The sequence below is a fragment of the Uloborus diversus genome, chromosome 5 (genome assembly GCF_026930045.1).
Source record: "Uloborus diversus isolate 005 chromosome 5, Udiv.v.3.1, whole genome shotgun sequence".
In the NCBI taxonomy this organism is placed as follows: domain Eukaryota; kingdom Metazoa; phylum Arthropoda; class Arachnida; order Araneae; family Uloboridae; genus Uloborus; species Uloborus diversus.
In genome coordinates, this window is record NC_072735.1 from 83,638,027 (window position 1) to 83,742,512 (window position 104,486).

The 104,486-nt window shown below is 32.6% G+C and overlaps 1 protein-coding gene across 1 annotated transcript; it reads left to right on the forward strand.

The window, feature by feature from the left end:
- The first annotated feature begins 17,739 nt into the window (after window positions 1-17,739).
- On the forward strand, window positions 17,740-68,200 carry LOC129222527 (DENN domain-containing protein 1B-like). Its single transcript, XM_054857038.1, is given in 23 exon segments — window positions 17,740-17,756; window positions 21,962-22,026; window positions 22,119-22,162; window positions 24,280-24,329; window positions 29,484-29,591; window positions 29,686-29,755; window positions 32,567-32,656; window positions 32,746-32,799; window positions 35,001-35,062; window positions 37,316-37,414; window positions 38,608-38,658; window positions 39,821-39,866; window positions 42,581-42,682; window positions 44,079-44,306; window positions 47,168-47,287; window positions 47,289-47,306; window positions 51,869-51,907; window positions 58,685-58,717; window positions 59,944-60,006; window positions 60,160-60,261; window positions 64,666-64,742; window positions 66,264-66,471; window positions 67,321-68,200. Coding segments are annotated over 23 exon segments (2,571 nt in total). The 3' UTR covers window positions 68,146-68,200.
- The last annotated feature ends 36,286 nt before the right edge of the window (window positions 68,201-104,486 follow it).

The following is a 104,486-nucleotide window of genomic DNA, read 5'->3' on the forward strand; positions in this document are numbered from 1 at the left end:
TAAATCAGAGCAAAATTTGTCCTCTTCAACAGATGTTAGAAAAATGCTTGTCGTCTCAATATGCGCTTTAGAGCAAAGAGGAACGGAAATATTGAAAGTTTAAAAAACTTCAACTTTCGAACGCTGTTGAATCTTGACATTCAAATTCTGTTAATCTTACAATAATACCACTGAGGTTTAAGACCTTCGTGCAAGTAAAAAAAAAGCAGCTGTTTTTGAAGCATTTAAAAAGAAACATAAGAAATAATTTATTTCTTTTTTGGTGCATTTAAACTTTAATAATTTTTTTTAAATGTAGGTCTAGGTTAATTAAACCAGCTCTAGGTTAATGAAATCAGGCGCGGTTAATGAAACCCAACCGCTTGATAAAATCAAATGTTCCCAGAACGAATGTGATTTAAATAAGCGGCGGGCACTGTTAATTAATTTTAAGAATTTTCTTTCATTCATGCTCAAACTATCTCATAAATATTACTTATGTATTTGAAATGTAGATTTGAATGTCAATTAATTAGTTAAGGTAGTTTGACCAGAGTATGAGCAGGTGCTTTTAAGGAATTAGCTCTGAGTTATTTTTTTTTCCTCAGATAAATAGTAACAGAAATTTCCTCCTATATACAATTCTAAAAAAGGAAATAACGAGAATATGTTGTGTTTGTACTGATTAGACGTGTTCATCGGCAAGGTTGCAGCTCCTCCTTTCAACCCAGTAACCATGTAAAAAAAACCAAAAAAGTCCCCCCCCCCTTTTTTTTTTTTGAAAATAATTGCATACATAAACAAAAATACTTTCAATGCTCTCAACTAAATGCTACAGTTTTTATAAACATGAATTTCTGAGAAAGATATTGTACTTAATTACCGGAGCCGGTGAGAGGCTACGTCAGCCTAGTTGGAAACTAGGGGCAGAACTACCAATCTGACAAGGGGCCCGCCTTGGCTTTCAGCGGCCCTGTTAGCCATTTGTTCCATTTGTACATTAGACGACCCTACGCTAACATGTTCGCAATTGTGTAGCTGAAATGAAGAGCATGCAAAATTCATTTTTGTCATCGAATAATTTGCAGCTCGGTTAGAACTTTCAAAAAAGAAAAAAAAAAGAATTAGTTTTTAAAAGAAATTTTTTGAAGTGACTTTTATCCTTTGCAGCAATGAAGATAAATATCTCAGACTCTTTTGAACACCCGAAGTGTCACTTTCAAATGCCGCGACTGTGGGGGTCAAAACCTCCATGGCGACGGTGAGGATGCTTCTCCTCGATACACGGTGTGCATTACCCGGTACCAGATTTTCTTCGAAAAGGGACGGTTCTCTCACAACTTCTAATAAACGAAGTTTTTTAAAATACCTTGGCGCAATAAAAAAATAAATAATAAAAAAAAATTTAAAAAAAAAAAAATGTTTCTTTCGAATTGAACGACTGTATTTTTTTTTTTTTTTTTTTTTTGTGTGTGTGTGTGCTGGTATTTGTTACCGGAGATAATGCTTTTTTTTTTAAGTGTGAATATCGGGGTTTGCCGATATATATCAGTCGATATACTGCATTACCCCGCATTATCCGGATTGCCGGAAAAAAGCGAAGTTGGCCAGCATGCCGGGAAATTCAATTTTTCCGGCATGCCGGATAATTTGAGGTTTAAAATACACCGCCAGCTCAGTCATTCCATCCGAGGACTGCAGTTTCGTGCTTTTTAGCACTCATCAGCCCGGAATAGGAATCACATGAGCTGGAGGCGAAAAATCTCTTAAGGGAGCCAAGAGCCTTACTACAAAAATTTGAGGTTTATTTTGCAACGAAAGAAAAGTAAATTTCCCCATTCAGTTCCAATCAGAAAGCACACCACTGTAAGGAAAAAAATGAACAAATCCCGAAAGTAATCTTGTTTCAAAAAAAAAAAAAATGTGTATTGCATAGATATTTTCTTGTTATTTATGGTAGGTCATTATTAACAGATATAATTATGTGCCAATAAAGTAATCAATTAAGAAGCAATCATTGTTGCTGCGATTTGTTCATAATTATTCTAAATAAATTATTTTAAGTTCCTTTCAGAGAGGTAAGTTTAATTTTTATTCATTGAATAGCTATGGTAAATTCTTCAGCACTGGTTTAGGGACGGTAACTGTTTAAATTTTTGCTTGATTTTAATTTAATCTTTATAAAATTATTCGTTATTAAACAATATTTTTCTTGTTAAAATACCAAAGGACATTGCTAGTAAATATTTTTACAAAATTATGCTGTTTATTAATACTAATAAGATATGAAGAGAATTTATATTTTTTTTAAAGCTGAACTTATATTTTTTATTGTATTTTTTTTTCCTAACCTCGATTTTTCCGGCAAGCCGAAAAGGACCAGGCAAGTGTTATTGAAAATCTGATGACCCCCCGAATTTTGCGGCATACCGGAGAATGCGGTATATCTTGATATATATCACGTTATATATCCGATATTTATTTTGAAAGCATCATGATGATTTGATATTTTCGATATTTATTTTTTCAACTTCGGCATTTTCAATATAAAAAGTATATTAATCATAGTAATATTGTTCATTTATTATTAAAAATAACAAAAAAGTTTTTTTAATGCATTTTTGTGATGTATTAATAAATTATTAATATAACAAAATAGCATAATATTCCTTTTTAACTTGTATTTTTATATTCATAAAATTATTAGTAATGTACCAATTTTAATTCATACTAGAAGTGCCTAATTAAACATTGCTCAGAAAAAAAGAAAATTTCTCATGACTCTGCACCGGGCTAATGTACATTATTTAGTTCCGAATTATATAACTGAGAAAAATGTGTAAAACAGCTAATGCTAAATTAACTCCATTAAAATGGATAAACATGTAAAATGAAATATTAGATATAAATAATGAAAGAAGCCTTAATTTTAAGTGTACATATTGTAATTATGATCTAAGAAAATAAAGAGGGATTTGAGGATGCATTTACTATTTTGAAGACTTTAGTTTGTGCTAATTGAAAATATATTAAAATTTCGGATATTTTCGAAAATATCATGATATTTTCGAACCCTGGTGAAATTGCACTTTGACGTTTTTTTAGAGTTAAATTGAATTTTGAGACTGAAATATACGAAAACAGAGAAGATCGTAATAGTGATCAATTACATTTAAAAAAAAATAAATAAATAAATAACTTTCTGAAAGTGAGATGGTTTGTGGAAGAAAAGGAAGAAGTGTGTAATTGATTTTTTCCTCCTTTGGAGAGCTTTAAAAAATAGCAAAGCATTCGAAAGTATTATTTTTGAAATTCCAAATGCAAACCCATCCCCATTTACAACAATGCTAATATTTCAAAGTGCACATGACTAAACGTTTGAGGCTCATTTCCGATTTTCAACGAGCAAAAGATGCTTGCAGAAGCGCTAAAAATATCTGGTTGATGCCTTAAGAGCCATTGTCTGTAAGAAATCAGGCAGTTTAAAGCATTTGTGATTGTTGACATTTTTAATTTTTTTTATTGTTCACATATGTTGTTCCTTATCATAAATGTAATGTAAATCCGAAATTTGAGCTTTGTCTGACTCACCATTTTTGAGAAAACAATTTTTTTTTTTGTTTAGGGGGCGTGGCACATTTTTGCCGGTTTTTTCAAATTTGCAGATTTTAATGTGCTTGTTGCTTGAAGCGCCCTTATAATGACATGGATTTTTTAATTCCATATTACTATGTGGTCTTGTTAGATACTGTTACAGCTGTCAAATCGGTGACACTACGAGGGCGACGCCCACAAACTCCGTTTAAAAATGACCGAAAATGAATTTTTTTCTATATTCAAGGCCAATTTTTCTCAAAGCGCCTTCATGATGACACCAACATTTTTAGATCATTTTCTAGCCACACTTACATACATCAAAAATATGTATCAAAAATCGGTGTCACTAAGGGCGCCAGCAGATATTGGAACTTTTATTCAATAAATTTCACAAAAACACAAATATTTAGAATCTAATTACAACTGTTGCCCTCATAGCAGATATCTGATACTACATTAGGTTGATAACCAACATGTTTGTCTAACATTTGCACAAAAAAAAAATCGGTGTCACTCCTATTATTTTTGGAAATATAATCGTTCCAAGTTAGTACGTTATGGCGTTTTTTTTTATATTTATTTATTTAATATTTTCACACCCAGATTTTTTTTTGTACATATTTATTTTTTAATATATATTTATTAAATATTTATTTTTAATTTAATACAAAGAAGTGTACCTTATAACATAAACAGCTTTGGGCAGCAAGAGAGTCTTTTTCTTGAATAGAAAATGCCCGTTTTGATATAGGTACCAGGTGGATCTATTGTGCATAACATGTCTAGACTATTATACCAATACTCGTCTTGTTTTTTCCGGCCAAACAAATTTATTTATTTCAATTGTTCTTGACATGCACTTGACATAAACTTGCAAATGGTCAACTTCTACTCTTTTTCTGGGATACCATGTTTTCCCATGCTTTAGTGCTACAAAATTAGCAGTTTTCAATAAGAGATGACCGTCTTTCTGTAATTGGTTCGACTTGATTCTTAATGTTTTCTTCGTTTTGGTCTACGTTATCCTCAAATTCAGTTTCAGATTCTGAATGTTCGCTTTCTTCAATATTCTCATTTGATGTATTGAGAATGCATTCGGTTTTTTTTGTTTCTTCCATCGAAAAAAAAGGATAGGATTTGTTTCATAGTACAATACTCTGAAGCAACGAACAGTGTTTTCCCCGTTACGAAATGCATTTCTCATCTAGTGTGCAACTTGACAGGGATGTTGCTTTTTCTCAGTATTTTCACTAATCGTAAATTGTTCTTATAAATACTCCTTCTGCTTTGAAGTGAACTTGAACTGAGCTCGTAAAGATAGGGACCATCCAATTTCATTAAATTGAACTTTTGGCAATGCAGGGGTATTTATTAGTTGAAAATTTGAAGCATTTATATAAGATGTTTGTAAAAGCTTCTCTCTATACATCTTTCGTATAAAATCCATTTGCAAGTTGAGGTCAAATGTATGTCAAGAACAACTGGAATAAATAGATTTGTTTGGCCGAAAAAACAAAATGAGTATTGGTATGATAATCTAGACATATTATGCACAATACATCTGCCTGTACCTATCAAAACGGGTATTTTCTATTCAAGAAAAAGACGCTCTTACTGCCTAAAGCTGTTTATGTTAAAAGATGCACATTTTTGTATTAAATTAAAAATAAATGTGTTCAAAAAAACTATCTGGGGGTGAAAAGATTAAATAAATAAATATAAAAAAACGCCATAACGTACTAACTTCGAACGATTATATTTCCAAAAATAATAGGAGTGACACCGATTTTTTTTTTGCGCAAATGTTAGACAAACATGTTGGTTATCAACCTAATTTAGTATCAGATCTCTGCTATGAGGGCGACAGTTGTAGTTCGATTTTAAATATTTGTGTTTTTGTGAAATTTATCGAATAAAAGTTCCAATATCTTCTGGCGTCCTTATAGTGACACCGATTTTGATACATATTTTTGATGTATGTAAGTGTGGCTAGAAAATGATCTAAAAATGTTGGTGTCATCATGAAGGCGCTTTGAGAAAATTGGCCTTGAATATAGAAAAAAATTCATTTTCGGTCATTTTTAAACGGAGTTCGTGGCCGTCGCCCTCGTAGTGACACCGATTTGACAGCTGTAATAGTATCTACGAAGACCATATAATAGAATATAATTTAAAAATCCATATCATTATAGGGGCGCTTAAAGCAGCAAGAACTTTAAAATCTGCAAATTTGAAAAACACGCAAAAATGTGCCACGCCTCCTAAATTAAAAAATTTAATTTCCCAAAAACGGTAAAGGCAGACAAAGTTCATATTTTGCACAAACATTACATTCATGATAAGGACCAACATTTGCAAAAATAAAGAAAATTAAAAATGTCAACAATCACAACCTGCCTGATCCTTACAGACAATGGCTCTTAATTATCAGAAAATTTCGACTTCTTACCTGCGATACGACATCGATATTGATGTTCTCGAGAAATCGATATTTTGCTTTCGGTGGTTGTCGATGTTTTTGTATTAAAAAAAAAAAAAAAAAAAAAAAAAAAAGACGAAGAAAGAAAAAAAAAACATGATGGGGGGGGGGAGGGAGAATTATGTGTAATTCGCCGTATTTATCGGTGATTACGACATTCAACATGTTCGAAACAGCTTTCTTTTTTTTAGATTTTAAAGAAGTTGACTTCATTGGAGGGTTAAAAACGTTCTATCTTCCTATGAAAAATGTAAATTAATTACAAATCAAAATAAGTAGCAATGGAACATAGGAAACCATTACATACAAACAATGGTACATACAATGATACATACGATGGAACATACAAACAATGGTACAAACGGAACGTTTAAGCAAATATGTGAGCATGTTGTTGAACTTGCATCTGAAGCAGTACAATTGGGTTGTTTCCGAAATTTTAAAAGTATTTTTTCTGAAAGAGCATGCTTTAAAATCATGGGATTCAACAATTTTTTAAATAATTTGAAAAAGTTTAATATTTTTTAACAATTATTTTAATCTGTGCGCAGATTGAAATTCATTTTTTACGCTTCTGCACATGATATCACAAGTGATGAAAAGCCATTCATTGATACTATTAGCACACAGCGCAAATTATCATGCCCTGGCAATGCGGTAGACAGCAAAGCGTAAAAATTTAGCGTGCCAAAGTACATCACTTATGACTTCATAAAGACCACGCATTTTTCCTAAATCGGACATGTAAAAAAATTAAACGAAACTTTTAGGAAAATAAAAGTTTTTTTTCTGGCTCCATGTTTTTTTTTTTTTTTTTTGCTTTTTCTATCAATTTCAGTGAATAAAAGAAGTACTTTTGACTGAAGGAAACAACCCCATTATGTTCCCATTTATTCCTTAAAATACATCAAAAATCATTTAATTACTTCATTTTTTTTTTCAAAAAACAATATCTCAAAAAAAAAAATCGTATATTTTTTAAATTTTGTGGGAAAAAACGTTTTTTCGAAGAAAAGTTTTCGAGCTATGATATCAAAGTGCATGCAGTTTTCCTTCAAAAGAGCTGTTTATAGATCTCTCTAGCTCCTACAAAACTTCAGTTGAAACATTTTAAAGCAATGCCGGCAAGTAAAAGAGAGAGAGAGAGAGAAATGTTTTTTAACGACTTTCAAAAATTAATTACTCATCAATGATAGTTTTTAAACTACATTAAGTTTAAGATGCCTAAACGTAGATTTCTAAACGTTTCATGAACATCTAAGAAGGATCAAGTTGAGAGTTTTTTTTCTTTCTTTTTCTTTTTTCTTTGATATGGAATGACCCTTACGTGCCTAAAGGAGGACTCTACAGCAGGGGCTCCAAGCTTTTGGCCGAAAGGACATTTTTGGAAATTTTGTATTGGGCCGCATTTTTCTGCGGCCAATACAAAATTTCTCAAATAGAGATAGTTAACGCCACCAAAACAATAGTTAACGAACACCATGCAAAATATAGTTCAGAATCGCTGCCAAATTTTGTGCACTAATTGACCCATATAATAAACAAATTTTTAGTTATACGTTGCTATGGCATTCCTAAAATTTTTAAACGTGTTTCAAATTTTACATAGTATCTTCAGTTCTCATCCGCCAAATGTGGTTTAATACAAGAAATAAAACAATTTCCTCTGAGCATTAGTACTAACATTTATTAGTCACTGATTCAAAACATTGAATAGTTAAAATTACTTAGAAATTGATTCTAAATTGTTTTATTTAGGTATTACTCAATGGCATTCAAATTTTTCAATGCAGTTAATTATTATTAGTTATTATTCGTGAAAAAATTACTCATAAACTGTTAGAAATATTTTGTATAGCTTTATTAAGTCCTTTACTGACTTAGGAATGCAATTTAATTATCTTTTTCCAGCACCAATCTATTTTTATATATATACATTATCATGAGTATCTTACTGTCCTATTTTCTAATGAAGTAAAGTAAAAAAACTTATAATGATTTTTTAAAAGTTAGAATAATACAGAAAGCAGGAGCTAAACTGCAGGATGGTATTCAATATTTCAAAGATCGATAATTACATTTGTCCTTGATGTGGGGTGAGGAACTCTTAAAATGTAAGTACACAAGAAATTCTTGCTGTGGAATTAAAAATGCCCAATATTTATGACTTGTGCATTAAAAATGTGGCGTGCAGCCGCGAGTCAGATTTTAGATGATTGCGGGTCGCTTCTGGCCGGCCGGTCGTAATTTCGAGTCCCGTGCTCTACAGCCTTCCTATCCTATTTGTGCAGGAGCAAAGTTTTGTTACACTTGGCGGCAAATTTTGTCACCCACACACACGTACACACACACACACACACACACACACACACACACACACACGCACCAAGCTATTTCTCTTTTTCATCCTCAATAAAAAGTAATGAGTTCTGTAAAAGTTGTTTCTCTGCACGATCAGTACCGATGCAGAGAAAACTGAGTCTGTGATGCTAAAAATAGTAAACATTTTAGGCTCTTGAAATACACTCATACTTTCATATGATTAATTTAAGGGTGTTTACATTTTAATATTAAACAAAATGAAGCAAAAAAAAAATCTTATGGATTGTTTGATTTCAACTCTGTTTTATAGAAAAAAAGTTTCTGATTGTACAGGGATGGCAAAATTTTTTTATTTGCGTACCAGTTAAATTTCGGTTTATTTCTTTCAAGCACGCAGCGTGAATCTTGTAATAGTTCTTTTTAGAAGTCATCTTTAAACCCTTACTCTGATTTCAAGCTAAAGAATTATGCTTTGTAACTTTATTTGCTTTTTACTCATTAACTTCATAATATTTTAATTGAATAATCAGTAACTACTTAAAAGTTTTTTCTATTTAAAACGGAGATATTACTTTTGGCATGAAATATGGAGTTGCCACGTGTGGGACAAAATACCTGATTTCCTGTGTAATGGCCCACTATTTGTTTCTTTTTGAAATTATTACTAGAAAGTAATTAGTAGGAAAGCATATTATATTTGAGGCAGTGAGAAGCAAAGGGATGTAAATGAACATTTTCAAGTTTTGAGTAAAACGCGTTCAAAGATAACTTCTAGGATTTCATTGAATAAATAATGCTGTATAAACTTCTAAATAATGTTGTATAAAAGCACCTATCAGGGCTACTCGTACTATCTCTCCCCCAAGACAGAGGAGAGGTTCACCTACCATGTGTACTGGTAACCTCCAAATTTTTAATTTTATCACTTACATTTCTTTGCTTCTCCCTGCCTCATATGTAGTAGATTTTTAACCATGGAATCGAGGGATATAGTGTTAGAATCAAGAACTCTGACGCTGATGTTCAAAAGTATGTCCCACACGTGACAGGTAAACTTCATTTAAAAAATGCCAATTAAAAAATAAATTAGATGAAAAAATTTGACTTAGCAAATCACACGAGTCAAGTACTTTCACTTTGTCAACAACTTTTAACTGCTAGCCCTTATTAATTTGTGCATAGATGAAATTATCCGGAAAATTTAGTCCAAATTGTCTCACACGTGACTGTGGACTCACCCAAAAACGTCAATCGTATGAATGTTTTAAAATGCCTTACTTGCACTTAAAATTTTTAGAGAAAAATTTCTTATGGCATTTTTGGGCTTGTGTGTCACTAAACAGCCTTCACCGTTCACCACCAGATACGAACCTTTCCAAGCTATATAGACGGTCATCGCGCCCGAAAAGATGATAACTCAAAAAAATGATATCGCCTCTTCGCGGGCATAAATCATCGTCGGATCTATGTATGTCATCATCGGATTCGGTAACTTTATTTACTTTCGGCTATCCGTTTGGAACATGTTGGCCAGATATGTAAACATGAGAGGCTTGTGGGAGCCATGGGGTCAGCCGACCTGACAACACCTCTTTGATGACTTACGAGTTTCGAGTGCGGGAGGTTAAAGGCATCCGCTGATGGACATTGAGCAAGAAAAGAGACCGTCGGGGCTGGTGTTACTAGTAAAAAAATCTCTGTAAATGGATATTATGTTTCAAATATTTATAAATCAGGAAGTTATTTGTTGCCTAGAAAGTCGCCCGTCAAGGTATGACGAGTAAAAATTGCTTCTCCTCTTCTACATTTGAACGAAGCAGTTCCATGTTTGGTGATATTTCGATAGTTGAAATTTTAACCATAATCCAGTGGACCATTAAGCCCACAGAACTATGAACTATACTTTTGATTTATATATCACTAGCTGTGTTACCCGATGTTGCACGGTTTACCTCGAAAATAAAAGTTTCGTCTAGTGACACATAATTAACAATCAGGTTTAAAAAAAAGAGAAAAAGAAGTAGCACAAACATTTACCGTCAATTTGTAGAAAGCACGATTTTATGACTCAAAATTTAAATTTAGACATCATTGTATTTTTACGTAATCATTCTTGATTTTGCGGCGAAACCCCCCAAGGTGGTCCCCATACACCCCATTTTGACGAAAAAAAAACTTATGTGAGTTCCTGAGCATCAAAAGACCGCTGCGCCATGTTTGAAAAAAAAAAAAAAATCCGACGAAAACTGGATTTGCATAAGGAAAAGCCCTCGTGGGGTGTATTCGCACCCTTCCCCATTTCCTCATTGGTAGGCGAAAACTCCTATGACAATTCCTGACCATCAAAGAACCGATGTACCAAATTTGGCAAAGATCCGACGAAAACTGGATTTGTATAAAGAACTCGCCTGTGGGGGGAGAGTGGCCCCCATTGCGAACGAAAACAACCTAAGTGAATTCTTGAGCTTCAAAGGACCTGTCTGCAAAATTTTTGCAAAAATCTGACGTAAAATGGATTTGCATAAGGAAAACCTCCGTGGGGTGTTTTCGCCCCCCCCCCCTTCCTCATAGGTAGGCGATAAACTCCCTATGAAAATTTCTAAGCGTCCAAGAACCGCTGTGCCAAATTTGGCAAAATTCCAACGGAAACTGTGGATTCGTAAAAGGAAACCCCCGGTGGGAGGGGGTTTCCGATTGCGAACGAAAACTGCCCAACTGCACGTAAAGAGTCTAGCGGTCCAAAAATTGAAACAAAAACATCAAAATGATTTTGCATATTTCTAACAAGTCAAAAATGTTTTTAATCTTTGCAAGACAGAAACGACTTTTTTCTCGGGTTGTTTCTACAAATCAAATTTCAAACGGTACCAAAACTCCCACACAGTTATCAGTTCGAAAATCATTACAAAATGAGAGAGATTTTGTTTTTAATTTTTGGGTATTTTTTATTTGGCAGAAAATGGGAGGAAATAATATTAAATCAAATGTAAATTAAGAGTTTTAGCGCGTGAGCAAAATGTGTGTGCTGCCATCTAGAGAGTAAAAGGTAAAATTTTTTCAAATCCCGTTAAGACAGATCAGATTCATTTTTTTAGTTCATGAACAATTTTTTATTGTACGATGTATGAAAAAAAGAAATGAATGGATAAAACTGTTAGCTACAACGTCATAGTTGATTGACGCTGTAGCTAACAATGTTTTAGTTAACTATATTAAATGTTGTTTGTTCGAGCAAGATTAATGACTTAACCTCCTTAGACCCCCAAAAAAACCAACTTTCAATGATACATTTGAAAACGTTTTGTATTAATTAGTTCTAAAACCATAGAAAATTCAACATCCTGTTTTATAATTTTCAGAAATAATTGAAAATTGGGGCTTCCCATGAATCTTCGTTTCTTTTCATTTACCTTTTTTTTTTTGTAAGTGTTGTTTTGTGTCTTCTACAGGCTACCAAGGGCGCCCGATGGAAGGTCACGGGTGGTCGCTCTGACCTTCCAAAAAAATTTCTTTCATCGGTAAATTTTGCCGAACGATTCGGTAATTTGGAGACACGCCATAAAAAAAAATTGCATTCTTTAATGCTTTTAATTACAAAAGCTGCATTATTGTTATTATTATTTTATAATTATGCTTCATTGTCTCTTCTCATGAGATGCAGGTATCTACGTGTTCGTGTGTATGCTCATATTTCATCAATCGGTAAAATTCGAAGTTTCATTAGGCAAATCAAAAATTTTCGCCCTCCCAAAAATTTAGGGTCGGGCGCTCCTGCAGGTGACTCTGGAACTGAGGACGATAACACTTAAGTAGGAATCCGCCTTCAGATGGCTACATTGTTTTTGCGAAGTGGTTAATCTAAATTTTCTTTATAAAAGTTTTACGCCATATTTTGTGGAATTAAATATGAAAATTTAAAATTTTTCTATAGATGCTATTTTTGAAGTGAGATTACTCAAAAACTCCGTTTTTCAAACATCTGATGAAAGAAATAAGGCTAAAATGAAACCATTTCAGTCCCAGTAGAAGATATACATCAAATCATGTGATTCTGCAGAAGTTCACTGTATTAAGTGAACCTAATGCCATGATGTTGATAGAAAATGATATTTTTAAAATATACAGTGGCCACCGATTATATGAATCACGTTTGTTCTAAACAGTTTTGATTACGTAAAGCGGTTGATTCAATAAAGCGGCTAATTTAATAAAGCGCTGGATTTTGTTCTGTTTTTGGCAATTTGATTCATTAAAGCGGTTGATTCAGGGTTGTTGTTTTGATGGGCATTTTTAACATTTTTAGGGGGCTCTCGCTTTGGGGGGGGGGAGGATATTCGCGATATTTAGGGCGATTGGGTACCCTTAGGGGAGTTGCGCACCCTTGAGTTTTACAAAGTAATTTTAAAAGATTCCGGGCTGTTGTGCCGTCACAGATCACGACACAACAGCCCGGAATCTTCTAATAGTTTTAGAAACTTGTTTTTATTGGGAAAAGAAATTTTACCCTTAATTTGTGTTATTTTCATCATGCCTGATAATTGAACAAGTGTCACTTGACGTTGCTGTTAATTTCCAGACAGCCAGTGTAACGTCGGGCGACGACACAGACAGTAGTTTATAAAATCATTCCAATAAAATTGGTGTAAAGAAAAAAAAATCATAAAAGTTTTCATTTTCGTGGAATTGTCCTTCACAGAAATTGGTGTCTCAGAGAAAATGCGTTTTATCATTAATGAAACAGTTAAATAAAGATTGTTTCCTTTTGGTAAGAATATATTTATGGATTTCTTCTGATCACTATTTAACTAGAGTGTTTAACCGAGAGTATTTTAATGAAAATATTTCTCCTTCGGAGTAGGAGGGGGAGGGGTTTCATTTATTGTAGCTATATCACATATTTTAATTAAATTATTTTTCCTTCAGTGGAAGCACGGATTTGCATTTCGTTCCAATTTTACAAAGTATCTGAATTAAATTCTTCATTCTTTGGGTAGCAGAATTTTCACTCTATTCCCGGTCTTTCGCTTTCTGAGCAATGAAGTTCATTCACCCAAATTTTCTTATATTTTTAGACGATAATTCAAAACTTAGTGGTATCTTTTATTTCTTTGTGGTTTTTATTGGCAATTCCTTTGAGATTGGATAGCAAGATATTTTCTTATTACACTGGGGAACAATTTGTAAAACAATTTCTGTTGAGTTAGGTTTTTGAGCTGTTTTATAGTTAATTAGGCATGCTGGTTTCAAAACTGTAGTTAGTTTTATTCTACCACGTCAAGTTTTTTCTCTACACCTTATGAGAATGTGACTACTCCCCGCGGAATCGAGCATGAATCATTGGCTGGCTGGCACTAACCTTCTCCGATTGGCGCCGGGTAAATGACGCATGGGAGCACAGCGACAGGTTTATACTGGTCTGGGGTTGTTCAATTACGCCTGAGATACTGTAGTGAGAGGTTGTATGTTACTCTGAAATAGTGAATCACATTCCAACGTGGAGTTTGAGTTCTTGTTTATATACTGTTCTTGTTCTTGTTTTTGAGCGTTTAGTTTTCATTTATACATCAACTGAAACTTTTCCTTATGGCTAGTTCACGTCGTAAGTGCTTAAACAGCCCCGATTCGTTTTGTTATATATGTGGCAGTTTTACCATTCCCAGTCAAAGGACTAACATCAGTACATTTGTCAGGCAAGTCTATTATGCCTATTTTAAAGTGAGAATTGGAGATCAAGACAAATCATGGGCTCCACACAAAGTGTGTAAGCAGTGTGTTGAGAGTTTACGGATGTGGACAAAGGGAACACGTGGTAAATTTCCATGTGGTATCCCTATGATTTGGCGAGAGCCCAGAGATCATTCAAGTGATTGTTACTTTTGTATAGTGAAAACGTCAGGATATAATAAGAAAAACAAATGTAAAATAGAGTATCCTAGTTTACCATCAGCTATACGCCCAGTGCCTCATTCAGCTGAAATCCCAGTGCCAGTTTTCAATGAATTATCCTGTTTGGAAATACAGGAATACGAGTCTGAAGATCGAAGTGACCCCAACGATAAAGATTTTGAAATTGAATGTGATTCCGTTCGTAAGGGATTTGAGCAACATGAGTTGAATGATTTGGTACGAGATTTTGGATTATCCAAAAAAGCTTCAGAGCTCTTAGCATCAAGACTGCATGAGAAAAACTTGCTTGAAAAGGGAGCTAAAGTATCATATTTTCGATCAAGAGAAAGCGCGTTTCTGCAGTACTTTCGAAGTGATGATGGATTTGTGTATTGCGATAACGTACATGGTTTAATGGAAGAGTTGGGAATTTCAGCCTATAACGCAACTGAATGGCGACTGTTTATCGATAGTTCAAAGCGGAACTTGAAGTGTGTTCTTCTTCACAATGGAAATTTATTTGGTTCAGTCCCGATAGGCCATTCAGTTCATTTGAGGGAAGAATACGAAAACATAAAGAGAGTCATTGATTTGTTGCAATATCAAATGCACCAATGGATCATTTGCGTTGACCTTAAAATGGTCTGCTTTCTTCTTGGCCAGCAACGCGGATATACTAAGTATTCCTGCTTTTTGTGTATGTGGGACAGCAGAGCTCGTGAGAAACATTGGATGCAGACGAACTGGCCGCCAAGATCTGACCTGAAACCTGGTGATCCAAACATTCTACATCATCCACTTGTCGACAGAAAGAAAATTATATTTCCACCTCTGCATATAAAATTGGGTCTCATGAAGCAATTCGTAAAAGCTTTACCAATTGAAGGAGACTGTTTCAAATATCTCATTTCAGCATTTCCTAGCCTGTCATTTGAAAAGATAAAGGCCGGTGTTTTTGATGGTCCACAGATTCGGCAGCTTGTGAAAGATGAAACGTTCATAGGAACAATGTCAGAAATTCAAAAAAATGCTTGGTTGGCATTCAAAAACATTGTTAAAGACTTTCTTGGAAATACACGAGCCCAGAATTACGCCGAAATTGTCCAGCAACTCTTGGAGAGCTTCAAAATGCTTGGTTGCCACATGAGCATCAAATTGCATTTTTTACATAGCCATCTTGCTAACTTCCCGAAAAATCTTGGTGCAGTCAGTGATGAACAGGGCGAGCGATTCCACCAAGATTTGAAGGTCATGGAGACACGATATCAAGGTAGATGGGATGTACATATGATGGCTGACTATTGTTGGAGCATCAAGCGAGAATGTCCACAGATTAAACACTCCAGAAAAAGCTATAAGCGAAAATTTTTACCTTAATATGTATAAGTACACAATTTTACTTGCCGTAACTATTATAGCCTTTGTATGAATAAAATTGTTGATTGTAAACCGTGCATTTGACAAGTTTTTACTTTTATTTCCCTTTATATGCACAATTTGTATGACTTTTGAAGGTATCCTGTAGGTTGAAAACATGACGTGATAGACAAAAACTGCGAATATTTTTGGACCCAGAGGCCAAAAGTTAGTTGAAATCAAGTCACAGATTTAAGACAACGAAATTGCTGTTCCCCAGTGTTATTTAACTTTAAACGCTTAGCTACGATGGTCTTGAGTAAGTTTAAAGAGTATTTGAATTATATTTTTCTTTGAAAGAGGAAGTTTTGATGGGCAGTTGAAGGAATTTTAATTACTCCATGAAATACAATGGAAGCTATGTAAAATTATGTTTGCACATTTTAATTATCGAAACTGATTTTTTTTTCTGTTTCGGAGAGGGAAAAGAAATGTACATGCACTTAAAGAGCTTTTTTTGAACCTCATAGCACGAGCACAGCCGTGCTGGTACAGATAATAAATTTATGAAACGTAATATAATTTTGATACTGAGAACTGCTTTTTGTTCTGCTTTAGAAGAAAGATAGATGCGAAAAACTTTTTTTTAGCTGTCTGGTGACGTAGGGAAGAGGACAGAGGTAGAGGTTAGGAAAATCTTCCTTATAGACAAAATTTTTCGAAATTGAGGCTTAAACCGCAGATATAGCCGATCTTATTGTCATAAGGAAAGGAAGATGGAAAAAGGGATCAGGGTCCAGAAAAATTTTCAAAATTGATAGCAAAAATCGAATTTTTTTGCAAGTTTGGCACGAAATTTTTTGCAAGTTAGGCAAGAGACGGGGGGGGGGGGGAGTTTAGCAGGGGCGTCCGGAGCCGCACCCACATTTGCCGAATCGTCAGACAAAATTCATCGAATGAGGAAATTTAAAAGGTTACTGATAATCTCACTTGAAAAATCACAAAATCTAAGGAATTCATTACCCTGTTTTTTTTTTTTTTTCTACGCAAAAATAATTGAAAATTGGAACACTTCCCAATGTGCATGAATGTAAGCTTCTCCCAACTTGGAGCCCCTGGGATTGAGATTCCTTCCCAAAAAATGAAGCCGCAAATTTTCAAAAATAGCAGTTGTACAAGCGAAAATTTCAGCTATTTTTAGTGACGTAAAAGAAGTGGGGAAAGTTTAACAATCGAAATCAAAACGACCAGACACAAACAGCTGACGTCGTAAACCATCCTGTGATCAACTACCCCGGTTAACTAGTTATCCTATTCGAACGCAACAATGGACAGTATTCACCTGACGTCACTGCGGGTAAAAACCCCTCACTGCAGTGCATTGTGGACTGTGCAGTGCATTGTACTGTAGCAGACGAAAATCCGGCACTACTACAGCGTATAATAACACTCGCTTTTGTGTGGCTTATAAACTCTTCTTTCTATTTAAAAATGGGAGGTTTTTTACGTTTTTAACTAAGAAACGTTGTAAAAGAATGATAAACGATTCATTTGATACGAAATACTCTCTTTATTATCGTATTTTCATGGGTTTAAGCCTCTTTGGTTTCTTATCCAAAACATGGTGAAAACTCGAATTCTCTTTTTATTTTCCCTGTTTCTCGGAATTTTCCATGCATTCGTAAGTCTTTTTAAGCCCTTAACATGTTCATTATGCGCATGAAGTCCAGTAATCCTTAAATAAAACGAGTTTTTTTTAGCACTACTGACACTACGTAATTGGTCAAAATACCCGCAGACGGACAGCTGATGGGACCGTTGCCAAACCGTGAATAAGGTCCATAGTGTTGCCTTTCCTTTCTGTTTTGACACGTATTTTTTCCTTTTTACGAATGGCAACACTGAAATGTATACACTTTACTTCTGTAGCGGGGGAGGAATGTTTACGATTTTTAAGTGTATTTCTTGACTGATTTTAATATAGTTCGGTGTTTTAAGAAATCACATTTGAAAGGAAAAATGTTCGTTGTCCCTATGCTTCAAGTTTTGTATTCGAGTATGCTACGTCATAAAGTATGAAGAGATAACTTTCGATAAACGTCAACAGTTTCACGTGACCAATGGGTTCCAGAATCAGGTATTTCCCTGTCGAGAAAGTTGTATTTCAAGGAATAACATAGCATACTTGAAACTAAATTCGATCTATTCTGTGAAAATATAAGAATTTTTACTTGACACTTTTTGCATGCTAAATAAAAGATTAGCTCCATATGCTCGGATATCAATGTTTATAAATTTAAAAATCATGCTCAACTATTGTGACATTGTTTCGTCGTCTTCCTTATATTATCTTATTATATTTAAACGAATTTTTCGCTGTTAAGTTTTAATGTTCGGCCCAACAGAATTAGATTTGAGTCAGTTTGATAAATTCTTTTATGAGTGTCCAATAGATTTACTTATTAAATTTATATAAATCTTAAGTTTTCTGATCATAATTTATTTTTATTTGTTATGAACATGAACTATGTCTGGGCTTGACTTCCTGGAATCGCTTAACCTAACAGAACTACAACTTGCTTAGCCTTTATGAGCAAGATGCTATAATGCAGTGTTGTCAGATGGTCAAATCCAGATTTCCCCAATTCCCTCCCAACTTTTCCTCAAAAAGCGATGTTTTCTATCAAAATTCCCAAAATACAAAAATTATTTTTCCACTAATATTTTTATAAAATGAATCGACTTGCTCTGATATTTTTGTCTCTTGAAAAATTTTTTTTCCCCCAAATAGCCAAATTTTCTTATAAAATTCCCTAACTTTTTTTTCTTCCCATTTTCGCTTTTTTTTTTCACTTTATCTTTTTTACCTTCTTTACTATTAATAAAGCTGAAAGTCTCTCTCTCTGTCAGGATCTCTGACGCGCATAGCACCTAGACAGTTCGACTGATTTTCATGAAATTTGCAAAGAATCAGTTTGTAGCATGGAGGTGTGCACCTTTAAGCGATTTTTCAAAAATTAGATTTTGTTCTTTTTCTATTCCAATTTTAAGAACATTTTCTCGAGCAAAATTATCATAAGATGGACGACTAAACTACCAAGTTATCATAATGTGGAACCGTAACGTGGGCAAGCCAATTGGCGAGAAATTCATCATGCATTATTTGTAAATATACAGGGGAACCAAAATACCTTTTAATTTTATACTATGGGCAAAGCCGTGCGGGTGCCACTAGTCATAAATACAAGCGCCTGTGCCAGAGATAAGAAATAGCCATTTTTTTTCTACTCGCATTTACTACTCTGCTTCTTATGTGCATTTAAACTATGATTTTTGTATATATTTATCCAAGAACATTCTTCGTATACTTATTTTTTGCTTGTTTCACGTATCAACTAGTAACTCAAGCAAAACTATTAATGCAAATTCTGTAGCATAATATTCCACATAATACGAAATGCGAATTCCATAAAGTTGAGCAAAGCTAAACCAACGCTGTTTGAATGTAACTACTAGATGTCAAGACACAAATTTAACAAACACAATTTTTTTCCCCAGGTTTTCCCCAAGAAAAATTTTTTCCCCCAAAGAATTCCACTCAAAATCCATTTCCCCAAGATTTCCACAGAGAGCACCAGATTTCCCCAAAATGGGGAAATTTCCCCCAATCTGGCAACACTGCTATAATGAGTACAGACTAAGAAGTTGTCTCTCTTCTGTGCATTTTAAATTATTTATTTTTTCTCCAGAAAACACTCAAATAACTTCTCTTTTGATATATTGCCTGTTAATGACTCAAATGTACCGTTGCAGGTGGGCTCGTGGTTCATTTAAATGCAGATACACGAAACAAATTTCAAAAATTTAGTATATACGAAAATGATTTAATCAACAAGTTTTTTTTAGCTGATATGAAATTTCATTCAAATAATTGATATTATTTATCGTTCTCTTTTTCTTAGTAACTCAAACTGAATAACAATTTTATTTAGTTTGAGTATGTTATTTATCATGCATCAATTTGAGAGCATGGTTTAATGGCTTAGTGAGTTTTAAACATAAAAGTTATTACACTTATATATGTCTCCTGCATTTGATCTCTCACCGAAATTCATATAATAAGTATAAATTTAGTTTTGTTAAATTCTGAAAATTGTATAAATTTCGTATGTTTGTAAAACATTTAAAGTTTTATTTTTATTTTTTAGAGGGAGGGGGTGTCGGTGACACTACAAGTTACCCCATCCCCCCCTCAAATAAAAAATAAATAAAACTTGAAATGTTTTACATACTTGTGAAATTTATACAATTTTCAGAAACAACTCATTTTTTTCTTCTCTTTTTTTGTGGCATAAAAAAAGTTTGGAAGACAAATATAAACTGTGAATCTGTTTTATGGGTGGCACACATAGATCGAAAATATGATATTTTCGAAAATATCCGATATTTTGATATATATTGGATTATTTTGATATCTATCCAATATTTTCAATAAGCATGAACTAATGTCTTTAAAATAGTAAATGCATCCTCAAATTACTCTTTATTACATTATGTAGACTTAAAATTAAGGTTTCCTTCATTATTCCTATCTAATATTTAATTTTATTTTTTTGGCAATTTTAATACATTTAATTCAGCATTAGATGTTTTACTCATTTGTCTTCTGTTAGCTACTTTTACATAGTTATATGATTCAAAAATAAACAATATGCATTAGTCGGGTGCACAGTCATAAGACATTTTCTTTTTTTGTGACCAACGTTTAGTAATTAATTAGGTACCTTTTATATGAAATTAAATTGTTACATTACAAATGGTTTTATGAATGTAAAATAAAAAAATGTTTTATTAATTTGTTGTATTAATGATGTATTAATACATCATAAAAACATGGTACTTAACTTTTTGGTTATTTTTAATAATAAATGAACAATATTGCTATGATTAATATAATTTTTATATTGAAAATACCGTAGCTCGAAAAATAAATATCGAAAATATCAAAATATCATGATATTTTCAGAATAAATATTGGATATATAGTGCCGATATATATCATGATATATATCGGCGAACCCTGATGACACAATTTGAAATTTTTTATTGTCATAAACATTAAAACTTTCCTAGGTATATAAATTTTTTACAATTTACAGCTTTCTAACCAGGTGATTATTTGTGAATTAATTTATTGACCCATGTGACATCTGTGTTTGAAACTCCACTGCTTATAACACCAAAATACATGTCTGCATTTTTTTTGCTATTTTGCTCTTTAAAGTTTGCTTTTTTTCTGGCAAGTGACTATATGATAAACTTACTCGTTCGTCAAAAATATCTTTTATCAGTAACATGTTAAAAATATGTGCGCATTTCTTACATGTTTTGCGAGAAATGAAGGTCTAACTCTTTGCACCTTTTGTTGTTAAGCCAGATTAAACCCTGCTAATTTAACACAAGTGTAAAAAAATTTAGAAATTAAAGTGGCAACAATCGTGGACCAATGTCTACATCAGAGCAGTATTGATGCATTGGTTTAAAGAAAAATTCTAAACTGGTTTAACAATATGGGATTCACACTGTTTTTTGGCGATGCATCACCCCGCCCTCATAGGTTACTTGTGTATATTGAAAAAATTCAGTTAACAGCCGAATATGAAAATATTTTGAAAAAATGGCCAACTATGGAAACCTCTCTCCGGGGCTGGTACAGAAATAGTTTTTAGAGGGAGCACCAAAGAGTAAAAGCACCTCCCTTCTCTTCTTTTTTCATTCTCTTTTTACTTTGCTAACATTGTATGAAAAGCAGATTAGCTAAAAATAATCTGTCCAAGTCACATTGATATATTTCCTATGAATAGCAAAACAAAAAAAAAAAAGGAAGAAAAAAACATTTGACTATACAAAACTTCATTTTTTAAATTTCTTGATAAATTATTTATTCCTTATCAGCAATTCATTGAGAGGGTGAGGGATATTTTCACTCAGGTTGTTCAAAATGGTGTGATTGAAAGCTTGCAATGTTTTTTCTTTCAAATTCATTAGGCATTGCTGTTTTTTCTATTTAAAATTTTAGTAATTAAATAGTATTTTATTTGGTATTTAACATTTCTTTGTTAGTTAAATTTAATGAGTTAGTTTTTCTTTTATTCATTTTTATTAAAGGATTTAAAAAATAATCTCTTTGTTGTAAAAAGTCTATGATTTTGATTGTAATTTTAACTGTATTATATATTTTTCTTTTCATACAAATTTTACACCCTATTTAAGTGATCTAAAGTTTTAATAGATTTGTTAATAATAGTGTCTCAAACTTGTTTATTCATTTTTTTTCTTCAGAGAAAATCCTTGCCATGTGTTTGAATGTTTTTGTGAAGTAGTTATTCCAAATGAAAATGAAAAGAGTAAGTGATTTCAAATTACAATTTATTTTAATTCTCATTCCATCTACATACTATTTCATTGTTGAAATTTCAATTTCTATTTTGTATTACAGAAGCTTGGATAATTCAAAAATACCCAGAAGATTTCAATGATCAGGTATCATATTTATTTCATAATTTTATTTGAAGATGAATGAAATTAACATTATAACACTGGTGACTGGTGAGCAGTATTTTTTTCCCTTGTAAAGTACCAATCCTTTTTACTTCCTTTTACAAAAAAGAAAGTATTGTATTCGCGAAAAAATTTTCACTCAAAAATCAACCTTAATTTTCATTTTACTCACCCCTGAATGAATATTGAGTTTTTTTTTCAACTCGACCACTCGTGGATAAATGCCTAAGAACATATAGACACGCGAAATATCCATAATGATGATTCTTGAGTTAATTACAACGAGTTTTCTCGTGACGTTCGTATTTATGTGCGGATGATGTATGTCGCATAACTCAAGAACGGTACGTCGTAGAAAGTTGAAATTTGGTACGTAGACTCCAAGTGGGATCTAGTTGTGCACCTCCCCTTTTGGTTGCATTCAAGTGTTTCTAAAGGGGTATTTTGCCCCTTTTTTGGGGGAAATCATTGTTAGTTTTGATGTAAACTCAAGAGGTGTTACAATTTGGCGGACACTTGGCAATATATCGCCAATCTTTTGGTTGCCAAGTTGGCGACAAATTTAGTAATTTTTTTTTGAAATTTGGTTTAAATTTGGCCGCTGTTGGTGATATTTAGAGAGTAAACTATTGAATCACATTAAAATTGCCAGTAATGGGGAAATGACATTATATTGGAGTAAAAGGAAGTCATGTGATGCACACATCAGCTCGTTATTTAATGATTTGTAAATCCAACTTTGGTACTGTAAATGCTTTATGTGTTCAATTTTTTTTTTAGGTGGTAGGTTTCTTCATTTAAGTAAAAACCATATCCCCCACATATTTTACCTAATAGAAAGTCATTGTCTGAACACTTATCAATACTTTGTTCCTACTAGTTCAAAATTTTAATAAAAGGAAAAAATTAAATTATATGGACAAGTAAAAATTAGTAAGTTCAGGATTTGGGGTTATTTGCATTTTTTGGGTTATTTATACACTTGAAAGTCCACTCGCTGTGTGGCAAGCAAATCAAAAATGGAAATTGAAAAACAAGGGGACACTTTTTCCGTATTTTTTTTTAATATCAGATTTTTTTTGTGGGATTGAAAGTGAAGTTGAGGCAGTACAGTTAAAATAATTAAATAGATCTAAATACATCTTTAGAACTTGTAATATAACTTGCATTTAAGTTAGTTCCATTTATTTTAGTCACACCACATCCTTGAATTTTGACTAAAAAAGATTTTTTCTTTAAAAGTTCTATCTTGCTATTCAAATTAACACTCATAACAGTATAATATAAAATGCAAATATTACACTTTTCAAGTTTTAGAGTTCTCAAAATTTGATCAGAATGAATTTACATCTGTAGGAAATTTCTTTGCAGTGTAACATACATTAACATGAAGTTATTGCATGTTATAATTAATTGTTTTTTGAGTTATCAGCAGATAATTCCTGATTATCTGCTGAATTGGGTGGCAGTGGTATTTTGGTAGGATAAGGGAATTTGCGCATAATCTGCAAATTAAGTAAAAATAATACTAATGTATGCAATAATTTTTGAAAGATCAATAACACTCTCATACATTTAAATTTAGTTTGTGCACAGTTACCAATAAATGTCTGTAATAGCTAAAAAAGGATCGCTCATTATTGCAAATGAATTGCAATGTTCATTTAAAGCAATAAATAGATTAGATTTAAAAACCAAGTTTTACCAAGTCAGATTTCGGGGACCATGGAAGGCTTAACGTCATTCGAAGGGAGGGGTAAGATAGAAATAGGAATATCTAGAAATAGATTTTGTACTGATTAAGTTAAAATGTCTGCATTTATCTACAATCAGTTAATCATCACTGATTTTGTTTTTTAATTTGTGAAAGTCAGTAGATAAGCCACCGGTGGATAATAGGGAGTTTACTGCAATTGATTTTAAATTATGTGACTCTTCGTTTTGTTTGGCCAACTCAAAACCAAGAATGTTCTGAAAATGTTTTGAAGTAAACTTATGCTTCTGGTTTTTGCAACTCAATCAAAAAATTACGTAACTTACATGATTCTTAATTTTATTATTGTTCAAATGTCTGTGCAATAAATGATTTTAATTTTTAGGAAATCTTAAAATCGCTACCTGAATTTTCTTGTCCTTGTGAATTTACTAAGTAAGTAATGCATGTTCTGTTAAAAGTTTTTTTTTTTTTTTTTTAACAAAGTTGTCACTGATATTTATGTATTTGTTAACCCGTTCGGGACGGCAGTTCACAGAAGATAGCTCTCCCTTAGGACGGCAGCTGTTACACGCGGACTGTGCGCACTGGCCGGGGCAATTTCTCCCACTAAGCCTAATACGTAATTTCGGAAAGTATGCATATATAATAATGAATAAAATGTATACTTTAAGCAGAACTGAAACCATTTTTTAATATATGATAAAATATATCAAAATTTCAATCATAGCAAAAAATTGGATGAAAATAATTAATATTTAACAATAAAAATGCAAAATATATTGTGTTTTACAATAACTAAAAGTACCAAAATTAAACAATATATTTTCTACAAAACAGGGAAAATATTTGCGCTTAATATTATGAAATACTTGAAGAATATTGTAACAATTAATATTTTAAAACTGCATGAAAAATTTCAAAGCACAGATAAATGCGCATTAAGCATCTTACACTCATACGTAGTGTTACGTCTTTTATTCTGCTTTTAGCAAATTACTCATCTCCAAGTTCTTTGCCTTCTTTTTCAGCGCATCATTTTCGAAAGTAACTACTGTATGAAGAACTCCAACAAAAATAATTTATAGTTGTTTCATTGTGACCCAAAAGATCCATAGATGGATCAGTCATAAATAAAGATATTTCCTCTTCTAAAGATAAAATGTGTTCACCATGGCTACCAAATGAACATAAAAGTAAAACCCCTTGCTAAGAATATCTCCCCTCCAATCCCATTATATATGGAACCGAAACTGGAAAGAGCCACTTCAAAATGAGTATACGTTTCCCTTCTCACTTGGGAGCACATGTTTATATTTTCTTTCATGAAATCCAATAAATCACAGACACTTGACAGACCCCATTCTGACGTCAGAGAGAGAAATACTAATGCAGGAGAGTAGTCATTTGAACGGAACATGGATAACATGGATAAGTAAAGCCATCTAATAGTAAACATTTTGTTCCAAATCGAAAACGCAAAAAAGTGTCATTAGGCCGGCTGCGTACTACTTACCGCAACGCACCGCACGGATGCGTCTTTCGTCTCTGAAGAACCACCTAGCGCTGATGCAAAGACACGTCGTTCGTCCCGAACAGGTTAAAAGTATTGAATTATGTGATATTTTTCTTTTAATCCTTTAAAATCAACTGTATTTTGATTCCCTGGCAAAGTTTTGTTTATTTGCATATTGTGACATCTTTATTTGTTTTTGGTCGACAAGCATTTCAAATTCTTAAGCAATAATATTTAAAGTCACGAAAGGAATATTTATTTGAATGTATATTTGTTCAATTTAACACTAGAATTATGGAAGGAGTCATTTTGATCCCAAGCAAACTTTTTTTGCTAACTGCTCTTCTATATTTTTACTGAATTCTTAAACTTTTCTTGACTTTTCCTAAAGCATTGTGCTGTGTGATACTATATAGATTTAAAGAAAAAAATAATTTTTTTTTGAGCCCCAATCAGAAGGTTATACCTATAGTTACGAAAGGTGTCATTTTGACCCCTTTGAGGAAACGGAAATGCAAATGCATTTCATTGCAGTATATTTTTGTTCTGTAAGTTATATTTGTTTTTGCCAACTAAGCAACAAACAAAAAATAATAAAAGGGTGTCTGCATAACATCACACCTGCCTGTCACGTGATTTGTAATACTGGAAATATACTTTCTAAAGGAAAGAGAACAGTGAAAAGATATTAGGCATAGATGAATGATTGTAGGTTCTGCTAGATCATTTGTTTTTTTATTCATTTTTGATAAAATAGTTTGTTTTATTTACGTGACTGTTTGTTTTTGTTAAAGCATATTTTTTTCTCGTAAAAGAGGGCTAAGGCAAGACGAAATGCTGCAAGAACTAGACACTCTAGATCAAATGGGAAGGAATTACTCCCTGAAATTCCTCACAACTCTGGCCAGTGTATTATATATCTTCCACAATATTTTGGACTGGAGCAGCTATAAATGCCTGAATTTTGTTCAGGACATGTACAAAAGAAAGTATCAGCGGAAGGGATTTTTTAATTACGTTTCGTAGAAGGAGAACTCAGAGAGAAACACATACCAAGTATAAACCAACCTTTTCTAACTTGTAAGTAAATTTATGTGAGTGCAAGATTCAGTGGAGTAAAAAAAAAGAATGAAATGTCAAACAAAAGAATTAAGGGGAAAAAAAAACTTAACTTTGTGCCACTGTAAGATATCTGTATGTCGATTTTGTGCATAGAAAATTAAAAAGATTAGCTCGTGCAAAAAATGCTGCACAGACGAATAACCTTGTAAGTACAATTATTTGTTAATTTAACTTTTAGTAAAAAAACCCATTCATCTACTTAAATATTTGGGTTCAAAACTGTTTTCTGCAAAATTTGATAAGTTATTGTAGATTTCTAAAGTGTTCTCAATGAAACCGAAACAACGCTAGATATTTCAATCTCGCTTCAAAAAATATTTTTCACTATTTCATTATGTAGATTTGAAATTTCTCTATCCTCAAAAAATAGTAATTATTATAAATTAGTTTATTTTTTTAATTTCATTGTTAAAAATATATGACATTATGTATTAAATTATGCCGATTTCTCCCCCCCCCTCCCCCTGTATTTCTAGGTATGACAAAAACTGCCGTAATTCTAGTGTTAAAAATCAAAAGGGTTTTGATAATCCAATGAAAGTTTATGGTGACAACAAGATCAGGAAAATTAAACTACAAAAAGTTATGTATTTTTAAAAAACTGATGCAGGAATTGTAAATTTTTGAAAACCTATAGTGCCATTATCTTTGTAGTTAGTTGATTTAAATAGTAACTGCAAAAATAGTTTTGCTAGTTATAAAACTGTCCTTCAAAACTTTGCTCATCTTTATAAGACAAAAAGGGAAGGAGAGCAAAAATATTTTTTCTGTAATCTTTTTTGAAACAAAAGTTTTACTTTTACCTTTGTCCTACTAAATTCAGTAAATAATTTTATTGGAGAGGTTGATTTGTCGCACGCAACATCACAAAAGTTTTTTGGTTTTGCCTATTGAAAACATAATTACCACAAAAGTTTTTCAATTTGCCTATTGAAAACATAGTCATCACAAAATTCATTTTTATGTTCAACTTCAACTCCATGTTGCGTAAGGATATCAATTACATAATTTTCCTCTATTCATCAGTATGTTTTGTTTTTTTCATTCTTTTTTAAAAAATTTTTTCTTTTTTTTTGAGCAATCAAGAAGATGGCTTATTGATCTCACTTTGACCTCAGAGGGCATAAGAAGTAAATTACATGACTGAAAATTAAATAATTTAAAAAAATTATATGACTCTTTTCAATTTAGTTGAATATGCACAAATAAGCACACAAGCTTGATAATATCTTGGAAATTTAGTCGTATTTATTTATTTATTTATTTATTTATTTATTTTTTTGAAATTCTGTTAAGATCTTTTAGGATTTGAAAAGAAAATTAACTTTTTCAAACTTTTATCACAAGGAAAATTCGTTATTAATTCCATTCCATTCTATGAAACTTACATTTGTAATACAGGGAAAGCCTGTTACAACTAGATACCAATACAACAAAATATCTGTTTCAACAAGATAAATTTTCAGCTCTGATTTCCATTGTGTTGCTTGAATTCCATAACAACAAAGATAACTTGTGGTCCCTTGAAATTTGTTGTAACAGGATTTCACTGTATGTTTTCACCACAAAACCATCCAAGAATTAGATGGTTTGGCAATTTTTTTTTCTCACAAAAAGTGCGAAATTCTAATCTATTGACGCATTTTCATTTTTTTTTTGTGGTTACTTTTTGATTGAAATCACATGCTTAGAACAAAAGTAATATTTCATTCAAAAATCATTTATTATCTTACTGCAAAAAATATACAAAGTGTTTGATATGAGAATGAATAAGAAATCTGAAAAGTTTATCTGAAATGTGTGCAAAATTATAACTTTTTGATAATTCTTGATAGTGAGACCTTTAATTTGTTAGAAACTAATTCATGATATTATTTTTATTGAAGCAATGAACGCATGTTGCAATGGAACTTCAGGATTAATGACTCTTCTATGAAGAACTTCAAGAGTCATTGAGCCTAAAATTGGACAAAAATTCAAAAGTTGTTTTGATTCTTTGGTTGAATCCTAAGTGTATGTGAATGAACATAAACTTAGATAAAACAACCAGAAGTTGACATTGCAGTAGCTGTTGGCATTTATAAAGGAAAATTAACTAGAGAAATACAAGCGGCAAAGCAGCAAAATTAATCTGTCCATGAGATCACTAGTGATGGCAATGGGAACTTTCATGACACCAATGTCATTTTGATTGTCCAATGATAGCCAGTGCATGTTTTCCAATCATTTGATGTAGTTTCCTTATGATGTATGCTAAGAATAAACTGAAAGATCATCTGTTGTTATGTCAAAGCTACCCCTGAAATGTTTTAAATTTTGTTATTTAGTTTCTGAAACATTGAAACTGAAATAGAAGTAACGAGCACATTAAAACAACAATGAAATCAGACAGAACTACTTGCAGTTGTGATAAAATGCATTAAGTAATTGATTAGAAGCAACACTACGGAAAATAATGTTACCTAGTCTACCATTTTTGTTACAAGCAAGGTCCTCCAATCTCTGTGGTACTGTATATTTTTTCTTTCAAAAATATTTTTGTTTTGCAAAAATAGCTGTACCAAATTGGTTTACACCCAGTTTTGCAGACATTTAAGATACTCCTCCCCCCCCTAAATATATCAAAAAGTATGATTGAAACTGGAAAACAGTGAGGGGGGGGCGGTTGTGTCAGTGAATTTATATAATATGAGGAAAAGGAAAAAACATTTTTTTTTACCTTCATTAATAAGAATTCTTCAGTTTTTCACAATTTTGCTACATTTACAATTGTTATTAGTAATAAATTGAAACAATAGTAGTAATGATCGTTTTGCTCTTTTCAACAGTATTGCCTTGAAAAGCTAAAGTGTTTTTAAATTACTAAATAGTTATTGAATTGATAATAATTTCTGGTTTGAAAAGTACTGGATATTTGCAATCGCATTTTCTGAAAATGGCTCTCTTTTCAGTTCTGCTATTCAACATTTTTCATTTGTTTTGACCAATTTGGATAGCAAATGGACCTTTGGATATTGTCGTCATACTCCAAATGCTCCTACATTATTGGTTTTAATCAGGTAAATTAAAATAAATTATTCTCTCTCTGTTTTTAAACATATATTTTGTCTAAACAGTTTTGCACAGTCAAGTTTTAAAAATGTCTTCTTCTAGTTATCTGCCATGGCATGAAACATTTTACAAAATTTTGAATCAAATATCAGATCTTACAAATGACAAAGAAGTAAGTTTCTTTAATGAATTATAAATAGTACCATTGTTATAAATACTGTTTGAGATTCTATTATTTACTTAATTGGTTGTTTGGCATTATCAGAGTTGTTTGCATTTATATTCTAGTGGCATTATGGATTCTAATCAAAAATGGATGCAGTACTGCTATTGGATGGCTAATGGGCAATTCAAATTATTCAAACTAATTGTATCTTTATTTCAGTTTCAAACTTTTATTTGAAGTGAAGCTTATTGCACTGTTTTGGGCAGTTCTCAAAAGGTGGGAACAAAAAAGTTAACTTTGAGCAATTTCAAAAATTTTCGAATTTGATATCAATTTTTCTTTTATTCTATAGTATGCATACCTAGAACACAAAATATGAACATGAAAAGACAGCAGGTATTTGTAAAAATTGTTAATTAGCAAATTAAATCAGCAATCTGTAGGTAACAGATTTTGGACATTGTTGTCATGTAGGTAACGGATTTTGGACATCATCATAATGTAAGTTTCACCGTTTTTGACAACTGTTAATCTGATTTTTAACTTTTCCAATGAAAATTTTATTTACTACTTTTTGAATTTTGCAATTTAATGATGAAGAGGATATTAATGAAGTACTTGAATGGCTATACATACTGCTCTTTACACATAATAAAGTTTTGGAGTGATTTTGAAGAAGTTGATGAAAGGTAGAAAAAAGCTTCATGGAAATAATTATACAAACTTGTAGTTTGATTTATTGGGACAAATAAGGAATAAAAATAGAAACAAATAAATACGACATATATATTTTTAAAGGAAAAATAAACAAAATATGCTTTAAGAAAGAATGTAAAAAATGACATCAGTTTTAATGACGAATATTTTTTCTAATGTCATAAGAATTAAAACGATGTCTGAAAAAATTATTGAAAAAAGAAATTCGTATTTCTATTTCGAGATCGTTAAATTATGTTTAAAAGAAAGAGAAAAAAAAATTCTAAAATAATAAAAGCGGCGGGAAAAAAAATTGCTAGCGCAGGTGATAACGTCGCCAAAACTGGTGCAGCTGACGATTAACTACATTTGTTAAACTGGAATCCCCCTCTGGTAACCTTGAGCGTATCGTATACTGTGTTGTCGCCAATGTCGCCAGCGGAAGTTTGCTTGGCGATGTTAGCGCAAAATGGCTTTCGTTCGATCATAGAAAGCCATGTTACTACTGTAATTTATGCATTGTTCAATGTGTAACGTATTAATTATGCAAAATACCAATCGATTAAAGAAGATAACATTATAATAACCTTTATTATTGAGGTTAGAAGACAGTGGATCATCAAAAATTATGAATAAACGGACAGAATTATCGGCATCAAGATCGCACGCCATTTGGACATCTCACATGTATGTTTAAGAAAAATCATTTTTCTTCTAAGATACTGCATAAAAGCTTATGAAAACACTTTTAAACAATTAAAAATTGATTCTGAGGATCGATAAATGCCTTTAAAACGAAAACATCATATACTTAGTACTCAAATAATAGCATTTTAAAGATCGCAACTTTTGGACATACATCAAATTTCAAAGTTACGTTTTTTTAAAATCGTTTACAAAGTAAATAATCTATCTTTATTTTTGTTATCTGTGTAAAATATTAACAAAAAGTTATTCAGTGTAAGATTCATACCTTTAATTTTTTTTTGAAACGTATGGAAATAATTAAAAAAAATTTTTTTTTAATGGTACATTTGCTCAGTTAACGTTTTGGTATGTCCAAAATTGTGCCTTTTAGCAAAGAAAATATTTTTTTAAGGGCATTTGAAGAGCTTTTTTTCCATAATTTATGTCAATTCTTGTCTCTATACAGCATTATAATTTACCTCAAAAATTTTAGAGTTAATTAAAATGAAAGTTATTTGGTGTTGAAGCTTCAAAGTTGAAGTCTGTGTTTGTTCCCACCTTTTGAGAACTGCCCTTTTAAAAATCTCTTAACACAGTTTTAAACAACCAATTGATCTTTTCGGTGCAATTTTGAAATTTAAAGTAGACTGAACTGATTCAAAAGTAAACTAGCTAGCAATTTCAAAACAGTTCATTTGCTCAGATGTTTATACATGTGAGTTTTCTGTTTGTTAGCAAATGAGCTTGCTAAACTAAATTGCATTATTTTTTCATATCAAGCACAAAGGAAAACACAGCAAGATTCAAAGTCAAATCAGGTTCTCCGTGAGGTGTGTTCTGAGATATGTTTTAGAATTCAAACTCATTGCAATACATTTTTCGGGGCCCTTTACAGATAAACAAAACTATGTTAATTGTTATTAATGTGCCTTTTTGGATCATGTTTCTAGCCCCTTTCAATTGAACAGTGCATCATGGTATATCTGCAACTGACTAGCATCATAAGAACACACTGGATTGAATAGAGACAGATCCATTCTTTGCGGTTCCTATCTGTAGATCTGTTGTTTTTTATCTAGAGTGCAGTAGGGGGGGGGGGGGGTACATTCAGTAACAAAGTTTACAGAAGTGAAGCATATGTTCAAAATAATGTTGGTTTTAATGCTCTTGGCATTTGTTGTCCTGAAAATGTCCTAAAATTTAATCAAGTTTCCTCTTTTTTTTTTCTTTCTTTTTCTTTTGAATCTTCACTCTGCCACCTGTTACTGTTTGCAGTGGAAACAAATCGTGAAACATGCTTACGTAGAGATGGCAGGAGGCCAGATTGAGTTGATTATTTGAGGAAATTTTTGTGTTATATAATGTATAATTTTTTAAATTCATCAATTGACAATATATACCCAATTTACAAATTGATATGATTTGATTTTTCAGTCTGGTTTATTGCCAAAATTTCTGGAATCATTGCATAATTCCTCTGTTCCTGATCCTGGACTCAATTTGCATGTGTCATATGACCAAAAAGTATGCCTTCTATTTGAAAAATGAAACTTTTTTTGTAAATTTGGGAGAAAAAAAAATCTTGTTCATTCATATGTAATTTATGTTTCTAGGAGTTTATCGTTTACTGCCCAAATCATTTAAAACTACCAAGCATACCTGAAAATGTAAGTTTGTATTTTGTTGTCTTTGAATTAGATAAAAAAAATTTCATGCACATTTTTGTTTTAATTTTTTTCTGGTTAAATCATCATACTTTTAAATATAGTAATTCATGGCAATTTTTGTCCACAATTTCTCTATTTATACTCATATTTTAACATAAAACTACTTAACATTATTTAGTAACATGTTTCGATGTTATGCTGTCACTCAGGGCACATTTGAACCATATGAGAAGAAGTTGTTTCACAGGACTTCCATCCGAAAATGTGCAAAGACAGTTTCGTCCTGCACTGTCATTTGCCATCTTATCCTCACTCCTTTGGTCTATATTTTGTTCATCATTCCTCTAGCTTATCTTGAATTACTTAGTTCTTTACAGGTAAACATACATGGTTCTTTTCACTGTGGATTGTGCTTTGAGAATACAGTAAAATCCCATTACAACGTATATCAATACAACGAAATACCCATAACAAAGAACAAAACCTTCAATCCTATTTTAAAACCCATTAGGATAATATATAAAAATTCTCGTCTTAACAAAATGATTTTTTCAAAAATTCATTACAACGAAATGTTTCTCTCAACATCAATTTAAATATTTTTAGTTATCGCTGTTTTTGGAAATTGAAAAAAAGACTTTCACAAGTTGTAACATGAAAACTCAGTTTGTACTTTCAAAACAGAGCTATTCAAAGTAGCAATATTCAAGGTGGAAATCCACTCATGCTGAAACATAAGCTGATGTGAGACACCAAAAGCCAGTGTCTAGCCATGCACAGTTGATTTCTATGTGCCAAATGTGAGGCATACTGCAAATTCGCAAGGTGGTCAGGAAGATTTCAACTTCTCTTGAGGTCAGTAAGGTGAGGTTCACACGTTAGAATCTTTTATAATATCTTATAAGAATAAATTTTAAAAAAAGAACAAAAAAGTACAAAAGAAAATAACACTTTCTGTAAAGTCAACCAATGAATAAAACGTCAGTGTTCAATAGTTGCCTCTTCATTTTTTCAGAAAGAAAATGTGCTTAGTTACATTTTAAATTGTTAGTAACGGTAAATGTTGTATATTTAGTTACATTACAGTGTCAATTTGCAAAATTAACAGTTATAGAAATAAACTAAGTTTTAAGGCGATTCCTTTACAATGAATATTTCGTGACAAAGAAAACTTTTATTGATCACTTGGAGTTCGTTGTAATGAAATTTCATGGTATTTTATTTAAGCACTAAAACAACTTACTATAACTAGGTAAGTCTGAATTGTGTGTGAAGTCCCAAAATTACAATTGAACAAAGGCTCGCAAAACAATCACCCGAGCATCCTTTTACTGTAAACTCTTGCTCATGGCCTGAGTCTCTGGATGTGCCTGCCAGACAGGTGCTTCATGAATGTGTTGGGGAAATATTGCATTTGGCCTCTTACTCTCTCTACTTGTGCAACCATACACAGTGGCGTAGCTAGACCCGACTTTCGGGGGGGGGGGTTACTTCTTATATATATATATATATATATATATATATATGTATATATATATATTATATATATGTATAATCGCTTGGAATTTTTTCCTTTTCTTCTTTTTTTTTCTTTCTCTTCTCTCTTCTTTTTCTCTTTTTTTGAGACTAACTTTTCGGGGGGGGGGGGGGGGGTTTGTCCCCAAACCCCCCCCCCCTTAGCTACGCCCCTGACCATACATTGTCCCTTGATCTTATTTATTTCCTTTTTATGACTTTATTCTAAATAAGCTATCATGATATTTTGCTTTAATGTTGAAAATTTCGTATAATTTTCCCTTTTATGCTTTGATGTAATGAAAAATCATTTAGTTGCTTATTAGTTCTGTAGTCTTGCTTACAGATGCAGGAAGTGTGCTGGAAAGCCTATAAATTACACTAACTAAATTTATTATTTTTCTTCATTGCTTTAATTTCAGTTAACTACAGAATATTAGTTCTTGTTTTTATTTCAGCTATGTTAAAGTGCCAGAAAATTCAATTCTTTGGGATGAAATGCATTTTGTTACTTTTTTTTTTTGCATTGCTGTCTTGCATTATATTCATTTATTTTAATATTACTATTCCCCTTCCCCCCAGTTTTGAAGTAGCTTAAATATTGAAAGACAAAATCAAATAAATTGAAATAAATTACTTGTTTTCTCTCACTGATTTATGACATTTACGATAGATTTTTTTTCTAGAGAAATCTGACAGAGTATTTTAATGCTATTGATGCTCACAATATGATGATTATATTTGCCAGGTTTGTATTATGCTTTCAAGTACGCGCTGAAATTTCTTATTTGTATACCATCCATCTCTGAAACTGATGCATAACTTTTTCTTCTCTTTTTCTGTTGTAAAGAGTGATTGAACATGAGTATACTCAAGAAGGCTAAAATGGAGGAAATTTATTAATGAATATTCTGTTGAAACTGTTTTTAGTACAAATATGCTTCACTTAAAATTTTCCATTTGCTCATGTTTTGAAAGCCATATTTGAGTAAAAAATATTGTGATGTCCTAAATGATTCCCTCAAAAGATTTTCATGTTATTGATTGATAATGTACAAAAACATTACAAAATTGAGTACATTATGAACATATTTTTGAATAATATTTAAATATTTTGTATCTTTCTAAATATTTTTAAAACATTATTAGAACTTTGCCTTTTTTTTCAATTCTTTGCAAAACTGAAAAAGTAATGTTTTCAAGAAAACTGAGCAGTTAAAGATAGCATTGCAGTTTAAGTACAAATAGTGCATGATCTCAATATTTGTTCACTGTAATTAAATGCTTTCAGCCAAAATTAAGAAACGTGTCAATTGTATTCTGTTGCTAAATTTGGCATTAATTTTTGTTACTTGTACATATTATTGCCTAATATTGGCAATTCCCCAGGAAAGGGTTATTTTGCCTCAAATTTTCCACTTTTCCAATAGGATGCTGTTAGGATTTTTTCAAAAACACAAGAAATGTATTTTTGTTAAACAGCAAACATTCATAAGACCACTTAATTAATTTTAGAGATAAAGGATTAGAGATAAAGTGTTAACTCGTAAATTTGACTAAAAATCATTATGCATTTTTTTTTAGTTTCTTTTATTTTGATTCAAATCAATTGATTAGCTAATGCTCTATTAAATTTATCATCTAAATTGAAAATGAATGTACTAAAAATACTAAAGTAATGAGAATTTTTGAAAGTACAGTAAAACCCCTCTAATGCTGACACTAACAGGAAAATTTTTTTTCTCTATAACAGAGGGGTGTCCTCAGGACAGGGGTTTAATAATGTTATTTGCATTGGAATCAGGGAATTAAAAAATGTCCATATAAGAGGGGTGTCCTCACTTGAGGAGGGTCCATTAGGAGGGGTTTCACTGTGCTTATCAACTAATTTTTCTGATGAGTTTTGATTAAACTTATGGAACATCTTAAGTTTAAAAAAATATTATTTTTAGACAGTCAAGCATCTAAAATATTACAAATAATGCACTTAGTATCAATTTAGACCCTGTATTTCATTATGACATCATTTGTCCACTTTTCATTGTCCACATTTTTATAACTTTTGCCCTGAATGATAATGTTATATTAATGTACACCTGACAAAGCATACAATATAGTTACTTTAGTTGAAACTTTACCTAAGGTTTACTTAATATAAGCATAAAAAGAACAAAACTGCATAATAATGTTAAAATTAACTTATTATAATGAGTAAGGATGGTTATGAGAGTCTTAATTTTTCCCTAATTACTTTGATATTATATACACCTAATCAAGAAGTGCAGAAATTTCTTCACCCAAAATTCTTATTTTGTTTACAAAGTTATGATGTCTGCTACTAAAACTGAAAGTTATTTGAGCTGCCAGTTGCACCTTATGGTCATTAAAGTCTAAAACCTATTCGATGGCAATGATGCAAATTGCCGGGGACAAGTTTTAACTATGTAAGAAACATATTAATGTATGCCATCAAGCAAAATAAAAACTTAATTTCAAATTAGAATACTTGAAGCATTATAAAAATTTATTTTAAGAAGACATTTTGGTGTTTTTTGCAGTATTAGCAGGGGGACTCCATTAATTACTGAAATTCTGATAAGCAACAGTGGATGGTAATGACATTTTAGTACTAATATTAAGCCTTCACATAAAGTATGTCTTATTTAGTGCTGTTAAATGCCCATTTTGTTCTTTAGAAAGTTTTTTTTTTTTTTTCACGTTTTAAAGGTTTTTATAGGCCTGGAACGAGACATTGCACCTTTCTAGAGAATTGCCCATGTGTACTAAGTTGTGAATGTTGAGTTGAATGAAAATAATTTTATAAAAAGAATAACCATTTTTATAGGAAAATTTTGACCTGCAACTTTAATTACATCTATAGTATAAAGATGATTTTGCTTAGTTTTAATCAAAATTAAATCTAATTTTACTTGTATGTTTATGATTTTAGTGTCAGACACTTGTTGTGGGATTTATTTATATGTATATGATTTTTGATTAGTATGCTTCATGAACGGAGGATTCTTGTAACATCAAAGAAACTAAGCCGTCTCAGTGCCTGTGTGCAAGCTGCAAACTGTCTAATCTATCCAATGCACTGGTAAGAAGGTTTTCCTCTTATTTTTAGAAATTGTTTAAAGTAAAATTGATATTTCTTTCTTTAAATGCATAGTTAAAAAGCTAAAAACAATACTTGTGATGTACATTGTTCAAATATACTAGAAAGGCAGCATACCTGTAGACATGTTCTTTAGGACGGGTTCTCAAACTGGGTGTCGCGGCACCCTGGGGTGCTGCAGGAAAAGTAGAGAGGTGCCGGGAAGTCTCAATGTTATCAACATACATGTTAAGTGGAATTGGCAAATAAGATCATACAGACCAGTAAGGCTATCCTCTCATTTTTTGATGTAGCGTAGTAACAATTTGCTAGAACATGATGTTATGAAACATGACTTCATCGACAACCATCATTGGCACACTTACGCATGTATCTCAATAAATAGAGATGGAAAAGGATGCCGTGAGAAAGTTTTAATTCTTCAAAGGATGCTGCGAGTTGGAAAAGTTTGAGAAATCATGCTTTAGACGGTTTGTTCTTCAGAACCAAACCTGTTTTTAAACCTCAAATTTTATTTATTTATTCATATGGGCCTTAATTTTATTTATAACTGGCCTTTCGTTCTTTCACTTAAAATTAAAGGAAACCACAAAACTTATTCTCATTATTTTTCCCTCTTCAAATTTGTTTTTTTTCAGTGTTGTTGTATGTATTACTTTTCAGCAGAATTAATTTTTTATTTGACATGCCACTGGCAGCACACCCCCCTCCTCCACCCTTTATTCAAATCTAAACCTTATTTTAAAACCCTTCTCCTTGATGGGGGAAAAGGAATCCTTTTCTCTGATTGCTACGCTCCAAGATAGGATTTTACTTCTTTATCCTGACAATTTTGAGTACACAGATACTTCTAATTTTACCTAGGATCTGTTGCTTATTATTCATTTCATATTTGCAGTTTAATAAGATTAATACAGTAAAACCCCTCTAATGCGGACACTAAGAGGAAATTTTTTTTTCTCCACAATAGAGAGGTGTCCACCAGAGAGGAGGTTTTATAATTTTATTTGTATTAGAATCAGGGGAATTAAATATTGTCCACATAAGAGGGGTGTCTGTTGGGGGAGGGGGGGGTGGATACTGCATTTGTGCATACTTGTGTATAACATTGAAATTAAATAATTAACTTTGGTAGAATAAATTGGTGCTTAATATAAGTTTATTTCCTTTTTCAGGCAACATATATTTATTCCTGTTCTTCCCAGGCATCTAATTGATTATCTAAGGTAAGTTGTTGATAATGTATCAATTTTTTTATTAAACAGATATAATACCTTAAAGAATAATTTCTAAGTTAAATTATAGCCTTCAAGAGCATACTATGTAATTAATAATAATAATAATTGTGTCAACTCTCAAATCTGCACGCTTGGAATCAAGCAATATACAGATTTTAGAATTTTGGGGCAAGTCATTGCTTTATTTTGCAGTATCAAATTGCTGCACATGCAGCATCAAATTGCAAAATGATCATTATTTTCTGAGAAATTCTTGCACTTCTATAAAAAAAGATTGTAGTACCTAAAAAAGCTATTCTAAAAAGCATGATTTTTTTCTTTTGTAATTTGATTCATTTTCATTGTCTTTTTTCAATTTTTAGGCAATTCTTGCTTGCTAGCAGTTTTTTCTCAATGATTAATGTTTTTTTTTAGTACTACTATATAGTTCCGTAGTTCATGGAGCTGATGCACATATGCTCCAATAAAATATAAAATTGAAATCAGTCTGTAAATTAATAGACCAACAAAAAGTATACCAATAAATAAGCATGAAATTGTAAAACTAATCGTATGACTACAGCTAATTCTAGCACAAAAATAATCATGATAGACCTTAAATACAAATTATATTTATGAAAATTGAACCTTGTACAATGTATATAGTTTGATTGCATAAGTTAGTATGAATGAAGTTTGTATTTTTAAATTAATTTAGAGTTTTGTGTTGAAAACTAAGTTTTCTTGGTTAAATATCTTTAAAAAATGAACTGTTCTATTAGAACATTTGTGCATCTAACTTCAAATGAAGTGTGTTATCAATGTAACATTTAAAAGCTTCATATATATGCAATAAATTTTGTTTAAACACGATTATTTCAAGAAATGCTTGTTGCTCTTTGATTTAAAAACCTTTTGATTTTTTTGTAATATTAAGTGTTACCAAATTCTTGATTAAGTATTTTTTTCAGTAATTGAGTTTTGAATACACCATTTTTGTTCGAAACAAAATGTCTTGAGAACATTGACATTCTTCTAATGCTCTCAGAACATTTTCAAAAAAAAAAAAAAAAAAAAATCCCCTACAATTCTGTCTTCAAATTTCTTATTCTTTAATAATGTAAACAAACTTGCTTTTAATGCTAAATTCAGTTTATTTATTTTATTTTAGTGCACCCATGCCCTTCCTAATTGGTGTTCCATCTTCCACTATGATGGTAAGCTTTTTTTGTTTTTCCTTACACAATTGTTAAAGCTGACAAGAAAGTATTTCAAAAGAAAAATGCTGTATCTTTTTCTCTTATTAAAAAAATAAAGAAAAAAACAGAGTTTTTATGTTATTCACATATAAAAATAGAAAAAACATTTTTCAGCGTCATTGCAGGAGTGTTTCTTGTAAACATAAAAAAATATTTTTGTTAAAAAAAAAGACATTGTCATTTATTTGTTTTGTTGCTTGTACTATACACTGAGATGACAAAAGTTTTGTGATAGCAATATATACAGTAGAACCTCATTTTACACGGGGGTTAGGTTCCACGAAAATGCAGCGTAAATCAAAACCGCGTAAATTAAGACTTAATAGTAGTGTTAAAAGAGGGGTTAGGTTCCATAAATGAAAAAAATGCTGCATTCTAGTGACAGATAAATGTAATATATAATAAGTTTAGTGTGTACTTTTTGCTGAACAAATACACAATGTGCATAAAGAAAGCATGAATTAACTTAGCATTTATAAAAAAGATCTGTTTACGATATTCTTTTAGCATTCATTAATTATTTTTCTCCTTTGTGCAGAATTGACACTTTTGTTATCACTCGCATCACTTCCATGACAAGATCTTCTTTGACAAACCAATCCGAAAGATCATTTGTCATTGTCAAGGAATGGCTCAAAATTTTCAGTGTGAGAGCTTTTGGTTGTGTGTCATCGATATAGGTATCCTCATTGGTTTTGTTCTCCTTTGTCACTTCTGAAAAGCTCTTTTCCCAGTAGAATCTGAATTGTTTGAGTTTAATAACTTTAGTTCTGGAAAGAGCTCCGGAACCAATCACAAAAACTGTCTCCAGTGGCCCAAGCTCGTTTATTAGCACTCCAAAAAGCGTTATGGGTTATCTGCTATCTCAGGAATTTGTATTTTGAAAGAGAGGAAAATTTATCCTCTTGCAATGCTGTCTGCATAAAATCAAAATTCATCAGCATAAAATAAAATTAAGGTGTCAAATCTTAAACCGTCTATGATCAAATCCACATAAAATATACCCGCGTAAAACAAGGATCTACTGTTTAGGTGATAATAGCGTCATATACAAAATGTGTACATGGGCAGTGCAATGATAAGGGTTTTATTTGCACCCATGTGTTTCACGTAAAAAAGTTTTAAAACTTTTTTGTGTCTGTATGACAGGAATCAACAGACTTTGAACCCAGATTGGCAGTTGGATTTAGAATGCTGTAGTCATTTTGGAATTCTTTAAGAAGTTAAACATCCTGAGATTTCCAGCTTCAAAAGTGTGCTCACAACATCTGGTTTTGGGCCTAACTTCTCCCTTGGACAGCTCAATTGCTGACCACCTGCGTTCAATGACCAAGATTAGCAGTGTGTGTGTTGAATTGTAAAGGTTAATAAAGCTACTGGAATCAATGTGGAACATAAAATGGGCATGTCCGTTGGAAACAAGGCAGCAAAATGTGGCTTTAATTGGCTAATCAGCAGAAGACAGACCCAGTGCTTTCAACCTTATCACAATATCGCCTGTTATGTGCCTATTGGGCTTATGGCCATATCGGATGTATCCTAGACGACTGGAAAGCAGTAGCTTGGTCAATGGAGTCACAAATTCAATTGATAAGAGCTGAAAATGTAAGGTTTGAATGTTATTCAGAGGCTATTTGTACATGTAACAGAGGCTATTTAATTTGTATTTGTAAGTTTTATGGTCCAACAGAGTAAATGACTTTATAAAAATGGTTATCTCAACTGATTTAAGATCACTTGCAGCCATTTATAGACTTCAACTACCCATGGAATTTTTAGGAGTCGCAATGATCCCTGTCCTCTGGCCCCAAACAATCATAATTGGCTTGAAAAACATTTTTGGCAGTTGCAGCAAATGTTTTGTCCCCCTAGATCACTTGTTCAATTTTTTTTTCTGGGACAAGAAGATGAAAAAAGGGGGACCATAAGAGGATGGCACACCAGGAAATCATCCCGGCATCCCAGCACGGGCCTGGCCACTTGAAGTTGTTGCATTTCTCGGAGCAAAAAGAAGTATGGCACGATATTAGGAGATATCCCATGACTTATGTCACCTCAAGTGTATATTGCAGCATGAAGAACTAGTAATTTGAAGTCTTTAATCCAAGTGATTAAATAATATTTTCAAAAATGGAAATAAGTGTTCCTATAGAAACCAGTCATTTTATTTGAAGGAAGTTCTTGTGTCTGTTAAGAGACTTGTAAATTAATTTATTTCCTAAAATTTAAGAATATAATTTATATTGCAACTTTTCTAAAAATTAGAAACTCTTTTAAATGATAAAAAAATCATAATCAATTAAAAAATATATTGTTTCAGTTTTTTTTTCCTTTGTAGTGGATAACATTTTTCATTGTAACTTGAAACTAAAACGTTTTCTGTTCAGCATTTCTGATACTTTCATAGTTTTTAATGAGAGTTGTGCAGTAAAGTATTCTCTAATTAATAACAAATATATCTCCCATTAAGAAATGATTGTAATTGAACCTTTGAATCATTGAAAGTGACTATTATGATGTTAATAATAAATATATATTGTATTACTTAGTGCTTGATAAAGACCAATATTTTGTATTTAATGGCTTGATTGTAAAATTTAAGTTATAACTAAGATATTTATATTTAATGAGGAATATTAATTCTTTTTGTGTAACGGTTTTGATTTTCTTAGCAATTTCGCCAAAGTGAACTGAGTGAAGTTGTAGTTTTGGATGCTGATAATAACAGGGTAAAAACACCTTTTAACGATTTGGAAACTTTACCTCCTGAAATAGTAAGTAAAATCTGCTTATAATCTTACTTGTGCGTATTTATGTGTCTTTTGTGCTACCTGCGATATCAAGTCTTTTTGTGTTCTTTATCTGTGTGTTAATAATATCATATTGTCCATATGGGTGACTATTCCGACCCCATCCAAGGGCAATGACACACTCTTGGCCCCCCCCCCTTCCCAAATATCATGGAGAACCCTCCCAAGAAGGAGAGCCCCTCCCTAAAAGAAATTCAATAGTGCAAACTGCTGCATGACTGAGGCATCCTTGAGCTAAACAAGTGCTAAGTTTCTTTGCATTGTAAATGAGCTTTTATTTAGTAGTTGTTCTATAACATTCTGAAAAGCACTACTCAATAGGTATAGTTAAAACATCTTTTACCAAAAAAAAAAAAAAAAAAAACAGATTGTATTGACTAAAACTCCAAATGAGATGACAAGGGATTTTTGCAAAAAATTTGCAGTTCTCCTTCTTGACAATAAGTTGGGTTGAAAAATTCCTGCATGCAGAGCGTTTAAGGTTCATAATTGTTACAAATGTAGAGAAAATTGAAGAAGTAAAAAAGACAACAGAGATAAGCTTTTAGGATGTAAGAGTACACTCAAGATTGAAAAATAAATCATCAAAGAAAACAAATTGCTTTTCTCCTTCCTGAAGAGTTGATACCTGTCATTCTTAAGTTTTGAGAAGAGTCTAACCTCAACGAAGGGTTTAATTTGCATGAGAACTCATAGGATGTCAAATCTTGTTTTTTTCAATTATGCAAATTTTTACTCATTGGGTGGACTCCAGGTTCTTTTCATGTCTGAACATGATTTAAAAACTATGAGGCTCTGTTTATGTAAGAAATTAAGAAAAGAGTTGAATTTAAGTTTAAGAGTTACAACTGAAACCATTCTTATAATGTTACTTTGCTAAAATATTTTTATATTAAATAGACAGAAAAAAATATTTAAAATAGTTTTGGACCCTGATGTTTTCATTGCATTAATCAAAGGAAATGGTTGAAGAGCACTTTTTCATTTTACTACTGATTACTTTCACTTTTTTTTTTAAATTTAAAGCCTTAACAAAAAAATAAATAGATGAATAATGCAAAATTAATTAATTAATCCAGTAATTGAGGAAAAAGGGGGAAAATGTGTAAAATTTTCTGACTTAGAAGCCTAAATTTGGGGTTGGGTACTGTATTTATTTTTATGTATTGTGTTATTAATTATAGATTATTATGTGCTAAAATAGAATTTAATAAATATATTTGTATTCTAACATTTTCCCAAATTTACAACGCTTTATATGCATTTTGTAAAAATTGATTTTATACTTTTGAGTACACTTTACTAAAATATTAAGGTAAGATTATTGTTCAAAAATATATGTTTTATGTAAACCGTCTAGGTATCCACATTGAAAAGAAGTTTAAAAAATCCGAACTTGATGTTGGGAGACGGTGTTTCTAGAGCTTTCATGCGAGCCTTGGTGCAGCTGATTGGAGGGTATCGAGACTCACTAAACTTCAACTTCGGTGAAAAAATTACATTTGATGCGGAGGCATTCATACAAACACGTCCATCATCTGTTCAGCCATTTTTAGAGACAATGCTTCATTTGCAGATATTTCAGCAGGTAACTATTAATCATTTCAGTAAATGCTATGTTGTATTATTTATTAGAAGTATCAGGGTTGAAACGCGCCTTGAAAAGAGGAAAAACCTCGAATTGTCAGGTATAATGGTTTGAAATGGTCTGAGAAAAGTCATAAATCCCTCTAAATTTCTGGTAAAGTCAGGGGAATTTCTTTTCATTCCTTTCACATGAAGGATGCAATTGCTGCACCACCTGTGCTGTGTATCTATTTCCCAAATTTATCTGCAAAATTTTGATTTATTCTATTCCTCTTATAAATAATAGCTGATCATCGAATAACTCATGCGTTTCAACAATGAAACTCCCGCCACGGCATGATAATTTGATTATGTGTTTTGGTAATGTTTATCATGCAGGGAAAAGCTTTATTGTGACAAGGCTGAACTCGATCCGGTAACTTAACTGTTTTACTAGTAAGACTGTCAGTTCAGGGGAATGAAGAAACGAAAAAGCGCGCAACTATAAACTCTATCTACTGGAGCTTAAGGTTAATCCACTGGAGTTAGGGTTAAAATTTCAATTATCAAAATATCATCAAACAGACAATTGCTTTGTTAAAATGTAGAAGAAGAGAAGTAGTTTTCACTTGTCATACCTTGACCGGGGACTTTCTAGTGATAAAAATAATGTTCATGAAAATTTGAAGAATACTGCATTTTTGATTGAAGATAATATTGATTGATTATAAATTTTGACTTATGTAGGTAGAGTCCTATTAGGTTGGGAACATACCAACATATAAAACAAGTGTAGGAAATTACTTAGTGTGTTTCAGATGGAAGTGTCGGACATTGTATAGTGTGTTTATTCCTTTTATATTCAGCAAATGGTGGTGATTGGAAGGTTTATAAACTAATTATAGACTTAAATGGTTTCATTATTATTATTATTATTGTTTTTTTATTGCTTTTTAGTCATTAAATTGGGAACGGAAACAGCACAAAACTGCGACAATCATCAGATTCTAGAAATATTCTGTGAAATCTATCTTAACTGGGGGGAAAAATAAAATTAAAAAATAAATAAATAAAAAAACCAGAGTGTTTTGTGGAAAGAACTACTTTGGCAAAAACATATTTGTACGGTATTTTTCAAAGTAATAATCACTCATAGTATACATGAAATACACCGCCAGCTCAGTCATTTCCAGCCGAGGACTGCAGTTTCGTGCTAAACTAAGCACGAAACTGCAGTCCTCGGCTGGAAATGACGGAGCTGGCGGTGTATTTCATGTATTTCTGCTTTAGTCCTGGCTATTGGTCGGTAGTTTACTGAATATACCATGCCTTGCCTTCAATATTCGAGTTGAACCGAACCATTGTTTCGGTCACTCATCTGGTCTATGCTAATTCTATATTAGCTACCGGTTTGTTTGGCACTCTTGGCTTCCTTAAGAGGTTTTCCATCTCCAGCTCAGTCACTTTCCTATGCCGCACTGATGAGTGCTAACAAGCATGAAACTGCAGTCCTCAGCTGGAAATGACTGAGGCTGGCGGTGTATTTCATGTATTTCTGCTTTAGCCCTGGCTATTGGGTGGTAGTTTACTGAATATACTCATAGTATACTTGCGATTTAAAAAAAGTCGAACAGATAATACAACGTGGCATACATATAATCGATAAGTAACACATTACGTTTTATTATTATACATTTTAGCACATCAAAATTGGTAGAATAAAAGTATCATATTTATATTATAAACTAAATTCAGTTTTACTCAGTGTTCTGTATTGTGTACAAAATATAAAATAATAATTAAAAAATATAAACAAAAAGCAGATGCCAAAATATTTCTGGAAAGCTACAACAAAACACTAATATTAGTCATGAGAGGTGACTTCAAAGTAATATAAAAACAAAACTAAAATGATTTTGAGAATTTAAAATTGAGGAAAAAAAAACCTTTTTTTTTAAAAATTTGGGAAACAGCAAGCATCTAAAATTGCACTGTTCATTGTTTTATTCCTTCTCACAAACTATAATAGACTTAAAAACATTCGTTACATACGGCTAAAAAATGTTTTTTAAATAATTTAATTTTAGCTGTCAGTGTGATGGGAATCTCGGCAATACCACGGGTGCTATCATCTCACCAAAATTTTAATAAATTGTATGCTTTCAATTTGTTTTCTTGTTTGTCACCCTAATGTACAAGCTTGCTCATTTGGTTTCCCGCTGAAAAAAGAAAAAAAAAAGAAAAACGCCATAAAACGTCTACTTTCAACAATTCCCTATTTTTAGTACATTGAATCCAAAATGCATTTCTTCAAATATCTCAAAAACTTATTTCTGCAGATACTACTTTACTCTTTACCAGCATAGACCGTATAGTATTAAGTAGCTTAACTCACTTGATTTTTTTCCAGAGTGTTAAGCATTTTACAAACTGTTTTACCTAATTTAAGTAACAAAAGCATCATTTGAATCAAGGCTTACTAAACTAACATCAACCTTTCAAAATTTTGAGGAAAGAACAAAAATCTGGGTAGAACTGAATAATATTTTTTTTAAACCTTAAATCCATGTGGAACAAGACTTAGTAAAACAACATGAGATCTTAATCAAAGATACTAAGCAAAATCCGTTTTAAACTAAACAAAATCATTTTTTATATGTGTTATGTGTTTTTCACTTGTTCTGAGACTTCATTTTTAAAACTATGTACTGGTCGTTTTTCAATTTATTTATAAATGAAGAAAACTCTGATCTACATTCTTTATCACTTTCATAATATCAAATTATTGTTTCTGTCTTTTTTTTTCTTACATTTATTCTACATTACTTACATTATTTCTACATTTTTGTACATCTTTCTATGTTTTCATTCCTTCAATTTTAGTTTATTGAAGACAGATTAGATATGCTGAACTCTGGAACAGGCTTTAATGATGAATTTGAATATGAAGTTAATTCATATGAAGTGCATTCAAGTAACAACTTAAGAAGTCAGTACAAAGAGTTGGGTTTCAGCTATGAAAGTAAGTTGAATGATATCATTAATGGTGTTCTTAATTTGCAAATGAAGTGAAAATGTCCCATGAAGCATCTCTCTCTCTATCTCCCCCTTCCTCTGGAATGTTCAAAAAGATAACAAAATAGTTGTCTTAATTTATCATTCCATTGCTATCAAAACAAATTTTATTCCATGTATTAGAGAAAAAATATGAGAGGAAAGGATTTTTTTTCTTTTTACAGTTAAAATTGACCAAGCAAATTAAGTATTGGGTGCATTCTTTCGTTCAGTGGTGTCCATGCATAAGCAAAGGGCCGCACCTCATATTAAAATGATTCCCGCGGGCCAGAGCACATATGAAGTAGTGAGAAAGCAAAGGGATGTAAGTGGCAAAATTGAAAATTTGGTGATTACCAGTACAAGTTGGTAGGTTAAACCCTTCCTCTGTCTTGGGGCAAGTGATAGTACTAGTAGCCCTGGTAGGTGTTACTGTACAGCATGATTTAGAAAAAAAAAATCAATGGACGCCTACCCAGGAAGTTAGCTTTATACGCGTTTTACTCAAAACTTGAAAATATCCACTTGCATCCCTCTGCTTCTTGCTGCCTCATATGAGGTAGTGAGGAGCAAAGGGATGCAAGTGGAAAAATTAAAAATTTGGAAATAACCAGTATACTAATGGTAGGTGAACCCCTCCTCTGTCTTGGGGGCAAGAGATAGTACTAGTAGCCCTGGTAGGCAGAGGCATTGTGCAGAGCTTCAGTAATGGGGGTGGTAACACTATACTAGGGAGCTTGGGGATTTAGATAACTACCAGAAAAGGGGTACAGAATGGCGAGGAGGACAAAATTAAGTGAGTGTAGAACATTGGTGGCATCTGAATTAAGGGGGATTTTAAAAATGGAGTCAGTGAGTCAAAACTAAAACTGAGAATTAGAAATATGAACCTTATTGTAAGTATAATATTCACTCAGGAATGGGGGTTCGGGGGTTTCTCCTCTGAGGATTTTTTTTAAGTTTGTCTTTAAAAATGCATTTTTCATTTTTGGTAATGTTAAGAAGAAACGGGTTCAGGGACGGCCCCTGTACATTTTTCGAAATTGAAACATTTAAAAATGCAACTCTCTCCAGGAAAATTTTCAATGTTAGTTTTCCAAAGCGCAGTTTTTGGAGGATCCTTGGTAAAGTTAGTGGGCGGAAAAGTTTGTGTACCCCCTCGGTATTTTCCGAAATTGAAATTCAAGAAATGCAATTGTAGATGATCTTCAATGATATTATCAGGGAGTTCGGGAGCACTCCCCCGGAAAATTTTTTGAAATTGAAGCTGTAAAATAGAAATTTGAGACAATCTTTGATAATATTAAGTTGAGGGGCAGTTCGGGGATTCCCGGAAAATTTTACAGATTGAGGTCTTAAAAACAAAGTTTTAGACAATCATTAATGGTGAATAGAGTGCATTTTTCGGGCTTGGAGTGGGGACTCTCAGAAGCTTTTCGGAATTGACGTCCTAAATATGTAAAAGCCATTTCTAATGCCAATAGTGGGAAAGGAAAGGGTTTAGGAACTCTCCCCTGCCATTCTTTCGAAATCAAAGTTTCAAAAACGCTCTTTTAGGCTACCTTTGGTTGCGTAAAGGGAAGGGATAAGTTTCGGGGATCCCTTCGTTCCCTTTCTTTGCTATGTCCCTTTCTTCTTTTTTGTTTTAATTACTGATAAAAATATTGTGGAAACTCCTACCCGAGTTTTTCTTTTTCAAAACCATTTGAGGGTTTTTTTGTTATAAATAATGAAGTTTTCAATTTCCAGCCTGATATTTTTATTTGTTGGAAATACAAGGGTGTATGGTCTCAGTTAAAATAATTTTAACATTTTAGACTGTTGTGATATCTTTTAGTGATACAGGAGTGGCTCTCTCCCATAGTGCAACAGGAAGAGGAACCGTAATTTGTCAAGATTATTTCGAAAAAATATTATGAGGATTACTTTAATGATTTTTTTCGAAGAAAATTGCTTACAATAGTGCTAGAAGGAAAAAAATAGACACTCATTAATGCCCCCCCCCCCCAAAAAAAAAAAAAAATTCATGTATGACGCACATCTTCTGGGTCTGATTAATACTTCTACGTTACTGGGGAGTGGCGAGAGACGACTTTCCGCCCCGAATATATTCCCTCAGTTTTTGAAAAGGGAAGGAGGGGAGGTGGGCACTTTAACTCTCAATGTGAAAAGAAATATTTTGAAACATTATTCAAATACAATACAATATATATTACAAATTAAAAGGGGAGCAAACTCCTCCCAGAAACATTACAAAAGATTCGACTAAACCTACATTTTTAAAGAGAAAAATACAAAAATTTTCTTGTTCATTCAAGAACGGTTTAAATTTTGACTTCAATTTCGTAAATGTTCCGAGTGAATCTCTGAAATCTCTTCCCTAACATTATCTAAAATCGGCTAAAATAGAATTTCTGGAGCTCCAATTTCGAAAAGTTTCCAGAGAGGGCTTTGAATCTCTCCTCTCTCTAACATCACCTGAAATGGTCTAAAACTATGTTTCTCGAACTTGAATTTCCAAAATTACAGGACAAGAACCCTTGTAGCCCCCTCCCCCATTTAAAATAGTTGAAGGTAATCTGCAATTACATTTTTAGAAATTTGATTGCAAAATTTACCAAAAATACAATTGTTAAACTTACCCGAATCTCTCACCTCCCGAGACCTAACATTATCGAAAATCGTCTGAAACTGCGTTTTTACTACTACTACAATTTCGAGACTTTTTTAATGGAGAAATCCCTGAATCCCCCTACTGCTGCATGAATATTTTACTTACGATTAGGTTCTAATAATTTCAAAATGAATTGCTAATGTTGTTTTCAATAATGAAATTCTATGAAATGGTATGGAGGGAGGATGCTATCCCTTAGGGACGCTTTAGACCCCATATGTATGCCACTGAGCACCTTAAATTTTCACATGAGCATCTTTATTTTTGTTTCATGAAAAGCATAATATTCCTTGATATTTTTACTAAGTGTTTAAGTGTTTTGAACTTTCGTGTAAAAAGGGGGTAAAAATTCCTTTGAATGGTGTCAGAAAGAGCTTCCATTCAAATTTAGAACCTGACTTGATTTCGCAAAACATTAATTCTTCCTCTCTGCAGCAGCGTTTCATGAAAACATTTTTTTAAAAACTATCATAGCATAAATGAAATGCATACAAGAAGAAGAAATGATGAAAGTTGTGTGTGTGGTGTAGAAGCTGGTTAGGGGAAGCTTCTTTGCCAGTCAGCTGCAGCAAAACTTTATGGTTTCTAGACTTTTAACCTCGTCAAATTTTTCTTTCTTTCTTTCTTTTTTTTAGCTAATGGGGGTATTGCGGTACTCCTGGTAACTCCTGTGTGCACGCCTCTGCTGGTAGGTGCTGCTGTACAGCATGATTTAGAAAAAAAATTCAATGAAAGCCTACCTAGGACGTAATCTTTATACGCGTTTTACTCAAAACTTGAAAATGTCGACTTGCATCCCTTTGCTTCTCACTGCTTCATATACAAGTTTAAAATGTTTGAAAATTTTCCAAATAACACGTGAAAACATGGGAAAGCATAACAAATTACCAACCAAGACTTGTTATCATTACTTGACGCTTATTTTATTTATCTGTTTTCCAGAAACTAATTTTTGAACAGTTAGCTCCAAATTTGTAACATTGTGACTAACTATGTGTTTCGAGTGGTAACATTGGACAAATCAACAACCACATGAGTGAGTTTTGCTGGCCTCATGTGGCCCGCTGGCTGTAGGTTTGGTACCCTTGCTTTAGTTCATAAAAGCATGGAAAGGTATCTTCATTAACTTGTTATTGATGAAGTTATCTCATTTTCGCAGCACAATGAGAAGAACATTGATGAACCTTTAAACATTTTGGTATACATTGCATATTGCTTCAATTTCTGAGAGGACTGCATTTTATCATGCCATATGATTACTTCATTCTATAATATTTTTTTCAACAAAACCACTCCAAAAATGTAATGAAAATTAATTGAAGAAAATAATCTTTGTAACTAGTTTGATTGTGAATGATTGAAATAAAATTTCTTCAAAAAACTTGACCATTTCTGGCGGAAATGATGTGAGGGCTCATGCATTTTTGCTTTTAGTAGCAGCATATCATAACAGTTGCATGTTGTCATAGTGAATCACAAGGCACACTGCTGTCCTTCCCAGGAAGCACCATTTTAAATAGTTTGATCAGTTATTAATTATTATTAAAATCCATTTTAATTAGCTTTTATGGGCCATCTGTCTGTGAGGAAAAACTCTCCCCAAACAAAATATTTCCTTCTGTTTTGTTTCTTTATTTTGTGTTTTTTTTTTTTTTTTGTTTTTTATGAATGTTATTTATCTTTTGCAATTTGTTTAAAGTTTCTTGGATCATTTTGGATGCTTTATTTTAAATTTTTGTTGAGTGTGCATATTGTGTATATGTTACATTTTGCTGAGTATTAGTTTTTTGCTCAAGTTAGTTGTTTTCTGTAATGAACTATTTTATTTCTTCATTTTTTTCTTTCATTTTTAACAGAAAGAAGGTGGTGCGTTCTTGAAGAATGTAAAAAGCAAGGTAATAGAATTTTTTTATATTGATTCTCTGACAGCTTCGTTTCACTTTTTGTTTTGTTGAAATTCCGAAACTTTATGCATTATATTTATAATTATTCTTCTATTAATATGAATTTTATGCTCTTCAGTTAATATATTCCCAGCATAAAGTGTACTAAAAATATCTTTTTAAGTGTTTTGTACATAATACTGTCACAAAAACATATGATACATTTGGAAGCAAAATGGTTAAAGTGTGAAAACTAATAAGTTGGAGATTACTGGTTCGAATGGCAGAATTTTGAGGCAAGAAATGTTTCTGGTGACCCTGGTGGGTGGAGCTATTCTGCATTATTTTGATAGGCTTTACCATGAAACATACTAAAGGTTTGAATTTTGCATGTAATTTTTTCAAAACTAAAATGAGTCCTAATACATCCCTTTACTTCTTGCTGCCTCATATTGAGAAAGATAGAAATTTTTTTTATCAAGAGATGGGGAGGGGGGGGGGGGTAGTGGCAAACTGACTTACAAGCATACCTTTTAAGGGAAAGCTTTAAGAGTTCGTTAGCAAAAGTGCTTTTTGAATTAATTTTCTCACTTGTTATATTTTTACTATCCTACCTTTTTGTACGAATGTTGCATTTTTAATAATGGCAACTATTTGCATTGATTACATAAGTGATACATGCCCGGCCTTCAATATAGTGGCTAGCATTGCAAAACAACCTGTTTCCAAAGATGTGGAAGTCTTAGGACACCTGTTTCAGGACTTGTTCTGTTGATAGTTCCAATGGAGTGGTATAATACTGCCACAATATTCTCTGGAACAGTTCTGAAACAAATGCCAGGAAATGGATCTTATCTTAGCAATTACGCACTTCTCGGCCTCATTGATTGAGCAAGTCGGCAACCTGGCTGATGCATTTCTGCCTAGTTTTGACATCCTTTATTGAAAGCTTCTTCCCGCCTTGCCACTGTTCTGTAAGGCAATGTGAATTCCTTTCAAACCTTCTGAAGAGCTTGACGGCATTCATGCTGTACAATTTCTAGCTCATTCAATCTCTTTCAACTTCCATTGTTCTTGTTTTGAGAACATCTTCACAACATAACTTTAGACCGCAGACTAATACAAGGCTCAATTTTTCGCATCATTCCACGTGCATGTGACATCGGAAGGACGAGTCATTTTGCTGTGATATAAAATATGTATGTAACTAGCATGTGGTCTACACAACATTCTATAATTTAGTTGCATGACATTTTTACAACAGTGTTATCACTGTTAATGATACACCCCTCGTGAAATATTGATGTTATGTTATCAGGTAAACCTGAAATCTCTCCAAGAAGCCTTTGAAAACCAAATTTTCTCTCTTAAGTTTATCTAAAAATATTTTTTTAAATAAGAAAAGTGAATAACAATTTTGGCCCTGATGTAAATGTAATGAGAGGTGAAAAAGAAACTTTCACTTCACATGTACATATGTATTAACTCAAATTTAGATTTTAACTCAAAATTTCTGCTAATCTTGAAAAATTAGGTTTTTGTGCTGATATCTGATATGAGTATATGTTTGAAATGATAATGCTGTGAGAATACTGTATGACAATCTAATCAAGCAGAGTAGGACATAGAATGTTTTTTGATGTTTTTCAAAACAATCTTTTTATCCCTTTTTATGGTGAGTTACATCGATTAGTAAATGAAATACTTCTGGAAATAATTTAAAGGACTTGTCTAATTTGTTTTGAGTACTGGCAGCGTTTGATTGTGCTAATTTTCAAAATATTCATCTCATTTTTAACCGACTTCAAAAAGGAGGCGGTTATCAGTTCATACTGTATGTATGTTTTTTTTTTTTTTTGTCCACTCATAGCGTCTCACCTAGGGAACCGATTTTGATAATTCTTTTTTTAATGGATAGAGGATGGCTCAACTTAGGCCCCATTACTTTGTTTGACCATATTTGTTCTTTAGATTAAAAGTTATGGGCAAAAAACAGTAAATTTCCCTATTAAATGATTAAAATCATATTGTAGCGAAGTTTGCTCTTTTCATCCGTGGATAACGGTGGCTCAGTGGTAGAATTCTCGTCTCCCACACGAGCAACCCAGGTTCAAATCCCGACTAGGACAAAGTGAATTTTACTAAAATTTCGTTTCTACTGTTTCCCGTATTTTCTCGAATGTTCTATTAATTTCTGTATCTTTTCAAGTCTGGAAAGTTCCAGCACTTTTTCAAGTTGTATATAAGGAGATGTAAGGTTCATTCGTGGTTCTGAAGAAAGATCTCGAGTTAAGACTAATGAGTATTCGCTTCATTTGGCTTTCTTATTGTCTTCGCTATCTTCATCTACGCGACAATATGAAACTCATTGTTATAAAAGTTTGGTGCCATATAACTGTAACATTAATAATAATTGTAATGATAATTTTGAATAAAGGCTTTTCTAAAGCATTACAGTGATATAGAGCCGCACTTCTTACTAGGTAACTTCTTACTTTTACTGAAATATCTACATTTACACTAAAAAGAATGAAATAAAAAAATTTTGAAAAAAAAAAATAGAACTGACTTCAAAATTGCTTTTAAAAGTGAAAAATAATTTTATTCTTTAAACATCATCGATAATACTTTTAAACATAATTTTTGAAGTTGGCGCAAAAACAAAAAGTAAAATCCATTGTAACCATGCTTCGTTCATATTTTTATCAAAAAATCATCCAAACTTAGGAACGAAACATTTATATCATTACTCAAATATGCTGTCATCAATGCGTAATGCATGTGGTAGTGAAGAAACTGGACGTGGTTAAATTTATACTTGTAGTTGAGTTATGGCTGTGAATGATTTTATCGATCGTTTTGGCGCCAAATTCAAAAATTATGTTTAAAAGTATTATCGATGGTGTTTAAAGAATAAAATTATTTTTCACTTTTTAGAGCAATTTTGAAGTCGGTTCTATTTTTTTTCCAAAATTTTTTTTAACAATCAGAATATATTTTGTTAAAGTTTTTGCTAGATAAAAGTTTTTTTTCTATTTTATTTGCATTAGATGAACCATTTTAGCTGTTGTCAAAACAATACGATTGCAAGCCCTGTGATTTAAAGGAAGCTAGGAATTATTTGTTAAATTTCTAAATGAGTTGTAAGTACTTAATATGATTAACCAAATTAAACCAAAGTCATTTTTAGGTATGACCAATCATAAGTGGCTCATACAGAGGGGCAAGGGAGGCAATTGCCCCTCACTTTCAGAAGCAAAGGATTCTTGCTCCCTCATTTTTAAAAATCTGAAATTATGATTTGATTGAGAAATTAATTTTCACTCGGTGGATTGATTTATTTCACGAAAATAAAAACTAAAAATTTCAAAAAACGTTTCTCATCTTGTTTCATAAGAATGGAACTTTGTATTGAACCGGGAGTCTAGTGGCCATCCGTCCTGAATTTTGACGCCAAATCCAACACTTTTAAAAGGTTACTCAATCAATAATGTTAAAATTCAATGATGTAGCCTAGTTTTATTTCTAAAGAGACAAAAAAAACATACAGTAAACTCTCGATTTTCTGCACGCGGCTTATCTGCAGGGCAGATTTTTTAGATATTAATAAACATATTTGCTTATCGAGATGTAATATAACAGTGCAAGCAGGGAAAGCATGCAGCTCACCTTCTCATATGTTCTTCATCTTTATAATTATTATCCATACATGGTCTTCTGGTATTTGAGATTGAGTGATTTACCACAACCACATATTAAATGCAAAAACTCCTTTAACACACAGAAAATATATTTAATTACAAGAACTACATTGATATACTACACATACCTGCCAGCCTCTGAAACTCAAAAACCAGAAGATCAAAGTTCAAAAAACAGAAGATTATTAAAGAAAACAGAAGATTTTTGACCGACGTATATTTGCATTAGATTCATTTTTTCACTGTAAAAATTTAAAGAATTTTATCAAGTAAAAGACAAATTGAATTCATTAATATGATTTAGCATTAAGTTTATTTAACTGCTAACAATCATTGATAGTATGAAAACAAATTGTGTCTTTAGCACTGTCATAGGTGGTACAAATATTACAAAAGCATATGAAGTTAAAATTTTAGAAAAGTCCATATCAATTAAGTTTGTTAAAAATCCTAATATTGCTAAATAATATTATAATTTATTACTGCTGAGTCGGTTAACAGTTGCTTTTTTGGCCTTCAAAAGCATATCTTTCTTAAAGTCCATAGCATGACATGGCACATTATTTATCATCTTGCAATCTGTATCATTGCCACCATCAGTTCCAACTGAAAATGGCAATTTTTGCAGGGAAGTTACGATTTCTACAATTCTTTCAGAGGCAAAAACACCAACTATTGCAGAAGTTTTAATTCGTCCACAAGCATATTTTTTTGCAATATTGGAGTCACTAAACATTTTCTTGAATAGTGGACCAGCGTGGTCAGCGACGCTCAACAGTATATTATGCTCCACTAAGAAACTAGTAAAGAGGCATTCCGCATTAATCGCTGAATTGTCCACATTAGTAGTTGTACTGGAGAAAAATCCACTTATTTTCTGCGACTGATTATCATCAATCAGCTTTGCTTTCCTTTATCCACGTGCCTTTGCCGGTTTTGGTGCTGTACTATATCACTTTTACCGCCATAGCATATCTTGAAGTCAGTGGAATATATAGTGCAAAACGGATACGAATCGCCACAATTCGATTTTTTTATCCAGCTAAATTTACATGCATATATGTCTCTATAATGTTGCAGATATTGCTTTTTTTTCTCCATACTTAAAAGGACATTCGAAAAACAAATAAAAGAGTAGCATTGAGTAAAGAAAACAGCGCACAGCTGTGCCTCTACACGACCGTTGGACATTTTAGCGCGTCGCTATTTCCTTACGCTGTGATTCGTCGTTTCCCTGTGCTGTGATTCGTCGTTTTCTTCTTCCCAGGCATGACGTAAGGTTTCGATTGCGATGCTTTTTTCTTCGTTTGAATCGTTGCCATCGCTTAGTAAAATAAGTTCGCAAAACAGAAAAAAATGAGGGAAACAAGTTAAGTTGCATTCGACGAGCACGACCAGATTAACGCAACGACGTCAGCTAATGATAAAGCATTGGAGGTGACGTCATTATTTCAACTGGTGAGCTACCGGTCGCTCATTGAACGCAACCTTACCAAAAACGCAGAAAACGGATGATTTTATTTTCTGGCTGGAAGGACGGAAGATGGTAACGAAAAACAGAAGTCTTCTGTCAAAAACGGAAGAGTTGGCAGGTATGACTACATTCTAGAACAGATGAGAGAGAGAGCACTACTTACTGATTTTTAAATTTATCCCCCTTTCTGAATAATCGGGAGTGTACTTGATATAAATTGCCATGCATCAAACGATGTAACATAGAAATTCTTTTAATTGTACTTGTAATGTTTTAAATATTAGTTTGCAAAAACTTTGTAGTAGGGCTGGGCTATGCATCACCAAAAACCAGTGTGCATTCTACATCATTAAACTGGCTTAGAATTTTTCTTTAAATCAATGCTCCGATGTACAGACACCAGTCCAGGGTTACTGCCGTTTTAATCTCTAATTTTTTCACACCAATTTTAACTAGCAGTGTGTCTATCCAATCTTGTTTAACAATGAAGGTGCGAAATGTTAGACCTTTATTTCTCCCAAAACATGCAAGAGTTGCATATGTGGTCTTAGTTATTGACAAAAGTTATGTTGATGAACTAGTAAGTTTATCATACAGTTATTTTCCAGAAAAAAAGTATAATTAAAAAAGAAAAATAGCAACGAAAAATGCAACATTTATTTTGGTGTTACAAAGAAGTGGAGTTTCTAGCACAGATATCACACAGGTCGGTAACTCTAGTGTCACCGACTCCCCCTTCTCCCCAAAAAAAAATCTTTATAAATGTTTTACATAAATATAAAATTTATAGATTTTCAGAAACTACTCAGTTCTATTTTTGTGGCATAACAAAAGTTTGGAAGACAAATATAAACTTCGAATCCATTTTATGCAAAATTTGTCCTAGGTGACGTATGCACCCCCCCCCTCCTGCAATATTGGGCACTCTAATTTTGTTAAATTTTTTAGATTAAATATAGATTAAGATATGTTGGTGGAAATTTTCAAAATTGAAGTTTTTATATTTTTTTATAAACTATGAAATCCTCTTTGAGTGTCACCTGGTAACTGATTACAAGGAACCTTTTTTTAATGGAAGAATATGTGAGCTTTTGAATGACTTTGCATCATTTACTTGCGTCTTTTTGAATTGAAAAAACTGGCTCATTATTAATCTCAAAACTTGTCTTCCATATTTTACACTAACATGTGCTTTTTCACTGCTTTATAATATAATGAATTGCTTTCTGGTACCAAAACCTGTTAATTTGTATCTGGCATGATACGTAATTTTGAAACCTTGTATATATTTATAAAACTTAAACAAGCCAGTTTTTTGGAAAAAAAAAATCTTACGTCATGATGCATCGCTACATGGCGATGCATCGCTACATGGCGATGCAAGGTTGGTGATGCATCACGATGTAGAAATTCCTACATATCCCAGCCCTACTTTGTAGTTATTTCTAAATGCTGAGGCATTTATCTATTAATTTTTGGCTTTCATTTCTTGTTTTTTTGCCATCAATAAGTTTTCCCCATCAATTAAAATGTTGAATATTGATTTTTTATATGCTTTTCTGTGTTCTTTTGAAAAAGATTTTATATTTATTTTTTATTTTCTTTCTTACATAGACTAATCCTGCTGTAAAGCATGCTTATAAACATGTAAGTTTTGTTATCAGTTAGTTAAGTTTTCTTTTAAGTCGTGCACATTCTGAAATTATTTTCTTCATAAAAAAATTATTTTGTTTATAATTTTGAGTTTGAAATTTTATTTTTTGCACATTAGGATTAAGTTTATCACCAATGAATAGATAAACAAATAATTTTCTTGCATTTTTTAAATTGATATAGTAATTTTTGTAAGCAAATGCTTATTCAGTCTTAATCTTTCCTTATTTCTTGTGTATACATTTGCTGTATTTTCTGTCTAATTTTGCTATTCTTTTTGCAGTTTTTGTAATTTAGCAATTAATTTTAACTTATTAAACAGAAAATTTTTATAAATGTTAATTATGTAATTATGTGGCTTGAAAATTAAATGTCTTTTGTTATTGCCTCAAAAATACATCATTTTACAATAAAACAGAATACATTTCATTAGATTAATAATGTGATGATCTTCTTTCTTTAAGTACCACGTCAATAATTTATTTTCTATTTAAAATATTTGTTTATCAAGTATATGTTGTTGGTGTGCTGAAGGTTCTTTTCCCCATCATCTCCTTATTCATCAAAAGTTGTAATATTTGTAAATAAATTATTGTTTAAATATTTTATAATGAAAGGTGATCTTTTTTTAGGTCTTAGTAAAATAAAGATACTAAAGAAAATTCTTTGATACAATCCTAAACTTCCATAAAAATTTGGTATAAAATTGCTGCTTGAGATGTGTAAATATTTTCTAATTAATGATGTTTACAACTTGTCTTTGTGAAATTTCTAACCTGGTTTTAGAACCATAATTTCAACTCAAATATTAAATACAATTTGAAGGAAATACTTTCTAAAAAAAATATTACAGTTGGCTTTCTGTTTAATGATGCTCTATTTAACGACTTTCTTAATTTAACTACGGCTTTTCAAGGTCCCAGATGGTTCACTACAGTGTTAAAAACATGCTATTTAAGGATGCTTTCTAAGTAAGGACGATTTTTTGTGGTCCCTTGAAAGTCGTTAATCAGAGAGCCAACTGTATATGTTTTAAGAACTGAAAATTTCCAAACTTAGTTATTAATGAATTTCAGTGAGAAGTTTAAAATTTTTTTTTACCGTTATTTGTGTTTGGTATAAACTGTGTCAGGGATTTGACACAGTTATTAATTTCGAGTTCCTCTCCCCTTTCTGTTATTTCTAACACTTGGTGCAGTAATTCTCTTTTTATTTGACAGGTCAAGGATCGAGGCAAAAGGGCCTATAAAGATTTCAGGTCGAAAATTCAAGACATTCAAAAAGTTTGTGATATTTCGATAGTAATTTAATTTAACAATCTGCATGCTAATAATTATAGTAAAGTTCTGATTTGATATGCCTTTAAAACTAATACTATATTTGTCTTGATTTGCAAGTTCATGCTTCACTAGTTTTTATTATTCCTTTTAATATAGCATCCCAGCCAACCTGACTTGAGATTTGATTCAAATTTTGACAAACCTAAAAGTGCTCCATCAAGTCCAACCATGCCTCGAACTAACCCTTTTCCTAACAAGGTACAAGAAGTGTTTTAATGCTGAGGGGGGAAATATGTTGATACAGGGGTGCAACCAGAGGAGGGGCCCACAAGGCCCGTACCCCTCCCCCTTAGAACGTTAATTTGAACAACTTTCAAAAATACTCTTTTTTTTATTCAAACTAAGATGAACGCGCTTTGAGAAAACTAAGTGGTTCCAAAGTAAACAGGGACGATGAGAAGTCATTTAAAACTTCCCCCTCTCTCCTTTTCAGCATTTATTTTTTCTGTAGTTAGGAACACATCGTTCATAACACTGTCTATTTCTTCTGCTACAGCGGAGCGATCGTTTTCAACATTGCGCCGTCTCAAGTCCTATTTAGGAAGCACAATGATGCAAGAACGCTTAAATGGATTAGCACAGCTCTGTATCAACAAAGATATAGTTGTACAACCAGATGAAGTTATTGAAGAGTTAACCAAGAAACAACAACGGTTAAACTTTGTATTGTAGACAATGTGTTCCTTTTTTTTCTTCTTTCCTTGAATGATTTTAAAAATATGAATAGTTTAGAGCTTTTGGTGATAAAAATTTGTGTGCATTTTGATTTATTTCATTAATATAGTAAACGAATTAATAACAAGTATTGATTTTCATTTATTAATTTGAACATCTTACCGCCATACTGTTGTTTCAAGTACTTTAAAGTTTATTCTTAACGTGATTTCAATTCTGGCATAAGAACAATTAATGTTTTTGCAACAATTTTTGAATAAATTGCAAAACTTATACAATTTTAGTTAATTTTACTAAATAATATTAATAATAAGAATAATTATATATTGATGTAAAGAGAGAGAAAGAGAATGCTGATACAGTGTTGTGAAAAAAAAAATTGTGCCCCCCTAAAAATATTTTCTGGTTGCGCCCCTGTGTTGATATTTAAAAAGTATTTTAGCCTTTTTTTTTTTTTTTTTTGACTGCTTTTTCATTCTATTGTTTTGATAAACTATATTGCATGTAAAATGTTTCAGTGCACTTTTGGATTTTAAATAAGTGTTTCAGTGCACTTTTGGATTTTAAGTAAGTATTTCATCAATTTTATGACATACCTGTATTTGTAATTAAGAAGCTGCTTTGGATGCACTTTTCTGTACATAAAATTCATAAATATATTACTCAGGGATGAAGTGAATATTTCTTTCCGTGTTCTTTCCATTTTCTAAATATTTCATTTAGAGCGTCATAACTTAAACTAAACATTTAGCTTTGGGTGAATAAATGTTGTACTGTGTAATAAGAAGTAAGATAAAAATGAAATGCAAATAAGCTTTTACAGTTAATACTTTAAACAGAATATCTACCCAACTGGAAAAGCTGGATGATGTGGAAAAGTAAGATAAAGTTTTCAGATGCCTGAAAATCTAGGAAAAGTTAGGAAATTTCAATTACTTAAAGAAAATCAGAGCATCTTTTGATTCCTGAGTTTTTTTTTTTTTTTTTGTTTGTTTTGTGTAATCTATAATGTACTTGCATTTTTATTTTATTTTAAAAAGGTTTTTCTTAACTCCATTCCTTTTTTGTCCATTTCATCACGAATGAGGTTATGAGGTTCTACCCTTTTCTACAAGCTAAATCACCATGCGGTACACTAACTGAACTTAAAAGCTTTTGGTGCGGTGACCTTTTGTTAGAATCATCTGCAATAATAGCGTTTTAGATATCAAAGACTCAAAAGTTCATCATTTGCAACCACATGAGATGATAAAAATTCTGAAAACATATTAAATCATTACCCCTGATGTATATATCTATTTAACCCCAATAACCATCTATATTTAGTAAAAAAACAAGTAAATATATGAAAAAAAAAATTTAAGTACATGCAAAGTGCGGCAACTTTGTACCTGTGAAGTACTTATTTAAATGTAAGTTTTAGTACATAAAATCAGTGCATGTATGTTTGTCTTTTAATTTTGTTTGGAAAATGTTTTTCTTAACTCTTTATTAAGTTGTGAACAGACTTTTTTTTATGATCAGACTCAGTTACTAACATTGCAATTTTTGTATACTTTTGTAAGTGGTTTTTTTTTTGGTGATTGTTGTATATAAGTATCATGAATATAAAAACGTGAAGTTTAAAAAGTGAACTAGAATAATATCCATAAATAAAAATAGAATTGGGATAAATTTTAAACAATGTAAAAATATTTTTATAAATTAGTGATATACAGGGTGTCTACCCTAAAAGTGGACCAATAACCAATTCCTAAACCGTTAGAGATAAGCGTTTAACTCCATTTTGAAGAAATCTTTAAATTGTGCAAGGACTCGAAATTCTTGAAATTTTTGTCAAAAAATCAAATTTTGAAAAAGTTACAAAATTTAACTTTTTATAAAGTCCCCCAGTCCTTGCAGTGATGTTTAGTAAAACTTTCCGGACACACTAACATTTTTAACTAAAAAAAATTACTCTTCTAAGACCAAAATTGACCGAATTATAAAGTTTTGAAAAATCACTATTTTCAAGAATTTTATGATGTCAGCGAGATAGCTTTTAACGGCACGTATGCGAATTGACAAAGTGTGTTAATAGGCAAATTGTGTAATTGGTTCTTGTTATCAGGAAGTATTATTAGTGGCTGAAACGACTTTGTGAGTGCTGTTTATTAGCTCAAAGGTCTATTTATGATTTTTTTTTCTTTTGTCGTTTTATTTTAAGAACCTCTTATTTTCATTCGCAAATATCTTTCTTTTTCAAATAAAATATTATTTATTGAACAATTTTTTTTTTAATTTTTTTTAAATTTAATGTCAGAGGATTTTTTCTTTAGTCATATGACTGATTATCCTATGTTTACTAGGTCATCAAATTATCAAATACTGTCGAGACCACTTAATGGGATAGTGGGATGGGACCTTTTGATGGGATCCACAAAAACTTATTATTTTAAGCGGGCTATTCCATAAAAAAATAGACACCAACAGTTTTGCACATTGAAAATAAAAATGAAAATAAATGAAATCTGTTAAAAGGGAAAAAAAATAGTATCTCAAAATTATCGTCTGCCGGCTGAAATGGAAAATCAGAAGTTCTAAGTAAAAATTTTTAAAAACTTTTATGGTTTTCCCTATTTTTCAAACATACATTTTTAAAATAGATATAGATATTTTTTTAATAGATACCCATAGATGGCTGGGTAAGTTTAGTTCTATGAATTCCTAATAGATGCCGGGATAATTCAACTCATCTAGAGGGCGCCAGCCAACAGTTTCGATCTCAATAACTGCGAGGAATCATGCCACGCGGCTAGCAAACTTATTTTTGAATGCATTTTTTTTTGAAAATCAGGTACATAATTTGATTTTGTAATATTTTTCTATTGGGTTTTGTTTTCCTTATTTCTTCAATATCTGTTTTTGTTCTTATAGTTGAAATAGTTACTTATCTAAGTAAATAATTTGATTTGCCGTATTATTCAATTGTGTTGTTCTTTATAACGTTTTTATTATAGGGATTGTTTATTCGGTGAAACATTTTAAATTGCAGAAAAAAACTGCTTTATTAGCTAAAGGGCAGGCTTATGGTTGCGTATGTACTTGCGGCGTTAAGCGATAAACTATACATAGGAAGGATTTTTTTAATTTTAAAGCTGCTGTCAATCTTTTTATGTTTTTTGGCGAATAGTTTTAATTTCCAAAGAGACTAATTGTTTTTTTGAAAAGGTGTGTCTGCATTTTAGTTGAAGAAAAATGACTATTTCGCATCAGAAAGGGGGGGGGGGAGTGGACATGGATTTTTTAAATTCAATGGACTTCCTTTAGATTCTTGACATGGGCATCACCGTGCGGGTACTGCTAGTAAGCTATGTTTTGTCATTGCAAACCAAAAATAAATTTTTTCCACTGCCAGATTATAAAGTCATTACTAAATTAATACAAACATAGAAAGTTTGAACATTTGTGCAAGTGTGCTTTAAGATAGCATAGGAAAAATTAAAATAAAATAAAAATCATTGATTTTTGAAATTGTTCAAGTTGGAACCATTGGTCCTGTTGACATGGAATAACCCAAACTTCTGCCATTTTAATGTTCAGATATTTTCATCCATGTTACAAATGAAAATTTGTTAAGGAATGCTAGAATTCTGATATTTTTTAATTGTCGTGAAGGAAAGTTAATCAGTGGTGTAGTACTATATATTTCTGATAATGATAATAGATATTTAACATGTAAAACTAATACTTAATCTTTATTTTGTAAATTTTTCATCAGAAAGTTTTTATTTTTAGAAAACATATTACCTTTATTCTTTTATGACTTTAATTACTGAATTACTTTCAAATAATGTTTTTACTGGTTAATGAAGTTAAGCATTTGTAATTTCTTTAAATTGTTTTAATAATAACTTATTTGAATCTGATTATTAACCATTATTTTAGAGAATATCCTACAACCATAGTAATAACAGCAAAATGGGTGTTTTGGATGAAATTAATCTGGCCAATCCTGTCTCTGGGTATGAATGTTATTTTAATATTTAACATACGTTTATTTTAAAATTAATTTCAGAATAAATTTTACTCAATGAAATTTAAATTTTTAAATTACAGATGTTTTATAAGCTGCAGATAAAACTTTGTATTCATTTATTTTGTAATTTGATAGTCTCTTATTACAATTTTTGTTCTTCTGTACTATAACCTATTTAATGCTATGAAAACGAAGTTTTTCCCCCAGGCATTGTGTTCAGGGTGGGGTCAGATGAGGGAATTCAGGGAAAAGTCAGGGAACTTTATAAATCAGGGAAATATCACGGAATTTAAAAAAAAAAAAAAAAAAAAAAAAAAAAAACACAAATTCTGGAAAAATTTATTAAATGAAGAAACAAAACATTTTTTTATTTTGAAAAATTAAGTACCTGAATTCCTTACATATTTTCCACCAATTATCTGTTTTAAAAAATGTAAAATAAATGAGGTGTGAAAGAAATATTTGTTTTTAAATCAATACTGATAAAAGCTTAAAAGTTATTAATTCTTCATGTTTTTAATTTAATTGATAAAATTGAATAAAAATCAAAGTCAACTTCCTGTTTTGCGATTGTATTATTCATTATTCGCTGTCGCCTCAGATTTTACAAAGGTGTTTTTTTTTCAGACTTTAAAATTCTTTTATTTTAAAACCAAGTTATATTTATACATATATTTTGTTTTTTGTATTTCAATGATGTTTGCTTCAAAAGTAACCTAGGGTCTTTTTTCAACAAATAATGAATCATTTGAAATTGAGTTACCTTGTTTACATAAGTATAGATATTTTTTATTAATTTAAAATAGTTAAAATGCTGGAGTCATTCATTAAACCCTAAGTTCTTGATTAGAGAATAGCTCAATATGACTGGTCGTTAAAAGGCTTCAGTTTGTTTCACATAAATATGTCTATTATTAACGTAAGTAAAACTACTTCTATACTTTCGCTATCGATTGTTATTCTTGCAGCAAAAACTATACTGCTTGAAAATTTAGTCAAAAATTATTTTCATATCAACTTTTTAGTTTTATCATGATTAAAAAGAGTGGTTTTAATAGTTTCTTAGAATTCTTATACTAACTGGTTAGAAGTAAAGTATTTGTTTTAGATTTCCTATAATATTTCCCTCTAGATAGTGTAATATACTATTTTTGCTATATATATATATATATATGTATAAAAGCACCTTTTTAAAATGTATTTTTAATTAATAGCGTTTTAAACACTGCATTTTATTCAATATGCAGTTGTTTTCAAGTAGGGCAAAGAAAGGAAACCATCATCATTTGTAACATAGGTCAGAGAAATTTGGTAAACTTGATCTGGGAAAAGTGCGGTAAATTTTTTTCACAGTTTCAGTCGCCACCCTGTGATATATATTTAGGTCATCAAAACTTAGACAATAATAACTGAAAAATTATTGAAATTTTATTAACTAATTTTTTTTTTACTCAGGTTTTTAAGTAGTTGCATGATACTTTAACATTTCTTTGTTTGTATTTTCTAGAATTCGGCGCTATAAAATGTTGACTGTCGATGAACTGTCTTTTCCATCTGAAGAATCGTGTGAAGGTAGCAGCAGTCCGAGTATTCAGCATATTGACATGGATTTGATGCAAGATTTGCATGAAATCATTTATCGAAGATGTTCTGTTTCTAGTGATAATTTGAACTCTTTTGGAATAGAAGATATAATACAAGAAGAAAAACCCAAAGTAAGAACTTTCTTGTCTATCAACAACTTTTTAACACTGATAAAAGTTCAACTTTCAATTTCATAAACAAAAGTAGAAATTCTTAACTGCTTCAGATAAAAGCTGTTTTAAGCTCTCAAGCTAAGCTCTAGCTTTGATCTAAAGCACGGCTTAGTCTTTTCTATACATGGTTTTTATCAAGAAGTTTTCCCAACCATGTGTGAAGCAAATCTGCCTAAAAGTTCAAAATCGATATTGCCTTAAGTTTCTCCAAAGGTACTAAACTTGAGTTTTTTGAACTGTTCAAAGTTGAACGAAAAATTATTCAAGTTAAAAAGTATAATATGGGAATGAAGTGTCCTGGCTGAAATCTTTGGAACAAAAAAAAAAGTTTATTTGAATCAGACTCTTTGCTCAAAAGTTATTTTTGGGACATACAAACCAACAGACACACATTTTCCACTTCTTTAATTTCAAATTTTTGAGTATTTATTTGATTATTTTATTTTTATTTCTGACTTTTATTTTTGTTTTTAGCAATATTTTTTTGATACATTAAGCCTCCTCTCATGCATTTTTTTTCTTTCATTGACGTTTATGGGAAAGTGGTTAAAAAAAAGCATCTTGGAACAAAGTTTGTTGAATAGTCAAATTTTGGATTACTGCTTTACCTTTAAAAAGAAAAATTGTATTTTTAAATCTTTCCTTTCTGATTTTTGAATGATTGTAAAATTACTGGATATGTTAGGGTTTATCATTAATTACTTTTTTCCCCCCAAAGATGCAATTTTTTTTATTATTATTACAGTAGAATTTTTTTTTTTTTTTGAATTTTCATTTGTGCCATTAATTATCATTTCTGTTTTTTAGGTAATTTTGGGATTTGCAGATTCTTTTTGTGGCCCTAATGAACCTTTCTTACCAACACCTATTCCTCCTCCTAGATCGAAAAAGAATGCAAAAACCAAAACTAATATTCAGCCGAGTACGGACTTGTTTTTGGAAAAATCTACTCCTTGTAGACATGAAGAATCTTTAATCCAGTTAGAATCTCTCGATGACGTTTCCCTTTTTGATCCATTGAAAGAAAATAATGCCAAAGATTCCGATCTTCTGAACTTCCTTGCTCCAAAAGGGGTTACCGATTCTCGAGTCAGAGAACTGCAGAATACGATTCAAAATCTGACATCCGGCACATCTCCGCATGTAAATAATTCTTCTATGAGTTACTTTCCTAATTCTCCTTACTTCACTCCCAGGATTCCCCAGCAAAATATGGTTTTACCAAGATATTCTGTGCCATCCCAGTCAACATTAAGTAATTCTGTCCCATCAAATGATTCAACACGTTTTAGAGCATCTGGCATGGAACAAAGTACAGCTGATATCAAGCCACCTTTACCGCCAAAAACTAGACCTTCTAACTCAACATTTTTTGTTGGAAATACAGTATTGTCTGACACTGAGAAAAATTTGCTAGATGATTATGGACTAAGCAGTTCTCCCATATTTCAGAAAAGTCTCACAGAAAAATCTGAAGTGTCTAACAAATCTGACTGGCTTTCAAATTCTCAGAGTAAAACTAAGTTAAATAACCTTGATCCCCTTTCCCTTTTGAATGGAATAGAAAAACTTAGCCCTAGGTCTAACAGAAAGGAACTCAAAAATCAACCAACATGGCAGAAATTCACATAATTATTTTAATGTTTTATAATTTTTATTTGGTCAGTTGTTTGTCTTACAATTCAGGAAGGGGAGTACTAAGGGGGTTCAGATTCATCGAAAACTTGATTCTTTTTTAGAATGGCATACAAGAATTGTTAATGCTCAAAATTTTTCATTACCAGTTATTCATTTGGTTTTGATTTTCAAATCTTTTGTAAAACTGTATCTGTTAAAGAAAGAATTTGGTGTATATATTCAGAATCATTTCATCATCACAAATAGTTTTATTCATCAAATAGAAATTGTATGGTTGGTGAGTTCTTATCTGAAACTGTCATTCACACAATAAAAACATTTATTCAACTGTGCAGTAGATTTCAAAGATCATACATTAACAAGTTTATTTATACTTTGGTTTGCTGATGAATATACTTTTTATTTTCAATGTTTTCACATGATTTTTGCTTATTCATAGTCTTTTGTTTGGCATTGGAGATGATTTTGAAAATTTTCAATAAAATGAATAATAATTAGTCTACATTACAGTATTTCATTAGTATCAACATCGATTTTATCCAACTTTGTAGGAAAATAGGAATTTTTTTGTTTCCATAAAACTTAATATTGTTTGATTAAGATTGAAAATGAGTAATATAACTTTTTAAATGTTTTTCCCTTTACTTGTCTGCTTTGGAAATTTAAAAAAAAAAAAAAAAAACATACATTGTAATTGCTGTTCATGCATGATACAAATTACAAATGAATAACATCATTTGTATATTTTATTGCAGTTGTTACATTTTTTATTTTCATGCAATATATATATTTTTTAATGCTTTCAAACTATTATTTACTGTGCTACTAACATTTTTATAGGGGTTACTTTTAGAGTGTTTTTGATCTCATTTGGAGGGGGTGGGCAGAAGGGCACTCTCGTGTTGGGGAAGTGCTCTGTAGTATTTGAAAGGGTATGCCATCACTCTCTCTTGGAAAGGGTGTGCCACGTGTACTCAGTGCTCTTTTGCATGAGCATTTATTAGTGAATTTATTTAATTCCGGTTGGAGAGTATTTCCCATCATAAAAACTCCTAGAAACAGCTGCTGTACTTTTATTTCAACCTGAACTATACCATACATGAATAGTCTTAATTTAATCATTGCTGCCTTTCGTTTTCAAAGTAAATTCTGCTATGCATAAATTACAGTCGGAGCCCTGAAGATTTTAATTTGTGCAGATTCTCAAACGAGAAATTGAGTTAACTAATTGGAAGTAATTAATGTCAGGAAATGAGTTTTATTGCCTTCAGCAGTTAAAAGCTATGGTAACTGGTTACTGGTTGTTTAGGATTGAGTAACGTATTTATCTTTCTAACGTTAATGAAGATCATCCATCATTGTATTTACTTAGCAAAACTTATCGAACCTTTAAAAATAAATAAATACCTTTGCGCAGAAAAGTAAAAAAATATATATATATAACAATACTAAATCACACAAAATTTGAGATTACTGCATACACATGTTTCAAGGCTTCAAAGAATCTGTTTTTTTCAATGCAAAAAACTGAGCTTTTGATGTAAAGACAGCCAATAAAAAGTTTGTCTTTACATCTTTTATTGGATGTCGTTGCACCCAAAAGCTTATTTTTTTGCATTGTTTAAGGGGTTCCTTGAAACCTCGAAGCATGTGTATGCAATAATCTACAAATTTTATGCAATTTAAGGTGGTTGTCACATTTTCTTTTTCTTATCAAACCTTGTCTACCAAACAACTAGTCTTATACATTACTTCAATTTGTTTATGCTTTTTCACAATTTGCCCATTTTGTTGCAAAGTGCATTCTCATTTTCTGAATTTCATAAGATTGAAATTATACTTGTTTTGATTTGACTTTCATTGTTCTCAACTTAGTTATTCAAACACAGAATGTGTTTTTTTTTTTTTTTTTTTTTTTGGTAGGTGTGCAAATAATTATTACATGCATAAATATTTTTACTATTTGAACAATACCTGTCAGTGGCGGCTTGTGCCTTGAAAAAGTGAGGGGGCCAGATCATAGATGCACTCCCCCCGCCCCCCGATAAAAAAAAAAGAATTTTTTAAAATGTTGTTTTTAATATAAACTTTCTTAAAATAATTATTCTTCATCAAAATAATTATTTCTGTTAAATAAATAAAATAAAATTCATTTTAAAAACAGGATAAGTCAAGGGCGCCCATATGCATAATTTTTAGAACGGGGGGGGGGGGGGCCTCATATATTTTCCCCATGGTTTAACTGGATATTTTCCCCGTAGAAACCAATTCAATACAGATTAGAGTTATTGAAATTTGACATTTTTAATAACTTATTCATTAATTGCTGGAGAAGAAATGTTTTTACAATTTTGCAAAGAAAGAAGTACTAAAAGCTAGGAAGTTCTAATTTCAAAGGGGGCGGGGCTTGAGCCCCCACTTGCCTCCCATATTGGCACCCTTTGCAAGGTACAAAATACTTAATCTACTAAGTAAATCACAAAAGATATTAATAGTATCATGTTTATGTCCATGATTGCCGGCAGGGTGATGCACTCTCATCCGCTGACTTTCAAAAATAAGATTTAATTAATCAGATAGGGGAACACTACAAATACATCACGAAAATAATTAATCTCACATTTGTGTCTAGTACGCTTTCCTGCGCTGCAGCATGCCTCCCTTGCTGCACCGGTCGGGTGCTGCATGGGAGGGCTTCGGAGGAGGAGGGGGATCACTTTCACCCCCTTTCTGTTCAAAATAAATAAAAAACTTTTAAAAGCAATATTAATCTAATATATTTAAATAGAAATCGAATTTTTAATCTTTTAATAACTAATTATTTTGAATGAGTAAAATTAATTTTATTTTGAGCAATGCCAAACTACAAAAGTGTAAAAATATTGTGATTAGAGAAATATGAAAAAATTATAACTTATATAATTAACGTTAACAAAGATGAAAATACATCTCATCTTACCCTTTTGCATATGAATCTGGCGACGCCCATGGGGCAGACTCAGATTTTTTATCCAGACAAAAGAGAAAAAATATCTAATTTTTTTTATTTTTTTAAAATTATTGATAACTTGTCACATTTTCTTTAACAGTTCATGAGCAGTAATTTAAAACAAGTAATAATTTCTGTGTAACAATGGAAAGACATTTTTTGAATTAAAAAAATAATCTTGTAACAATACGTATATTAGGGTGTCCCAAAAAAATGAAAGTCGTTTTTTTAAAACGCATATCCTCTTATTTTTTTCCTTTTATATCAAAACCGTTGGAAAAAAAGTTTCATGCAATTTGAAGCACGGTAACCCGTGCCGACTTGCGCCTAAAGGTCTAAACGTGTAAATAGCACATGTATTCATATAAGCAAGCGAATGCTGGCGACGCGATATTTTGCAAAGCTCAAAACAGCTGTAAATAGTGCACAGAAAACAAATGAAAACAGAAAAACATATGTTGGGGGGAGGGGGGCTTATCCGTAGTAATTTGCAAACCGTCAAACATGTCAGTACGAATACATTCCGGTCAGCGAGCGCAGTATAGTCCTTCCATAGGGAACGAAACATGGCAGTGGAATTGCAAAGTTTGAAAAAAGGGATATTTTTAATAGGAGTCGTAAAACACCAAAGTACGGGCTTTAAACTTCCCTCTAACGGACAAGTTCTGTCGGTTTTGTTTTATAACATTCGAGAAGTAAATTTAACCATCAGTGAAAGTGCAAATATCGCTATTCGGGAATGCATCATCTTTTGGGAAAAGGCACGCATTCCCACCAAAAAATAAATTGCTAAATTGTGTGAATAAACTTAAAAACCTGTATCAAATCTAGAGAGACTTACAAAAAAATTCAGAGAAACTGCAAGAAGTATTCAGGCAGCGCCAACAAGAATTTTCAAGTAATTTAAACAATTGATTCTATATTGCACATGCTGATACACTTCGGTTAATCAAAATAGAGGAAGATGGGACTGTTGCCTGCTTTGAGTGCTCAAAAATCAAAAGAAGATCGCTTATCTATAGTTATTTTATATGGATGTGACGGAACAACTCATTGCTGAGTCTAAACTGGATAATTCCACAGGAAAAGAACAAACAAAGGCTGTTTGAAAGGCAGTTTTAGATTGGAATCTCGAAGACAAAGTTAAGTTGTGATATTACAGCTTCCAGAACAGGTCCTTTAAGTGGTTCTTGCGCTATTCTTGAGCAAAAATTTGATAGAGAAAAGCTTTCCTTTGCTTGCCGCCATCACGTATATGAACTGATCTATCTCACTTAAATACAGTGCTATGGAGGAGCTGCGGAGTTGTTCCGAACTGTACCCTAACCTGGAAAATTTACTTGACTTTTACCGTGCTGAACTTACTAATATTACGCTCAGAGATGACTATCAAGAGTTGACAGAACTGCCTATCATATTTTTAGGTGGATATACCGGAAAATGAATTTAAAAAAAGACCACCGGGAGTCATGCACAAAGCTCGATAAATGGCTCGAGCGATTTACTCCCTAAAACTATTCTATTTAGTTCACAACTAAAATTAGATACGAAGGAAAATGAAGCATTGTTTGATGTCTGCTTTTTTGTAGTGACAATATACGTGAAACCATGGCTTCAATGCATTTTGACAGTCAAAGCACCCAAAAAAGATTTGTGCTTTTTGATAAAAGTGTACGAAAATGTGGACCCAATTATCTCAAAAGCTGCTCTACAAAAATTCATCCAGCTTTTATGGTATGGTCAATAATATTTCATTCCTTTATGTGAAAAAGACTGTCTCAAAGCTTAGTGCAGTAAACGATGCAGCTGAAAGAGCGGTAAAAATGATGCAGAACTTTCATGGTTTGCTAACAGCTGATGAGGAACAAAAACAATCTGTTACGTTGTGTTCAAGAGCAGAGGACGTTCTATTCTGACTGCAAAAAGCAAACATTGAATTAAAAATATGTACAGTAATGTTTCTTTTAGTCTAATATTGTTGTAAATATCTGCTTTAAATAAATTGATGTCGCGTGTAGTAATGAATTATGCAGTTAGCAATTTTTCCACTGTAGTCGCCTTACAGGATTTTAGGTCCAACATTGACCTCAAGTCGGCACGGGTTCCCGTTATTTAATTGCAATGGAACTTTTTTCTCGTGTTTCTGAGGTGAAATGGAAAAAATTTGGAGGGTATGCGTATTCGATTTCACAAATTTTTTTTTTCGCCATTATATCTTGGGACACCCTAACGTATATGCACGCACGTACGTACAACACAACACACACAGTAGCGCAACAAGAAAATTTTTTTGTGGGGGGGGAAGGGTATAATAGGAGAAAAATCTCATCAATTTGATTGATTTGATTCGCTCATCAAATCTCCCAATTTTGAAACATGTAGTTTTAAAAACGTAATTTTAAACTGTCTTTGATGTTAGGGGAAAGAACGGTAGAGGTGACTCCGCAGAATTTTGTAGAAATTGAAGCCTTAAAACGCGGTTATAGGCCATAAGGGATGGAACTTCGGGACTCTTCTGATCGTTTTTTTTTTTTTGAAAAAAAAGAAAAAATAGAAATCAATTCCTCTTTCGATTTTTTAAAATTGCAGTTCCAAAAATACATTTGTGTACAAACTTTAAAGATTTTTAGGGGAAGGGGTTCTGGAGCTCTCCCAAAGATTTTTTTCAAAGTTGAAGTTCTAAAATCGGTCTGCAGCAAAAAAAAAAAAAAAAAAATCTGCTTATAATCCGTGGATAATACGATGCAGGAAAATGAAGTTTTGATTTAACATGAAATTTTAGCAACTAAATTAAAAATGTGGAACAATACTTTTTAAGGTTTTTTCAAACTAATATAAAAAATAATGATTTCTTTTCTAAATTGTCATTATAGTATGCTAATTACTTGAAGACAAAGTCAAGAAAGTAGCAAAACGGCTAATCTTGTGCAAATGAAGGCTTCTTTTATGGTATGTTATTTATTTTACACAGCCTGAATAGCGTAAGAACATTCAAGCTGTGTGAAATAAACAACATAAAGGCAAGGTAACGGTCTCGGCGAATCCTGCTGTAAATATTGAAGTTCAATGCGTTTGTGTTGAGGGAAAAAATACAGATAACTTCTTTAACACTTTAACAGATAATCAACGTATTATGCGCAGGAAAATATGGTACAAACTTTTTTTTAAAATTTCAAGCACGTATGCACGAAAAAAAAAAGGAAAATAATAAAAAAGTTATAAATTATTGTGTGAAAAAGTGAGGGGACCCGGGTCCCTTTGGCCCCTCCCACGAACCACCACTGATACCTGTTATAGATTAGTTTTGAAAAATTAGTTCTTACCTAAAACTACTCTATTTTGTTTCTCCATTTTTTTACAGTATAATTTCTTCATCTTTTTTAAAAATGGTTTTGCATTTTATTTTCATATGTTGCCCTTACAATTACAACTCAACCATCTAATTCATATTACTTACTTTAAATCTTGCCCATGTCTGTCATTGTTTTTGCTATCAAAAGATCAGTTAGTAGAGCTCAGCTATAAATGCTTGCTTCCCTTTGATGAACAATGATGATAAACATTACCCAACAAACGTGCTTGAAATTTTTAGTTCTAAGTATCATTTACATATTTATGTATCGGAGAATTTTGAACCAAATTGTAAATTATTCAATCATTTTTCTGCTAAAAAAAGCATGTTTCTGAAAATAATAACAAAGTGAAATCCTGTTACAACGAACTTCAAGAGACTGAAAATTTTGTTTGTTGTAACAAGAATTTGGTTGTAATGGAATTCAAGCAATGTAATATAAAAATTAAATCAGGATCGAAAATTTATTTCGTTGAAAAGGAGATTTCATTGTATTGGTATTTGTTGTAACGGAATTGCACTGTAATAATAATTATGAATAAAATAAATAAATCATTTTAATATGTATGAAAATTGAAATTTTTTGTTGGGGAAATATGGCAGCAATTTATTATTTGTCAGCATATTGATTTTACAATGCTACACTTGCAACTGAGTTTAAAAATACTGCTTTGTTGCTTTGGGAATGGATGCAAATGATTGCCTCATCTTTAATTTTGTTTTCTATTATTACTTAATGAGTTTGAGTAATGTCTATTTTCTTGTTTTGAGGATAAGAGCAATGTTGCTTAGTTTTTTAAGAAATCTATTTAGGTAAATGATGAGGAAGCTTGTGTTTGTTGGCTGTTTTAACATTAAAAAAATTATAATAACAGTAACCCAACCAGGAGCAAAGGAATGTAAGGAACAACAATGCAAATTGTTGTTTTTTCTGCTATTTGCACTAGTTATCTTCAAATTTTATTTTTTATTACTTTCGCACTCTTTTGCTTCTAGTTACCTCGTATCAAGTTCTTTACCTTTAGCTAATTTTACAAATCAATAAGCATATTAGTTTGTGTGAGTGATACACAGATGAAAAAATATTTGTTTAATAGGCAGAAAAGTATGTTTAATATAATTAATTTCATAGAGGAAAAAACTGTAATGAAATGAGCATTTTCCCCTAGTTTCATTTTCTTGAAAGGTAGCACTAAATATCTAACTAAAAAATTAACTATAGGGTGGAATCAGTCAGTAAATACTCATAATTACATTCAAGTTAATTCTTTTTATTAACATATGCTATACAATAGTTCGTAATTAATTATTATAAACTTTGATGTATAAGAAATGGAAAAAAAAATTATGTATTTGTTTTTTTAGTATAATATAAGGCCCCCTAAAAAGGTTTTTAATTGAAAGCAATATCTAATTTGTATGACAGTTCAATCAATGTTTTTTTTTTTTTTTTGGTAATGTATTTTTTTTTTTTTTTTTTTTTAATGAAGGAAATAACATATAAGAACTAGGAAAAAAAAAGTTTTAAGTTAAAAATTATTTATTTATTCTTCCAAAAACATTTTTGTGCAATACTAAAAGTACAAAAATTTATATTGACATATCATTTTTCAAGAATTTATTTTCCAAGAAATGTTTAAAAGTATTGTTGTGAGAAATTTTAATGTTATTGTTTTTTTTTCTTTTCTTAAATATTGTAAATATGATCTTGAGTAGAAGTGAATTGTATTCAATGAAATTTAATTAAAATCCTTCTTTTATTTATATTTATGTTGTGTATATTGTATACCTGTTTCTAAGAAGAACAAGTTTACCCAAAAATGTTGTATATTTTATTATCATTGGTTAAGAAATTCCTATGTTAATGTTAAGTTTATTTCCAAAAGTTTATTTGTTGTTGATGTTTGAATTGTTGTTTTCAATTATTTTGTTGCAAAAATTCAATGTTTAAGTGTGTCTGAAAGAATGAAAAAAAAATGCAGAATGAAAGGAAAAAATAATAACAACAACAATGAAAGTTTATTTCTTATGTAAATGGAAATGAGGAGCACATGTGAACAGTTTTTTTCCTTCAAAATATATGAACTTTTCACACTGAAAATATAAATGTTTATTATATACGTATTTTTTTGTGTAGAATTTTTTATTTTTGAAAGATATATTTCTTTATTTTATAGTGTTTAAAAATGATTTTAAGCATTCATGTACTTCCATGATAGCAGAGACATGGGAACATGTCTGGAGCACATATGAACCAGTTTCAAAAAAGCACAGCAATCATCTCATTGATTTAGAAGAAATATCCTTAGTGTAATCGATATAAATAAATATTATATTGAAGGGGTTGTAACCAAGCATGAGTTTAAATTGTGCAGTATTGTATAAACTAAAAAATTGCCCGTCAAGATATGAGAGGTGAAAATTGCTTCTGCATTTGGACAAAGCAATTGCCTGTTTGGTGATATTTTGATAGTGTAAATTTTAAACCTAACTCCAGTGATTAACCCTAAACACCTGCAGAAAGCATTCATTGTTGAGCACTTTTTCGTTTCTTCATTCTCCTGAAATGACAGTTTTAATGGTAAAACAGTAGAGTTAATTTATCCAGTTCAGCCTTGTCACAATAAAGCCTTTCCCTGCATTTTAAATATTAAAAAAACACATGATAATTAAATTATCATGCTGTGGCGCAAGTTTCATTGTTAATGACGTCAGGAGCATTACTTGATCATTGGCTGTTATGTATACGAAGATTTTTTTTTTTTTTGCGAGACTACAGTACCCTACTTATTTTGCTTACAGTTGAGTTGAAAGGTTGGTAACATTCTGTAGTCTGAAGGAGTATATTTTAATGAAAATTGAATATTTATCTATTGGTCTGGTTTAACAGAGAACTCTAATAACACATTGCCCGCCAAATCTACTGTTTTTCACTGAAGCTTTCTACTTTTTAAGGCTATCTTCCGATTTTCAGCCTAAGTATGATTTTCTTTCGTTTTTTAATATTGTCTAGCCAAAACTTTTTTTAAAAACTGCTACAACCCTCAAAAGATTGAGAGCGACAAAAAATGATAAAATTTGCAAAAATTACCCAAATCAAAAATGTTTCTTTCCATTGTTTTTTAATTTATCCATAAGTTCCAATGATCATGCCAGCAATTATTTAAAATGTTCACCACAGTCAGATATAAATACATTTCTAAAACTATTTTATTCATTGAAAAGATCTATTTTCTGTTTTGATCCTGCAAATGAGATGAATAGTGCAATCTGTATTGGGAATTCGATTTTTTATTCATTTTGATTATTATTTAGATCTCTTCAAAGGCTAGTAAATAAAATTTGTTTATTTTCATTTAAACTTTACTTCAAAAATGTTTAAATACAATTCTGGCATTATTTTGAGTGTGAGTTTTCAGATGTCATTAAGTTAGATGCTGAACCAAATGAAATTAATTAAAAAAACTATCTTTAAAGATTTTCAACATTAAAGTTGCTGTTTTTATTCCTGCTTTTTAAGAAAAATCTGTTTTTCTCCTTTGTTTTTCTTTAAAAAAGTTAATCTTACTGTTCATGTTTCATTCAAAAACATCAAAAGTAGGCGATACTGCTTGCGATGTACGCCTTGATGGTTGAGGTAATTTGATTATTTGGACTATTGTTGCAAAAAGGTTCACGAAGCAGTAAATAGTGGGTGAGCATTAGTTTTTAAGTTATTTAATTTGAACTTAGATGTATGACATGATTACATTATTGGTAAGAGTAACAAACATTTTCCGCCTCAGCCGCCAAGAACAACACCTTCCTCATCTCAGAGAAAAAATCAACTGACCCCGGAGGGTCAAAGTTCAGTCGCGAGGGATGGCAAGGGATGTGGCAGCGGCCTCTAAGCGAACGCGTATGAACATCCTCCCCCGCGATGAACTACAGTTCATAAAATTAATATTCCATGCTTCTCACCTATTTTTTTTTTTCACGTAATGCACAATTTTACATTACTCACATAAAGGTATTTCCCCTTTTTTTTTCAACTTCTAAATTTGAACTTTGCATATCAAACTTTATAAATTTCAACAATTTAAAACTAAATTATAAGAAATCATACACATCAAATGAAATGTCAAAATTCCAGCTCAGCAGACAATTATTAACATTATAATAACACACATTACCTCTAGAATGCATATGAAAATCTTAATCATCAACTTTAACATAAACATTGCGAATAGAATGAGAACAAAATGATAAACTATTCGAAAAGCATACATGAAAAAACAAACTAAAAAAACATTTAAAAAGGATACAATAATAGTGAAAGTTCTCCCCCTTTTTTTTTTTTTTAGTCCGATGTGGGTAAGACGGTAAGTTTGGAGATTGGTCTCTTAAATTCACCTCTCGCATCCATTTTGGTCCATGAAACTGAAATTCGTTATCCTGAAGCTGTGCAGCCTTGCATTCACGCGACACCAAATCAGCTGGATTTTCTTCACTTTTGCCGAACCCCCACTGGGAAGGCGCAACAACATCCTGTATTTCACGCACCCTATTAGCAACGAAAGGTTTCCAGTTATTTACGGATCCCATAATCCAATGTAGAACTATTTGCGAATCACTAAAGCAAAACATATTTCTATCTGGATCTCCAAATACTCCCTTCAAATATTTTACTATTCTCGATAGAATTGCACCCATAAACTCCAAACGTGGCAAAGTCATGCTTTTTAGAGGAGATGCACGACTCTTCGACAATATGAGGGAGGTTGATCCAGATTCTGGATCCCTAAAACAGGATACTGCTCCATATCCTCTGAGACTTGCATCGCAAAATACGAAAATTTGAAGATCTTCAAAATTTGTAATTTTATCCATTACGGGATATAGCCGCGGAATATTCACGGCATTTCTGAGCACCATTGATTGAATTTATTTTCTAAATCAAAGGGCAATTTCTCATCCCAATCGATTCCAAGCTCCCATAACTCTTGCATCAAAATTTTAATACGAATTACGAAAGGGGAAATAAAACTGGCTGGATCATATACCTTTGCCGCCATTTGTAATACGCTTCCTTTTGTAGGCGTTAAGTTCTCTATTGAGTCTAAAAGTGGTTTAGCATCGACTTGCAAGTTTTCTTGATCCGTGTCCCAACGTATTCCTAAAACCTTTAACGAACTGTTTACATTTTCATCCTCCTCAGAAATTACAATTTGATGGAACGCCTTTTCTATATCGGCGCTGAAGGCAATCTTGTGAATGCGAAACCACAAAATTAAATCTAGAATGTTCGGATTTAAATTAGGCCCTGATATCAAACAGTAATTTAATGATTTATTATCTTTGTCTTTCGATGATGCATCAAACACGATTCTTATTTTAGTTGTTTCTTTGTCCGATCTTATTACCGGCCTGTGAGGCATGTAATAACTATTTCCATTTTCTTTATATTTACAAGGTTCAACAATCCCGCTTTTAATTTGTTCCGTGATTATATTTTTGTATTCACTAAGCAAGTTTCGTCTCCTTTCAATTTATTTTTTAACCCCAAAAAACGCCTTCTAGCTACGGAGAAATTATCTTTTAGATCAATTTTGTCCATTTTCCACTGTAGTTTTGTGACGTATCTTCCCTTCGAATATTTCAGAGATTCTCTAAATGACTCTATAATTTCCGAATCACTTATGGACAATTCTTCATTTTCGTCTATTATGCCGATCGACTCTAATTTCCAAAACGATTGCAATTCAAAATCGGTTTTTCCTTCCGTACTAACATGAAGAGCATTGTGCTGGGTTTGAGTGGAACAACCGTCAACTTGTCCCACCACAGTTAAACCGAAAATCGTTGGACACACAAAAAGGCTTTCGCTGATCTTCATCACCCCCAGCAATTGTAGCTTCCAAAAATAGTCAGCGCCAAGCAGCACATTCACGTGTTTGAGAGAGGGGTCCGTCGAATCCGACAGGGACCAGCCTTGGCTGGTCATAAATCCAGTGACGTCTTCTGCCTCAAGCGGCAAAAAAACAGAGCGTAATTTTAGCTCATCCGCAAAACGTTTAGTAATAAAACTTTTTTCCCTTCCGCAATCAAGTAAAATGCGTGTTAGTTTTGATCGAAAGCTTGACGTAGCATTAACTATACATGTTTGTAGCAGAACTCTTTTCTGAGAAACATTACACTGTGAAGTAGACACAAGGGTTTGATTTTCCGAAGTATTTACTAACACAGGGTTTATTGTTGTGCTGCAGAACAATTTGTCATGTTCAGTACTTTCACAATTTCGCAGAACTGTATCTTCGAACGGCACGCCGAAGCTATGTGCGAATTTCTAAAGCATTTGAAGCATCAAGATTCTTCCTTGTCTTTCGCCTTTTCTGTTCATCCGTAAAATTCAAGCATTGTGAAGTCGGATGGCTATCAGAGTTGCAAAAAATGTAAAAGATTTTTACTGTAGCGTTAAACGACGAAATATTTTTTTGTTCTACTGTTTCTACTTTTATAAGTATTGTACTGAGGGCTCGCGATTTCCCTCGTTTTGATATTTTCTTCTCCTTTGATCAACTTGGCGGTTTCCTGACACTCGACTTTGTTTTTGATAAAATCTATTAATTCTGTAACTTTAAAATTTTCCTTAGAGGCTCGCTTTCTGTGGAATTCTAGAGTCAAATCCTCTGGCAATAATTTCAGTATAACAGGGTTCAATAGGTGACCATAACTGCCACTCGCAACATTTAAAGAATCTAAATTCCTAATATTGATTAGTAACTGATCATAAAGATTTCGGAGCCCTAGGATGTTTGAGGAGCTTCTGACTGGCTGCAAATTCAAAAGTTTGTTCATGTGGCTGTTAATTATTAAGTCTTTTCTGCCATAACTGTCTTTCAATATATTTATGCAAGCATCGTAATTGCTTTCATTCAAGCAAACCCGGAAACACAATTGAATGCAGGGCCAGACAAAAAAGTCTTCAAGTAGCTGAACTTTTCTAATTTGTTTAACGTTGGATTCAAATGTATAGCGCTTTCATAAACGTTGAAAAATTCCAGCCACAAAACATGTGTCACCATTAAACTTTTCTATGTTTAATTTCGGTAATTTTATATTTGTATGAGTACTCGTGTTCGAACTAACACTACTCGCAGAGCTGCTTTCATTTACAGAATTTACATTATTTCCATGTCTACGAATACAGTTCTTAATTTTAAATTTATACGAAAGAATTCTATCGTTATATTCCTCACATGATATGAGTTCCTCCTCATAGTCCTTCTCCACAACAATTAGAGCATTAATTTCTGCGTCTAGATCTTTAAGAGTGTTACCTTTGTCTTCCAGTAACTGGTAAAGCTCATTCAACTGGTCAATTTCATTCAAATTGGGATCTTGTTTAATTAAAGGCTCAACTTTTGATATAATGCGTGAGACTCCAGCTCTAACTGCAGCACATTTTTTTTTTCTAAATTATTCATTTTGATCAGAAATTGATGCTTTTCATGCAGATAACCTGAAATCTCTCACCTGCACTCTTTTTAGCATTCCTTACTTAAATCCTGTATCCGGGTAATCGGCACCATGCAAAAAGGTTCACGAAGCAGTAAATAGTGGGAGAGCATTAGTTTTTAAGTTATTTAATTTGAACTTAGATATATGATATGATTACATTATTGATAAGAGTAACAAACATTTTCCGCATCAGCGGCCAAGAACAACATCTTCCTCATCTCAGAGGAGAAACCAACTGACCCCGGAGGGTCAAAGTTCAGTCGCGAGGGATGTGGCAGCGCCCTCTAAGCGAACGCGTACAAACAATTGTTATATTATCTTCTTGCAAAATTGAAGATCTCATTTGTTTCCACACAAATGTGACACATACTTCATTCTAATTTTTCAATCTGAGCAATTTTGTTTTATTTGAGCTATTTTTTTTTTTTTTTAATATGCTGCTTTTGATTAATTAGTTTACCACAAAGTTAATGTATTTCAAATTGAGTAATTTAAGTAAAATAATAATACTTTCTGTCTTTTTACTTCTGGTAACCATTATTTACCTCAAAATTGTTGTCTAATCTTTTACTCAAAAAATATTTTGAAGTAGAATATTCCTAAAAAATATTCAACTAGAAAATTAAAAAATTTTAAGTGTTTACATGTTAAATTTTAAATTTGTAATATCATGAAAATAAGATAGTATTGAATTCATATGTTAAATGTTCACATCTATCCCCATGTTAATGTGCCCCATTGTTTTCCTTTGACTTGACTTACAATAAGAAAGAATTCTTAGTTCAGCAAAAAAAATTTAACTACCTGATAGTTAGTGAAATGCTGTTTATTTGAAGATGTTGGTGCTAACACAACACCTGTGAAAAAAACAAGGAACTTGCTCCTATATCAAAACTACAAAATAGTTCTTTCTCTGAGAGTTTTACAAAAAGGTAAAACTGGTACTGTCATCTATTGAGATTTTTTTTCAAGACTTCTTATTTTAAATCACTTTAGAAAGTTAGTAAAGCATACATTTTTGTATAGACCTCCTGTTCACAGTGCCCTCTCCTTTCAACTGAGAAGACTATTAAAGTGTTTCATAGACTTAATGATCATAAAAATAAACCCATCAAAAAGATATTTGCGTTTATTTGTTTTTTAAAAAAAAGCAAATTCATACTATCTTTAAATGTCTAAATATTACAATTTATGAAATTAATTGTACTGTGGGTATTGTTTATTGAATGAAAAACTTGTGTCTAAATTACTGTAAAATAGTGTAATGTAGTGTAAAGATCTGAGCTGCTTGTGCATATGCTCTCATTTTTATGATACATTTAACTGGTGCTACTATGAAACTTTTCTGTTATTTGTGTACACTGCATTTTAACACAAAACATTCCAAAGATGTTTCAAAATTGTACTTCAACAACTAATTGATATTTTAATAGGTGTTTTTCCATTCTGCTTAGGCTTTATATGAATATATGAGTTATATTGCTCTGAAAGTCCTATTTATAAACATCTTGGGTATGTTCGAATAGAGCAACTGAACAGCCGATTGGTTGATTTGACTTCAACTGTGAGTGTCCATAGAATATTTTCATACATGATCAGTTAACCTAGAATCCCATTTTCATATAGGGACTCTAGAAGCTGCTGATACAGAGTAGTATTTTAGGGGGGGGGGGATGCATGCTGAAAAATACAGAGTTTTGGTTATGATATTTTTCTTGGAAATTGATGAGTGTCAATAAAAAACACCAAATCTGCCATGAATAAGGCGCATAATAAGGATGAACTTTGTTTATTTCAGAAGTAATAAAAGGAAGTATTATTTAAATGATTATGGCTAACACTTATGTTTTATTCATAAAGTATTTCAATACAATGTGTAATAATATATTTACTTGATAATGTACATCCATCCATCTTGTTTGCAGTTATTTAATTATAATCGCATACAATAATGATGGATGAATAATACTGTAGACAGTTTAGTGGGGGCTGTGTGTAGGGGGGGGGTGTCATGACCTGTATGACCCTTCCCTTGTATCCTCCCCCTGGACACTAGGCTAACTGGTAGATCTATTAGAATGCACCTGGTAGTCACCGGTGAACTGCAGTTTACCGCAGTTGCCCTATTTGAACATACCCCCTTGATCTAAGGTTTCTTCTAGCATGTTTGATGTGTGTTTCCAGCTTCAATGTGTCTTGGATGTTTCACAGTATTTTGCTGCATTTCATATGTTTCGTGTTTTAAAGCCTAATATTCGACTTTTGTGCCATAAAATGTTTTTTGACTTTGGATATGTGTGTCTGTTAAAAAAAAGTTTATCTTGTTTATTTACATCTACTTTATGTCGATAAAAAGCTCAAAAGTGAAATTTAAGAAAACCACGCATGTGACTGTGTAAAACTATGTATGTTGGAATGAAACAAAATATTTTGAGCTAAACAATGTACTTCCATTTCTGTAAATAAATTTGGTTATTGTTAGCAGAAATTTATCATTTTCAAAAGGTTCATTCTGCTGGCTTTAAGTAGCAACTTTATTTATGTTTTGTAATGGAAAAAGTCTTAGATTGTGCCGGAAAATATTTCTTCCTTTGGTTATTTTGGAGATATTTTTAAGCTGCACAAAAAAAAAAAAAAAAAAAAAAAAAAAATTACACTTGCGCATATTGGAAAACTTGAAGCAGCTGTTGTTTTTGAAATAGCTTTTGAGGTGATATGTTTTTTTAAAAACATTTAAGAAATGTTTAACATCAGCACATACTTAAAAAATTCAAATAATTTTGCATAAAAAAACTAACATGACTGAAAGTTTTTTTTTTAAAACAATGAGAAGTGTGGTCCAAAAATAAGAAAAAATTATTAATAGATGCCGAAATGACTTTCTATGAAGACATAAGAGTGACAAAGGTAAGGAATTGATTAACTCAGGCTTTATTTTATTTCAATACATATGAGGTTCTCTCCCCCCCCCCTAGATTGGAAATTTTATATCTGTAAAAATTTCTCTTATATTTTAGTAGAGCTGAAATATTAATAGTAAGTACCACATTTAGAAAAAAAAAATATGATGTCTAATTTAAGTGTAGATATTTTGTAATTTAATTATGCCTACAAATTATCATTTAAAAACGTTTTTGAAGAGTGAAATTAGTGACTGCAATACTGGTATACTAAATACTTGTATTTTGCGCTATTTTGCAATTTCATAATACCGATATAAACTGAGGTGAATTTTTAATTTAACTTATTAGATATCTACCTTCATTTCTAATGTACATTTCTCTTTTGATGAGACAGTACCAAAGTCAGTCCAGTGTTATACAGATTTGCCTTCAAAATCACAAACTTACATATTAGGGGCATTCCAAGGTATTTTTGACATTTATATAGAGTCCGTAATGTGACCTTTTTTGCCATAACTTTTTAATTTACTGTTTGATTAGCATATTATTTTATTTTTAACTTTTCCTACCAACACACCAGCTCAAATTAAAATAATTTGCAAATCAAACGGTAAATTAAAAAGTTATGGGAAAAAAAGGTCATGTTACGGACTCTACACAATGTCAAAAATACCGTGGAATGCCCCATTAATAAAAGTAACAAAAGGATCACAAAATGAAGTTTTCATCACTGAATGGTGTGATGAATCTTCCTTTTTTTTTACACCATGTGTTTATTTTTTCCATTTCCTTGATCACTCACTTGTTCTTTTGTAAAAGTTAATTTCATGTTTAATTACGAATGTACTTGTGGTATGAATAATTAATTAAATCCATCAATTGCAGCAATACTTTACGATACATTTTTTAAAAATAATTGTCTCAAATGTTCTGAATTTTGAGAGAAAGCTTTTCTTTTTAACAAATAGTAATTTGTTGTCATCAGAATTGGTGTGCTGCCCTGTCTTGCTATTTAGCTGTAGGAATGGTGAAAATATTTAGGAATTTTCATAAGGAGGGTTCATAAATATTGCACTTTTTGAACAAAATTATGAAATGTGGCAACGAAACAGTGTATTTTTGACCTTTTTTGAAAAACTTCTAATACTGGTATCACGTTTTATAAAGTACCGAATACCAGTGTTGCAATTTTGGTCCGGTATTGCAATCCCTAAGTGAACTACTGATGTGTGATTTTTGCGGTATCCAGAATTTAGATAGAAAAGACGGTTTCGCAGATATTGTCAATGGTTCCCAGTGGTTTAACGTGGGATTCTGTTTTAACTTCGCTAAACGAAACTGACACCGGATTTGAAAGCTCTTTTTTTTTTTCTTTTTGTCTACAAATGCATTACCAAAGTCCAGTAATTTTCAGGCTATTCTCGACCACTTTCGAGCGTTGAGCAGCATCTTTTTCTGGGCTCTTAACACTTGAAAACTGAATTTGAAGAGCAATCGATAGTTTAAGACTTTTCAATCGCATGTAGCTGATTTATACAAGGTATTCCGTTTTAATCTGCAAGACCTTTGTTTTCGCAACCGTTGGTCCTAGATGTATACTTTCAATTGCAAAAATGTTCAAAATCAATTGCAGAGTTAAGTTATTGAAAGTTTGAAGTAATAAGTCCAAAAATACAAAATTTAACTTTTTATAAGGGCCCTAGGTCCCCTATGCTTAGGGAAATAATCTCCATTGAAAAATAATTCCAACATAAAAATTTTAAAATTAGTACGACCAATATTCACTGAGATATGAAATGCAGCGTTTTGTGACTTACACCACTTTTCACTCACGGTCAATAACACCTTTTGGAGGAAAATAAAGCGGTTAACAAGTGTTTAAAACTATATGTGTGCATAGAGTTTTTTTTTTTTTTCAAATTGTTCATGGTTTTTAGTGTATTGTCACGACATAAGATTTGCTTTTATTTTTTAATAGCAATGGAAAATATAAATACATTGTTTTTCTTACTTTGACAGCCTGTCATTCTTCTGAAAGGGCTATAAGTTCCCATCTCATCTTCTGCATGGTCCCTTAAAATTTTAAACTGGAAAATCTGCATGAGTTTTGGTCGCGCAAGTGGCAAGTTTTTTGTGCCAGTAATAGTTTTCAATGAAGATTATTTCTCTAAATATTATTTAGGGGACCTAGGGCTCGTGTAAAAAGTTAAATTTTGTATTTTTTTACTCATTTTTGTTTTTGCTTCAAACTCTCAATATCTGAACTCTGCATCTGATTTTGAACAATTTTGGAATTGGAAGTATGCATCTAGGACTAACGGTTGCGAAAATAAAGATCTTTGCAGGCTAAAACGGAACACCCTGTATGTATATAACAAACTTATGTGCATTTTAGCAACTGAAAAATTCAAAAAAACTTATTTCTTGCAAACTGCTCTGTTCAGTCGATCATTTTCGTTTTGTAAACAAAACACAAATTTTATTTTTCTTCCTTTCCTTTCTAAAACGAACCTATAAATATTTGAACGGAAATACTTTACTTAGATCATAGACGTTCTTTTCAAAAACATAAACACATTTTTTATGAAATTATTTTCTCCTTCAAATTAGTATCAGGGGGGAATTAAAAACACTGACACTTTATATAAAAATAGATAAACAAAAATTTGAAAATTAATAAACTTGGCGATGAATGCTGAACACTTCCTCTGGGTTTAACCCAGGTGTGATAAGGAAGCTACTGAACTTCAATTCGTTTCTTTTTCAACTTGTGATTCCTTGTCTGAACTCTTAACAATCAGTTCTGTTTTTAATTCCGATATTCGCTGACTTTTTATTATTACTTTCTCTTTTAAATATTCATCGCCCCCCTATTTCTCCTCACGAACTTATCACCTCCTTGAGGAGCCAATTGCCCTTTGGGGCAGTCACCCTCAGATTAGCAGCCACTGATCTACATGTACAACATAAAAGAAATTTACAGTTTACCTTATTGTGTTGTGATACATGAAATTATGGATGTTTGTTTCTACTTTTCGTTTATCCTAAGACGAATTCTGTTCCTCAAATTATTTAACATTTCTTTTGCAGCTGTGTTATCTTCTTCTTATTTTAAATAATTTAGTAACTTTTTTTTTTTTTTTTTGACAGTCCTGGGCCTTTGTAACACGATTCCTGTCAATCAAGTTTATTGTATTGCGATGATTCGATAAAATAATTTTTGAAGAATATGAAAATCATCAACACATGAGCGAATACTAGTTAAATTTTGTCAAGTATAATAAATAAATTCTGAAGTGACCAAAATATTTCCCCTTTTGTAGAGTAGGTGGTGGAGAAATTGAACACGCTCTCAGTCAGTTGTATAGTATTTTTTATGGAATCCATAAAAAAGGCCCTGAGGATCAGCAAAAAACGAATTACTTCTCATCTCAAAATATTCATATAATTATTTTTTTATTGGAGTCATGGTTAGCTATGATACATTTTGACCAATGTAAGGGTACTTTCCTCTCACGTTTATGATTTGTAAAGAAAGCTTCTTAGCACCATAATGATTAAAATTTGAAATAAATTACAAATGTCAATTTAATCCTCCTTTGAATCTTTTAATATCTAATCGCGGAAACAGTTTGCTTAATACCCTTTCGAGATGGACATTGGATTTGAAAAAAACACATTTGTTTCCTTCTGAATACCGTCAACTCATCTTATATCACTCAACAAAGAAACAGGTGCTTACACCAATACGCCCAATTCAATTTCACAAAAGACCAGACGTTAATTTCCTTAATTCTGCAAAATACTTTCTATTCGGGCAAATTCGGAGGTTGTCTTGTTCTTGAAAGGAAGCCATCAGAAAATTCTATTGATGCCATCGCTTTATCCGTCTGTCATCGGTGGGCAGCTGTTAAAAAATCACACCTTTCAATAGATATCGGCATGGCATATTGCTTAATAGTCGATTTTTGCAGCTTTTCCGAAGGATTCACTTTACCCAGAGCCAGTAATTTCAATTCCTCCTCAAGGCCTTCTGGCACATTATGTTGTCATTTCTGTGGTTTGTTTTTGTTAAACGTGAGGAATTTCTCTTCTAATAACCTTCCGTGGATACCCTTTCCTCGTTTTGTTTATCCCTGTAATCAGGGCATATTCCTCTTGGAGGAAAACAAACGACGACAAGAGATCGTGAAAACGATGTATTCGATTGGTTACACTTCTGTCAGTCATTTTGCTGTCACAGTTGTCAGCAGCGGAAGGACGTTCAGATGGGTGATTGACAACATTTGTGCCCGTTTTTCTGGGAATCGTCGTTAATCTGTCATTAAAAGAGGCGCTGAATGGAGCCCTTTCGTTTGGATTTACATCTTCTCATGACCCAGAGAAAGGAAATATTGGATGTTTTTTTTTTCTTGGGGGAAAAACTTCCGTGATCCGATCTGAAAGTGAGTTTCTTTCGCTCCAACGAAACATGGGTGCTATTCTGTTAATTTAAATATTTGATCTGAAAGGTGAAAATATAATCTACACTCATAATATAAAGCTGAAAAGTTTGTTTGAACACGCTAATCTCAGGAATTACTGGTTCGAATTGAAAAATTCTTTTTGTCTCGAGTAGTCCACTTATTGAGGAAGGATAACATCACGCTATGACTAATAGGAGTGGAGCAGCAAGTAGTTGAAAATAAATCAATAATATTTTATGATGCATTATTTATTGCATCAATAGTTCAAAGATGTTATTTTGTGGATAGCTCAGCTGGTAAAGCGTTCGGCCAGCAACCCTACTGCCTCGAGTTCGAACCCGACTTTTTTTTAAATCAAGGGTTTTCAATTATTTTTAAATTTTTTTTTTTTTTTGTCGATTTTCTTATTTAACGGAAAACATCGATGTACAAGGGTGTCTAATTTTATATCATAGCGCGATGTACTTGAAATAGATTTTTAATACATTGTTGTCTTATTAACGTGGGTGAAATCGCGGGGCACAGCTAAAAATAAATAAAGGAAAGTATAAATAGTCAGTAATATTGAGGAACAATTTATTCCTCAATATTACTGACCCGGGCAACGCTGGGTATGTTTCCTAGTTAAAAATAAAAATATATTTTCAAACAAATTCGTTTCTAACGAGTTCAAATTTCCGCAATTACAGATTGCAGTTTTTTAAAGAAATGTTCATTATTATTACTATTTTCTTTTGAAACTTCTTTTTCCTCTTTTCGAATTTTTATGCTTTATAGTTAAAGACTCCATGTTTCAAAAAATTATACTTTTGCGTAAATTTTGGTCTATCTTTTTGAATTTTGTATTCATGCTAAGTATCATTTGATCCGGGCATAAATTAATTGAAACACTGAAAGTTGTGCCAAAGTACATGAAATAATCTTCAAAAAAATAAATTACCTATCCAGTAGACACGTGTACAATTTTAATGTTGCATAAAACGTGCAATTAAAAAGTGAAGTACGTACATAAATTACATATATATTTATCTATATCTATATATCTATCTATCTATCTCTCTATCTATTTATCTATCTATCTATCTATCTATCTATCTATATATATATATATATATATATATATATATTAGGGTGGTCCTTATTTTTGAAGTTGCAGATATTTTACGCGACGCCCCCCTCAATTTGTTCCATTATACAAATAAATGATCCTTGCAAAATTTTAAGTCAATCCATGAACATTAAGACGTGCCCCTAGGGCCCCCTTTTTTTGTGTTTCGAAGAAAAAATTGTGGATTTTCTCATTTTTATGTAAAAATATTCTAACATTTTATATTTAAAGTAATTTTGAACCTCAATAGATGCTGCTACTTCCACGCCGACCATTCTCTCACTTTCATTGTGTAAAATTTTACATGTTAGAGACGGTACATGTGCACCAATGGCCTTGGTTCAAACATACCGCTCTTCTGCGATCATTCTAAACCAAGTGACAGGGGAACATTTCTTTTCACCAAAATGGACAATAGGGATTCTAAAGACCATTAATGAATGGCCTAGGCCATTAATGAATGATCTTTGACAACAACAAATTGCTTCCACCAGGCTTTGGGGGTCATGACTCACAAAATTTCCTGTCTATGTAAGAGGTGTGGCAAATTGGGTCGCAAGGTTTCAATGCTATAAATATAAGTAATGGCAACTATATTTTAATTTGCGTTCTTTGGTTATATATATGCTTAAATGCTTATTTAGTTTTTAATTTTTAAGAAATAAATTTCGAAAAATCCTTGATTACTCTAACATAAATATATATACTGTATTTTCCATATCTAAGATATAAATTTAAAAAAAAAAAAATCCAAATCGGAATAATGTGAAAATTTATACTTTTAATTAATTTTCTTCTATTTCAATACCATAGTCCTTTATTATTATCAAATTCTTCAATTCAAAAATTATGATTTAGAAACGGAATGGATCTCTATCCTAACCTACTGAACTTTTTTTTTTTTTTAAATCTGGTGTACCACAACGCAAAAAAGCTTGACAACATTGATATCTGCTCGCCTTTCGTCACTGTTAGACAAATGCCATCTTAGGGATAAAGATGCTGATCATTTATTAACAGCCTATGTAGATTTAGTAAATTTAAGTCCAAATGACCTTGTGATTTATCGTACATCCCTTAAGAGAGCAAGAGAAAATCTTCGAGAGGTAAAATCGAATTTCCTGAATTTGAATTTAGATTTAGTAGTTATTTCCTGATATGCAAAGCTACTTCCAGATGTAAATGGAAAAAGAACGCCGATAGACCGTGATAGCTTCAGTCCCTAATGTTGTACAGCTGCTCAGAATTCCTGAGCTATCTTCAGATACTTAACTTGAAATTTCTTCAGTTGTATATCATATCTTAGATGATTGCTCTTTATTGCTAACTGTTCAAGCTGTAGTGTTTGATACAACGGCTTGCAATACCGGCCGTATAAATTGCGCATGAACCTTTTAGAGCAAAAACAGAACAGTGATGTATTACATTTGGATTGCTATCGTCATGCACTTGAAATCGTACTTCAGAGTGTGTCTTAAAATATTTCTTGCCTTTCTTAGTTCTAGAGCTGATATTCCATTATTTAAGTGCTTCAAAGTTTTGTGGAAAGATCTCCATCATTCGGAACTTATAATATTTCAATCAAGTGCACATATCACTTAACTTCTAAAAGACAAAGTTACTGACATATTTGTGTTCGTAAAAAACGGAATTGAGAAAGATCTTTTCCTTTAAGATTACAGAGAATTCTCATAACTTGTAATAGTATTTCGTGGTGAAGTTTCTCCTAGAGGGATGTGTTTTCGGCAACCTAAACCTTATTTCTGAGCCAGATGGGTGAAAAAAAGAATATATTGTTTTAAAATTTACATGTATAGGAAATAATTTAAATTTACCTTAGATGAAGAGAAAGAAAGCCCTTAAATGCTGTTTTACAGAGCTGTTTTACAGTTAAATGCTGTATGATGAAAATATGGTTTTTCGTAGCAACCCAATCGAGGCGAGGCTCATTTAAATAATATAATGTGTCTAAAAAACTAGGAGCGTACAAAATGATGACAAGCATGCAGCTGAAGCAGCGATTGAAAAATTCATAAATCATTTGTGGTACTTAGGGGATAAACTAGTAGCTTTGTCCGTATTGGATGAAGGAATTAACTTTGAAGATAGGAAAAGACTAGTCTAAAAATGTTTGTGATGAAAGACGTGTTTGATGACTGTATAAAAAATTTCAGATAACAGTAGATGATTTGGAATACTTTCTTAGTAAAGATCTTCCTCTTTATAGAATCAATTACAAAAGTCAATAAAACAGTTTGCTAAGTTACAAAAGCTAAAAGATTTTTTCCTATTTGATCCCGATTCGTGGTAAAGAAGAAAGTTAATTAAAGGGAGGAGAGATCGCTGAAATGCTGAAAGTTGTTAATGATACAAATGAAAGAGGAGCAAAATTAATCGAAGAATTTCACAACCAATTTACCAAATATGAGTCACAAAAGCAATTTATTTTACAGAGAGTCCAAGACTAAAAATAGACACTATCGAGATACACTGAGTACGATTAAGAAACGTTTCTAAAGCATTATTTCATTCTTATTCAACGTAAAATCTTGATGATATAAGCTATAAAGTAATTTAAAAGATTAATTTTAATACTACCTCACTTTAAAAATATTTTGCAAACCTGGGAGAAACGATGTACTGGGTCTGAAGTAAAAACGGAAAGATTTTTCAGGAAATTATCAAAATTGTTAAAGTTCAACGTCCTAGGGGCACGTGTTATTATTGACCGATCGAGTTCAAATTTTGCATACGTTACTTTTTATTATAGTGTCACAAAACTAGAGGGCGTCACTCGTTGAATTCCGAAAAAACTTTTCCCCATATGAATAAGGACCACCCTAATATATATATATATATATATATTTATGTATATATATATATATATATATACAGGGTGTTCCGTTTTAACCTTCCAGACCTTTATTTTCGCAACCGTTAGTCCTAGATGTATACTTCCAATTGCAAAAATGTTCAAAATTAGATGCAGAGTTAAGATGTTGAGAGTTTGAAGTAAAAATAAAAATAAGTCAAAAAATACAAAATTTAACTTTTTATACGGTTCCCAAACCGCCTAACTAATATTAAGATTGAAAACTATTACTGACACAAAAAAACTTGACATTTGTGCGACTAAAACTCAAGGGGATATTCCATTTCAAAGTTTTAAAGGACCATACAGAAGATGAGATTGTAACTTATCGCCCTTTCAGGAGAATGACAGGTCGTCTAAGTAAGAAAAACAAGGTACAGTAAAACCTGTGAAGTTGACCACCCTTGTAAGTTGACCACCTCTCTATGTTGACCGCTTTTGTCAGGAACAGAATTAGTCCTATCTCATATAATGAAGGAAAACCTCTGTAACTTGACCACCTCTCTATCTTGACCACCTGTCTATCTTGACCACTAATGTACGCCAAATTTGATTTGGAGTATTGTAAAAAACCCTTTGTAAGTTGACCACTTGGTTTATTTTTTAAAACTTTCTTCAGCAAATTATTTTATTATATTATTTAATCATTAATTATTATTATTATTTTTATTATTTTTTATAGCCTTCCAAAAATGTTTTTAATGCTTTGATGACAGATTAGCATTTTACTAACTAAACCAGCAGCTTAAAGCTTATGCTGCTCTTTATTCTCCAAACTTGTTTTTCATTTGTTGTTCTATTTGAGATAGCTTTTTGTACTCTGTTCAATGAAAATAGATGTCAGTAAAAAAGTTCAAAGTCTTTTCTTTCAGTTGCAATATGTTGTGGCAACACAGGAATTGTGCTAAAAAGAGCAGGCCCGGATCTATAATACATTTTGCCCCCCTCCCCCTGCAACAAAATATGTAGGGCCCCTTCCTAGTGGCCACCAGTGTCTACTTGTAAAGTGAATAAGTCTTAGTGCTAATTTTTTCTATTTTTCTTCAATTTCTAGGGTCGTTAGCCCTTTTAAGGACGCAGGCCTCTCGCACTAGGGGTACAAAGATCTGGGCCTGCTAATGAGTACAGTTACATGTTTCTGGTGCAAGGGACTAAGAGAAAGGACATTTTAATTTTGTCTTTATGAACTGGTAGAGTCGTGCTTATTGCTCTTTGTGCTGTAAGTTGTACAAAAAAGGTTTGCAATCGAAAGTTAGTTGAACTTGAGATTAATAAAAAGTATGAAAGATTATATTAAAATTAATTGAAAATGGAGAAAATTAGCCGACACATATGGAATTTCTAAAACTACAGCATCTAATATAGTTAAAAACAAGGAAAAAATAACAAAATTATTTAAATAGTATTGTTACAAATTCTGTAAATAGTAATTATTGTAGGAACGTAACCTGTAAATAGTTTCCCGTAATGAATATACAACCCCTTTTTCATTCGGCTAAAGTATACGACCCCTATTTTCTTTCTTTTCGTTGATAACGGTCTACGCATTTCGCGAAGAGGTAAGAATGTTGTGGAAAATTCTTTTCGGTGTATAAAAGCCGTTAGCGATGGATAAACAGTTAGTTTCGATTGAGAATTCGTTAGTGTATTGGCTCTGTTTATAGCGAGGCATTTCGCTGTGTTGTTTTCGTATTTGGAAGTAAATACGTGTGTAAACGTTGAGTTTACGGTGTTGTGTGATAATTGCTTAATTGCTGATGAACAATTTAGCAGTTGTTAACGATTTCTCCTGTACATAGTGTAAATAAAGCTCCTGTGTTTTTATCAAGAACTGTGTCTTCATTTCAAGAAAGTGGAAGTCGCACCGAATCAGTTACAATTGGCGCCCAACGTGGGGCTTCTTCTGGACTTTCTTGGAGTAAGTGTGACTTTGGACATTTTTTTCATAAAGACTGTTTGAATTTATAGACTTTGTTTTTATGGTGATTACTCGCGCAATGGATGACCAATTAAAACAACTTCTGGAAGCAATTAATGCTGCGAAAAGCGACTTGGCTGAAAGTTTGGCTGCTAATAAAGAACAATTAAAAAATGATATGGCGGCTAATCAAGAACAATTAAAAAGTGATTTGACTGCAAGTTTTACTGCAAATCAAGAACAATTAAAAAATGACATTGCGGCTAATCAAGAACAATTGAAAAGTGATTTAATGGTACTGAAAAATGATTTAGCTTCTAACCAAGAGGAGATTAAAAACGACCTTACTTCGGTAAAGACTGTGATGGAAAATAAATTTAATGAGATAGAGCATCGAGTTGATGCTTTTGATGAAAAATTTGAAACAGTAGAAAACCGTATCGCAACAGTTGAAAATCATGTGGATGAGAAAATTAAAAACTTGGAAAGGAGATTGGCGATCGCGGAAAGCAGCTCTGTACAGTTTGGCGCTCCCACATCGGTTGCTCGACCGTCCATTAAACTTGCCACATTTGATGGGAAAACTTCGTGGCAGGTTTACAAAACTCAATTCATGATAGTGGCGGAAGCGAACGGATGGGACTCTGCTACCAAGGCCTGCCATCTTGCAGCATCCCTGAGAGGAGACGCAGCGGACATTCTTCAGACCCTTCCGGACAGCCAGCGCCTGGATTTCGCCGCCCTCACATCTGCGTTGGAGCTTCGCTTCGGTGAGAAGTGCCGGAAAGATTTCAGCCGACTCCAGTTGAAGTCCCGTTTCCAGAAAACCGGGGAAACCCTGCAAGAGCTAGCGGCGGACGTCGAGAGACTGTCTCATCTTGCTTTTTGCGACTGTCCTGCGGATGTTCGAGACAACCTGGCACTCAACTACTACATCGACGGGGTTCGAGATCCAGAAATCCAGAAAGCTCTACGGATGGCGGATGTCAAAGACCTGAATTCTGCCGTTGTGTATGCGATGAGATACGAGGCCGCCCAAGAAGCAACCCGTGTGGATCGCCATCTAATCCGGACTCAGGAAGCTGATGAGTCTGATTCCAGGTCGTCCCACCTCGCTGAACTTGAGAGACAAATCGGTGACTTGACAAGACATTTGAGCAGCATAACAGCCCAAAAGAAACAAGAGCAGAAGTGCTGGAAATGCGGTAGTGAAGGACACCTGCGAAGGAGTTGTCCGGCTCGCCAAGCTACGCGAGGGAAGGAAATCACCACCACTAAAGCTCTGCAGATTTCCTCTTCTAGTAGTGGCAGTGATGGACTTTTCATTTACGCACATGTAAATGGTAACCCCTGCAGACTGATTGTTGACACTGGAGCCAATGTGACAATCATTAGGACAGATGTGGCTCGTGAATTTGGATTGAAACTGCTGTGGACATCGCCACGCGTAAGTCTCCAGACTGTGACAGGTGACAAAATTGAGATTGACGGTAAAGTGGACTTGGAAATAGTGTTTGGGAATGCCACCTACCATCATACGGCATTCGTCGCTAATATCACGGACCCCTTCATTCTCGGATTGGACTTTTTGAAGAAATATGACTTCACTCTCGACTTCAAGACTAATGAGCTGCACTCGATGAGAGAAGACATAGCCGTTTTCCCTGCAGAGAGTGATGTAAAATCCGCTCATCAAATAATAGCTCAAACAGATTTATCGATTCCCTCAAGGTCAGAATCATTAATACCTGGCTCCCTTGAAGAAAGCAATAGTTTTCGATTTGGACTCATTGAATACCCTAACCTAAGCAATAGCCTAAAAGGAGTACTGGTAGCATCTACGCTTGTGGACCTTTCTAAGGATGTAATTCCTGTGAGAGTCGCCAACGTGAGTGAAAGGCCAAGGAATATCCGAAAAGGTGAAGTGTTGGCAACTTGTACTCCAGTAAACTGCATCATTAGAAGAATCAATTCCCCTGAGACTGTGTCTTCTGAGTCCTTGACGTCGAAGTTAATTGGGAGTGCGCCATTATCGAAAGATCAAAGAACTGCTGCGGAACAATTGGTGGACGACTTCAAGCATCTGTTTTCATCAGCATCGGAGGATGTCGGCCGTACGAATTTAACGCAGCATAGGATTTACACTGGAGAACACCCCCCTATTAAGCAGCATCCAAGACGACTACCATTCGCCAAGAAGGAAGAAGTTGAGACCCTCCTGAAAGAGATGAAGGAGAATGATGTCATCGAACCTTCATCCAGTCCTTGGGCCTCTCCCATCGTCTTGGTCCGAAAGAAAGATGGCTCCACCAGATTTTGTGTCGATTACCGACGGCTGAATGAAATCACCAAGAAAGACAGTTACCCTCTTCCACGGATAGACGACACCTTGGACACTCTTTCCGGACACAAGTGGTTTTCGACCCTGGACTTGAAGAGCGGCTACTGGCAGGTTGAGATACACCCTGATGACCGAGAGAAGACAGCATTTACAACTGGACAAGGCTTATGGCAGTTTAAAGTGATGCCCTTCGGCCTCTGCAATGCACCAGCTACGTTCGAGCGTCTTATGGAGACAGTGTTAAGAGGACTTTCTTACGAATCCTGTCTGGTCTACTTAGACGATATCATCATCGTGGGACGCAGCTTCGAAGAACATCTGGCAAATCTTAGGAAGGTGCTGCAAAAGCTTAAGGAAGCCAATCTGAAGTTAAGCCCGTCCAAATGTAATTTGTTCCGCCGGGAAGTGAACTACCTTGGTCACATCATCTCTTCTGAGGGTGTGCAAACCGATCCAGAGAAGGTATCTGCGGTCAGGAGTTGGAGTCGTCCCGAAAACATCCATCAGTTGCGAAGTTTCCTGGGGCTCTGCACGTACTATAGGAAGTTTGTGAAGGGTTTTTCCAACATTGCACGACCTTTGCATAAGCTGACGGAGAGCAAGCAAAAGTTTGAATGGTCCAAAGAATGCGAAGATGCATTTCTACGACTGAAGGAGGCTTTAACATCAACGCCTATCCTCGCCTATCCTCAGCCTGAAAAATCCTTCATCCTGGACACTGATGCGAGCAACGAGGGAATTGGAGCTGTTTTATCCCAAGAAATTGACGGAAATGAACATGTCATCGCTTACTGGAGCAAATGCTTATCAAAGGCGGAGCGAAATTACTGCGTCACCAGAAAGGAGTTACTGGCCATAGTGAAAGCTGTAGAACACTTACATCATTACCTCTACGGCCGAAAATTTCTGCTTCGGACAGATCATGCCTCGTTAACTTGGCTTTTGAACTTCAAGAATCCAGAAGGCCAGATAGCCAGATGGATACAGCGGCTCCAGGAATATGACATGGAGATCAAGCATCGAAAAGGGTTATCTCACGGTAATGCTGACGCTTTATCACGGAGACCCTGTCCTGAGAACTGCCACTATTGTTCCCGAATCGAGAAACAGTATGGAACGACTAGCCCTACCGCCTATCAGGTGACAGCGACTCCAACATCATCAGAACCTGATCCATGGAGTGATGACCAAGTTCGAAAAGATCAACTTGAAGACCCCGACATAAAACCAATTTTAGAGTTCATGGAAAGTGACAGTCGACGCCCTAGCTGGCAGGACGTTTCCATCTTCAGTCCTGCAACAAAAAGATACTGGGCTTTATGGAACTCACTCCATTTACGGAACGGCGTGCTACACCGGAAATGGGAATCTGACGACGGCAAGACATCTAGGTGGCAGTTACTACTTCCTCGATCCAGGATTTCAGATGTTCTGAAAGAAATACATAGTAGTGCGACTGGAGGACATTTTGGTGTCTTGAAAACCCTCAATAAAGTTCGGGAGCGCTTCTTCTGGAGCAAGGCGAAGGATGACGTGGAGAAGTGGTGCCATTCTTGTGACGCCTGTGCTGCTCGTAAAGGACCAAAGAAGAGAAGCAGAGGGAAGCTACATCTGTACAACGTTGGAGCTCCTTTCGAACGAATTGGGATCGACATCCTGGGTCCTCTACCAAGAACTGCTGATGGGAACAAATACATTCTTGTTTCCATCGACTACTTCACCAAATGGCCGGAAGCATATCCCATTCCAGATCAAGAGGCTACTACCGTAGCAGAGACTCTAGTCCAACATTGGATCTCGAGATACGGAACACCTTTGCAGATTCATTCCGATCAAGGGAGGAATTTCATCTCTGCTGTGTTTAAGGGCCTATGTCAAATTTTCGGAATTGAGAAAACTAGGACAACACCACTACACCCACAATCGGACGGCATGGTGGAGAGATTTAACCGCACAATCCTAAATAATCTCTCGCTTATGGTATCCAGAAATCAACAGGATTGGGACAAGAAGCTACCTTTGTTCCTGCTGGCCTACCGCAGTGCTGTCCACGAGACTACCGGATTTGCCCCATCTCAGATGCTCTTCGGACGAGAGCTTCGGCTACCTTGTGATCTCGTCTTCGGTCGTCCTCCGGATGCGCCTTCATCGCCTGAGGAGTACATCCAGGATCTCCAGGCCCGGTTGGAAGATGTTCATAACTTCGCACGAGAGCGAATCAACATCGCGGCGGAGAAGATGAAGACCCGATACGACACAAGGTCTACTGGACATGAATTCAACGAAGGCGACAAGGTTTGGTTATGGAATCCCATCCGACGGAAAGGTCTGTCACCGAAATTGCAGTCGCATTGGGATGGACCCTACAAAGTCATTAACCGACTAAATGACGTCGTAGTGAGGATCCAAAAATCACCTAATGCAAAACCTAGGGTTGTACATTATGATCGGTTAGCCCCATACTATGGCCATAGTTCATGAGTATTACGTAAACAACCATGGTTGATAACATAAAAGTTGTAGATAATTTTTGCTTTTAATGTTTAGTAATATTTCTTGTTATTATTGTGTTTTCTGTATCTGTTAGTTATTAATTAATGTGTATATTTGTAAACTTGTGATAGAAGTTTGGCACCCTTTCTGGGGATTGTACTGCCCGGGACGTGCAGTCCTTGGGAAGGGGGCAATGTTACAAATTCTGTAAATAGTAATTATTGTAGGAACGTAACCTGTAAATAGTTTCCCGTAATGAATATACAACCCCTTTTTCATTCGGCTAAAGTATACGACCCCTATTTTCTTTCTTTTCGTTGATAACGGTCTACGCATTTCGCGAAGAGGTAAGAATGTTGTGGAAAATTCTTTTCGGTGTATAAAAGCCGTTAGCGATGGATAAACAGTTAGTTTCGATTGAGAATTCGTTAGTGTATTGGCTCTGTTTATAGCGAGGCATTTCGCTGTGTTGTTTTCGTATTTGGAAGTAAATACGTGTGTAAACGTTGAGTTTACGGTGTTGTGTGATAATTGCTTAATTGCTGATGAACAATTTAGCAGTTGTTAACGATTTCTCCTGTACATAGTGTAAATAAAGCTCCTGTGTTTTTATCAAGAACTGTGTCTTCATTTCAAGAAAGTGGAAGTCGCACCGAATCAGTTACAGTATTTTTAATTATTGTTTCACTTTCAATAATGTTAAACAATGAAAGTGAGTTGAACATAAAGAATAAGGGTGAATTACTCAAAAAAATGAATACATGGTGCAAGAAATGACAAAAAAAAAAAAATCATTACCGCCCTTTATAAGTTGACCTCCTGTCTAAGTTGACCACCAAAGTACTGCACCGCGAGTGGTCAACTTACACAGGTTTCACTGCATTTATATTTTTCATTGCTATTCAAATAAATACAAATGTTATGCCATGAGACGCAGAAACGCACGACAAAACCTCGAACAATTTGAAAAACCACACTCTATGCACACATATCATTTTAAACACTTGATAACCGCTATATTTTCCCCCAAACGGTGTTATTGACGGGGCATTAAAAGTGGTCTAAGTCACAAAACGCTGCGCTTCATATCTCGGTGAATATTGGTCGTAGTAATTTCAAACTTTTTTTTTCTTCGATGGAGATTATTTCCCTAAATATAAGTTAGGGGACCTGGAAGCCAGTATAAAAAGTCAAATTTTGTATTTTTGGACTTATTTTTATTTTTACTTCATACTTTCAATATCTTAACCCTGCATCTAATTTTGAACAATTTTACAGTTGGAAGTATTCATCTTGGACTAACGGTTGCGAAAATAAAGGTGACAAATTTGAGCTACAGCGCTTTGAAAAAAAAAGCTATTTTTCACTTGAACGGTTTTGACAGTCACTTTGGATGACAATATCTTTTTGAAAATAGATATTTAAGCTCTGAAACTGCAACCCATTAAAAACAAGTATTTTTACAATGTAAACACGAAGTTCGAGCCTTTGAATTATTTTTGTTCAGATTTTATGACAACCTAAAATCCAGGAAAAAAAATTCCCCGCCGTGCTGTTTTACGAGTTTACACTTGTGTTATAAAAATATAATGAGCTCAAATTCCAAAAAATACTTGAATATATTAATAGCCAATTGTACTTTAAGCGCCTAAAATTTCAGGGTTCTAGTGTGTTAAAATTTTCTGTAAACTTAGTCTGAAAATGGCAATTTGTCACAAAAAGCTCATCCGCCATTTTAGATCACTTTTTTGGGAGACCCTATGTCCTCAGGATTTGGATCTCGGAAGCTGAAATTTTCAATAGACTAGTTTCAAAGGCATCTCTACACCTCTATAAAATTTCCTCCAATTCGGAGATGATCGAGCGGGGACCACAAGGTCACTTGACATGAAATGACTCAAAAGGAAGAATGTCCTTCTCTCTCCAACGTTTTTTATATGTGTGTGTGTGTACTTGAGAAATACTTGAATAAGAAAGCTGGACAACTATTAACGTTACTCATTTTATTGGGAATTGGGTGAAACTGTCTTTTAATTATTTATTTATTAATTTATTTTCAGATAGGGTAACACCACCAGTAATTGGCAGGACACCAGTGATTGGCACTTCCAACAAAAATGTCCTAAAATAAGATTCGTATCCAATCTTTTAAAAGCAGATGGCTATATACCAACTGAATGTACGTTTACTTAAAAGGTTTATAACTTCCAGTCCATGTTACTAAATGGTAGCAGTGCATAGGAAAGAGAAACAATTGTGGCTTGGGTTAAATCAGCCATTTTTGTTGAAAAAGCTTCTTCCCTGGCTTAACGGAAGAATGCGCATCAATCCATTAAAATCTGACTGAAAATTTTTTAAGTGAAACAGTAAAAAACATGTTTGGCCATCAGTCAGCTATTGCGACTGTAGAGAATCGGTTAATTTTTTATGGTCTCTTAGAATCACGGGTCAATGTTCCTTTTTCTGTGAAACAGCTATAGTTATTAAAATCGAAACCGTATACCAACTAATGAAACAGCAATAATCTCGATACTTTTTCCATGCAACCTTTTCCACAACAAGATGTGTTTTAACATTAATTTATGTAAAATTATCTGCTTTAAATTAACATTAATTATGTTTCTCGTGATGATGAAATTTGTATGTAATCTGAAAGTGAAAATTAAAGTGATTTTCCAGTTCTATTAACACGTGCCAATCACTGGATCACAAGGTGTCATACACTGGAATATCAGGTGCCAATTACTAGTGAATTTGGTAACTTTTAAGCATATATTTTTATTAAAAAAAATATCTCTTCAAATATTTTTGATTTTAGTGAACTAAATAGATGCACAGATGTGCATTCTTTAATACAAAAATATTTGCAAATGAATAATTTTTTTTCTAAGTAACTAAAACAGAGGTAAGTTTAAGGACAAACTCTTAAAGTGCCAATTACTGGGGTCGTTACCCTATCAGTTTTTTTTCCATGGTTCTCATAGTTTAACTGTAACGAATGATTGCTTTGTGAAATCGATTCGATTCAACTGATGGAGGATAAGTTACCAGTTTGCTGCATATGTAATTTAGAGTATCGCATTGATTCCTATCTTCACAAAAGCAATGGCACACCCCTCTCTAGTACTGTGGAGCAACTGAATCCCCCCCCCCCCGTTTACCGCCCTTTCTACATTACAATGAGAGATCCTAAAAAGAGGTCAAGATCCAATACACAGGTAAAACCTGAAATCTTTTTCGCGAATATTTTCTTCTGTATTAATGGAAACATTCGTTTTCACTCTATTTATTTCAAGAAACTTTCATTTTTGATAATTTTACTAATTCATTTTAAGCCCAGTGAGTTTGATTATGACGTAGAACTCGTGGTATGAAGTTCTAAGCTGGTTCCTTTTCAATGTGAATATATAGCTCCTTAGAGGCATTTTATTTTAAAATTTTTAGCTAAGACACCAATCAATCTTACTTCTATGTACTCATCACTCTTTTTCTATGCATTCCTTTTCTTTTTTGATTAGGGACGATTCAAACCTAACGAGATATGGATTAGTTTTTTTCTTTTTTGTAATGCACAATAAGTCTCCATAATTTTATACAAAATTGTAAATTGGCAATGTATGTTTTTTTATAGTTGAGCACTTGAAATTTGAGCAATAGATTCTACATTGATAACATAATATAAAGTGATATAAAATTAATAGGCTTTTTCTGAATAGCTATTGCTTTTTCTACGAATCTTTCGTATACCGTAAAAATAAAGTTTAGAAAAACAGTTCTTGTCACTAATACCTTGAGGTGAAAAAACTGTCTTGATAGTTGCAGCAGTATCACAAATGGCTTTGTGAGAAAAAAATTTTCAATGAGAGATGTGTGAAAGGAAATCTCAACATAAATGTATAATTATCGTATGAAATATCTACTTTCAAGTCATCGGAATTGAAATTACCCAGTGAACAAACCAGTTATTAGTACTTTATTGAAAGTTTCTAGCTTTCTTTCTGATTGTAACAACCATTGGTAATTTCAGTTTGGAATAAATATCGTTTGACAGCATATCAAGTTTTTTTCGCAAAACAAAACAGATCTCGGCTGAAAATCAAGCACAAAATTATAGGGATTTTGCGAACAGCATTTACTGAAAGGAAAAGAAATCAATGGGAAAAGTCGGATTTCTATCGTGGTAAATTATAAAACATGTACTTAGTTTCGAACTTATTCTTAAGAACGAGTATCTTGTTCTAATGCATTGAATTTATAACGGCAATTGATGAAAGAACATGATACATTCTTAACTATTTTCTTTTTTTCCACTTAGAAGTTCCACGGCCGTTAAAAGCTTTAACTATGGAACTCGGCAATGTGTTTCGTAACATTTTTTGACAAATCTGTCGCT